The following is a 107959-nucleotide window of genomic DNA, read 5'->3' on the forward strand; positions in this document are numbered from 1 at the left end:
ATATTTAAGCAATTTAGATTTTTCTTATAAGCCCCAATCCTAATTAATGAGCTTTAACAAGCTATAACTTCTAATTTGATCATCCACTTAATGTAAAATTTTACATACAATTATCAATGTAAGTCTTTGATATGCTCAAGTATTTTTAATCTAATCTAACTTACAAATTGTGAAAAAATCTCCAAAAATTGTACTAATGTCACTCGGCCGCCAACTTGAAAAGTGAAGCAAAAATCCCAATAGTGATTTCTCTTTCTCCAACTGTTAACTTTGAGTCAAAATTGGTGTGCACCTTGATCTTCAAGTTTTTCAACATCATGTCAAATTTCACCTTCATCCAATTGGTAGATCTCTAAATATCACAAAAATCCTATCCAACTCCAAACTACCAACTTCCAAAACCCTCATATGCTTAAAACCAGATATCTCTAAATTACACTATTAGATTATCACAAAATTTTGTATATACTTAGTACACCCAATAATCCAAATATATTCAAATTTTGAACTATAGATGTTATATCAATTACACAAACTTACCAAAATTGCTAGTTCTAGTTATATTATATAAAACCCAAATCACCAATACAAATCTTGATTTTAAACAGTAATTGTCAAGTCCTCAAAATTCCAACAAAAACCATCTTTATGCTTTTAAAAAGGACTTAAAGCTAGCTCTCAAATCTTAATCTGTGATCTTCAAATGCCTCCCTAATTTGCCCTAGGTAGTCATTTTAGTGACCAAAGGTTTGATTTCGACCATGTCTCACAAACGGTCAACCCCCTAATATCAATCTAATGTATCTTAAGGAGTTTTTAGTCCAATTCTACCCTCAACTTGATCCTAGTATCAATCATATCAACCATTTATCTCTTCTATCATGATTTCAATAATTTATGGCCTTTCTAAGGCAATAAATAAGTTTCTATATCCTAGAAGGTAAAAATATTATCTAATTTTTATCTACTTACTATTAAGATAAGAAAATAGGCCAAGAGGCTTTCATAAAAGCCTCATTAAAATATTTTGAATTGTTGTTGAATTAATATGATAGAATATTAATTAAAAAATTATTTTTTAGTCATATTTTTACCATATAATCGAATCACAATACGACAATAGTCCCTATTGTAGCTAGACAAACTCATTTTTGATATATTGTCTTCTTTGACATTTGTACTCTTTATTTTACAATTGCATCACTTTTTTGGATAATATTAAGTAGTGTGCTTAGGTTCTCCACAATATAAGTAAAATCCTTCTTCACGGTGACAAGTTTTTTTTTACTCAATAAGAAGTTTGAAACGTACTGCATCAATTTGCATATCTTTCATTTTTAAATCTATGTGTTGAGGAGGCATTAATTTTGCCATTGAATTATAGTAACATTAAGGCCTACTTGTCCAACTCTCGAATCAAAATTTAAAAATTTGATTATTACACTTCACATTAAAGTTAATTGCTTAACTCAATGTTTGAGGATCAAATAAGTTAAGCATCAATTTCTTTACTTCAAATTGTAATCCATAGAAAAATTGGGTAATAAATATAGCAGCATTCCACTTGATATCAGTTACAAGTTGTCATAATTGTGAAGCATTTAATATTACAAATCAATTGCTTTGTCATAAAATATGGAACTTGTTGATTGCAACATGATTTGCATCATATTCTCTATACATGAATCAAAACTCCACTAAAAAAGCCTCCAAATTATCCAATATTAAATCTTGTCGTACAAGAAAAGATGAAAACTATGATAATACTAAATATGAAAGAAGTGTATCAATGAATTTAACTTGTGATCTTAAAGTTGGATAGCTTTGGAGTTGAAGTTCAATCATAAGTTGTACTTGATTGATAAATCCTCAAAACTTAGATCTTCTGCCATTAAACTTTTCAGGCAAGGCAACTCTTGATTCTTTAGTATGAGAAGGATGTTCTACCATAAGAGAAGGGATATGATTGGATGCAGATGTTGAAGCAGCTCCAATCATATTTATATCTTTACTTCCTCCCATTCATGTTACTCCTTGTAGTGATAAATTGAGTTGATGCATCACAAGCATTAATTCTCTAAATTGTTCTTACATTTGTGCCATTGCACTCTTCTTTTTAAGAAGCTTTGCCATAATAATATTTAAAAAATAAATGTCTAATATTATTCAAGATAAGTATAAGAGGGGATTTGAAAAAAAAGAAGATACTAAGAACAATATTAGTTTAGAAGAGAGTAATCTGCAACTTCTAATACGCTTATGTCTTATCAAGAAAAAGACATAATCCACTCTTAATAAAAAAAAAAAAAAACAAAGCTCAAATAATATAAGTTTATTCTTGTCAATCTATCAAGGACATGAACTGAAAGTAGATGAACAAATTTAAAAAATTTGTGTCAAAAGAAAAGTCACACAATGAAAATAAAGTAGTATATATATTAGAAAGAACCTAGAATGGCTATTGCCAAATAACAAAGAAACTAGAGACTCTTAAATCTAGACTAGAAGCAAGAAAGGAATTGACAAGAGTGAAGAAGGATTCACTCTTGCTTCTATATATATCATCTAACTATGAGCTATGTGGCAATGTTCTATAAGACCTCTAATATGTGTTGACTTTACAAAATACATGCCTTAACTTACAAGGCACGTTTGCTATATGTCGGCCACATAGTTAGCTTGTTCTTCAAGCTACCAATATGTGTGGCACATGGCCAACTTATTAACCACATTTCTAATCTTAAAAATTAATTAAAGATACCTATAAAGTCAAAGTAGCATCTATGAAGCTTCTATAGAATATATTATAGAATTGACCTAATTTTGTCAATTATTATCCATATCATATAAGTAATTATTAGTTTACATGTGTATGTCCATGACATTAGATTGATTTTCTTATCAATTTCTTTTCACACCTAACAAATATTCTACAATTTTTTATGAAAGAAAGTTATTACAAAAATTTATTGTTGATGGATGGACAACAATTGAACAATTGTATTTGTAATATCTATTTTATAATCAAAAAAATCTATTTGTTGATTTATACCAAGGATAGATGAATGCAATTCTAACTCATTGAAATATTGGACTTGAAGAAAGATAATATGAATTAAATAATTTAGGATGCAAGATCTTATTTCTATCATCACATATTTGAAATAAAAGACATATGATAGAAATATTTCAAGATTCTATAAAAATTATAAGGTTTTATCGGCATCTTGATATTTTTATAACAATGACAGTAAATCTAAGATAGTCTAAAATCTAAAATTAATTACTTTAAGGACAAGTAAGTGACAAGCCAAATTTGATTGTCCATATATTTGAACTCAAGAAATGTATAATTATGGAAGATATAAAGAAGAGAGTTGTCTTTGATTATGTTATTGCATGTGTTTATGTTATTGAGTTTCGAATAGAGAGGTCTGCCTCATATGCACATCTTGATTTTTTAGATATATATATATAAAAAAAAAACAAAAAAAAATAAAAAATAAAACAAAAATAAAACAAAAATAAAAACAAACAAACAAATAAACAAGATTAGATGCACTAGAGATGTGGATTGTATAGTTTTTGTAAAATTTCTAGATAAAGATAATAATTGAGAGTTATTTGAAGTTATTCTATAATGCGTAGTACATGATTCATGTAGAACAAAAAATCCTCAAGTATCTTATATAAAACACGATTGTTATACAAAGAGGTATCTAAAGATATTTGCAAAAGAAACATCAATGGATATCAATGGATATCCTCAATATTGAAAAAGAAATAATAAAAGAAGGTTTAAAGTTTGAAAAATGATTGTTGACAATAGAGATGTTGTTTCATTTTATCCAAAATTATTTCAAAAGTATAATTATTATATTAATGTTGAATTATGTGCATTTATTTGTACCATCAAGTATATCCATAAGTACATCAATAAGGGCCCCAATTGCATTACAATATAATTTAAAAACCAAAAAGATGAGATCAAACAATATTTGGATGTAAGATACATTGGAGCTTCGGAAGCTATTTAGAGAATTTTTGGCATGCAAATCCATGAAAAAATGCCAAGTATTATTCATTTAGCTATTCATCTTTTAAGAATGAATCAAATAATATATGATCCAAATGATGAGGTAGCTACAATTTTAGAATGTGTTGAAAGTCAAAAGACAATATTAACTTCATTTTTTGAGATGTGTGTAGTAATGGTAGTGATAAGATAATATACATATTAATAGCTTCTATAATATTTTATTTGGCATAAGATAAAAAAAATATGGATATTAAAAAAAAATGGATTTTTTATTGCAAGATTATATTTTGTAAATCTGAAAATGAAAGAAAGATATTATTTGAGGATTTTATTAATCTACATTAAACATTCACAATAACTTAAATACTTAAAGACTATTTATAGAATTTTCTATCTAATATTTAAAAGTACATATCTAGCTTTAAGATTACTTAAAGATGATGGAGAGTAGCAATAATGTTTGAAAGAAGCATCAAGAATATAAATTGGATCTCAATTGAAGGTACTGTTTGTTGTTTTTTTACTACACAAAAATTTGCTAAATCTATTAAATCTATGGAAAAGATTTTAAAAAAAATATCTTAGATGATTTTAATGCATGTTTGCAAAAAAAATATGGAATTAGCAATCTAATAGAGGAACAAATTAAGAATTTTGGACCTTTTTTGTTGGATAAGATTTTGCTAGATTCCAACAAAACACTTGCATATTTCTTCCAATGCTATTATCAAAAAAACAATTGGAATGAAATAATTAATAAAAATTAATTTATTGCCAAAGAAAGAATATGAAACATTTGATAATTAGAAGCAAATTTGGAGCAATATATTCTACAATTGAATCTTCAACAAAAAAAGGCATATGATGATATTGTGGCTTCCATAATAGAAGAATATGGATACATGTTTTTTTTCTAAATAGACATGTAGGAACTAGTAAGACATTTGTCTACAATACTTTGGCATTTAAAATTTGGTTAATGTAAAAAATTATTATATATGTTGCATCATTAGAAATTTCCACATAGCTACTTGAAGGAGGAAGAACTATCCATTCTTCATTTAAGATTCTACTAGATTGTAACAAAGACTCTTTTTATTTAATTACTAAGAATTTCAACCATATTAAGTTTATTAGCCAAACTTTGCTTATTATTTAAGGTGAACTTACAATGCAACATCATTATTGTCTTGAGGTAGTTAATTGTTCCTTTAGAGATATTTGGGATATTAATCCCCTATTTGAAGGAGCTACAATAATTTTTGGTAGAGATTTTTGCCAAATATTGCCAATGATTGTGAAAGAAACTTGAAAAGAAATTGCAGCAATGTCTTTTTGACATTCAACACTTTGGCCTCAAATAAAAATCCATACATTAAAAGAAAACATGAGGTTGAATTCAAGAGTACTTCAAGCAAATATCAAGTTTTTTAATTAGCTTCTTCAAGTATAGAATGCATATACATTGTATATATTAATGGTGGTGCATTTGGATTTTGTATGGTTGCATTATTATTGACTAATATTTTTATTTGTCACTTGCTAGATTGAAAATGGTACAAATTTATTGCTTGATAATGTAGTTATGCTTCATGATTACATGATTTTTGATCAACAATTAATGTTATTAGTTGATGTTATTTATCTAAGACTGGCAAAAGATGGTGTAGCAAATGATACCTTCTTAAGAGATAAAATACTTTTATTTGCATGGAATGATGATATAGAATGTATTTATGAAAAGATTATGGCCATATTTTCTAGAAAAGAACAAGAATATCTAAGTGGTAATGAAGTTGTTGTCAAAGATGGTGTCTACAATAATAATGTTTATTCAATCAAATTCATCAAGTCACTTAATCCATCTGGAATGGCCAAATCAAGGCTTTGTCTTAAGATTAAAACTCTAGTGATGCTACTAAAAAATATTGCTCCTTGCTAAGAACTTTGCAATGGAATCTAGTTGATAATTATATGATTAATAGATCAAGTTTTTTAAAAAAGAGTTTTTAGAAGAAAATTTGTTGAGAACTTGGTGTTCATTTTGTTGATTATATTAACTTCTATAACAAAAGAACTTTTGTTCATTCTAAAGTAAAAACAATTTCCAATCCATCTTATATTTGCTATAACAATAAACAAATTCCAAAGACAATTGATGAAGCTTGTTGGTTTGGATCTACAACAACCTATTTTTCTCCATGGTTAACTTTATGTAGCACTCTCTTGATATACTTCCTTCCGTTCTATCAAGATTCTTCTTTCTAGAAACAAAAATTTTAATTCTATGTTGAATATTATTTTCTTGAAAGTTTTAATTAGATTAATATTAGTAATTTATTTTTTATATTTTTTATTTTAATTTATTTATTTTTTAAATTTAATACATCTTTGAATGTCTTAACTTCTTTTATAATTTTTCAATGTAATTTAATTTTTATATTTTTAGAAGTAATTATTTCAATAAAATGAACTACTTTTTTTACATATTATCTAAGACAATGGCATGGATTTACAAATTCTACTTTGTAGCTGAGAGCTTCATTATGTATTTTATTCTTTTCTAATTTTATTATATTATATTATATTTGTATTTGAATTTTCTTTTTTTACTTAAAAATTGCTTCATTTGAGTCATAGTTTCTTTGATATGACATGAGTTCAGCTAATATAAATAAATATATATATATATATGTAGATGGAAGAATAATAAAGCAACCCTGACTTTTGCTAAAGCGATTCAGCCCCATTGTAACCATCGTTTCAACACCCTCTTTGTTTATAGCCCGTGCTCCCTTTATTCTCAACTTACATTCCAACTTCTCTAGTTCTCAACCCTCGCTTCCTCTTTTCCCATCCATTCCTAGCCTCCTCGCCTAGCTTAGTTACCAGCTCTTATCTTAACCTTATTTCAGCTCTCATCTCATCTTTATTCTAGCTATCATCTCATGTACATGTATTCATATGTTTTACATGGTGATTTGTTTAAGAGATGATGATTTTATAATTAGGACAAAAAAAATTTACTCTTTTAATAGAGACTTTATAAGAATGGGTATCATAAACGATATGTGTATTACTTTCTCTACTTGTTGAATATCAACAAAGGATATTAATTAATTACTTAATAATATAGTTATGCTTCATAATTACATGATTGTTGATCAACAATTAATTTTCTTAGTTGATTTTGTTTATCCTAGACTAACAAAAGATAGTAAAGTGGATGTTGCTTTCTTAAGAGATAAAATAATTTTATCTACATAATGTTATACTACGTGAAGTCTTGCTCGAGAGTGCACTAGGCTTTTGGCTACGAAAGATAGAATCGAAATTGTAACAAAAAAAACTTAATTCTAATAGAATATTAAATAAACTCTAATTAAATCTTAATAATGCTAAACAAGCTTTAATCAAATTCAAAAAAAACCTTAAAGATATTAGAAAAGAAGCAATAAAAATCTTAATGGAGTTGAAGAAAAATCCATTATAAATCTTGAAGTAATCCTTGAGTAGTTCTAAAGAATATTACAATAATCACAAATATATCTTAAATAAATTTCAATCAACTTCTAATTTAATCTTAATTGAAACCCTAATAGACTTCAATCAAATCTTAGACAAACTCTAGACCCTAATTTATATCATAAATAAAATCTTACACCAATCCTAAATCCTAAAATAAATCCTAGATCAAATCTTAGGCCATAAATCAAATCCTAATCCTATTTAATCTAACTCTACTTAATCTAATCCTACCAAAGTTTGGAACCTCAATATCTATCAATTCCACTGTTGATCTTACTTAAAAATTTATACACCTTTTAACAACAAAGTTGGCAATAAGCATATAAAATTTGAAGATATTTGCACTTACCAAATAGAAGAAAAATCCTAAAATTTGCTCAAGTATTGGTTGGCCACCTACTCCAATCTAAATGTTGAACTTTCTGTGCCAATATCTCCTTATTGAACCATTTAATTATTCTCAAATTTCACATGTGTATAGAAAATCAAGTCTATTATCTTTAAACACAAACTTTATTTCAATTCAACTTATAAATTGCTAAAGATCTTAGAAATCTTAACTACCTCTCAAAGTCCAATTTCTGAGACCTCAACCTACTTGAAATTCAATAGCCTTTAATTTTAATTATTTGATCCAGCTCAAACTTATATCATATACTTCACTCAACTATTCTCATAAGTCCTCAAAATTTGAATTGAAGATCTACATCAAATTCACAAAATTTTCAAAAATGTAATACCTTTTTTATTTCACAAATTTTATAGTCACCCAAAATAATTGTGACTTTGTAAAGCTCTTGTAAAGCCATTACACACTCAATTTCCTCAAAATCAATGCTTAAAAAATCTCTATCAAGTCTGCTCTCAAATTCCACTCTTTAATTTGCCAAAGAACCTCCAAGTTACTATTTGTGCTTGGTTTTGTGCCTCAAGATCTGATTTCAACCTAGGTTGATAACTAGTCCTTTTTAGATATCAAATTTTATCCTTTCGAATTGATTTTTATTTAAATCAACTTCTAACTTCTTCTTACATATGCTCATATTCTTTATTTTTCTAATCTACATTATTTTGCCTTATTTTGCCTTATTTATGGCCTTTCAAAGTAAGTAGAAGCTTACTTTGGAAAAGATAACATTTAAAACTTTAGTTCTACTCTCTTTTGGAACATTATCTATTTTTTAAGATAATTTGTTACAATCTTTGAATTAAGATCTTCTATAATGTAATAGATTCTTCATTTCTTTTACCTATTAGTCATATTACATCATAATATCCATCCTCTCTTAATCTATATATTCTTTGGCATGTGCTAATGATTCTTCAATATGTTGATATAGAGTATTCTTTGTCTTGGTTAGATTCTTCATCTTCACTTTGCTCTTCTTTTTCTATCTCAATGGCTTGTAATGGATTTTATTTCTTATTAAAACTTATATTTTCACCTCTTTGCTTAAATAACTTGATTTTCTTCCCTGCTACAGGTATCTTTAATTTTGTACCATCAAGTTCTCATAACAAGTATGTCCCATTGTTGTATACTTGTTAGACAACATAAAGCCTAAACCATCTTCTTACAAATTTCTTTACCATGCTATATTGGTTGTCTAGACTTCTATCATAAATCAACATGTAATCATCATTTTGAATTAGTTTTGGCCGCAATCCATGCTTTTTGAAAAACCTTTCTTTGTTTTTTTTTTCTTGCTTCTTTTAACTTCTTTACAGCTACCTCAATGTCCTCGGGTCTTCTTTCAAGTTGTCGAATTTTTCATGCTAATAATTCTTCTCTTATTAAAATATCTTCTCAAAGTAATACATTCTATGTTGGTACAACCTCTTCTATTGGCATCACTGGTTTTTTTCCATACATTAATTTTGTTGGTATGTATTTTATAATTATACTATGAGTTGTACAATCTGTCTATAATAAAAATGGTAATAACTTAGGCTAATCACCTACCTTGCCTTTGCATGCTTTAACTAATGTTTTAACAATTACAGAGTATCTACATTCTCTCTTATCATTTCTTTTTGGATTATATGTACTTATTAATACAAGTTTAATATCCATCCTCTCAAAAAACTCTCATGCTTCATTTGCATCTAATTCCCTTCTATTTTCATTTATTTTATAAATACAACCATATCGGCAAATAATTTCTTCTAATATAAACCAACATATCCCTTCAGTAGTCTTTGTTTGAAATATTTTTCTTTCTACTTGATTTATCAAATTCTCTCAAGCAAGTATCAAATATTTCTTTTGTCCAAAATCCATTGGCATTGTAACTAAATCAACCACCCATTTATAGTGAATTACTAATACATGACAAATATTTGAGTATATTTGATAAGTTTTACATGATCCTATAAAATCCGCTATATCCTTATGTATGCCCTTCTACTAATATTTTTCTTTCAATTTAGTAAATGTTGTCTAAATACCTTGATGTCTTATCCATAAACTTTCATAAAAGTCATTAATAATCTTTTGTTGAGTTTTCAAATTGCATATTACTCATTGCAGTGCTTCTCCCTTTTTCTTTGGATGCTTCTACAAAAATCCATTTTGAAGAAAATATCCGTATGCTTTCTTTTGAATCTTTTTAAATTCTTCGTCCATCCAATCTTCTTATCACATTAATGTATTTAAGTATTTTTTTACGTACAACAATTCACCATCATATAATTCTTCTTAGAATAATTCAAGTGGTGTAGCCAAATACAATCCATCTCTTCTTCTATACAAAGTGAAATAAAAGTCGATGCCGATATTTTCTTCATCATCAACCATATCATCTTCATCTTCATATTGTGCTCATGATAACATATCTGCAACTATATTATCTTTTTTCAAAATATGCTTGAATTTTGGATTCATAGATTTTATACATACAATCCATCTTAACATTGCTATATCTGGTATAGAAAAACTAGTAATCATGCCTAATAAGGATAAATAATCTATTTCTATAACTACCAATGCACTAATTAAATACTCTTTTTTATTTTTCATAACTATTACTATACCTCATAATTCTCTTTTAATTTGTACATATGCCGTGTGCCTAGCATTCAAAATCCTTTTTCCAAATCTTACTACAAATCTATTCCCTTGTTCATCATCTTATCTAATTATCGAATCTATTCCAATTAGACTTGCATCAACTGTTAATATCATTGACCTTCTACATTCATAATTTACTTTCGTTAAAGTTAGAGATAAAGTAAGAAATTCTTTCAATTTTTTCATAGATTTTTTTTTTCTTTCAAATAAAATTTTTAATTTTTTTGTAACAATTTATACAATAGATCGACTATATGTGTAAAATAAGATATCCATATATGATAGAAAATACATGCTTTTAAAAACCTCTGAACTTCTATTGTGTTTGCACATTCTTTCATCTTTTTAATAATATCAACATTTTCCATACTTAGCTTATATTCATATGATCCATATATGTGTCCTATCACCAAAACTTCTTTTATCCCAAACATTGATTTTGTCCTTGATAAGATTAAATGAACTTCTTCTAATCTTATCAAAATCTTTTCACAATCATCAATATGATTTGCCACAAACTTCCTACATCTCTTTGAATTTAGTGTCTCATCTTTTCTTTCTTCTTCACATCTTTTAATTGGCACATCATCTAAAAAAGATATTGTTATATTTAAATAAATTCTTTTAACACCTTATGCATTCTATTCATCATATGTGCGACAAAATTTGTAGCTCTTTGTGGTAACGTACACATTTTGACCAATTCTAATGGTGTCTTCATAGTTATCAAATCCCTACTTTGCATTACCAATTGAAATTGATTATAACTTGAATAAAGATCATCTATTAAATAGATAGTCCTTTCAGCAAATACTTTTGTAAATTCATCCACAATGGGACTTAAACCCATATTTCTAATATTCACTTTATTTATAGATTGCATATCTTATATAAATCTCATTGTTCTATTTTTCTTTGGCACTATAAACCATTGATTAGAATAAGGTGCCATAGATGGCTCCAAAATTTTAATTTTGATTTTTTCATTGAATAAACCTATTAACTTAGATAAATATATTCTTGATACTAAAATTTGTTGAAAATTCCATGGTTCATAAGGAATAGTGAAAATAACCATAGGTGCTACAATACTTAGATCAATACATCCAAATTCATATACCTCAAATGCAAAAGCCTTTTCCATGTCATCCAAGCATATCTTTAAAATGTTTTTCTTCACATTTTGTCAAAAATCCATTACATTCAATATTTAGTCCATCTAATGTAGCATCCATAAATTCATGCCCTATCTTCCTAAGTTCCCTTGAATTTGGTTAGGTAGATGCTCCACTCACCCTTTCTTCACAATCTGATGGTAGTGGCAAAGCCATTGGTTTGATCTTTTTTGCCATTGATTTGTATTTAATTGCAACACATACCTCTTGGTAATTTAAATTTTTTATAAATATATAAATTTTATCATAAAATTCTTTAGAATATACATTAATAATTCTATTATCTCCTTGTAATCTATCTTGTAATAAATAATTTAATTCTTCTATAGTATTTATAAATCCTACTTCTTTAAATATTCCTGAAATAAATTCATTCTCAATCAATTTTCCATTTTCCTTCAATTATTGTTCAATATTTTTAATATATAATTTTTCCATCTTCTTCATCTCGCCAATAGTCTTAAAAGATAATAAACAATCTTTTATCAATTCAATAAGTCTAGTAGATAATATCTTCTCTTTTATACTTAGCAGAAGTATCTCTTTTTCTAATCTATTGCAATCCTGCCTTACAATGGTGTGTAGTGAAAATCCCACATATGCTCATCTCTAAATACTCTAATAACCTTTGGCAAAGATTGCTCTCTCAAACTCCCACAATTTTTTTCATGATTAGTACATGCCATCAAAAATTGAACCATTCTTATTCCATCTTGAATCCTAATCGAAGCATACACCAATCTATTATCCATAACCTTTGTTTCTATACACGTAAATATAATATAAGATTTATTGAAGAAAAGAAGTCTAAAAGCTACAAACACTTAGCATTAGCAAGGATTGTAGTCTAAGAGAAGTATGGAGAAAGATGTCTCTTACTTCCAACACCCTTTACTTATAGGTAGAGTTTACATCCCAAACACATTGACTTCATCTAGAGTCATGTTCATCCTTTCAATCTAGATCTAGATCTAGATTCATCTTAACTTAGCTGCCTCCTTAAAATCCTAACCGCCACTATAGTAACTTTTTTTAATCTTTTGGTGCCTTTTGACTATTAGCAACTTACTATGCTTAATCTTTATATTGTGGTAACTAAGAAAGAACTTGCTAATTTTCAAAAGGCTCTTAATTCTAATCTTTGAATCAAGTCATGATGTCTATCCTTCAATAATGCCTTTGTAAGCACATCAGCAAGTATGTCATTTGTAGCACAATACTTCATACCTATTATTCCATCTTCAATCTTCTCTCATATGAAATAATGTTAAATATCAATGTGTTTGGTCTTTGAATGGTGTTTTGGATTCTTAGCAAATGCAAGACATCTTTGATTGTCACACATAATTAGAGTTGTTTCTAATTGCACTAGACTAATATCTTCTAAAAGTTGCCTTATCCAATACGTCTCTATTATACAATGACTTGCTGCCATATATTCTGCCTCCATCGTTGATCTTGCAATGGTAGGTTGTCTCTTGCAATTTCATGAAATGGCTCCCATTCCAATGAAGAAGACATATTCCATTGTGGATCTTCTATCATTTGCATCTCTAGTCCAATCCGCATCACAATAATCTTACAAATCAATGTTCTTACCACCAAGGCACAATTTGAAGTCCTTTGTACCTTTTAAGTATATCAATATCCTCTTTATCATTTTCTAATGTATTGGTCCAGTGTTAAACATGTGTTGGCTTATAATACTTATCGCATACATAAGATCCACTCTTGTAGCCACCATTGCATACATGAGTGAGCCTACTGCTGTCTTATATAGAACACTTTATATCTCACCTTCAACTTATGCAAACTCCTCATCTGTAAGCTTCATCAACTTCAAATTTGCCTCCAAAGGTGTTCCAATGGGCTTGTACTCCTCCATGTTGAATTGTTTCAATACTTCTTCAATGTACTTAGTTTAATTCATTGTAATGGTCTCGTTACTATGATCTCTTACAAATTCGACTCCCAAGTAATAGTGCAACTCTCCCAAATCACTCATCTCATACACCTTCTCTAATTTGGCCTTCATCCAATCCATCTTTTCCATATTGTTAGCCAAGATGATCAAATCATCAACATAAAGGACTACAATCAGTAAGAACTCTCTAGATTGCATCACATACAATGAATGATCAGCCTCACTCTTCACAAATCCTTCATTGAAAAATCAGGTGTCAATTCATTGGTACCATGCCTTTGGTGATTGTTTCAATCCATACAAGGATTTCTTCAATTTGCACACAAGTTGTTCTTTGCCTTATTGTATAAATCCTTGAGGCTAGTCCATGTAGATGTCTTCTTGCAATTCTCCATTCAAAAAGGCCGTCTTCACATCTATTTGGTGTATTTCCAAATCCATTGCTGCCCCAATTGCTACAATGGTCCTAATAGTGGTGAATTTGGCAACGGGTACATAAGTCTCATTGAAATCAATTCTAGTAACTTGTGAGTATCTTTTGGCAACTAATATTGCCTTGTGCCTCACCACCACACCCATTTCATCTCTTTTAGTCCTAAACACCCACTTACAACCAACATTAGATCTATTTGCTGGAAGAAAGGTCAATTTTCATGTATCATTGTCTATAAGAGATTGGTACTCTTCTTCTATAGCCTTCTCCCACTTCATTGCATCTTCATACTTCATAGCATCACACAAAGATAATAGATCAGCAAAAAAAGCAACATTTGCATGTTCTTCACTTACTTGAAGGAAGATGTGATCCTTCCACCATTTGCCCGCGTTGCCTTCTTTCTCTCAAAGGATATCTCTTTTCACTTGTAGAAGAACATTCACCTTGTTGTACTCTATGTTCTTTTTCAACCTTCTTTAGACCTTATCGTTTCTCACTCAATGGTTGGTACTCTTCATCATTATCATCATCCCAATCTTCAACATCTTCATTTCTTTCATTGTTGTTCCTAGCAATTGTAGGAACCTTCATCTATTCAACTTTCTTTGGCTTTTCATCTTCATCATCTTCATTGCCTTCATCTTCTTGTATCTTTGCTGAATTCAAAGATGTGTCCACAAACACACCATTACTTCCACTTGGACACATCTCCAAGTCCTCACAAGCACTTTTATACTCCAAAAACTCAACATGACGACTTTTGATGATCTTCTTTATTTCCAAGCACATTAGCCTATATGCCTTAGTACCTTCACAATAACCAAGAAACACACACTTTGTACCTTTTGCATTTAGTTTGGACCTCATACAATCTAAAGTTTTTGCATATGCAATGCAACCAAAGGTCCTCATATAGAAAATATAAGGTTGTTTCCCACTCCAAGCTTCTTGTAGTGTCATTGATGCAAGAGCAAATATTGGACACCTATTTCTTGTATACATTGCATTCACCACAGCTTCTGTCCAAACTCATAGCCAAGGTTTTGAGCATGAAGCATGCTCCTTGCCATCTCTACAATAGTTTGATTTGCCCTTTCAGCAATACCATTTTGTTGTGGAGTGTATGGAGTTGTGGTTTGTCTAGCAATTCCTTCATTCTTCAAATAAACATCAAATTGCTTAGACATGTATTCACCTCCATTGTCCGTACGTAGCACCTTGATTTTGCATTCACTTTATTTTTCAACAAGTACTTTAAACTCCTTAAACCTCCAAAAGCATTCACTCTTGGCTTTAAGAATATAGATTCAAATCTTTCTTGAATAATCATCAATGAAAGTGTGAAAATACCTTGATCCTCCAATAGTTATATTCTTCATAGGTCTATATACATTCGAATAGACAATCTCCAACAACTTGATAGTAGGTGTTACTACACTCCTTGCAAATGAGGCCCTTTGTTGTTTGCCTTGTATGCATCCTTCATATACAAGTTGTTTTGTATTTTGGCTTGTATTACCAATATCTTAACCACTTATCATAGTCTTGAGCTCTCTCATGCTCTTCACATTTAAATGGATAAGGCGACAATGCCATATATTCAACTTGTCTTGGTTTGATGTAAACTCAATAAATATGGCTACTTCCACTCCATTTACCTTCTTACAAATGAGGTAGTACAAATTTCCCTCTTTCAAGCCTTTGAAGACCTTGTTCCTACTAAATGTTCTTAGAAAACATCCATTCATGTCAAATTGAACTTTAAAACCTTCCATTATAAGTTTACTCACCGAAAGTAGGTTTTGTTTCATCTTAGGCACATAAAGGACGTTTTTGAGTCTGATCCTATTGGTTTGTCCATTCACAACCACCTCCACCATAATAGAGCCAATTCCAATGGCTTCACATGTAGTACTATCTGCCAATATCATGTTTGATGCTGGAATAGCCTCATAAGTATCAAATGAACACTTACAATTCTTGGAACAAAGTGAATCTACAATCCATCTTGACATGGCAATCATAGAGGTCCCATTTGTTGCTGTGAATCCATAATCTTGTCCTCTAAACTCATCTTGTACACTATTTACATTCTCCTTCTCCATCTTTTTGTCTTTATAGTAATTTTGAGCAAAATGGCCTACTTTGCCACAAATGAAGCAAGATTTGACATAATCTCATTGATTTGAATAGATGCCTTTGCCTTGACATGAGTAGAGTGCTGAATCTTCACTTTAGGGCTCCTTTTCTTTCTTCTTGGTTACTTCATGGACAAGTCTTGTCGTCACATAGTCCATTGTAAGTTCTTTTAGCTTAATGGACTCCAATGCCACAATAAAGTAGTTGTAGGATTCAAGAAGGCTCATTAACAAGGTCATGACAATATCACTTTCTTCTAAAGGCTTGTCAATAATTGCTAGTTGGTTTGCAACAACCTTTACTTTATTGACATGAGCCATAAAGTCTTCTCCTTCTTCCATCTTGCAAGTAAAGAACTTCCTCCTTCTATAGATGATGTTGGATAAGTTCTTGCTCTCATAGATGCTACAAAGAGTCTTTCATGCTTCCGCTGGTCCTTTATAAGAGATAATGTGGGAGAAGTTGGCTTCATCTACATTCGTTGCAATCAATCCAAAAGCCTTCTTTTCACGACATTTTAACTCCTTCTTCTTCTTCATATCAACATCTTTGGTTGGAGCCTCTTCACTTTCAACTACAATATCCCAAAGATCCAAAGATGCCAATAAAAGCTCCATTTTTATCTTCCAATGGTAGAAATTTTCACCTCTTAACTTCTCAATAACTCTCAATCCTTCACCCTCACTTGAAGCCATGTCTAAGGAAGAGTTGTATCAAAAAATATTATAAGAAGAAGTCTTAATGCTCTCAAAATCAGCAAGAAGGTTTTGCTGCCTTAGAATCACAGAATCCTTCTTTGTGAATAAACTAGTATTTTTACTCTCAAAAACACTCTTAACTTCACTTCTAAGACTTCTCACAAGTTTGATGACTTATCTAAGTATCTCAAATCTGATTTGCCACTCTAATATCTCTCTTATGTTTACAAAACACCTCTATACACCATAAGAGGCCTTTTAAGCACAATCAGCAACTTTAAGACATGAAATTATAAAGTTAAATCACCAAGGATCTATCTCAATAATAGCACAATACCAAATTTGCTCTTAGGTGAAAAAAAAAAAAAAAAAACACCAACATCAAAATGCTCTAACCACAAGTAAAAGCAAACCAAGATCTAGATCTAGATTTGAATTAGAAAGTTAGATTCTTCTAAAGTCTGACATCAACAACAACAACTTGATCTACTCCACACTTACAAAACCACTTCAAAGAACTTCAAAAAAAATTCAAGCAAATGTGAATGGACTCATAATCTATTGAAGAAAAGAAGTCTAAAAGCTACAAATACTTAGCATTTGCAAAGATTGTAGTCTAAGAGAAGTGTGGAAAAAGATGTCTCTTACTTCCAACACCATTTACTTATAGGTAGAGTTTACATCCCAAACACATTGATTTCATTCAGAGTCATGTTCATCCTTTCAATCTAAATTTAGATCTAAATTTATCTTAACATAGCCACCACCTTAAAATCCTAGCTGCTGCTATAGTAACTTCTTTTAATCCTTTGATGTCTTTTGACTATTAGCAACTTAATATGCTTAATCTTTATATAGTCATAACTAAAAAAGAACTTACTGATCTTCAATAAGGTTGTCTTAGAATGATAGGATAAGTAGACGTATCTTGCATAAAGAAGTTTTGCTCATCACTAACATCTTCTATTGTAACTTTCATATTTAAATATACCATATATAATTCTCTTCATGAATTATTTGCTGTTCAAATCATCTATCCATGTTTGGTGTCAATATGTCATTTTCTCCTTTCATATAATTCTTTTGATACCAAATTGATCTCCAAACCATGATCAATTAATGCCACAATAGATTCATTTAAATTTTCTAACTTCACCAATGTTTCTATTATTGCTCTTGCCCAATAACTACTAGAAGAAGGACTTGAAGTTTGGATTTCTTCTTTTTCTTTCATAATCCTTATATATAAAATATCTCCATATGCATAATCATTATTCTCTTTATCTATCATCACTCTTATCCCATGTACATTTGAAGTCATATTCTCACTCAAAATTTATAGTTTTTTCTTAATAATATTCATAATGACCTCATAAAATTCTTTCTTTGTTATTCCAAGAACTTCTTCCAATATAAATTCTTCCTTATCATTTAAAATGTATTCTTCTAAAATCTTCTTCAAATCCATTATTTCTTCAATATCCAATTGTAATTTATAAGCAGTAGCCTTTGCTTTTTCTTTCACAATTTTTCTTTCTTTTGTAGAAATATTCTCTATTATTTCTTCATAAATAGGATTCTTTTGTTGTCATGTTTATTCTTCTTTGGTAGTTCTTTTTGATGGCTCTATATTATTTTCATCTCTCCTTTGTTTTTCTTCTATTAATACTTTATGTTGACTTCTTACAACATAAGCATATAAAGATAAACTATCAATCAGATCATTCCAATCTATGGTTTTTTAAATAGACTTACTTGCATTAACTAATATATTTCTAATAACCTTTCCATTTGTCGTACACTTCATTGCACTTGGCCACAATGAACTTATATAATTTCGTGCTTCAATATTTATATCTATACAATCTTAAGTAAGTCCAATCTTATATATCTTTACTTCAATTTGTATAAACCATCAATGCTTTTATACCCCCATTGCCAAAGTTTGTTTCTAATTTTTCTCCACTTTCTTTTAGGTGTATCATGCCATCTTTAAAAAAAATAATTTTTTTACGCAGTGCCTTTGTAAAATCCTCACATTCATTTCTTCAATGATCCACACTATCACACCACATGCACCTATGTCCTATACCTTCTATTGATCCTAACCTTTGTTCTGTTAATACTCTTGATGATTGGCTCTTTTCTTCAAATTTTACAAATTTTATTTATAAATCTCTCATCTCTCATATAATTTCATTGATGCCCATTTCTTCTTTCTTTGATATAGCCATTGAAGGTTGAATCATAGAAGTAGGATTGTTAGTAGATATTTTTACATGAGATACTTGCAATGGTCTTTGAATACCCACCTTTTCCTTTCTCTTTTCTCTTTTTGCAAGTAATCCTACTACTTCTTCCACTTCTTTTTAATTTTTTGTTAATCCTTCATTTTTTTCCTTTATCTTCAAATAAGATTTCTAATTTTTCTTACAACTTTCTATCAACTACTTGAAGAAAAAACTCCACTTTACTTGGATCCAATAATTGCTTCTCTTTCTTTGATAAATAAGAATATTGCTTTTTAAACTCCTTTCATAATTATATTGCTAGAAGATCCTTCTTTGGCCTTTCAATCCATTCAAAAAATGACTTCTTTGTAACTTTTTCACTATCTTTCAAGAAAAATTCATCCTTCAATGCTTAAGAAAATTTCTCCTATGAACCTCCAAAATGTCCTATAAGAGACTTTATTTGATTTCTTATGTCTGGTACAGAGGCTAATTCAAATAATTGAATCACCTCTTTTTTTGAAATACACTTCAATTCTATTTTTTATATACAACACCTTAAATATTTTATAATATTCTTTTCTTTAAATTCATCCATCTTGTCTACAACTGCTTGTAATGCTTTAATTGCTATATCCTCTTTGTAATCATTAACCTATTACTATTACTTGATTAAGACAAAAGCTTCAAATATGCTTGCACAGTTGAAATCAAAATACATATCTTGTCTTCTACTAGTTCGACTACTTGTAGCTCCAATTGAAGCACCACCTATAGCTCTTCCTTTAACTCTATTGCTGTCAAAGACAAGAACTCGATGAAAAATCAATTCAGATAAGTGAGCCTTTACTCAAAGAAAGTTAACAAAATATAAATAAATAAGTATGTATATTGAAAGAGAAACTAGAATGGCTATTGCCAAAAGACAAGAAAACTAGAGACCCTTGAAACTAGACTGGAAGCAAGAAAAGAGTTGACAAGAGTGAAGAAGGCTTCACTCTTGTCTCTACATATACTATGTAACTAAGGGCTACGTGGCGACATTCTATTGGACCTCCAATGTGTGTTGACTTTGTAGGACACATGCCTTGACTTACAAGGCAAGTTTTTCAACATGTGGGCCACATAATTAGCTTGATCTTCAAGCTAACAACATGTGTGGCACATGGCCAACTTGTTGACCACGTTTCTAATCCAAAAAGTCAATTAAAGACACCTAAGAAGCCAAAGCAGCATCTATGAAGCTTCTAGGAAGCTTTCATATTAAATACTATAGAATTAACTTACTTTTACCTATTTTTACTTACTTCTACCTATTTATATATGTAATTACTAGCTTATATGAGTATATCCGTGACATTACCCCTCTTTCTAGCGACGAGTTCCACAAGGAGCGGTCATCATATGTTGAGGAAGTCTATGATGCGACGAATTGTATTCGCCACATAATCTCATCTTTGTTCTCTTTGAAGATGATTGATAGGGCCTCTCAACCATCGATAGTGTCCCATACCAGGGCGGGAAGACCACCCAGTTATTTGATCATTGTTGAGGCCTTTATAACTTCCTTCGAATAGAACATTTGGAATACCATGAGGAGTTGTTCCTACCTCTAGCAAAATCACCAAACATGAAGAGTCCCTATCCAAATCGTGATACCAAATGCGTTGTATCTCGCCATCTATTTGAGGAAGAACATGTCATTCTTGAAGATCTTCATCTCGATTGCGTCGTCTTGAAGGTTGTAACAATCGTAATGTCTCGTCCAACAGGTCAACAAATGAAAGTTCTTGAGTCGAATCCATTGGTTGTTGATTCTCCATCTCCTGAACGTCACAACTACAAAGAAGATACGAACAAGGATTGAAAGTAGAATGTTGTCTTACCTAGATGTTGTTTCTTTTATAAAGAAGGTTTTCATCTTGATTTTGATGGATGTCGTCGATGAAAAGCCTCCACCGCCTTTGCTGCATTTGTAAGATTCTTTATTGGCTCCCATGTGCATTCACTAATACCATATCCGCGCCAATAAACAAGATATTCCAATTTATTTTGGCATCGCCTTGAATCTAAGACTTCTTCTACTTCAAATTCTTCATTATTGTCTACTTCTATAGGAGGAGGTAGAGCTTGTCATCTTTTTGGTATGTCCACTGTCTTGTATGGTTCAAGAAGAGACATATAAAATACTGGATGGATTTTCATTGACTCCGGTAGATGTTAACAATACGCAACTGGATTGATTTGTACAGAAATAGAAAAAGATCTCAGCCTTCGATAGTCTAACTTGTCACAAGGGTGAGTGGTCTTGATATTGCGATGAAGTAGCGATACCTTATCACCCAAGAGGAATGGTGGTTGTTCCTTTCGAAAGACATCCACATTGACCTTTTGTTGTTCTTAAGCCTCTTTTAACTACGCCTTCATCGTTGTATGTTGCTCTAATAAATGAATTGCTAAATCTTTCGCAACAAGATTATCAACTTTTGAAAAGTCAAAACTATTAAGTCATGGATGATAACCATGATTAGCAAAGAAAGGTCTTTGTTTTGTAGAAGAATGTACCATGTTATTGTAAGCAAACTTTGCCAATGGCAAAAGAGTTGTCCAATCATCTTGTTGGTAGTTAATGGTACATCTTAAATATTACTCCAAAACTTGATTAATACGCTCCGTTTGTCCATCAATTTGAGAATGGAATGCCGAAGATAGTTTTATATCCACTTTTAGAATCTTGAAAAGAGTCCGCCAAAATCTTGATACAAATTGAGTTCCCCTATCTGATATAATATCCTTAGGTAATCCATGATAGCGATAGATATTGTCAAGAAAGAGCTTAGTTGTTTCTTCACCTATGATAGATTTTGTACATGGTACAAAATGTACCATCTTAGTAAAATGATCTACTATCATGAATATAGAGTCATAAGAACCTGAGATTGGAAGATCCATGATGAAGTCCATAGAAACAAAAGACCATGGTTGTTTTGGAATGGGTAATGGCTAAAGAAGTCCAAAAGATCGATGACAAGGAGTTTTTGATCTTGAGCAAACATCACATGATTGTAGAAAATCTTTGACTGCCTTCCACATTTGAGGCCACCAAAAATCCCTAGATATCAGCTCCAAAGTCTTATTATATCAAAAATATCCTACTCATGGGAAGTCATGACGAGCTTGAAGAATGCGTAAACGTGCTTCTCCTTCTGGAACATATAGGTGTCCTTCGAAATAGAGTATGTTGTTCTTGAATTCAAATTTAGAGGGATTATGAGATTTAGAAGAATTATTCTTGATATCATGAACAAGAGAGTCTGAAGACATACTTAACTGGACTTGCTTAAGAAAAGTTAAATCAACACTCAATGTTGATTTTATTGCTCGAAGATGAAATTACTCCGGCTTCAAGAGAACCGTTCTTTGTTGCTCAATAGCTGCATCTCTTTCTTTTAGTGCAAGATAAGAACATCTAGACAAGGCATCAGACAGACCTTCTTGTTTTCCTGGCCGATAAGTGATGGTAAACTCGAATCTTGATAAAAAACATGAATTTCATGTTTGTCATGTGTTACAAAAATTAAGAGATGCAGGACTCTATGCCAAGATAGAAAAGTGTGTATTCCACACTACTCAAGTCGATTTCTTAGGTTACATCATTTCAAATGATGGACTTATGATGGATCTTAAGAAAGTTCAAACTATTATAGATTGGAAGATCCCAAAAACGGTAAGAGATGTTCAATGTTTTTTGAGATTTGCCAACTACTATCGAATCTTCATCAAAGACTTCTCTCGAGTTGCAGCTCTACTTACACGTTTGACTTGTAAAGACAAACTCCAATGGAATCAAAAAGCAGAAGTTGCTTTTGAATCTTTGAAGACAGCGTTTGTTTCTGCATCAATCTTATATCGTGTTGATTTTTCCAAAACATTCTTTATGGAAACAGATGCATCGGACTTTGCTCTGAGTGTGGTTTTATCACAAATGGGAATAGATGACAAACTTCATCCAGTAGCCTTTCAGTCAAGAAAATTCTCAGCAGCAGAAATCAATTATGAGATCCACGACAAAGGACTTCTTGCAATTGTGGATTCTTTTCAAGAATGGCGTCATTATCTAGAAGGTGCTTCTAGTCCAGTCATCGTGTATACAGATCACAAGAACCTCGAATATTTTATGTCAGCATGTATATTAAATTGTTGCCAAGCTCGTTGGAGCATGTCTTTATCAAGATTCGAGTTCATCATCACTTATCGACCAAGAAAACAAGAAGGTTTGTCTGATGCCTTGTCTAGACGTTCTTATCTTGCACCAAAAGAAGGAAATGCAGCTTTTGAGCAACAAAGAACGGTTCTCTTGAAGCCGTAGTAATTTCATCTTCGAGCAATAAAATCAACATTGACTGTTGATTTAACTTTTCTTAGGCAAATCCTCAAATTGATGGACAAACGGAGCGTATTAATCAAGTTTTGGAGTAATATTTAAGATGTACCATTAACTACCAACAAGATGATTGGACAACTCTTTTGCCATTAGCAAAGTTTGCTTACAATAACACGGTACATTCTTCTACAAAACAAACACCTTTCTTTGCTAATTATGTTTATCATCCATGACTTGATACTTTTGACTTTTCAAAAGTTGATAATCTTGCTACGAAAGATTTAGCGATTCATTTATCAGAGCTACATGCAACGATGAAGGTACAGTTAAAAGAGGCTCAAGAACAACAAAAGGTCAATGCGGATGTCTATCGAAAGGAACAACCACCATTCGTCTTCGATGAAAAGGTATGGTTACTTCATCACAATATCAAGACCACTCGTCCTTGTGACAAGTTGGACTATCGAAGGCTGGGACCATTTTCTATTTCTTCACAAATCAATCCAGTTGCATATCGTTAACATCTACCGGAGTCAATGAAAATCCATCCAGTATTCCACGTGTCTCTTCTTGAATCATACAAGACAAAGGACATACCAAAAAGATGACAAGCTCCACCTCCTCCTATAGAAGTGGACAATAATGAAGAATTTGAAGTAGAAGAAGTCTTAGATTCAAAGCGGCGCCGAAATAAATTGGAATATCTTGTCCATTGGCGCGGATATGGTATTAGTGAACGCACAAGGGAGCTAATAAATAATCTTGCAAATGCAGCAAAGGTGGTGGAGGCTTTTCATCGATGACATCCATCAAAATCAGATGAAAACCTTCTTCATAAAAGAAACAACATCTAGGCAAGATAACATTCTACTTTCAATTCTTGTTCGTAGCTTCTTTGTAGTAGTGATGCTCAGAAGATGGAGAACCAACAACCAGCAGATTCGATTCAAGAGCCTTCATTTGCTGACCTGTCAGACGAGACATTATGATTGTCACAACCTTCAAGACGACGCAATCGAGATGAAGATCTTCAAGAACGACATGTTCTTCCTCGATTAGATGGCAAGATACAACGCGTTTGGTATCACGATTTGGGAAGGGACTCCCGATGTTTGGTGATTCTGCTAGAGGTAAGAACAACTCCTGATGGTGTTCCAAATATTCTATTTGAAAGAAGTTATGAAGGCCTCAACAATGATCAAATAGGTGAGTGGTCTTCCCACCCTAGTATGGAAGACTACCGATGGTTGATAGGCCCTATCAATCATCTTCGAAGAGAACAAAGATCAGAGTATGTGGCAAATACAATTCGTCGCATCATAGATTTTCTCAACGTATGACGACCGCTTCTCGTGGAACTCGTCCCTAGAAAGGAGGGTAATATCACAGATATAATCATGTAAGCTAGTAATTACATATACAAATAGGTAGAAGTAAGTAAAAGTATATAAAAGTAAGTTAATTCTATGGTATTTAATATAGAAGCTTCGTAGAGGCTTCATAGACGCTGCTTTGACTTCATAGGTGTCTTTAATTGACTTTTTGGATTAGAAACGTGGTCAACAAGTTGGCCATGTGCCACACATGTTGTTAGCTTGAAGATCAAGCTAACTATGTGGCCCACACGTAAAAAGACTTGCCTTGTAAGTCAAGGCATGTGTCCTACAAAGTCAACACACATTGGAGGTCCTATAGAATGTCACCACGTAGCCCCTAGTTACATAGTATATGTAGAGACAAGAGTGAAGCCTTCTTCACTCTTATCAACTCTTTTCTTGCTTCCAGTCTAGTTTCAAGGGTCTCTAGTTTTCTTGTCTTTTGGCAATAGCCATTCCAGTTTCTCTTTCAATATATATACTTGTTGATATATATTTTGTTACCTTTCTTTGAGTGAAGGCTCACTTGTTTGAATTGTTTTTTCATTGAGCTCTTGTCCTTGACAAAAATCAACACAATACAAGATTGGTGCAGAAACAAACGCTATCTTCAAAGATTCAAAAGCAACTTCTGCTTCTTGATTCCATTGGAGATTGTTTTTACAAGTGAAACATGTAAGTGGAGCTGCAACTCGAGAGAAGTCTTTGATGAAGATCCGATAGTAGTTGACAAATCCCAAAAAATATTGGATATCTCTTACTGTTTTTGAGATCTTCCAATCTATAATAGTTTGAATTTTCTTAGGATCCATCATAAGTCCATCATTTGAAATGATGTAACTTAAGAAATCGACTTGAGTAGTGTGGGATACATACTTTTCTATCTTGGCATAGAGTCCTGCATCTCTTAATTTTTGTAACATACGACAAACATGAAATTCATGTTCTTCTGGATTCCTAGAATAGATCAAGATGTCGTCTAGATAACAAACCACAAAATTGTCAAAAAACTCTCAAAAAACATCATTCATTAGATGTTGAAAAGCTATTGGTACATTTGTAAGTCCAAAAGGCATGATGTTGTATTCAAAATGTCCATACCTATTTCGAAATGCAATCCTTCATTCATCTCTTGCTTTAATGCGTACTAGATTGTATGTTCCACGAAGATCTATTTTTGTATAGATCTTAGCTTGATTCAGTTGATCAAGAAGTCTAGATATTAAAGGTAGTGGATACCTATTTTTGATGGTAATCTTGTTGAGTCCTCGATAATCAACACACATCCACAATGATCCATCTTTTTTCTTCACAAATAGAATTGGGGCTCCTGTCGGAGTTTTTGAATGGCATATGAAATTCTTGGCTAGATTTTCTTCAATATACTTCTTGAGTTTAGTCAACTCATTTTGTGATAAATTGTAGATTGGTCCAAATGGCAGTTGTGCTCCTTCTTGAAGGTCAATTGAGCAATCATAGGGACGATATTCTGGAAGTGTATCCACATTTTTTTTTTTGAATACATCTTGAAATTCTTGATATTGACTTAGAATGCCACTTGAAGTCTTTTCACCAATAGAAATGGGTGTGGCATAAATAATATATGGTGATTCTTTCATAGCAGCATGCAAGAAAGCTTTTGCATCTATAAATACGGGTTTAATTGAACTAGACTTATGATTCTCTACTTGATTAACTACACTGTTAGTTATACTTTTAGAGAAAGTAAGAGTTCGGAAAATCCAATCTATTTGAGGGTTGTATTTTTCTAACCACGATAAATCTAAAATGACTGGATTAGAGGGAGATCTAATGAAATACTACAAAACTACAAAACTATTATGACCATTGATTATTACTTCTATAGGAAGGGTTTCGTGAGTAATATCTCCAGAAGACAATGGACGACCATCTATGACTTCTACATGAACATGTTTAGTTTTCTTTACTAAAGATATGCTATGTCTTTTAGTAAATTCTTCATCTAAAAAATATGCTGAGGCTCCTGAATCTAACAAGGCAGAGACTTTGTAATGTTTAGGTCCTAACATAACATTTAATGTAAAACAAGGAGAGGGCTCTGAGGAGAGAATAGGACCTTTACTAGATGTTGTACAAGGTTCCAGCCGCACGGTCCCTATTGTAGCTGGACAAACTCATTTTCTGACATATTGTCTTCTTTCACAGCCATACTCCTCATTTTGTGATTACGTCGTTTCTTTGGACAATGTTGAGTAGTGTGCTTTGATTCTCCACAATATAAACATAATCCTTCTTGATGATGACGAATCTTTTCTTGCTCAGTAAGAGGTTTGAAACATACTGCATCAATTTACATATCCTCTACTTCCGAATGTATGTGTTGAAGAGGTGTTGGTGTTGCCATTGAATTATAGTAACGTTGAGGTCGGTTCTCAGATCGAAATTCAAAAAGGCAATTGTCGCACTTCATATTAAAGTCAATTGCTTGACTCAAGGTTTGAGGATCAGGTAAGTTGAACATTAATTTTTTTACCTCATATTGTTATTCTGTAGAGAAATTGGCTAATAAGTGCAGCATCATCCCACTTGATATCAGTTACAAGTTGTCGAAATTGTGAAGCATACAACGTTACTGATCGATTACCTTGTCGTAAAATACGGATCTTATTGGTTGCAACACAAATTGTATCATGTTCTCCATACATAGATCAAAACTCCGCCAGAAAAGCCTCTAGATTATCTAATATTGGATCTCGTCATTCAAGAAAAGATGAAAACTATGATAGTGTTGAACCTAAAAGAAGTGTACTAATGAATCTAACTTGCGATCCTGGAGTTGGATAGCTTTGGAGTTGAAGTTCAATCACAAGTTGCAATTGATTGATAAATCCTCGAAACTTGAATCTGGTACTATCAAACTTCTTAGGTAGGGCAATTCTTAGTTCTCTAATATTTGAAGGACGTTCCATCATAGGAGAAAGGACATGATTTGGTGCAGATGTTGAAGCAGCTCCAACCATTTCTATATCTTCACTTCTTATCAATCTTGTTGTTCCTTGTGGTGGTAAATTGAGTTGATGCATCGCAAGCATTAACTCCCTCAATTGCTCTTACATTTGTGCCATTGTACTCTTCATTTCAACAAGTTCTGCCATGATAACACTTAGAAGAGAGAAGATGTCTAATATCGCTCAACACAAATAGAAGAGAGGACTTGAGAACAAAGAAAATACTAAGGACAATATCAGTTTAGAAGAGGGTAATCCGCAACTTCTAATATGCTTATATCTTATCAAGAAAAAGAGGTAATCCACTCTTAATCAAGATTAGACAAAGCTCTGATATTATAGGTGTACTCTTGTCAATCTGTCAAGGACAAGAACTCGATGAAAAATCAATTCAGATAAGTGAGCCTTTACTCAAAGAAAGTTAACAAAATATAAATAAATAAGTATGTATATTGAAAGAGAAACTAGAATGGCTATTGCCAAAAGACAAGAAAACTAGAGACCCTTGAAACTAGACTGGAAGCAAGAAAAGAGTTGATAAGAGTGAAGAAGGCTTCACTCTTGTTTTTATATACACTATCTAACTAGGGGGTACGTGGCGACATTCTATAGGACCTTTAATATGTGTTGACTTTGTAGGACACATGCCTTGACTTATAAGGCAAGTTTTTCTACATGTGGGCCACATAGTTAGCTTGATCTTCAAGCTAACAACATGTGTGGCACATGGCCAACTTGTTGACCACGTTTCTAATCCAAAAAGTCAATTAAAGACACCTATGAAGCCAAAGCAGCATCTATGAAGCTTCTAGGAAGCTTCCATATTAAATATTATAGAATTAATTTATTTTTACCTACTTTTATTTATTTCTACCTATTTGTATATGTAATTACTAACTTACATGAGTATGTCCATGACACTTGTCTTCCTATTCCATAATTCAAATAATCCAAGAAAACCAAATACCTTCTACTTTAAGCCTTTCACATAGGATTCATCAAATTTGTCATATTACGTGAAGTCTTGCTTGAGAGTGCACCAAGCATGTGGCTGTAGAAGGTAGAATAGAAATTATAGCAAAAAAATCTTAATTCTAATAGAATACTAAATAAACTCTAATTAAACCTTAACAATGCTAAACAAGCTTTAATCAAATTCAAAAGAAATATTTAAAATATTATAAAAGAAAAAATATGAAATCTTCAAGGAGTTGAAAGAAAATCTATAATAAAACTTAAAAGAAACCTTAAGAAGTTCTAAAAAATATTACAATAATCACAAATATATCTTAAATAAATCTCAATCAAGTTCTAATTTAATCCTGATTGAAATCCTAATAGACTTCAATCAAATCCTAAACAAACTCTAAACTATAAACCAAATCTTAAATCAAACCTTAGACAAATCCTAAATCAAACCTTAAATAAAATCCTAAACAAATCCTTAATCCTAAATCAAATCCTAAAGCAAACCCTATACAAACACTAAATCCTAAACTAAATCCTAATCCTATTCAATCTGATCCTAGTACAGTTTGGAACCTCAATATCTATTAATTCCATTATTGATCTTGCTTAAAAATTTATACACCTTTTAACAACAAAGTTGGAAATAAGCATATAAAATTTGAAGATAATTGCACTTACCAAATAGAAGAAAAATCTTAAAATTTACTCAAGTGTTGGTTGGCCTCCTACTCCAATCTAATGTTGAACTTTCAGTGCCAATATCTCCTTATTGAACTATTTAATTGTTCTCAAATTTCACATGTATATAGAAAATCAAGTCTATTATCTTTAAACACAAACTTTATTTCAATTCAACTAATAAATTGCTAAAGATCTTAGAAATCTTAACTACCTCTCAAAGTCCAATTTCTGAGACCTCAACCTACTTGAAATTCAATAGCCTTTAATTTTAATTATTTGATCCAGCTCAAACTTATATCATATACTTCACTCAACTATTCTCATAAGTCCTCAAAATTTGAATTGAAGATCTACTATCAAACTCACAAAATTCTCAAAAATATAATACCTTTTTTATTTCACAAATTTTATAGTCACCCAAAACAATTGTGACTTTGCAAAGCTCTTGCAAAGTCATTACACACTCAATTTCCTCAAAATCAATGCTTAAAAAATCTCTATCAAGTCTGCTCTCAAATTCCACTCTTTAATTTGCCAAAGAATCTCCAAGTTACTATTTGTGCTTGGTTTTGTGCCTCAAGATCTGATTTCAACCTAAGTTGATAACTAGTCCTTTTTAGATATCAAATTTTATCCTTTCGAATTGATTTTTATTTAAATCAACTTCTAACTTCTTCTTACATATGCTCATATTCTTTATTTTTCTAATCTGCCTTATTTTGCCTTATTTTGCCTTATTTATGGCCTTTCAAAGTAAGTAGAAGCTTACTTTGGAAAAGGTAGCATTTAAATCTTTAGTTCTACTTTCTTTTGGACTATTATCTATTTTCTAAGATAATTTGGTATAATATTTGAATTAAGATCTTCTATAATATAATAAATTCTTCATCTCTTTCACCTATTAGTTGTATTACATCACAACAATAGAATAATGATGTAGAGGATATTAATGAAAAGATTATGGCCATATTTCTTAGAAAAGAACAAGAATATCTAAGCGGCAATGAAGTTGTTGTCAAAGATGGTGTCCACAATAATAATGTTTATTCAATCAAATTCATCAAGTCACTTAATCCATTTGGAATGGCCAAATCAAGGCTTTGTCTTAAGATTGAGGCTCTAGTGATGCTACTAAAAAATATTGCTCCTTGCTAAGAACTTTGTAATGGAATCTAGTTGATAATTATATGATTAATGGATTAAGTTTTTTAAAAAAGAGTTTTTAGAGGAAAATTTGTTGAGAACTTGGTGTTCATTTTGTTGATTACATTAACTTCTATAACAAAAGAACTTTTGTTCATTCTAAAGAGAAAGCAATTTCTAATCCATCTTACATTTGCTATAACAATAAACAAATTCCAAAGACAATTAATGAAGCACGTTGGTTTGGATCTACAACAACCTATTTTTCTCCATGGTTAACTTTATGTAGCACTCTCTTGATGTACTTCTTTTCGTTCTATCAAGATTCTTCTTCCTAGAAACAACAATTTTAATTCTATGTTGAATATTGTTTTTTTGGAAGTTTTAAGTAGATTAAATTAGTAATTTATTTTTTATATTTTATATTTTAATTTATTTATTTATTAAATTTAATACATTTTTGAATGTCTTAACTTCTTTTATGATTTTTTAATGTAATTTAATTTTTATATTTTTAGAAGTAATTCCTTCAATAAAATAATAATTTTTTTGCATATTATCTAGGACAATGGCATGGATTTACAAATTCTACTTTGTAGCTAAGAGCTTAATTGTGTATTTTATTTCTTTCTATTTGTATTGTATTGCATTTGTATTTGAAAAATAATCTTCGATTCAAAAATTCATTTGAATCACACTTTCCGTGATAACTACATTGGATATGTTAATCAATGTATGGCTTCATATACTGTTCTCAAGCTTAACTTCATTGGCTTAATCCCCATCTCCTCAGCGGCATTTCAATATACGAAGGGAGCTTTGACGAGCCACAGATGAGAGAGTTTTAGTTTGCTGCATGAACGACAGAGCTTAGCGAGCAGGAGCACGGAGGAAACACGTGAAAGTGCTTTTTGTGCTTGCAAAAGCTTACAGTGTCACAAAGAACAAACCAACGTGCTTCATTAATGGTGTGAGAGAGAAGAGGATCCAAACCAACGTGTGAGAGAGAAGAGGAATGTATATAAAGGACCTCCTCTCGACGTGGGTGACAAGCATAGCGTATGACATAGCATGCTACCTGGAAGAGAGATTCGTCTTGGAAATTTCAGCTAATTCCTCAAAACAGTGCTCGACTGTGAAGATATGGAACTCAATCGCTCACCAGCCATCCTGCAACAGCCGCCATGTCGTGTTCCGAGTTGCTTCAAGAGAGGCAGCACTGCAATTTACACAGTCGCCTCGGAGGTTGACTTTCGGCGCAGAGTTATCAGCAATATTCGAGAGGGAACCTTTCGCTAACAAGAGACTATTCCGTTGCTCATGCTTCAATCTATGAATTCTGTGTGGCATTCAGTCGCCTTCTAAATTGAACGTATAGTCCATGATTCTCCCCACTGGCCCATAGCCCCTCAGCCGCCTGAAGTCCCCTCATGAGGTAAAGTGAAGGTGTACGCTGACATTTGATATTCAGCCTGCCCCTAGTTTTATCGAGAAAACTATGACCAAGTGCGGCACATATCTGAATCCTAAGGTTTTGCCGCTTATTGACAAATCCGGGAACCATTTCACAGCTACCCAATGTGGATTATGAAGAAAGCATCTCTTGGGTCATGCCTATGTGCAAATTGTCAGTCCCCATGAATTCCTAGTTTCCTTTGTTGATTGAGAATTCTCGCAGGTTTGACTCGAATTCCGCCATGGAAAAGCTGCATTTATGTGGTGAAAGGGATTCGGGGAGGTGGAGGCGTGGCATTAGGACTATTTGGTGATAGACGGCGTTCAACCCCATCCTTGGGTGTCCATGGCCACGGACTGCACACGTTATCTCTACTCTGCCGCGCGCGCTTTCGGAATAATCGGCTTCCTTTCAATGCACTTTCTAACGTGCTCGTATGAACCTGCTGGGATTTTTCAGAACGGAAGCCTCCAAACCTCAATGTCGAGGTCGCAGGCTGTGATAGCGATATCGTAGCAGCTGAATTCCGTTGTTGCGACTCGAATGTTGGGTGCATAGAGCACGAAGTCTGGCTGTGTTGTCTGGTATTTGCAGATTGGGGAAATTAGTGCTGGAACTGCACTTGGGTCGCGCCGATTAATTAGGCTTCACAGTTCAGGAATGGCGCCTTGCGGAGTGGTTATGCTTTCACCGCCGCTCGTGCCTGCGACAACCAGCTCGGTTGTCCAGAGAGATGGATTTGCTGCGGGCAATGTGGGTAGGAGAACATCCCCGCTTCACAGTGTGGTTCTCTCGGGGAATGCGAACAGACTTGTGGGTTTGGACAACCGGCGGTACCGACTAATTCGAGCTAGCTCTGAGGAAAATTCAGATACTGTGAGTATTAAGATTCGCAATAACTTGAATTTCGTTTTCCTCGTGAAAACTTTGTGTTCCATTTTGGATCAATTTTGTGTTTCGCAAGTTTTGTCTGTCTTGTGCTTTTTTCTTCATTATCCGCCGCTTGCATTCCTCTCTTTCAGAATTCTCATTCACTAGTGTCCACGTTATTCAAAGTATATTGCTGATTGATAGATCTTTTTAGAAACTCTATCCTTATCGCTGTAATCTTCAGAATTTGCTTAGTTCTGGCAATTCGATAATGTTCTATGTAGTTGCAGAGATGTGAGGAACAGAGGTCTTGATTTGATTGATACTCGAATACAGAATTGTTTCCTCCAACAGTTGTGCAGGAGATTTGTATCAGTGTTTTTATTTCGTGTACTTTACAAATAGGAACATTTCCGGAGACAGAAGAGGCATAAAACATGGAAAGTCTTACGTTTTGCATTGTGGTCTATGTGATCACTAGATTTAACTGGATAAGGACTACATCTTGTGTGCAGGCGTCTTCAAGTACATCTACAAGTGAGAAGGAGGACTTAAATGCCAAGGTACCTTTCAAGCGCTGCAACTCATGCAGATTGCAGTAAAACTGGTGTCAGAAACTCAGTGTATGAATATCTAGAATACCAATCATCTGTTCACGGAGAGGACACCCAGTTGTGGATAAGCTCACACCTTCAAAATTTAAAATAAGACGATGTCCAATGCAACAGCCGATATGAGATGAGCTGAGGACCAAGAGGTTTGACACCCAAATATCTGCTGCACGTTACATATTCGACCTCGAGGGGTCATTGCGAAACACTGATGAGCTCGATTCAGTTATGTGATAAATGGTTTTTAGATGTCAAATGTAGCAAAGTTTATTTGTAAGGGGAAGAAAATTTGTTTTTCCTCATAATATAGGTTGGGCAAGGATTCAACTGTGATGTTCCAGTTGGCAGCTGCAGAGGCAGAGGCAGAGGCGCTACGCAGAGAACTGGCAGCGCGCAAAGGCAATCGAGACACAACTGATCTTTCAAAACTGAAACCAGCCACTCCAGAAAAGCGTATTGACGGCACAGGCTATAGAGAAACTCTGTTCTCCGGCCCGAAAGCTACTGGTGTGCATCTGTTACACTCCCCTCCATACCCCCCACATTTGTCCAATCCTCTTTATGGTTCACTTGGACGAGCCACGATCCTCGCCTGTAATTTGACATTCAATGCAGTGATTGTCTAATGGAGGCCAATAGGTGAATTACAGTAGTAATCGTTGAGATGACAAATCTTTAGGACTCCTTTGTAAATGATTTTGCATCATACATGTTGTACTTGCAGGCAAAGTAGGGCCTTCAATCTGGATATGTCTGTAGCTTTGCATTTCCTTTTTAATATTTTGGTCATGTAGGGTACACCGAAATCTTTGACGAGAAAAAACTTCTTTGATTGTACTGCAACCTGATCTTCTTCACGCACTTATTCATGTGAGGTTTTCACTTCTAATAGGAAAACCGGAGCAGCAACCCAGTAAGTGGGGTTTGTCAGAAGCAGAGCTATTTCTATCTAAAGGTGCACCTACTGAAGGAATGGGTCTTGGAGGGGAGGCTATGGAAGCTGGTTCTGACAAAGTTATTCAAAGGCGTCTGATTATTGGACTTGGAATCTCCGCGCTAGCTGTTGGATTGGCTAATGTACCCTCTTGACCACATTCTTTGTGTCCATTACAGTGTGCTTCACATCCTATTTTTTAATCATAATTGATAATTGTCTCCTCTGTATGATTCTTAAAACCTTATTTTTTTGTAGTCTTAGCATACAGTGCAAACTCAGCGTTGTTGATTTTTAGTTGGGTTGAAGCAAATGCCTCTGTAATGGGTGGCTGCAGCTGAAATTTCCGACCAGCAGACCCTCCAAACCATTATTTTTATATGTGGTTTCTATTCTTCAGCTCCAACGCATACTAAAATCGTTAGAAGATACTGCTTCAGGTTGCTCTTTCTTTCTCTCACTTGCTCTCGCTTGCTGGGTTGATATTAATCGGCAATGCCCCAACAAAATTGCAGAAACTAACTCTGAACTGTGCATGTTTGTTCGGTTGCAGATGTTGAAGTAGTGAAAAGTGAACTGAGAAGAGCAGGCACATCCGAAGAAATCAAGAAAACCTTGCTCAAGTGTGTTCGGGCTTTTACTTCTGACGTTTTTCATGACAGTGTTGGTGTTTTATGATCATCTGCAGATTGATTGATCATATCATTGCATAGAAGCCACTGAAATGTAAGTTGTCTGATTCTGCAGTGCGGCAGCATGGTTAGACGGAGAGAATGCAGAGAAGGCAACCAACCTTTCGTTTGAAATATTCGAATACGTGGATCAGGTACACCTCAGAATACCACATTTGTCTAATTCAAATACGGAAAATAATCTGAAAAAGCTTGGCATGATGAATTATATCCATAAGCCACTGCTAGGTCTCCTAGTTTCTACCTTGCAGCCGCCATGTTCTGTAGCACAATCTTCTGGGTGGGCAGATGGTTGTCAGTTACAAAGTTCAGGTAGTAGTGACCAATGGGAATGAATCTGAATTAGTTGTGATTTTCACCGACAAACCTCCTCCAGATAAACTCTTTCACAAAACAACATCACTTCCCATCGCCTAGTTTATGTTTTTGTTGTTTCTCACAGAAGCAATTTTATTATTGTTTTTGCAACAGGCTGATTATAGTAGATATTTTGAGAACATTGGAGAACCCAGCCCAGTACAACAGTATGTCTCTTGATTTTTTCCCTTTGAGCAGCGCATTTACAATGCTTGTTTGGAAGCAGATGTGTTGAGTTTTGAATGACATGTGTGCACCATATTATTCAAAGATAGAGAGATGATGATCGTCATCTATATCTTGTCAGTATTATATCTGATTGAACAATCAAATGCGGGACATTTCTGATGTGTTCATTTCTTTCGCAGAATGGAGTTTCTCAAATTCAGTTTGCAATCAATCAAGGTAAAATCAATTCAAGTCCCTCCTAGGAATTCTGAGTTTTCATCCATAAGAGGGAATTGTATAGAACCAATATTTTTTTATATGAACGGATTCGTGCCACGAATGTGAACTGATGTATTTTCATTTGAATCCTGTTCAGGCTGCTCGAAAAAAAATCGATGAATTTTTGACGCTTATTCCCTCAGAAGATTTGGATGCTGCTGCATCCCAATTTGCCCGTTGACTGCACTGCAACGATTGCTGAATGCAAGACAAGTTAAGATGTATCACATGTCCCTTCACACGGAGCCTTTTAATTCTTTTGTTCATAAGTTGTATACATAGAAGCTTCTTGCTCAAGTGAAATATTTTGTTCCTATTTGCAAGAATTCCACAGCTTGATTGCAACTGCAAATCCTCTTGAATCTGCGTGTGTGCATCTGAGTCACCTTATTAGTGTAGCTGAAGAGCTTCTCTACTTTGCTGCCTCGTAATAATGCAGTGGGTACTTAGAAAAAAAATAGTTTCAGTTGGAAAAAACGTTTGAGTTTTCATGATTCTTATGTTACTTGTGGATATTTGTTCTCCTTAATTGTAGTTGCTGGAGGAGTAGAAGTAGACAATGGGATGAGAAAATGAAGGAACGAAATGGTATGGAATACTGTTCCTAGAAAATTGTTAAGTAAATCAAAAAGACATATATAGAAATAAAAGTGTATAGAAATAAATTGTAAAATAAATGGTATAATAAAATAGAATTTAAAAATATATATATATATATATATATATATATGTTTCCTTTTTGGAATGTGACAAAGTTTAAAAGTGGAAGAAAAAAAATCGAATAGAATTACAAACTAATAAATTACATTCTTTCAATTTCTTGTGACAATATTTTTGAAGGTGGAACAACTTTTTGATGGAACAATCATAGTATGAAAATATTTATAAATGTGACTTATTACACTCTAAGTTGAAAGAGGGATTAGTAATCAAAACTTCATTGTGTCCTTTTGTTTTGTACAAATAATAACTATGAATTTGTCTGCTGTGATTTGAAACAAATATAGATTTCATATGAGTCTGAATGTAATCAACATAAAAGCACTAAATTTAACTAGTCATTTTAAGACCATGTATATACATATAAGATAAGTTGCAAAAGAACTTTTTTAATCCCCATTTATTGGTGATCTAAAAATATTCATCACCTTCAAATTAAAAATATCAAGCATGATTTATTAATTTTTAAATTACCATGACTCAAATATTTTGGTTCCTTATAACTATATTGCTTCTTTTGCTAGGTATTATTTAGCATCTATCATACATTTTTTCTTTCTTCTATTTTTTTTGACATATTGTTCTTATTTTATTTCGCAATATATATTTTTTCTTTTTCTACCTTGATGTATGATCTATTAGAAACATCAAAGTTGCATCGCAGTTTTAAACATTTAATAAATAAATCAATAATAAATAATAAATATACATTCAAAAAAAAAATTAATTCTTTTTATATTTTTTATTTTTATGAATCTTTTAAAGATTAATGTATTATTTTAACGAAAAAATAAAATTAATTGTAGAGTATAAGCATTATATTTATTGAATCATAATTTCTAAAGAATTTAGACTAATTAATATATATATATATATATATATATATATTTTTTTTTGTTTTAAAAAATGTTAAAATGATCCATCCATTTGTTAAATTGACCTATCCTATTGTAGGAAACAAGGGGGAATAAGAGGGGTTGGGATGAGAGCTAGAAATGACAAGAGTAGAATAATGGAGGTTGGAATGAAGAAGACTAGAAAGAGAGAGAGGGAACTAGAAACAAGGGGGGTCAAGATTGTAATGATGGTTTTTGGAGATGATCCAATTTTGAATGATGGATATGATATGGTGGCTTGATTTAGTACATAGGTGGGTCATTTGAACATTTTCATATATTTATTTATCATATTTATTTGACATTGAATTACTATATTATTTTATATTTGTTAGTTTTTTTTTTTTTTTTTTTTTTTTTATGTTTGTTTACATCAAACATATGTATTAGAAGAATACATATTTTAATTTAACTTTTGTGTATATGTATGATGTTAGTAAAATCTTTGTAACAAAATAATAAGAATCTTGATTTAATATAATTTCTAAAATAATATTGGATATTAAATCTCTACAATAACTTTTCTGAGAATTTAATATTAATACTTGATAAAATTGATGCTTTATTAAATACTTAATGCCTATTTTGTGATAACTTTATTCAATCACCTTATATTATTAATATTATGACTTATTTCAACTTCAAATATTTTTTAAGTTTAAAACCTTGGTTTCTTAAAATTCTATTTTTGTAATCATTTTTTGTTAGTATTATTAATTTTTTAGCATTAAGAACTTAACATATGTCAAATCTTGTTTATGTATTTTTTCTTATCCTCCAATAACTTAAGCACAAAATAAGGAATTCCTAATGTTTTTTTTGTACAAGCAACTATTTTTAAGTATTTACTAAGTTCCAATTATCTTTCAACCACCCAAAAACTAAGTCAAAGAATATAATTCTTGGAAATTCTAAACACACACACACACACACACACACATATATATATATATATATATATATATATATGCTACAATATATAATATATGTATCAAGATGAAAAAAATTAATATATATATATATATAGCCCAAAAAAAGGGGGGTGCAAAAAGAACACACATTGATTATTTTCAATTAATTTTAGGACATTGAATACTACTTGAGGTGCTAGTGCCAACCGACTTCTTATTTACTCTTTTAAGTTTATTCTTTTAAATCATATTCACGAACAAAACGAACAAGAAAAAAAATGAGAAGTAAAACCGAAAGAAAAAGGAGAAGAAAGAAAAGCAAGATGACACAACGAAGACGAAGAAAGTGGAAAGAAGAGAATTAAGCGGAAAAGGTAAAGGAAAGAATGAAGGAACGAAGAAGCGAACGAACGAAGGAACGAAAAGTGGACGAAGAAGAAGCAAAAGCAGAATCAGACTGGGACGGAGAGAGAGAGAGAGAAGACCCTAAAACCGAACCGAACAGAACCGAAGAGAACGTGTAAGAAAGCAAAAGCAAACGCAGCATCAGCCGCATTCGCAGCGCTACTACACTTGCATGCATCCCCACCCTCTCCTCCCCACCGGGACAGTCGACGACGAAGAAGAAGCATCCGAATAACGCACCAGCACGAGGAGGAGGAGGAGGACGAAGGTTTACGACCAGCAGTTGAAGAAGAAGAAGAAGAAGAAGAAGAAGCTGTAGTCGAAGCAGAAGTCGACGAAGAAGAAGAAGAAGAAGCTGTAGTCGAAGCAGAAGTCGACGAAGAAGAAGAAGAAGCAGCAGGAGGAGGAGGACGCATAAGAAGAAGAAGAAGAAGGAGAAGAAGAAGAAGTCGAGGCAGAGGGAGGAGGAGGAGTTGGAGGAGTTCGCCGCTCTTGTGCTCTTCTCTCTTCGTCTTCGTCTTCGTTGTTGCCGCCCTCCATCTCTCCATCTCCATGGCCACACTTGCGCACTTCGCTGCTGCCGCATCCCCTCCGCTGCTGCTTCCCAGGTCTCACTCTCTCTCTCTCTCTCTCTCTCTCTCTCGCTTCCTTATCCCTTCCTTCCCTTCCTTCACTCTTAGCTCTCACTAGAATGCCCTTCCGATTGGAATGGAATGGAATGGAATGATCGGTTCCCTGGTTTCTAGTTCCGCCTGTAGACTAGGAGTTTTTTACATTCACTGCTGCCCGCATTAGCTGTGGCTTTTCGGCTAAATTGGGTGTGGTAGAAGTGGCTTCTAGATTCTCAGCTGTTCTTTTTCGAATTTCGATCCAAGTTGGGGGGATCCGGATTGTTGATTAAGTAACGATTTCCACAAGTTTGCTTTGCTTTACTTTCTTCTTCTTCAGTTTATTAGGTGTCGAGGGTGTATTATTTGTATTTACAATTCACACTTTTGTTCTCAATGAACTGTTACTGTTTTCTTCATGTCTTCTGGGTGAATGGGTTTTAGATACTTGGTTTACGCTCTTGAACCGAACATTGATTGGCTCGGATCTGGCCATTCCAATGTATTCTGTGAACACATCCGTTTGTGTGTATTGTACACACTTTCCACATTTCGATCGTACTTCGAGTCATTCGTAAATTTCATGTCTGAATGCATCTGTTTGCAGTTGGGATATCCTAAACTTTATTAAATTGATCTAATTTGTTCTGGGGATGAGCAGGACAAAGCAACCATGGAAAAATTCTTCAGGAATGGAGCCTCTGCCTGTCCTTTTGGCACCAGGTCAGGTTGCGGTAGCTTCAATCGGTAATACTCTTCATCGATTTCGACCTTGGTGTATTTCTTCAAAAAGATGAATCGCACCACGCTGTAGTCAGGTTATGGGTTCAAAAAATTGGTGTTGATCGGTTGAGGGACGCAGGGTATGAGAAGGCAGTAATGAACCCCGTTGCACGGAATCAACTAGTCTCCTCTGATGCAAGGTTGTACATTTCAAAGCGGGGAACAGTTGGAAAGTTTGGTCGGCAGCGTGCAAATCAGCGGGTACGAATCACGTATCAAGTTTGTTCAACATTTGTCGAGCCAGGACAGTGTCAGTCTTGGAATGAGCACTACAATTTAAGCGCAATAGTATTTTACTGGAATCATGCACGTAAATCGCTGATGACTTCGACACAAATTAAACCTTGTTTTCAGTGTGAGGGTAGTGCCTTTAGAAATGGTATCTCTGTTCTTAGACATAGTGGACTGGTTGGTATATTCTCGTTTACTTATGACCGCACAACAATCCAAGGTTCTAAATTTACTTTTTGGGGCAATGTATGATGTAGTGGTTATGCAGCATTCAAGAAACTCCGCGGAGGCTCCAGTGCAGGTAACAATCTTAAAATAAGTGATTAATCTAGGTTCCGACTGAATTATATGTTTGGATGGTTGAATGGAAGCTAAAATTATACGCTTGAGGTAAAATATGACATAATTAATGGTTGTAGTTGTGTAACCGTCTTGCATTGATAGTGAAAAAAAGAGGGTCCTCGCATCGTGGTTTGTGAAGACCAATCTAATTGCTATTTAGCAACGGTACGACAATTGATTACTTGTTTTCTTTGCAGTACCATGGAAGAAACTTACGATGTCCTTGCAAAACAACTTTTGTCAAAAGCTTTGATCCATGATCCCGATCAAAAGTAACTACTTTTCCCCTTGAATACTGTGTAACAACACCATAGTTCTGAAATTTGAGCATTTGTTTCGTCTCTTATTCTACTGCATGCCCAGATGCCACAATAAAGTGAACGTGGCCGTCAATTGATTGTTGGTGCATACGTACTCGTGACTTTGATGATGTATAAAATTCTATACGACAGTTCTACTGTTCTATTCTCCATACTTGGTGCTTGCGTCAATGTCCTGAAAGGACAGTTATTCACATAGAATACAGGTATATGGTGGGGATTGCAGGGTCTCCTGGGGCGGGAAAGTCAACTGTTGCCAACGAGATTGCGCTTCGATTAAATGAGCTTTGGCTTGAGAGTCATGGGGAGAAAAGTGGAGGAGCTCCGATAGCCGTCGCCGTACCTATGGATGGGTATCACTTGTATCGTTGGCAGCTTGATGCCATGGAGGTAAATCTACCTCATCTTATGTTAAAGTAGATATTTAGCTTTAACGGCAGCGCTATTGAGAACAATCTCTTTCTAGATCTTCTTTTAGAAATCATTCAAATAGTCGTTATGCACTATCTAGTGTTTTTTTTTTTTTTTTTTTTTTATAGATAAGCTTGCTAGCTGTACGTTGTCTGCTTCTCCTGACTGAGTTATTGAAGATGTAAACGTGACTCGTTTCATTTTGGTGTGTATCAGGACCCAGTAGAAGCTCATGCTCGACGAGGAGGTTTCTGCTGATTCTTCTCTGTTCATTACATTTGCCGTTGTATTTGGTGACTTTTGCTTTAACTATGTAAAGTGAGCTCTATTGGTTTCATAGCTGCTTTTCTCTATCCATGTCGAGTTTCTCTTGACTAGCGGAGAGTGCTCTTTAAACAGCTCATTGGACTTTCGATCCTGCGTCTCTTTTAAAAAATCTGCAGCAGTTGCGGACTCAGGTGCGAAGGTGATCTACTCAAATCAATACTTTTGAATGACGGTTTATTTTGGAAGAAATTTTTTTCTTTTGTTTATATTGTTGAGACCTATCGTTGGGCACACCACGCCCTATGAAACACAAAACTTACCTGTATGCTTTTACGTGCAGGGTGAGGCGCACTTACCTTCATTCGACCATGGAGTAGGAGACCCTGTTGAGAAAGACATATACGTATCACCTAAGTACGATACGTATCCTACATACACTCTCAACTAAGTAAGCTGATCTGGAAGATTGTAAATGCAATTGTTCTACAATCTCCTATTATTGATTAGATTTCTACGTGGGAATTTTCGCGGTATTGTCAGGCACAAAGTCGTTCTTGTCGAGGGCAACTACCTCTTGATGGAAGAGGGCGAATGGATAGGTTTACAAAATCTGTTCGATGAACGCTGGTACGGGTCTACATACGCCTGGTTATCGATGATTAAGCATACTGAAGCTGTTCCTTTCGTGAAAATGAAGAGTTAGAAATGACTGGCGCTCATGTTTTTCTATGTGCTATTGTAGCATTTCTTTGCTCTAGGGACATTTGTCCCGAGTATCTGGCATAGGCTGCCTTGATGACGTGTTTGTGAACATAGGTTTGTAGACATCGACATTGACAAGGCTATGAAGAGGGTTGAGCTGAGACACATCGCAACTGGCAAGTGCAGCCTTTCCGAACCACTTTGTTGTATTTTGTTTCTATTCCCTCCAATGCATCTCTCTACATAATGCTTTTTATCAAGATGCGCAGCTTCAACTGTTTATTTAATATCTGAAGCCGAAGCTGATCTAAAATGCGACTTTCCTAAGATTTTTGCAGGAAAGACGCCTGACTACGCAAAACATCGGGTTAGTCATGCTCTGCATATCCACTGACCGGAAATTTCTTAGCATAGCTCTGTAGTCAAGAACTTGATCGAAAGACTGTTGTTGAGATAGCACATACTATGCTTTCAACTGATGTCAGTTATTTGGGTCTGTTAACAGGTAGTGTACAATGATCGGCCCAACGCTGAACTGATTGCTCTTACGAAAAAGAACGCGGATCTCATTATTCCGTCAATATCCATTTGCTGAGCTCATATTTGTTTTAGTTGTTTTTGGACTGCTGCACCAAGTTTGGAAAATCGAAGACCAGGTCACAACATCCAGCACCGTGTCGTGCTTCTTCTACTCATGTTTACCATTGAAATGTTTATCACAAGTGAAATCTTGAATGTGTGCTGTGCTGTGGCAAGCTAGCGTTATATAACACAAAGTACTAATTATCTTCTTCTTTTTCTCCTGCCGTTGTGGCGACTTATGAATACGCAGTCAATTTTGTGAGAGCTCTACTGTATAGTTGCTTAAGGTATTCACTAACTGGAGTGACTTAAGTTATTGAGATTGGCAAACTAGGGAGGGCCAGAACAAGCTTTATAAAAGAAGTCGTTCCTTTTTAAGATTCATATCACCCAGTAATAGTTGAATAAAGCTTACATATATGTCACATTTGTTGGTTGTGTTAAAAATGGTGTTCATAAATTAAAAATTGTGATGGTATATACTAGTATATGAAATTAAAACATCAATAGTAAGAATATTGCATGTTATACCAAAATTAATCAATTAAACAGAGAATCCTAAATTGGTGTATACAAAACCAAAATAATACTGTTATTTTCACACATTTGGTTGAGTTTTTATTTAATTTACAGACTGAAATAGTCACAAAAGTGTCTACACCAAAACACAAAGAGGTTATTAGGCTAATTAGGGTGAATCTGATTAAAATAAGTTTTTTCACTTTCATTAACTTGCAAAGAGGGATGAAAAGATTAATATACAGTAAATATTGCCAATTATGTTTTAAAAATCCAACGACTCTGATTGGTTAATTGGTTTTGTATCACAGAATTAGCATTTTCTAATTTATCTGATGGCTTTGAATTTTATTTTCTATCAACTTTAATGTCGTTTTGCAGAATATAATATTTAAGTAACAAGAGGCATGTCTTTTCAAATCCAATGATTATTGTCTTGATCACAAAAAAAAAACATCTTGTAAAATTGTATGACAATCATTCTGTGTAAATATATAAATACATGTTCTGTTTGAACAACATGAGTCAAATTAATTATGAAATGAGAAAAGTTGATTGCTATACTGATAAAAACCTTGGATTTTGGCAAATGAAATTAACATCACAACATATAGATATAAAAAAAATCTCAGTTATCCAATAAGAGACACATTCAACCAAACACAATCTCTTGCACATGCAATGTTGCACTTTATCCATAAACTACCAGTTCCTATGAGATCTTCTTTAAAAACGTCCAACTGATAACAAATTTCCTATGCTCATATACTTTTGGTCACGCATGCAAACGATAAACCTATGTGACAAACACAATCCCAAAACTATGTACAATTGACATAAGTCAAAAAAGCACAGGGGAGCTGTGAATGGGAATAAGTCAACCCACAACAATATCCACCTACAACAACATCCAACAGACATAATAATAAGAAGATTGAAAGCATGGACACACATGGAAGTGGGCTTCAGAAGAGAGGGCTCGGAGAGACTAAGGCAAAGAAGTGAAGAAGGGGTGGTAAGTCACCCGGGACTAAATCCAGCCTCCTCGAGGAGTCAGTTTTATATTGCACTGCCCTGCACAGCACTGTCCCCTGGACCGACTAGAGCGATGTTGCAACATCCACAATCCCTCCGAGTCCTCTTGTTGCGTCTGTAGAGGTTAGGGCTTCTTATCCTAAACTGGGTTGTGTTAGTTTTGCGTTTTTGTGAGTGGTTTTGGAAGTGGAAGCGATGGGAGCATCTGCTGTGTTGTGTGTGGGTTCGAAGCTGCCAGCAGCGTTTCAGTGGGCGCCGAATGGGAGAGTGACAAGGACTCAGAAGAGGGAGCAAGGGCAGCAACAGTCGGTGCAGCTATGGGCGAGAGGAGATGGAAAGGAGAGGCAAAGGAGGGTGGTGATGGCTAGGGCAGAAGGAGCCATGGATAGTTTCCCTGGGGTATCGATGCGGGGGCCGGGCGGACCTGGCGGAATCGAGCAATTTGCTCGGTTGCAGGATTTGGATCCCGGGACGATGCTCCTGCAGCAGAGAATTTTGTTTCTGGGGTCGCAGGTGGATGATTTCTCCGCGGATTTGATCATCAGCCAGATGTTGCTGTTGGACGCACAGGATCCTACGAGGGACATTAAGCTGTTCATCAATTCGCCCGGGGGGTCGGTGACTGCGGGCATGGGGATTTACGACGCCATGAAGCTGTGCAAGGCAGATGTGTCGACTGTGTGCTTTGGTCTCGCGGCGTCCATGGGGGCGTTCTTGCTGACAGCCGGGACGAAGGGCAAGCGGTACTGCATGCCGAACGCCAGGGTGATGATTCACCAGCCGTTGGGTGGCGCCGGTGGCACAGCCATAGACGGCGCGTTGCAAGTGAGGGAGATGATGTTCCACAAGTACAAGCTTCAGAAGATAATGTCGCGTCTTACGGGCCAGCCTGAGGCGAGGGTCGAAGCTGACACGGATAGAGACAATTTTATGAATGCGTGGGAGGCGATGGAGTATGGGCTTGTGGATGGCGTGATTGGAGACGGCAATCCTGATCTCGTTGCACCAATCGGCTCTCCAATCGAGCCTCCTAAGCCCAAGATTAACTCCAATTGGACTATTAAGGAATTCAGGGAGAGAAGATACATGCCTTCTGAGGACGCCGCTGCAAGACAGATTGAAGCGCCCAAGAGCTAACCCTCTGCAGTTTGATTTTTCCAGCCAACAATTAGAATTACTGGTCAAGATGAGGTACTGAGTGTCGGGAGGTACTTGACTTTGCCCCTTATCATCCACAAGTTCTAGAATAGTGATAGGCCCCTCACTACTGTATACTTACCACTTGATTCTATCCATTCTGAAATTAATCATCAAATTATATGTTTGCTATTTTATCGGCAACTCAGGAATTCCTCTCTGGTGTAGGTTGAGTGTCCAGATAAGAGATTTTAAAGTGCAAGCGTTGAAGAGGGTTCATCAGATGTTTCACGAATATAGTTGAACAGTTTTTGCCGATTTCGCATTACTTGCTTCGAAGGCACTTATTTGCTAGTGACAGGATACTCGCTTGAATTCATGTTGCGAATACGTGTACCAATTCGTTTCGAAATGTTCTCCAAGCATTTTCTCCTCAGTGGTGTTTATATGTCTCATCGCAAGGATCATAAACTTGCGTCGCTAATCAAATCGTTTGTTTTGCAGTGGATGTCTTTAGTTCCCATGCAAGTAACTGTTTATCCGCTTTTTTTAATCGTATCGCTCGATACCCCAATGGATGCAGTACATATATAGCATCAGCTCCGCTAGGAGTTGAAAGGGGACAACAAATGCATTCAGAAACATCTACATGGGCATATTAAAAATAAGTGCTACAGAGTGAGTTGAAATTGCGGGCAAAAATGCAGCCCTTTGCGCTCTTTGGAGTAACTAGTCAACTACTGGTTAGTATAATAGAGACATTCAGTCGTGCACTTTGTACAAGTAACGCAGTAGGTATGGACAAAAAATGATTTAACATTGTGAAGGTATTCAGGAAATAAACATGATCAATGCATATGCCAGAACACGTTCTGTGCAATTGTTTTTACAAGTGGTGAATTTACAGTTACTACACGATCTCAAAACATTGAACGTATTCTCAGGAGATGCCAAACAATGTATGTCGGCTACACATTTGGTTTGGTGGTGAATCGAGAGCTGCATTGTTGATGTCATAAGACTCATAACCCTTCTCTAGCTAAGCAGTAGACGGATAAAATCATTGACGAATCAATACGCGATGCCTCCGCTTGCGCCTTCGCCGTCATGTCGAAGGCTCTGAGTGAGCCAGTAGCCATCCCAGTTTCCTCCGATTCTCTGTAGAACACCAGCTCTTACCCACATCAGACAGGACTATCTTCGAACCATTCATGGCTATTGCCTCCATGAGCCAGGGCATGCACGTAGTTGCAGCTAAGTTGTACAAAAGATCATCCACATATTGACGGTGTACTTACCAAAGCTATTGTAACCAAAACTAAAAACTTGAAAGTACCTGTGCAAGGGTAAACTCATAAATCTCTTCTTCCCCTGGTCGAGCTCCAACGATGCATACCCTTTGCTTGAAGCAATGCTGTGACGAACACTCAAAATTTTTAAAAAAAATCATGACACCACCATAAATTTCTTAGCGTGGACACACCGAGCCCATGCAATTGAGTATCGAGCATCTGAGAATTATGACACCAAGATCTAGAAAGTCCATACCTCATTGACGAACAAGCTGCTTAAGATGCGACGATCGGTATGATTCAATAGAACACGAAATGAGGTGTGGTGGAAAATGCGTCTGAATCTTTCGAACTGGGTCTCGCAAAAACACGGGAACATACATCAAATTTGCAGCTACAAGATCAGTCAAAACGTACAACTTAATAAATTCTAACGTACCCGACTGCTTGAGGAGAAAGTGCACCTAGCTCATTACTAAGAATTCTACAGAAGACGGCGTTGTTTTTAAACATCGAGGACATTATAAATGAAAAGGAGAGGAAAAGAGAAAGCTTGTTACCTGGCCTAAATCAAAAGTCGGACCAAAATACTCGGAACGTTTGAATGGGTCGAAACCTGCAAACTGTAGCCACTGAATGAGTTGTAGCACATGTTAAAGGCTTATCAATGTTCTAACAAAAATAATCCCTATACAAACACGAGATCACCACGCACTACAAGACGATTTTTAAGTTTCAAACAGACCCTTTCCACGTTCATAAAAACAATAAGGACCAAACAATTTATTGCTCAGCACTTCAGGACATGGTGAACTAAAGCTTGTTCAGCTTGACTTGCATGTTAATGCCCAGACGATAGATACTTCAAAGGAAGGAAATTTCATACCCTGTACATTATTTCTATACCGTGATCTGCATAGGGGATGTCATTATCTTGGAGTGCTTCTAGTTGTAAAAGCGTAACCTGCTCAGCTGACAACTACATACATCTCCTAGTTAAAATGCTGCACAAAACAGTCACGTAACACACAAACCTTCATCTTCACCCCCAACTGCGGTAATAGCGGATCTACATAGTGATGACCATGTATTTTTCGTCTCTTTCTTAATTAAGTCAATACATGTGATCACGTTTCAGAATATAGAATTAAGAATACTTTGATGCGGAAAAGACACAAATATCGTGTACAGATACTGCTACCCTATGTGTTCCGGTTAATTTCAAAACAAACATACATAGAAAGTTAGGTCATCAGTGAAGAGGAAAGAAAGCGGAATAATCATTTATACTAAGTCCGCCTCAAATTCCTAGCCTGACACTGAACTTTGGAGACTCACAAAACAAAGTAGAATCTCACATCAAAAGTAGGACCAATCGGTTTGTTGGGCTTCTCCCTGCAGAAACCAGAACCATAATGGTCAATATAACTTTGGGAGAATTAGAGTAACAAGTCAATTCTAAGAGGTTCACGAATTGGAAATTAACCACATTTGATTTCATAACAAGAGGTTCACGAGTTGGAAATTAACCACATTTGATTTCATAACAAGAGGTTCCGTACCAAGTTGTAGGCAGGAAATCAGGTACTTCTGCTGCCGCTGCGATGGACAGCCTCCGATTTGGTCTGGTATACTGAATATTCTTCAGAGAAAGCTTTGTGAGGAACCTCGGGCAGTGAGCGCTCCTCAACGTCGCATAGTATGAAATTTTACAACTCTGCCATCTTGGTGTTGCAGCGGGATCCGGTAGACAAGAGAGCGCTCCCAAAGTTGAAAACGACCAGAAGGCCATCACGGCCATCTCTGTGAACCTCTAAAATTAAGGTTATCACAATCGCCAATAGTTCTACAAGGGCATCTTTCACAAATGACCCACCGCAGATATTTGCATAACGTGTCCCATTGATTTGCACCGTGACAAATTCAATGTAGCTCTTTCAGCTGCCCCTTCGACACACTCGAATCTCTACCAGCCACTTCACTCAAATTTAAAATACCCCTCCAACTCAGTGTAGCATGTCCTCGCAAACTACGCTCCTTTCCGAGTCAACCCAATTCTACAACTACACCACGCGACTACCAATTCCGATAGACAACAAAGCAGCACAAGCTCAGCGACTTCAACCTAAAACTCCAGAAAACACCTTACATGTCACCGTCACGGCTGTGAAATCTGTGAGCGTACGTCGTCCAAAGGATTTCTTCTACCAGCCTACAAAACCATTTGAAGCATAACCCCTACACTGAGATGAAGCAGAACTCATTTGGGATATGAGCAAACGTAACGTTCCACGAACACGTAAAGGAGGTAACATTAGCTCGGTTATCTAAATCCTGGAATCAGGAATTTCTCTGCCAGATCGGCATTCTCCTGCACAGCAGAGACCAACACCTTCTTCCAAGGATTCCACCGCATTGCCTTCCTCCAGCAGATCTTCGGCTTGTATGGCGTCTGCGTCGTCGTTCTCTCCACCAAAGCTTTTTGAGAAATGATAGAATCTCTTTCCGCAGAATTTCTTTCAAGTGGAATCAGTTAAAGAGACGAATAGGAACCCTTCCATGGATGAATGCTTTTATGAGGAAGAACTTGAACTCAATCTGTGGCTTCGGAAACATCCTCTAGGGTTGTCGCTAATTTAGCTTCTCTCGGCGGTGTCGGAGTGTGAAAGTAACTGAATTTGGACATGGTCGGAGTCCTGTCCGCTGCATCTGTGGTTCTCTGGGGGGATGCCCCAATTGGAATTCTGATTGTTTCCTGACGATACGACTCGTAATGAGCGATGCTGTCTCTCCTGACCCCTGCGCATCCGTTAGGTTAGAATCTATCGTGCGGGAGGAGGATATTGTCAAGGTATGTTGAGTATGGAGAGGTGTAAAAATTGTTATATAGTTGTCTGTTATGTTCCTTCGTTCCTTCGCTGTCTGCTTATCAATATGTACTGAGGTCTTGGGCTCGTCATTGGTTACGACGTTCACGGGTTCTGAAAATCTCGGCTATGACTACCTTAGACGGTAAATCTATGTTTAAGACGCAATTGAAGGTTTGTGTAGCTTGCAATGGGAGGACTTCTCGCAGTTTAAATTGTAAATACTGGAACCACTGGCTCGCTACTTGCCTTGAATCGTTAGCGAAGCAATTGTCCGAGAGAAATAGAAATACTGAATCCGAAAGAACTCGAGAGTTCATAGTTGCGCGCATGAAATGATATTCCATCACGACGGTCATCAGGGCTTCCATTGTGCTGTTACTAATCCAGAATCACTTTCCGTCTGATCTTAGATAAGATGTTTTTGGTTTGTGTGGGATAGCCTAATGATATTGCTTGCGACACGTAAGTTCCGATTGCCATAAACCACTGTTAGTTTTTCTCAGGAATAGTGTGTTACAAGCTTGCCATCGAAGTCTGAAATTGGTGATGAAAAACCATTCTAACTGTACCCTGCGCTCAGTGCTTATTCACTTCACTGAATATCTGCTTGACATTTTCAATACACGATGTAGCTCTTGAATCAATTGCAAGCGTGCAGTGATGTTTACCGTACCATCAAAGCCTGACATTGGTGATGATAACGCATTATAACTGTATACTGAGCATTGTACTTTGCAACTTACGTCAATGACCGACGTAGCCTTTGGCATACGTGATTTAATATATTTAGATGCGTCCAGTGAATAAGGTTTCGTCAGAGAAGTAACAGCTGCATTAGGTTCTGGTTTTTTCGCTTGTTGGTTTTAGTGGAAAAGCATCAATCCTGCAGTGATGATATGTTTTTCATGTAGGAAAGTATTTGGGTTCATCATTAGTAATTAGTAATTGGAAGGTTTTGCACAAGATTTCAGGGTCGAAGTGTTGGATTTGATTTCCACCTCGTCCATCACTTGCATATGTTCCTAGAAGAGAAACAACTCGTGATTGAGTACTACTAAGCCTAGTTCTGAGAGAGTAGACAAAGAATCTAATTTCTCTCGCATTTTAATCTACAAGTAGGATGCATGGGACACTCAACCGAGCTCTTGCCGGATAGGCACGGACAGCGGCTGACATTCCCCTTTTCACTTTGCTCTACCACAAGCGACATCGATGGTTACGAAATTCCTGGTCTAGATTGGCTTCATCAAGGTAGGTACTTCGTCTATGTGTATATTAGGAGATATGTTAAGCCAGATCTTATAGGTAAGCTCTAAAAAGAACTTCGAAATGTCGAGGAGTTCTTGAATTGTACTTGGCTACCAACGCACCTGTAACTTCTATGATAAATCTCTTTTTTGTGGTGCATAAACTAATGTATGGCGCGTATTTGTAATCTGAAGGATCCAGGATGACATGCAGTTAACTCGCGACATCCAGTCAACTTGGCCTGTTTTTTGGTGAAAGGGTTTCGTCGCCTCAGTTGTAAAATACTTCCTATATTCACTGCGAGAAGAGTCAAACCGTGGGAATTGGGGAGCAATCTAGAGAAGCGATGGAGGATATGGATCCTATCATCAATAATACCTGTGTCTTGATGAATTCGGATGGTTCCGTCAATGTGGTAACCGAAAAACAGCTGAAGTTATCTTCTATGGAACCAGGTTCCGTGCTACTGCAACTTGTTTTGAGTGAGGTCTGCGGAACTGATGTGCACCTCAAACATGGTCGCCTTGATATTGTGCCATATCCCATTATTCCAGGCCATGTTGCAGTTGGTAGAGTATTTGCCACCGTGGGTTCCATTGTAGATGTAGAGGGGTCGCCGGTTGTGCAAGGAGACATAGTGACCTATCTCGACGTGATCGATACCTGTAACTCTTGTGTGACCTGTTTAGTGGATAAGCAAACCACTAGGTGCCCGCTAAGGCGAGTGCTTGGTATTACATGCAACGCAGATTCCAACAGTATTCGGGGTTTATTAGGTGGCTGGTCCTCCTACGTATATCTTCCTCCAAACACGAAGATCATTCGGCTACCTGAAATGTTGCCAGCAAGCGTCTTCATGGCAGGCGGTTGCGGGCTACCTACAGCATTGCATGCAGTGGATCGGGCGAGTATTCGACTAATGGATCGAGTGATTGTTCAGGGTTCTGGACCTGTGGGGCTTTTGGCAGCCATTTTAGCCCGACTTAGTGGAGCTCTCCAGGTTATTGTGGTGGGTGCTCCAGCGCACAGGCTAAAGGTTGTGAAGGAGTTTGGCATTGACCACACTATCAGCATTGAAGAGTTTCCAGACCCAAGCAAACGTCTTGCTCAGGTGCAAGACCTGACTAGTGGCCATCTCGGAGACGTCGTGATCGAGGCCACTGGGCGACCCGAGGCAGTGACGGAGGGGATGATGCTTTGCCGCGATGGTGGCACTTACGTTGTTGTGGGGCAGTACACTGACAATGGTGAAGTTGCACTCAACCCACATCAAATGATCAACCGCAAACACCTCACCATCAAGGGCTGTTGGGGTTCTGACTTCAGCCACTTCTACCGAGGAGTCCAGTTCTTGACCAAGCATGCAACAAGCCTCCCTTGGCACCTTTTAGTGAGCCAGATCTTCGAGCTCAAGGATGCTGATAAAGCAATTGCAGCTGTGGAGAGGCTTGAGGTTTTTAAGGCCTTGGTGAAACCTTCACAAGCTTAAGGGATGCTGTACTCGATGGTTCGATCCTATTTATGAAGATCCTGTATCAGGTAGTTTCATGTTCACTCTCATCTTTTGTCTTGGTATGGAAATGGTCCATTGCAACTCAGACGAACTCGCTTCTGAAACCTGTCGACATCGTTCATCTGACAAAAACTAATTTGTTCGATAAAGAAACGGAGTTCACTTGAAGCACAGGAAAGTGATAACATTGTTTGAGTTGCCCAATTTGTGCATGGTTTTCCTTCAGCTGGAAGCATATTCCATGCCATGGCAATGCATGTTTTAACAAGAGAGAAATGAATTCTTTCAACTTGTAACACTAATGTCATCCAACTTAACACCTTGCTACAAACCACCCAATAAGTTCGAGCCTCTTCACGTCTACCCTGATGTTTGATAAAGGTGAATTGTTCACATTAAATATGAAAACAAAGGAGGACCTTAATAAACTTGCCACCAATTCTTGAAGATGGGGCCCTGGAATTTCTTTTATGTAGAAACCATTTATATTTGCAAAAAGGTTTCTATCTAGATTTATAACATTTTGAGTCCGATGGACAATTTGAAAGGCATTTGTTTTTGGTCAGTTTGGATACAAAGAAATTAAAGGTGCTTGAAAAAAGATTTTCGGAGGAATTATTGTCCAGCTTGTGTGGTCCAGTTTTGATAAATATTTGAGAAATTTAAATTGAGGAGAAAGTTAAGAAAAATCTAAACTATGAAACTGTTTTCCTTGGGTAGGGTGATTCTAGGATGGCAGAAAATACTATACAAGAACAAAAGAAAAGAAAAAAATTAAGTGGCAATATGGAGTCCTACTTAAGAACCTAATCATTCATGTGTCACATGGAGATGGACTAGGATAGGCAAAATGTATAATAGATATATTAAAAATGTCTATATTTGATCTAAAACAGGGGGTTTAGAGCACAAGGTGGATTGTCGATTCAAAACTTTCAATAAGATGGTTCTTCCTAGTGTTTAAAAAATCAAAAAGAAATCATTGAAGAGTTGAAGTTTACTTAATTTGTAGATTTCAATTGAAGAAGAATTTATTGGAACTTAAAGTAATTTCTACTTATTAAAAGAAAAAAATTTTGAAGCATTTATTAAATGATTTTCTCATAATCAATGAATTCAATTTAGACACAGTTGTTCATGCCAAAAATCATGGTAAAATAATTGTACATAAATAGATATTATATTAAAGGACATTTAGTTAGATTGTCTTAACAATTTACGTTTTTACATTACAAAGACGTTATCGGTTTTTGGACATCAAAAATATTTTATACATTAATCATAAGATTTTAATTTTTTTATTATATTTTTTACATAAATGATGGTTTTATAATGAATTGTTATAATTTGAAGTTGATTACATGTCTAGTTTTAAACTGCCAAAAAATTTAATCACATTTGATATTAAAAAGCCAATGCAGATGTTAACAATTTAAAAATTCTAAATTCATTTTGAGATTCTATTGTTTTCTTTAATACTCACGGTGTATTATAATAAATAATTTAATATTCATTTTAAAAAAAATTATAAACACAAAAGGGTGGTAAAGATAATTATTAGATCACATTAATATTTCTCCAATGTAGTCTTTTTTTAAATGTGATCCAGGTAACAATAATAATAGTAATTTGCAATTTTTGGCTTATACCTCATTGTACAAAGTTATAGAAATATTACTTTTATGAGACCAAATTTTTAACAATTAACTATAGCTTGGTACTTCTTGAATTAAAGATGTTATATCTGAGCATAAAAACCAGTCTTAACTTATAATTCGTATAATTGAGATGTATGCATAGAGATAATTTATATGAATACAAAAAATAACAAAATATATATATATATATATATATATATATTTATATTTATATATATGAATGTGTCAAACAATTAAATATTTATGCATCAATTTTAATTCAAAATTAGTATGATATTGTATTTGTATAAAATGTTTTAAAATATGTATCAAAAATAATAATAAAGTGACTGGATAATTATATTTAAAATAAATTTATGTATATTAAATAATTCAGGATTTTTATCAAATTTAGAAATAAAAAAAAGTAGATAACTATTTTTTTAATTGAAATACAAAATTTAAGGCTAAGATTAGTTAATAAAATATCAAATCCAAAATATTATCATTATTATCAGAGTAATTTGTGTATAATTTTTTTTTTTAATTTTATCAATAATTCATCACTGGAATTTCTAAAAATATTTATAATTTTTAAGAACAAGCAATAAAAGTGTGACATGGGAACGCATTGGAAGCTTCTTCTTCTTCTTTTTCTGCACTTGTTCCCCACTTGGGCACCAGAAGGATTCCTTCAGAACTGGGATTGGGTACCCTCTTTGCATGCATGGGAACATCACGTGCCCAATGCCTGGGAACGAACATCACAGATCCTGCAGCCACTCTTGTTCTCCATTTCATATGGCCTTCTTCTAGAACATGGCACCAGATCCAAAATTATTATATATATATATATAGATATATATATAATGGTCCTTAATTTGGGTGTATTTTTTTGTGGCCCAAAATTGACGTACTAAGCTCACAGCCAAACTAAATTTGTTAGTCAATGAATTAAACATTAACTTTGGCATCTCATTGTTTAACGATGGTTATTAAATTTCTATTCTTTGCTACCTAATCCAACTCATACGTAAAACTATTCAATAAATCAATAAGAACATAAGAAAATGTGCTAAAGTTACAACATTCATTCCAAAAACTGTGCAATATCAAGACTTTAAAAAGTAAAATAATTTTTCCTTTTTCTTTTTCTACTCATGATGTTCATTTACAATAATTGGTGTGCGTTCTTATCTGGTTGTATTCAATAAATTAGAAGTATGACATGTCTTTGGAGAATCATTTATATATTTTACTTAGAGGTGGTTTTTAATCTTTACAATTTTTTTTTTTTTTTATTTGAGGCAAAAATAGTATATATGTATGAAAACACAATAAAAAAAAGATAATAAAATTATAAATAATTTAATTGTCAAATAAAATCAAATAATTTAATATGTATGTTTTTATTTATGTTAGTAATATTTTTGAAGTATATACAATCAAATTATTAAAATTTATTTAATAAATTAAAGCATAATTTTAGTTTATACAAAAAATCATATATATACATATATATATATATAAATATATATAAGACATTGCTGAGGGCACCACAATTTTTCCTATTATCACTACAATCCTATATCAAGTACATGTCATTCTTGTTTGATATCTTTTAAATCATTTGATTAAAAATAATAATAATAAATAAATAAAATGATTGGAATAAAAAATAATAAAGAAATATGTTAAGTAGGTGGCAAGTTGTGGTGGCATTAGCAAAAATCACACTCGCAAGTTGCAATGGCATTAATAATATCTGATATATATATATATATATATATATATATATATATATACAAAAAAATTAAATATATTAAAAGTAGATTTAGAATAATCCATGTCTTTGTTAGTTTTTTAAAAATGTTACTAAATTCTTTAAATACATATTATAAAAAAATAAATTATTAAGATCTTGCAAAATACAAAATGATTTCAATTTAAGGTTTTTAAAGAATTTAAAATAGTTATTATATCATATTATTTTTTAAATAGTCCTATTTTATATATATATATATATATATATATATATATTATTTAAGAGAATGTTATATAGTTACTTATAAAAGATTATTAGAATTTTTGTGAAATTTTATATTTTTATTTAAATTTGATAGAAAATATTTTTTTCAGTTTTAGTTTTTAATGTAATAATAATTTTTTATTTAGTTAATTTTTAAAAAGTAAATGAAGATTTTATTATGAATTTGGTATATTATAAATGAGTTTTAAATTCTATTTAAGATAACTATCAAATGTAACATAAGCCAAAGAAATCATTCATATCATTTCTTTTATATGTGTATATTTATTTGAAATACTTTAAATACAAAATTATTGGAGATCGTGATAAAATAAAAAATCAAGCTAAAAGAGATAAGTATTATAATTTAAATTTGAAAAACATAAAATAAATAAGTAGTAGAGTTTTTAAAGACAATTAAATTAAATGACGTCTGAGACTTTGAAAGTATACATTTACATAAAACAAAGGCTAATGGTTAAAAATTAAAATTATTATTTTATGTCAATGTGGTATATTTTATTTATCATGTGTTTATTTTCTTTTTTACTTCATGTATGTCTATCTGAATATTTTTGATATGTCAATCTTTACAAATGATTGTTTTTTATTAGTTTAGAAACCGAATTTATAATGTAGTAGAATAGAATTTTATTTTATTTTAAATAATTGATAATTTTATTAAAATATTTTATATATTTTGATGTGTTTTGTTATCACAATTTTTCTTATTAATTTTTAATCTCAGGAATTAGTTATAAAAGTATAAAACAGGCAAGCAAATAGTAGAGTTCATTGAGTTTTATATAAAGCTTCTATTATAATAGATGACAAATGCTTAAAGTTTGTCAACTTAGAAAAGCTGTGGTCAAATTTAAATCACATATAGTTTTTGTAATAAATAAATTTAAAAACATATTATATTTAAATGTAATTAAATCATATGAAGAAGATTCATTAATTTTTTTGATTAATAATTACGTGAGTTTCCAAAATAAATTAAATATTTCATATTAAACTATAAAACAATTCTAAATACTTTAAAAACAACATAAAAATAATACATTTTTAAAAAAAAACTCAAATAAAAGATTTAAGTTTAAAAGTTATTTATATGTTTAAATATATGATTATTACATACATTTTAAATAGTTCCTATAGATAATTATGTATGTATATATGAAGTTAAAGTGGTAAGCATTTATTTTGCTGAAAACTGTAAAATAAAATTAATTTAAAAAAAATCATATAAAAATGCATAATTATTATTATGTTGTGTAATATAAAAAACTATTTTTTTAATAGTTTTTCATCTAAGTATATTTTTAATATTTCACTATTATGTATATATTGTGACACACAAAAAAGATAAAGTAGATAAGATTCATATTGTTGAAGAACATGGCATGTTGAGTAATATTGTAACAAAAAATATACATTTGGCATAACTTATCATTATTAAATCTTTAATACTGAAATTTTCCCTTGTAATAATATTAGATGTAAAAACCTCTTTTAAAATGTCGTTTAATAGATTTTTTATGTATTTAGTTTTAGAAAATTTAAATACCATATCCATATATAAAATATTTTTACATATAATATATATATATATATATATATATATATATTATAATAGAAAAAATTTATAAAATATATAAATTATAAAATTTTGAGACTTGTGAAATTGTAATGAGTACAAATATGTTCTTTTAATAAAATGCATATAAAAAATGTAAGTTGGTAAAATGAAAAAAAGTAAATGTTTTTTACTTTAAACAACATTTTTAGTCTAAAAGCAGTCAATATCTAATAAAGAGTTATATATCTAAGATACAAATCTTAAGCAACTTCTTAAGCAATCTCTTCTAAATATATTTTTTCATGATGCTTTGATGGGCTTATGTCTATAGTAAAAAATAAATAAACTCAATGAACAAAATACAATAGACACGCATACCTTCTTAGAAGATAGAATATTTTTAAAAAGACATTTGCAATTTTTCTTGCATACATTGTAAACATCAAGTGTCTTAAGATTCAATTAGTTTTTTTAATGATATCTTTCTAATTTAGGAAATTATATTGCAAAGCACCAAAAAAAAAAAAAAAAAAAAAAAAAAAAAACTCTTTCGCCACTGCAACTTTTTATCATCCTTTAACATCCTACTTCTAATCCTCTATAAAATTCAGAACATTTGGAATAAAATCAATAATATGATAATATGATCTTTACATTTTTTAGATAATATGAGAACTTTGCAATATATACTCTTCAAAATGGAATATGGCTTAACAGCAAAATAGGAACATCAATATGATGAAAAAAACTATTTAAAAATGAAAATACTAATTGGTTAAAAAAAAATGAATGTATAAAATGTTTTGCAAAAGGTCAAAAAAAATTGAAAAATTTCTTAAGATCCACAAATCAAACAATAGAAAAGAATAAAATACAAACAAACAAATAGGTGAGTCAATTTGAGCACCCTCCATTAGGAAGAATAATCATATTTCCATCCCTCCTCCTCCTCTTCCTCAAGTCTTGAAACAAATTCCAAGTACATGTAATTCTTTCTAGTATTATCAACAGCAAGAATATAAACCAAATTATGTTTTCAAAAAACAAGTTAAAAAAAAAAAAAAAACAAAAACAAATCGTCTGTATAGATTGAATTTGCACCAATATTGTCAGAATCCTTCATTAGCTCTTAATCACAAAGGGTTTAGTGACTGGAAGTGAGGCTATAAAGAGAGGCTGGCATGTGGATGTTTCCAAAAGATTCTACTCTTGATATGTTTTTATTGACAATTACTGGCAAAAGTTTCCACAGTCCTGGTTTTGCATTAGTTTCCATGAATAGCCCTGAAAAAGTCTTTAATAATTTGTGCTAAACTGCAGAGTCACACTCCAGGAGCTTCACATGCTAAGGTAGCTACAGAAAGAGAGACCTGTGTGCATCCAATACTGCTCACTGCTGCTTCTGGGTTTTGAATTGCAAAACTGATTGGCATCGTAGTCAGCTAACATGCAAAGTCAGCTAGAAATTAATCGGGAGCATACGAAGCAATTAAGTCGTCCTTGGAGCTGACAACTTACAGCCATGGGTTCATTATGAGATAAGTGATCCGTGTGTTAATGCGATCGTATGTCGACCCTCCTTGTATTAACACCTAGTGATCGATTAATTCAATGTATTAAAGTTGGTCATGAGTGACGTACTCAGCGGAGTGAAAAGAGAGGATTAATCACAAGTATGGTTACTCATTTAAATTGCTTCTCTGAACCGGCACCACTTGGACTATGTGATGCCGTTGTTGGGTCCAGATAAGCTTCCTTTGGAGAATTGTTCAAGTTTGAGCGGTTTCCGTTTCGAATTGACTTCATGTTGTTTTAACGGTTATAAACTCATCGCAGCAGTTCTGTATATTGCACTTGTCTTACGCTGGGAAGTGACGTAGTGAAAATCTGTCCTCATTTTTGTCCAACTGGGTAATATATTTAGACATGGGTGACACCAGCTATCCAGCCTTTCGGTCGTGCTACAGACGACAACCTTGCGTATTTGCTTCGGAAAGTTGAGCAACACAATATGTGCATCAAGTATGTTCCTTGACGAACTCTGTTTGATGACAGTCTTGATGTATTACAGCTGGGTTTGGATCACAATCTTGAAAAACTGTGGTATGAACAGCGATACTCTTGGTTCTGACGGTTATACTCTTTGTAGCCAGGCGCTGCTACTTCTATGCAAGGTGAGGCAATACAGGTTGCTTGCATGCGGATCAGAAACTGCGAATTCCAATGGTTAGAGTCAACCTTGTGACTTCATTGCCACTTGACAGTCACAATGGAAGGTACATTTAGTCTGGAATTTCAGGAAATCTAGGGTCAGCGATCCTTAACCTTAATTATACCCCAACTACTGTGGGAGAGATGGGACGGATTTTCGCCAGATCCCATCACTGGACCCCACGGTCTCAAAGCTTTTGGAAATGCAAACAAGGCAGGAATACCCCTTAAGAACCAATTCACTATGGGGAGACACGAGAGCGCCTACATGTGGAGTTTGAGGATTGTATTTGAGCTGCGTAACTATTTAGAATAGATACCTTGATACCGACTTGGTTGTGCTACGGCAAATGAGGTCATGCTTTTGAAGGGAAGAAGGAGGTGCAATCCCAGAATTTCAGTGCATACAACGCTGCATGCAGCGGCCGACGTTAATTGAGTCTCTAGACGAGAGAAGTGAAGGCCAACCTCAGATGCGACTGTGTGTCTCCAAGGATCCCATCCTTTCATTGCTAAGTGTACCAAAGAAAGGGTCCTCGTGCTTCTGGCAACCTCGCCACATGACTGAAGGCTGCCTGGTTTACCATTCGTTGCACACCAAACATGGTTGCCCAGAGGAGGCCAAAAGCCGTGCACTGTGAAGACATGAAAAGGCCAACCTCAGATGCGACTGTGTGTCTCCAAGGATCCCATCCTTTCATTGCTAAGTGTACCAAAGAAAGGGTCCTCGTGCTTCTGGCAACCTCGCCACATGACTGAAGGCTGCCTTGTTTACCATTCGTTGCACACCAAACATGGTTGCCCAGAGGAGGCCAAAAGCCGTGCACTGTGAAGACATGAAGAGACCCAGATCCAACATGATATCGTGCAGTCAGAATGGTGTGCCTGATATCAAATTCAGTATCTAATTCGGAAATCTGGTTAAGAGCTCCCTCGTCAGTTAAACATGCCCTCGTGAAGGCTTCATCACGTCGGCCATCTTGCTTTGCCGCAATCAGCAACTACCACATGGGTTGTCATTTCATTGTTAAGATGTAGAAATGAATGCAAATTTTACTAAGTCGAGTCATCAAACAAGTGCGGACCCAAACGTGCGGATGCGGACGGCATGAACTAAATTTCTGTGCCCTACAGTGAGTCGAAGTGCACCACCATTGCAATTTTAAGCTATACAATTGTGCTTCGAATGGGAACAAATTGCATCATGTTGAGACAATGAGGACACCGATGACGAGCTCCAGAAGAGAGCAGTTATGAGAGTATTCAATAATACAAAGAAGTAAAAATATATATATATATATATATATATATATAACTGAAGAGAATACGGCGACATCACGGCACTCCAAAACCAATATCATTATTCTTTTCGCCGTAACCAAAGTAAATCGATCCCCAGTCATGATTTGTTGTCGAGTAATACGAGAAATATCCTGGCCAGACGAGGCTCTTCACAATCACGTCATTCTGCAGCGGAATGACATGACATCCCCATGATCCTGGGCACAAAATCAGAGACAAATGGTTCGAAAGCCAATATAAGCGAGTTATTCTAAGAGTTCCATTTTTTCAATCAACAACAGAGGTAGAATCACATCCTTGATCCACAACCACAGCTAACCTGGAAGGTCTTTAGAGAGCGGCGCAGTCATATATCCTCCGAAAAGATGACAGTATGAATCTAGCTCATCGAAAAAAATCGGACCTACATTTCGCGTAGCAACAACATGCAATAAAATCTTCTCTGTAAAAAATGACAGACACTTCAGAGAAATAAAATTAAATTGCTCAAGAACCGAGGCGTCTCTTTCAGGTATAGAAATGTACTTACCTGTGAAGGCATGGTTTTTGATAAGGTCGTCGTGAGGTGTAAGAACCAGAGAGTTAATCGGAACCACCCCACACTCCTCATCAATCCATTTCATCAACCCACATAATCTCTCGAGCTGTGGTCGCATGGCACAAAAATTAGAACACAGAATCCGAAGTTGAGAAATCCGTCGGTCACATAGACCTACGGTAGAAAGATCAGAGAGATGAAAGTTATGGAAACCACCTCGGGGACCTCAACACCAGCAGGAATCTCTTCCAATTCACCCTCTGCGCCGCCTTCTCCTCCTCCCTCCCCCTCAACGACTTCCTCATCTGGTATGACCTGCAAACAGACGTCGAGAAAAATTCATCCCAGGAGTTCGCAAATGCTTGCACCAGGATTATCACAGCGGCTGTCAGTATGGAACCGACCTGCGCCTCTCCGGGTTCCCCTGGCGGATCTTCGTCGTTATCATCATTTTCAGGTTCAGATTCAGATGGGGCTTCTGTATCCGCCTCCGATCCCGTCTTTTCGTCGGTTACGGACGAGCTTGACTTGTCTCCCGCTACTGCGGGCTCAACAACTGATGGCAAGACAGAATGAAACCTCAGGAGGAATGAAAGCAGCAACTCGGTTGCCATTTCCATTGAGTTGATGCTTCCTGGCATTTGCTACGACAACGTACACCGGTTAATATTACGGTGAAGATGAAAAGGAGGAAGAAGCATCACGTTTTTCGAACTCAGACGGCTCAACTGGGTCGGAAACGACCAGGAACACATTAGCGGGGTCGCCTGTGAATGGCCCTTTGGCACTTTTGCACAATGCGTATCGATAATCGTTCTCAGGGGGCTGCAGATCCAGCCACAGCACGCCGTCTTGACTGCAATTCACACCACAGGAAGTCAAAACCATCAGCCTCGTTTCATGGAGAAATAATTTACGATGAAGCGAGCAAAATGATTGCAGCGTCGCGATGCCCTAATTGGTCGATTGATTGTTTGATCTATTGATTGATCTCCGGTGAAACTCACGTGAAGTAATACTTGGTGTCGAAGACCAGTTTCCTATCCACGCGCTTGGCGCTCACGGTCCCCTCCGCAAGAATGTAATCGTTGCCAGTGCGGGTGAACACTCTACCCCACAGAGCCAACGTGCTCAAACCCGCGTCCTGCTTTTTGATTTTGAGGGAAATATCTAAAGCCGCTCGCTGTTCAGAAGGCAAGATGCAACCCTGACCAGCGAGAGCCTCCAGCATCAACGTCAGATTACTCTCCATGGCGTAGCAGTCTCACCCCTCTCGTTGGGTCTCAATCCTTGCATCACCCTCACTCACGCTCTCTCTCTCTCTCTCTCTCTCTCTCTCTCACACACACACACACACACAGGGGATTTATTTGTCACCAGTTTGAAAGGTCATTCATTTCATATAGCTACAGTGTTGACCTTGGTCCACATAGAGGACCCACGATGGTGAGATGACGACGGTTACGACGTCGCAAAATCCAAACAGACAGACAGACAGATAGATAGCTTCTTCACCCGAAAACCGTTGAAGCTCCTCCATTTCCATGAGATTGATTGATAGATTGATTGTCGACCCTGTGTGTGACTGAAATTTTCCTCCTTTATCAGAACAACAACTCGGTCTCGTTGCGGAATCCCATCGAAACTCTTCGCTCCCTCGTCTTCACGCACAAGCGCCGCGAGAGGTACCTGCTGGATGGATGGATGGATGAATCGATATTTGAATGCTTGTGGATGAATTATTGGATGGATGGTGGATGGGTGGTGGATAACTTATGGATAAGCAGTTGGATGGATGTGTGGGTGTCTTGGAGGGTTTTGATGTGGATGAAGTGGTCGTTGATGAATGTATAGGTGAACTTGCTTGCGACCAAAAGGAGCTGAGAATCTTCTTTTGTTTTTCCTTTTTCTTTTTGTTTTTCTAGATGAGGATGAGTGATTTGTCTTAGTTTGCATGTTGTCAAATGTCATTAAATGATTTGATGTGTTTGTGGAAGCGTGTGTCAGTATTTATTTGTTTCTAGGTTTAGGATTGATGCATTTTTCTATTATATTTAAGAAGGATGTGTCTCTCATGGTGATAACGAATTTGTCATTATAACAAACAATAGAAGGATGCACAAATTATATCATTGTTTTGGAACCAAAGTAACCAAATTTAGGGTTCCATGATGATGGGTTTTCCTTCTTCTTCTTCTTCTTCTTCTTCTTTTCTCTCTTGTAAATGAAAATTGTTGTTGAAGATTTGTTTCCAAACATGAGTTCACCAAAAGGTCATTTTGGTTTCCACTTGAGCAGTATACATAATGCACCAATCAAATGTCCCTCTTACAATTAAAAAACTAAAATTAGAATAAAAATAGTTGTTTTTCCTTGAAAAAGAATAAAGCAACAGTTCCCACCAGATTTGTCCATGATTCTTCCATGCTAGAATGCCATTCTGTTATGCTTGAATAATAAAGTCAAACTTGATTTCAATATGAAGGAAGATTTTTAATCTATTAAACTAACACAAATTTGAAAATAATACTAAGATGTATTATACCATTTTTTAGCTGGTAAAGGAATTTATAGATTTCAAGGAAGAAAAGTGATAAATATATCTTGACAAAGTATTACATAAAAGAAGTGTAGTTTACCTAAATAGATTATTGTAAATCGGATGCAACAGGATTACAGTAACCATACTACAATTTGTTGGGCTTTATGGCCTTGGACTTGAGTGTATTTTAATAAAGGTTATAAAATACCTTTAATTTTTATATTTATGAGAATAAAAGTTCAAAAACATGGAAAGTGATTTGTAAATTTGGATTAGAAAAAAATAACGATTGAAAAAGAAGAATATTTGTCTTTATTTTTAACATACTATTTTTTATTTAGATGTTTAAATTTATGTCTCAAATACAAAAAAATCCATTTAAAAAAAATACCTTATATATATATATATATATATATATATGTATACATATATATAATATTTTTGCATGTATAAAGATTTGCATTGTTGTGTTTTTACTTGTCTTTTTTGCTATTAGTATACCCTAAGAATATAGAGTCTTTCTTTCTTGATTAAAAGTAACTAAAAAATTGGTTCAATTGATTGATTTAAGAAATTAAACAAAACATGACAAATCAATTGTCTCATAATGTTGGACAAGCAAAACTACCTTCTCAAAATTACTTGGCTTTTAATGTTTTAGACAAGATTCTCTTCTTCTTAAATATCAACTGAACCATAATGTTAAAAAAAATATATTATTCTTATTCTTATCATTTACTTTAACAAATATTAGTGCTTCAGTTAAGTCCAAATATCATGTTGTTAAGATCACTTTTTTTCAGCTAAACTAATGTCTTAAACTATATTATTAATTGTGATTGTTAAAAAAATAGAGTTTTTAGATGCTTAAACAAGCTATATATATATATATAAATAGAATTTAAAGACGGTTTTGATGATTTCTTAATTATTAAACTATTTCTTGCATTCAATTTTAGTTTATTTGGAATGCCTATTTTGGTTATAAAGTCCATCAATATTTTAAAAAGTAGATACACTAGTTAAATAGCTATTATTACCAGAAAAGAAATAATTTAAATTAAAATATTTTGGATTTTGTATTTTATTTCAATAATACAATATATAGAGTCAAAAATTAAAGACAATTCAATCTTGCATATTAGTATGTTTGATAATAGACTACTTAACATGTGATTGATTATCCATACCATTATACAAACTTACTTCATCATAGATAAAAAATAAAAATAAAATTTATAACATTCAAGGAACAATAAATAAAGCAACAACATTCTAATTTACAAAAGATTCTAAAATAAAATATAAAGATTGTAAATTTTAAAGAATAATTAGTTAAATATAAGAATGTCTTTAATACATTTAACTTCTTCTTTTTGTTTTTGTTTCTGTTTTTTTGTTTTTGTTTTTTGTTTTTTGTTTTTCTACTGGGCTATTTCTTGGATCAAAATGATTTTCTTTATAATGTACTTGTGTATTAAAAATTGACCAGTTTATTCATTTAACCAATAGTTTTATAGTAACTTTTGTAATATTCACTAGAATCATATATTTATAATTTCTAAAAGTATAATAATCTCTACTTTAAAAAAATTAATGACATGCCTTTCAATTTCAATTTTACGTGATGTCTAAATACTACATCTGAGAGAATTAAATTTAGATAGTTTAGACTATTCTTTGATCAAATGATTACTAAGCATTACAACCAAAAGGTTGTAAACTAAAATTTATTGTAAAATTAGATGAATATGTCATATCTTATATATATATATATATATATATATATATATATATGTGATAGAATTCAAATACAAGACTTTGTTTTTGAAATTCAATGTACTATGATTTACAAAACTTATATTGTGAATTAATCGAAAATAAAACTTAAGAAGTATAAATTGTTTCTACGGATAATATTATGTATTTCCATGGAAATATTTCATCTAATATTATGTATTTTTAAAATATAAATTAAATTTCTAAATATTATTGAGTTTAAATGATTTGTTATATTATACTCCTTTAATTATTCAATGATAATAAACAAATACGATTTCTGTAGAATCTTATTGCATTGCAATATTTAGTAATCAATATTTAGCCTGGAAAAATCTACAAGACGAACTAAAAAAAATTAGAAAATTAGAAAATAAAAAAATAAAATCTTTGTAAATGTCTAGTAAGTTTTTTTTTTTTTTTTTAATGTACGTATTAAGATGTTTGTAATGTATTTCGAATTTATTAAATTTTAAAAATACGAAATTATTCTATATACATGTATGCTAAATCATGAAGAAAATCTTATTAATACAATCTTTTGTTGTTTTTAAAACAATTGTTAGCTTTTCTTTTTCTTTTTCTTTTTCTCTTTTATAGAAAGTTTAACTATGAATCATTGAGAAGATTTTAATTACATCTTCTGAATGAAATTATTTGCTTTTATTATTTAATAGCAGTTAAGGTATTCTTGTTTTTTCTTGTTTTGTTTTGTTTTTATTTTTATTTTTTTTATTGCAATGCTCCAATATACAAATCAAAAAAATTGTTGCCTAATAGAAAAATTTGAGTTAACACTCATGTAACTGATAGTAAAAAATAAATAAAGATGCAGTTTCTTCTTCTGCTAGAGACCTTATATATATATATATATATATATATATACATGTTTTTTATTTTGTTTAATTTTAGTAATACCGCAATTATTCCAGTAAGTTTATATTCTTACACATCACAAACAACATAAGAAAATCCTCTAATCAATATAATTCTTAAAATATTTCTATTTTTAACATTGTTAGTTGAAAAAAGAAAAAAAATAATAAATAAATCAAGCATAATACAATAAATACAATTAGAGATCATATTTTTATTGCATTAGTGCCAATGAAAGTGTATAAATTTAATAGAATAAACTTTGGAGTTAAATGAATAGAGCTGTGAAATATTTGTTTCTACTTCTAATTATTTTATTGTTACAGCGGCAAATATAGACTTTATGCATGGTAGTCCATCTAATATAGGCAAGCACACTAAATGGTAGAGAAAACAATACATTGATGACAAAGAATTTTTCATCTTCTACATGTGGATTGTTTCACTAGATATACAATTAGAAAAAATCCTATTTGTATTCTCTCTAGCATTCTTTGAAATCCAAACAATAGTTTGATTGTTCAACTTGACTTCACATTTTCCCTCCATACATGAACTATACCTTAATATATACTCATTAGTTAACCCAATTAATAGATTAAAAAATAAATAAGATCAGGGATTGCATTATGTTGAAAGAGTACTTCGTTAACGGGGCAATGACATCGAGTAGCATCCTCGTCCCACTCAGAATTCATCCATCCATTTACATGATGATCATCCAGATTTGTTCCTCATTCATCCACCACCCGTGGCTGAGACCCTGAGCACCCTGGCCCGGTCTCGACACCCGATTCATGATACCCGGGTTTTCTCTAGTTTATATCCGGATTTGTGCACTTAAATGTGTGGCTTATATCCGTCATTAGCAGAGGGTAAATGAGGTTTGGAAAGAGTCAAATGTGTCTCTAGGTCTCAGTTCTATTGGAATTTTGAAAAGTCACGTTGGGTCTTAAATTGAAATGAGGCAATGGAGAACAACTATCTAATATCATTTTATTTTATGGGGGGGGGGGGGTGTTAATCAATTATTGTATTGCTAACAATTGCTTAATTCAAGTTGGACCTTGTGCACACAATTCTCAGTGATTTTCTTTATATATATATATATATATATACACATACATATGTGTGTGTGTGTGTGTGTGGATATATAAACCTATGATTTTTTAGGGTTGATACTCACTGTGAAAATCTCTCATATGTAAGCACACTATATCAAATGTAAATATTGATATTTTATTTTTTGAAGTTTCCTGAAATATTTGAGTGGAATACTGTAGTGAAAGATTTGTGCTAGACTTCAACTAATCAATTTTATCACTTCGAGATGTCAATGAATAACCGTGTCAGCAAATCTTTACACAAGAGAAATTTCAACTAAAAACATATTTCCTTATCTAAATACAATTGGCCTCTCTTTCTCTCTCTCTCTATATATATATATGTATATATATACATATATGTGTGTGTATGTATGTATGTATGTAACACAGTCTCCTTTCCCTGACTGAACACAATTCTTTTCAACAAAACTTAAAATTCCTGAGGATCATTATTCATATTTCTGTTAAAAGGATTTTAAGTTATTTGAATTAATAAAACTGTGTTGATATTTCGTCTTTTATAAATGCAGAACTACAAAATAAACGCTAGTAAATATATAATTAAAAAAGTCAACAGAAAATCATATACTATTTTCCAATAGCTAAAACTCAGTGTAAGATTGATGTGATTGTCATGGAAAATAAAATAAAAATCAATAATCCAAATGTATTAACTTTGTTGTAACATCAAAATTCTGTAATATTGTAACAAATAAAAACCCACTGTTAGAATAAATGTTGGAAAATATACCAATCTATTAACATGTTGGTTGCCATCATCAACACCCAGTTCTATAAATATTTAATAAAGTAATTAAAATTAAAAACTAAAAATCTGAAATACATTTTGAATTTATTGAAGAAAAATTGGAGCAATCCATCCAATCAAAAACACAACCAATACATACTGAGTCTGGTGAGGAAACCATTGCGTTTCAATCCAAACAAATTTGGGTTTTGAAATTAAGTAAGTACAAATTATTTTCTTTTTAATTAACTTTGCCTTCTATTTAATTTGGTCCAGAAATATGTAGAGTGAATTGAATTGTTTTTTTTGGTTTTACAAGATGTGGTTTATAATGATAGTATTTTTTGAAGTGTGTTTGATGAAACTTTATATAATTCTTAGAGGCAATTATATAGATGTTTAGATGTTCATGTAACTGAAGTATGTTCAGTCTAATCAATTATGTAAGTTTAAATATTGTTTTTAATTCAGAAACTGATTGTTAAGAATACACTTTTTAAAATATGACTTAATCAAAAGGATACAAAATTTACGTTGAATTTTGTTAATGTCAAGCAAAACTGCAGTAAAATTATCAACTGGTTACTATTTTAATTTATTAAGCACTAACATTGAACTGGATTTTAGGATCTAGAGAAATTTAACTATACTTTTGATTTAAAAATTATTTAAAGAAGACTTGAAAAATACAAAAAGTGACAAAACTGCATATTTTTTTACTTGTCTATCTAAATCAATATGCCAAAGCATTTTTTTAATTTTTTATTTTTTATTTTTTTTAAATCAGAACACTTGTCTCCTTTGGGTTCTCTGAGATTGTGTATGTGTTTTTAGAACACTAAATTTTAACTTAAGATACAGGAAAAAGAAAAAAACATATACATAAGCATGCAAGAGTAATACCACAGGTATAAATTTAATTTATAAACTATGAATTCTTACCACAAGATATTTGTCTCTTAATTGGCATAAAAAAAATTATTCCTCTCTTTCTTCATTGATCTCCACCGAGTTGTAGGCTCTTAATTTTAGTTTAATATGGTGAATGTTTTTCTACTTGTCATATTAAAACAATAGCTAGATAATATATATATATATATATATATATATAGTGTTGTTATTGCAACTACAAAATTTGTTAATGCCACTAGAATTCCCTATGCACCCCATCCCACCTTTGTTCAAAACCTTTCAAATCAATCAAATTTTCTTTGTTCATCACTTTTCGAATCATTCAATTTAACAAAAGAAAAATTATTAAGTGGGTGGCAGGTTGTGGGTTTTGTGGCATTAGCAACATCATATATATATATATATATATATATATAAAAATTGTCATAAACTTTAAACCTTATTAATGATTCTTTTTTCAAGTTCAGAAATAATAATAATAATAATAGTATGTATTGATCAAAAAAATACATGGTTGATGCAACCATAAATTAAAAGTGGATGACTAACATAGTAAAAATGCTTATTGAGTTCATATTCTATGTTTATACATGCATACATGCAAACTTATCAAGGCCAAAGGAAGCCCTATTTGCAAAATTCAAAATAGAATAGTCACATTCATTCGTTATGAGTGTATTGTACAGTAGAAATTTTGAAGTTGATTTGGAAAGATACAAACCAACTAGGCCACTGGTTCAAATACTTTGCCCATGTCACCAAAGCCTGGATCCAATGCTCCATGAGAAGTTGCTAAAGCAAGAATATTTGGCAGTAAATGTTCAATTTGATCAGTAGAAGCTTCTTTCAGTTGCAAAATATTGACTGGTTTCAAAGGTTTCTAAATGTGATGTAATCATCACAATATTTTATTCAAAAAATATGTATATATATATATATATATATATATAGAGATATAGCAGGCAAACGAAAGAGATTTTTATTTATTTATTTCAACAAATGTGTTCTGAATTTTTTTATTTTCTTTATCACCATGTTGTGTTTATCACCACAATTTTCATACTATGAACTTCCTTTCCCACACACACATAAGTTGAGTTACAAATATATATATATATATATATATATGTACACTCATGTAACAAAATACCAAAGAATATTAAAGTTTGATATATATACATATATATATATATATATAATCACAATATATTCACGATACACACCAACAGTAAAATAAAAAATAAAAAATAGTATTGTTCAAAAAATTCCTTAAAAATATTTTGTGCATTTAGTAAAAGTGTCATATCTCATGCTCAATTACTTTAAAAGGAAATAAGTTATATATATTAGTGTTAAACTAAATGCACAGAATATTTTTAAGTAAGTTTTTGAACTGCACAACAGGTTTTGCAAGTACATTTTCATCAGAACTTATTCTATTACAGTACGAAATTGACATTAACCATTTTACAAACTTTCCATAAATGTTCCATGTTTTTTCAAAACTAATCAAAAGATGTCAAATCACAATGCACTTGAAACACATTCTATTGACCTTTTTGTCTTTTTGTTGAAATTGATTCACACTATCCTTCCTGGTCATTTCATTTTCCAAGTTTTTTTTAATAAATTCCCTTGAATTTCCCCACTTGATGTATTGGCACTGTCAGTGGGTTACTTCATGGCAAGAGTCAAAGCTCCTTTCAAAGCAGTAAAGTCCAAAATTGACCTCCTCCACAGGAAAAAGTTACTCTCCAAACTGTAGATAAAAAACACATAAAAACATACTTAAACAATTACTGTTATACTTGCTTTGATACACTATTTTTATGGTTCTTTTATGGGTTTTATGGTTTGGGTTTGGGTTTTTTTTTTTTTTTTTTTTTTTTCATGTGTCAAAGACCGTGTCAAGTGCCACGGCCCCTAGGGTTTGAGAAAAAGGATGGCATTGATTGGAAAGTTGTATGCCAAGTGTCAATGTTGAGGCCATCCATATGGGTTTTCTCAAAGTACACTTTTTCTTTTTCTTTTTCTCTCTTCTCTCTTTTCTCTCTCTCTTTTTTTATACTTTTTTTTTTCTTTTTTTTTCCCTGACAACCCAAAGACATGTGGTTGATTGGTTGGTTGATCAATCTTGACTCCTCTTTTTTTTTTTGTAGTATGCTTTAGACAACAACATCAACAACCAATTCAGCCACTTTTTCTTCTTTTATGTTAAAAATGCCAAAGGTTTCAAATACATTTAGTTTTACAAATGTGTGTACATGTCTATCTTTTTATCAACAAAGGCACCATAATAACACCAAATTCAATAGAATACAATACAATACATGTACATGTATATACATATATACACACACACACACACATATATATATATATATATATATATATATGTGTGTGTGTGTGTGTGTATGAAAATGAGTTATTGCTTGTTACAATGCAACCATTCATGTCCAGCTTCTCTAAATTTATTCATCTTTGGCAAGGTTTGTGACCTTGTTTGTGGGTTGTGAATTCTGTAGAAATCAAAGTTAATGATAGAAAGTAAATCCCAAACATTGAAAATGTCTTTTAAGAAAATGTCATTCTCATCACAAAAATAGCTTTAAATTCACATATTTTTTTATTACTAAACTTTAATTTGAATTGCAGTTGTCACATTGAATTTGAAAGAAGAAGAAGAAAAACTCAGAACCAAACGGATTATATCATGTGAAAGAATCCCTTCAATTAATGTTTGGGTTGATTTAGCAATCATTATTTGAAAATCACAACACAACACACTATTTAAAGAGTAAATTTATTCATACTAGACTTCAAAAAAAAAAAAAAAAAAAAATGCAGCCATAGATGTTGACCATTTAATTCCTCAAGGCATTTTTGAGTTTCCATGTATTGATTAATGAAATCATAATGAACCAAAATTGTCCAAATACAATTGTGGTTTTGTTTTCATCATATCCAACAAATCAATATCTGGGTTCATAAAATCACTAAGGGTAGCTTGGTTTTCCATGTAACCAATGTTTCAACAATTGTATATTATAATACCTTATACCAAGAATGAACACAACATTCTTTACTTTTTGGAGTCAAAAATATAATGAAGTGCATCAAATAAACCAACTTCATTCTATCTATCACTAGTAGTATTAATACATGGTCAAATTACCAAAATAAAACATTCCTCATAAAACAGATGCACACGTCCATTAGTTGCTAAACAAAACATATACATCAAACATTTTTCCATGACAGAGAAAAGAAAGAAAGAAATTTTTTTAAAAAGTAAAAATAAAAATACATCAATGAAACAAAAGTTAGAATAAAAATAACAGTACAAGCGTGTTAACAAAGATAGTAGTGACGAAGCAAAGGCAAAATTGGGTAGAGGCAGGCCGCAGGGATGGATGGATGGATAGATGGGAATGCACGTGGGAAAAGGAAGACCAACCGTGTGTTATTTCACCCAATGGGACACACAAAATAAAGTGAAATAAAATAAAAATAAAACAATGCTTGAAGGGGGGCAAGGCTGGCGAAGTAGGAATGTGGGAGCAGGAGGAGGAGGAGGAGTAGGAGGGAGGAGCAAGACCTCGCAACAACAATCTAAACAGCGGTGGCGAATTGAACGAACGCTTACAAAACCCAAAGAGAGGCACCCATCCGGATCGCTCGCTCGCTCACTCAGTTAGTCTGTCAGTAAGTTCAAAAAAAACGGGGCACCAGCACCAGCACCCGCACCTGCGACGATGGCGACGAGTAAACGAAGAAGACAAAGACGAGAGCCCTGCCTTGGTCTTCAAAGGAACAAAAACTCATTCACACAGGTGAATGAGCCCGGGCTAAAAGGAGCTAAAAGGGCAAAGCCAAAAGTAAAATGTTGCGGACACAGCAGCAATGGGAGTTCTCGAGGGGGGGAGTCAGCAGCGGAAGAAGACGGGATTTGAAAGCTACTGTGTGTGAGCCAATTTTTTGACTCACAATGTAGTCAGAAAAAATATTAGAATAAATCAATGGAGTTAGGAAGAGAAAAGCTTGGGTGTAGTTAAGTAGGATAAATTGTCAATGAAAAGGCTCATTTAGGTGTTAAGAGTCGAGTACAATTATAATGGTGGGTGAAACGATCAAGGTTTAAAATTAGATTAAGTAGGAATAGTGAAGTCATGTTGATAAGCAGTGAAGAAAGGAGTAAATGGGAGAAAATATGTTATCTGGACCTTTAGGACAAGAACAATATACTAAAAATAGTGAAAACTAGACATACTATTTCTAAGCGAGAATAGAATAGGGGAGACTTCTAAAAGGGCCCCTAACAATCTCTCACAAGTGTCAAGGACTTAAAAAAAGAAAAAGAAAAAACATACACATACATAGACCAATGACCTACTCTAGCATACTAATCTAGGGTACATAGATTTTGGACTTAGCGAGTTATATCAATAATGTTGGAAAGACAAGGTTTGGAGTGCCAAAATTAATGAGGGTAGTGAGGTGAGGCGAGGCAAGGCAGTGCATGGGGTGGTACGTAGTAGACGAGGAAGTTGAATGCAGATTTGAGTAAATTGGGGTGATCTTATTTGAGACATGTGTGTTGCTTAGAGTGGAGTTTGCACTCACTAGGAAGTTGGAATTACTAGATTGGATAGCAATTTGGGCTAGAGTTGCGTGGAAGATCAAATTGTGATCTAGTTTTATAGGGTGAGTGAGAAATTCCAAGCAAAAAACAGACAAGGGTTGTGGCATGGAGTAGATCCAAATGAATAGAGAAGATTATCGAAAGAAGAAGGAGGGGGTGCAAATTCTAGAGGAGCTCGAGCTAACTGAAAGAGAGGTGACGACAATGTTGCGCTGTGTGGTGTTGACAGATCTAAGTTGCATAGCCATTTTAGAGGAAGTGGCAAAGTGAAGGCATTCTTAGTAGAAGAGATCAAAGCGATAGTATTCCAAGAACGTGGAGACGGTTTGGTAGGGACGATGACAAGACTTGGCTTGGGAATTGATAACTATTATAAATCAGTTGTCATTTGCCATGTTGTTTGTGAGGTGGTAGTTGATTTCTAATGGTTGTTAGACAACAAGTTTAGAAGAATTTTTGTGCATATTTTTTAGTGTGATTGTGGTGTTGTGAACATTGTTTTAGTATAGTTGTTTCTTTGTTGTAGAATGAGATGCATATGAAAACTTTCACAAGTTGATTGCTAGACAATTTAAATAATTAAATAAATAATTAAAATAATAAATATAAAATAAGGAAAGAAAGAAAGAAATAAAAAATCAAATTTAATTAAAATTCAAATAAATAATTTAAAAATTAAAAATCATATTAAATAAATAAAATAACTCATATAAAATAAATAAATAAAATTTTGATAAAACAATATCATAGGTAAACAATGGTTAAGAAAGAGAATACATCTAATCTAATCTCATGTGAGTGAAGTTACTCCACCGGACTGCCAAACGCAATTAACGTTTGTTCGAAGGAAAGGGGGAGGGGTTGAGCACATGTCCGGAGCGTCTTTAACCGCACCACCACCAGATAGGTTCAATTGCAGCAGTGCTAGGTGCTGCCATCCTGCGATTTTGAAATTTCGTATCCTCCTCCTCCTCCCCCCCCCCCCCCCCCCCACATACACACAAGTCCGTTACAGCAGCACTCAACGTCGCGGCACGACGCGGCGCGACTAAGCGAAGCGAAGCCCACGACAATGCTGAGCCACGCAATCGGGGACCCCCCCATGCATAAGGGGGAGGGGGGCGGGGAGGAAACAAGGCGACCCGCGTTGGCAGGAAAGGAAGCCTGCACGAAAGCAGTGTGGCTGGGCTGGGGGGCTCTGCTCATCGCACGGTCGCGCGGCGGCGTTGCGGCCCAGGCAGGCAGCGCCATGAAGGGGAGGAGAGGAGAGGAGAGGAGAGGGAGGGTATATAGGATGGATGCATTCCTCCCTTTATTTCATCCATCCATTATCCATCCACCATCCATCCATCCTAAGCGGGGAGAGGAGGGGGCTCAAGGGAGGGATGGATGCCTAGAGTGAGTGCCAGGCATTAGGGGCAGCCTAGTCTCTGTGTGTGTGTGTCTCTCACTCTCTGTCTGTCTCTCTGCCTCTCCTCTCCCTGTCCTGCTGCGTTCTGTGTCTGCGCCATTGCATCCCTGCCTGTCTTTCGAGATCCGTCTGCTCCCTTTGCTCTCTCTTGCACATGCTCTCTCTGTCTCTCTCTCTCTCTCTCTCTCTCTCCACCCTTGCTCTCTCCCCTGCCATGTGAGGCGCATCTCGCGGAGGGTTAGTTCCATACCGTTTCTCGATGCCTGTGTGAGAGTAGTTGGGTGGTTAAGTGCACACTTCTGCCACTGTGGGCACATTGAGTTCTCGTTTCTGCGTAGCTTTTCATTTTATTCATTTTTTATATTTTTTAGTGGGTAGTTGTCTCTCAGGAACGTAGCGTTATTTTGTAGTGGTGCACTTACAGGCTCTCTCCGCTACATACCGGACGACTAGCAGACCCCACGACTCTTAGCGCGTAAGGTTCTTTCTCAGAGGCGTTAAGATATAAGTGCTTTTGCGCTGGCACGGTTGTGCGGTGCATGGTGGTAGAGACGGGGTAGACGTATCTGCTTATGTGGTGAAGGCCGCACCGCACTCAGGTGCCGTCTCTTTCCCTCAGAGGTAAGTTTAAGATACCCGAGATGTTGGGCTTTGATTTGCTTGGGTGAACCCCTCCGGAGGGGTTCCGAATGGTATCAGCGCATTTCAGTGCTGTGGTTGCCGGTTTAAGCTATGAAGCGCCTTGTCGGCGGAGCCTGCGCGTTTTGGGTTGTTGGTAATTTGTGAAAGAGTTTTAGAGTGGCAACTCCTTGAGCGCATCCAGCTTGGGGCCTCTTAAGAGATGGACAGTGGGAGTTGTTCGCGAGTGGGCTTTCGATTGTAAGGTGGCATGGGGCGAGTATTTGTTTTTGAAGGATATGGAGCTCGTGTTCTCTGAGCCCTCCTGTGATGCCCACTTGTATGCCCGGAAATGCAATACTCTATGGATGCCGAGTTGATTGAGGGCTCGAGCGACTTAACGATGATTAAATTTGAGAACAGATTAGGAGGTAGCCGCAGCAGGCAGCAGGAGATAGGTTTTGAAGACTACAAGTTTGCGTCCTAGTGTTTTGATTTAGTATGAACCTCTTGCATGTGATGGTGGCAGGTATGTACAAGAATCAGCTTCAAGAGCTTGCTCAGAGGAGCTGCTTCAATCTGCCTGCGTATGCATGCATCAGAGAGGGTCCCGACCATGCACCGCGGTTCAAGGCGACGGTGAACTTCAATGGGGAGGTTTTCGAGAGCCCTAATTATTGCAATACGTTACGCCAGGCAGAGCATGCCGCGGCCGAAGTGGCTCTTAACACGCTGTCACGGCGAGGCCCATCTCAGTCTCTAGCAGCACGCATCCTTGTGAGTTGGTCAGTTATCCGAGTCGGTCTGCTGTGATGTCATTGCCGTGCTACTACAATGGTGGGTCTTCGAGTAGCTGGATCCTGATTGATTGCATAGCTGATGTGTGCTCTGGTTTGTACTCAGGATGAGACGGGCGTGTGCAAAAACTTGCTACAGGAAACTGCCCAAAGAGCTGGCGTCTCCCTTCCCGTGTACGCCACTACTCGATCCGGTCCAGGACACCTACCTGTGTTCACTTGTACGGTGGAGGTGGCGAATATGTCCTTCAGCGGGGAAGCTGCGAAGACAAAGAAGCAAGCGGAGAAGAATGCAGCTATGGCTGCTTGGTCTGCCATCCAGCAACGTAAGTTGCCTTCCAGTGCTCACTTAGCTTTAGCTTCTTCAGTAAGGAAGAATAGGTCGAGAACCATGCAGCTTCGGGATGTAGACAGTTTCATGGACCATGTATCCCGAATATGTCACGCTGTTGCGTTAGGTGTTGACGCTTTGACTTTATCCAAGTCACAAGATGCTTTTTCCTCTGTGTGAGTAGCTTACGCTATGTCGGTATCGGCCCGGGGAGCAATTGATTGAATTTGAAGCATCGCCTCCGTAGACTGTATGTAGGATGTGCGCACCGTTTGGAGGCTGAAATTGCGTTTGTGCATGTGTGTGATCTCAGTTGCGAACCAAGGCAGAGGTGTACCACTGGCAACAGAAGGGGAGGTCAGTGAGGAGCAAGAACAGAATACGATCGCTAGAGCTTTAGCTCAGCATTACGGCAAAGAGTCGCAGCAGTTGCCTCACAGTACTCAGAATCCGTCTAGCAGCGTGATGCCCATCAGGTTGAGAACTTTGACTTCGAGGGACGGATTGCAGCCTGGTTCACCTCGCTTGAACCAGAGTCATTCGGGACCTTGGGCTACCGATTTGTCAATGGAGCAACAGCGGCATACGCGCAATCAGGGACATTCTAGTGTAGGTCCTGTAGCGTCTCCTGCGTACCGTCCCGTAGGAACTTCACGGATAGGTTCGTCGGTTACGATTCGGGACGTCACAGGGCACCGGGATTCTGCAGCTCTCCGGGACGCATCTGCGATGCGAGATGCTGCGTTGGCGAAGAGAGCGGTGGAGAGAGCAATGTGTGGCAATTTTGTGGGTCGACACAGTCCTGTGAACCTCCGACCGGTGCCACAGATGCGCAGGGACAGGCATGAGGTGGCAGTACATTACGACAATCATCAACGGGACGAGGATGAATGGCTGCGAGGGGAAAGCACGAAAGCTAGTCGGGATGTCGATTGCCTGAACGATTCCCTGGAGGAGCTTGGAGCCTCCGCGGTGCATGGGTCGTACAATCCTATGTCTTGGTCAGGGGCTGGTGTAAGCAACTGGTGGAACATGCATCCAGCCGCGATGCCAAGGGCGTCTAGTAGGGCAGCTATGCCAGTAGTGTTGCGCCCAGCAGTGATGGTATGTGCGGCACCGCCGCTTCGTCCGGAACCAGATGATGCGGAGAATGAGGGTGAAGCGGCCACACACCAAGTGCTAAGTCAGCTGAGTCTGTGAAGGAACCTGTTTGGTTGCTGGATCATGGTTGTGAAGTAGATGCGAGGGTCTAGTCCACGTGACGTGCCATCTCCCTGGATGGATGGTCCAACTGCTTCCGGATTGCAGTGGATATTGCATCCTTTGAGATGGATCGCCTGTAGGCATACATATTTTTATATAGCTAAATATTACATACGAACTCATGAGATGTATGATGTCTTTGTCTAGGGTATGTTAACGCGTAGCAGCGGAGATGTGTCGGTCAGGGTCCATCGGATGGATTCCTGTCTTCAGGTTTCTCTGTCTGTGATTCTCACTGTTTACGGCTCTTGTAAACGGGATGGAGAGTGTGGAGGCATCTTTGTTAGTGGAGCAAGGTTCTGCAGTTATTTGGTTCAGCGTCTTGGAATGATGAACTGACCCAATTTTGATGGGATGGAAGTTGTGGGGCGATTTCACACGTTTATTCCAATGGAATAGTATTGATTGGCGATTTTGTATTGACGGAGGGGAGACAACCACGGAAAGGCAATTCAAACATCCAGCTCCTTCAGGCCCTCGCCGGTAGAATAGGCAATGCTAGTCAAGTGCAGTTAGGCTGCGATGATGATGATTGTGTTCGAGTTAAACGAGAACTGTACTTTCGGACCAAACTTTGGCACACTATTGTTGATCAGCTTGTCACTGCAGGCATAGGCATTTCCTCTCGAGTAGGCGTGGCGGGTCACAGAGACGTTAGAGCAATTTTCATCTACTTTAGTAGTGACATTTTCCATTCTTTAGTTTCCTATTGATGATATGGAATTTCACGGAATGTGTAAAAATGTGCATGAATGTGTCCACAGCATGGATTTGGAAGTTTAAGAATGTTTGAGTTGACATTTCAGTGAAGCTGATGGAGTGGAGTATTCGTAAGATAGTGGAGCCTAAAAGGATGTGTACCCAAATGGTGACCGAGTAGTGGAGCCCAGAAGGATAGTCTTTTGGGGAGGAGTGCCGGTAGGCGTGATCTGGAAAGAGATGGAGGTCGTCTGACCGCCATCCAGTTACCCAATTCTGTGATTATACCATCCTCTGTTCCCGTCTCACAGTTTTCACGTTCAAGTGTCGGATGCTTTGTGTTGCGTATGAGGGATTAATGTTACTCGTACGAGAACGTTACTGAGGATAATTGTTCGCTCGCTTCACTGGTCCATGACTCTGCTGTTCAAATTTATTATTGCAAGTTTGTTTATGACAGGCTGAGCTGTGTGCAGCATGGCAGAACCCACGTGAGGTCCACATTTGCGTCATTGCGTGGAAACAATTAAGTTTTGTTTTCGCTGTTTAGGTACGTAATTGAAAATTCGCTAACATCTCTCCTTTCAATAAGTGCGACTCAGGTAGGCTTTAATGCTTACATGAGTTTGCATCTGAAGATGTATGTGTCTATTCAAAGCACATTTAAAAAATAATGAAAATGTGCTGCTATTCTAGTGCAAGGCTAATAAGTCACGGTATAGGAAGACCTACATGTGTGTCCTTACAACATGGATCGTAAATGTTATATTTTTGTGATGTTACTGAAGGTTGAAACAGTAAATGATTCTCAAGGAGAAGTGTATTAAATTTTTTTAAGCTGTAATTTATTCTGATTAATAGTTCTATGACGTGAACCTTCTGAATTTCAAAGAAAGTTAGAATCTTTGATGGTGCATATATAAATATCATTTTCATTTCCTTTCAATCACTATTAGTTGTAATTTACACATTTCATGATGATTTTTCTATACATCTTATTGAGTGTATGTGTTATTTAAATTTTATTTTAAAAAAATAATCGCAGTTGTACTTAATAAAAGTCATGGTTTCAAGTGATGATATTGCTTGAAATTGCAATTTTCATAAAATTGAGAATTTATCCCTTTTAAAATACATCTTAATATTTTAGAACCTTTTCTTTTGAAAAGAAATAATATGAAAATATTTTCTCATGTTTTTGAAATTGCAAAATTAATTTAAAGAACAACATGAATAACATTCCCAAGAACTAAATGTTTTGATGAATTACAAAATTATTTAGAAGTTTTTGAATTTTTGAACTTTACAATGTCCATTCTTATTTTCATGTTTGGCTACAGTTAGTAGTTATAGCAATTTTACTTTAAAACTTCAAAACTCAATGTTATCACTGACATTTTGTCAATAGTAAGATTCTCATTTTACTGTAATTATTATTATTCTCTTTTACTATGCTTCCAATATATATGATAATCCAGGTCTGTTTTTCTTTTGGTATGCAAAATCAGTAAAGTTCTGATTGCATGATTGTTTTCAATTGATTATAAAACATAAATATAGTTTAATATATTAATGAAACATAAATTCATAATTTTTTGTTCATAATATAATCATATTAGGTAGTGATGCAGATAATTTTATTTTGTTGTGAAACCATTGTCATATTTGATCATTATTAAATTTAAACTCTATATAAAATAAAACCATTATGAATATTGTGTAGTGCTTATTTTATTTTCATGGAGGTAAGTTGTAAGTTCATGTTGAATATCAAGTAGCTTTTTGCAAAATAGTTTTCAAATCTTCATTGAAATGGACGAAAGTAAGAAATATAGTCATGTATTTCATAGATTAGATATTTTATTACACAGTTTTATTATCATGGACAGATTTTTAAGAATTTGTGAAAAGGATATCTGTCTGTACTGTGGTTAATGCAATTTACTAAAAACGAATATCACTTTCATAGTTTATTGATTTATCACACATATGTTTGATTGTAGGATCATGCACGGTAAGTTGCAAAAATATTCATCATAACTATTGTATTTCATATTCACAGACATTGTGATCAATTCATTATATTTTATATGAATTACAAGAGTGATGTGTTTCATTAATCTTGAAATTAATTCTTAGTAAAGCTACAAATAAATGATCGGTTACAGATATTTAACTTATAAAAAAATTATAAAAGAATATATCACACGTTTTTTTAAATTATTCTTTTGTTTTGTTTCCTAACCATTTAGTTAATAGATGTTAAAGTAGGTTACTTCTGATTTTATTTATTTTTATATTAGTCAAAATATTGTACCAATCATAATAATACGTATTTATGTTTTTATATATATATATATATATATATATATACATTATTTTTACTAAAGAAATATACAAATATAAATAATTGGATGTACTTTTTTCTTTTCTTTTCATTTATAATTTTTAGTATGTATATCATGTTGTAGTAAAATAGTATTATTTGTTTTGGATATGTTACAGTTTCAAGTTGCATTTTCAACTAAAAAATATAAGCACTCTATTCTTCTATAGGATGGTGAATATATTAAGAATTTTTCAATGACTTAATTATAATTTTAAATTAAAAATTAATGAATAATTAGTTTTATGATTTTAGAAATACTATATGAATAGAAATTCTAATAGGTATATTCTTCTTTCTAGTTGTCTTTTTAAATAATATGATCATCTATTTTTATTTCAATTAGAATAAAAATAGAATTGGAATTGGAATTTTTTAGCATTTCTGAAATCCGTAGAAAATCTTTTATAACACACTACCTCAAAAGATGTATTTATTATCAAAAAATAAAATAAAATAAAATCCATTTACTTGGTAACTAAAGAGCACTTTATACCTAGAAGCCTGCTTTAAGAGGTTATGGTCCAAAGTCTTTACTAAAATTGTCTACCTGTTGAGAATACCCCCCTTTAGAAGTCTTGGAATTTAAATATGATACAAAGTGAGAAGAGGCTATGGAATAAATCAAATCATTCTTTTATTACAAGTCTAATTATGTTAGCTCATATTTTTATTTAAATAATTACAATAAAAATTTTAAAACTTGATTTTTTTAATGATTATTCTAAGAATTGCTTGATATGGCTTCTTAAATGTTCTCTAATAACCACCTTGAGATAGCATCTAACAAATTCTAAAAGACAACACTATTTATGCCATGTAGGAAAAAAAAGTACATTCCACTTTGACTTCTTCTTGTAAGGCATTTGGACTTATTTTTCTAAGTATAAAGCCAACTTTAGGATGCTTCTAAATTTCAACCACTCAAAAACATTTAGAATTGCAACCTCCTATTGTGTCTCCTAAATATAATGTGCTCCTAAATATAATGTGCTCCTAAATAAAATTTGGGATTATTTAGTAGCCCTTTAAATCATAAATTATAGTAAATTTATTATTATTATTTCATATACAACTTTTTGATCCTTTATACCTTCTTCTTACTATGTGATTTATATATTCTTATATTAATCTTTATACTAGCATTATTTTGTCTTTTATATCTTTATTTAAGTATTTACTTTTTATTTCTTTTTATTGATATTTAATTATTTGAATCATGTTTATTAATTTACAATACATCAATAAATATTTTTTTAAATCTATCTTTATCTATTTTTTCTTTCTTGATAATAATACTCCTTATTATGGCAATATAATAAGGAGTATTAATAATAATAATCCTTATTAATATTTCTTAATAATAATACTCCTTATTATAGTGCCATACTTCAGTACTTTAATATCCAACAATTGTATTGTAACATGAATTTAGAATCTAATGCTAAAGAACATAAAGTTCAACTCCTAATTGCTTTAGTAGCCACATTTTTAAAGGAAAAAACAATTCTATTCCCTAATACACCCTTTCGTGAAATCTATATTTTTCTTCTACTTTAGCTTCTTAGTAATCCTATTTGTTAGCTTACAATTCTACTGATAGGGATATTTCTTTTTTTCCCCCTTTACTTCTTAATTAATCTAAGAATGTTTGTCCTCAAACACCACCTTAAATTTATATCTTTATGCACCAAAAAATGAATAAATACTCTTCTTCATCTTCAAAATTTGTTCAAAGAAAACAACAAATTATTAATAAAAATAATTGAGATTAACATTTGGAAACAAATGTATGTATGTATGTACACATAATCTTCATCATTTAGATTTCTTACTTTTATGTTTACAGAAAATAGAATCAATCTTCTAGTGTTTTGGCTTTGTCTACTTCTATAAATAGCATAAAATTGTTGTACTTTTCTTCTCTACCAACAGTATACAAAATGTTGCATACGAACAAACAAACAATATTTTACTAAACTCATCTCTAACTTGTGCATATGCTTTCTGGATTCAATGCAACAAGGTGTTCAATAATAGCACCTAGTCCACACTTCTCTTTGGGCATCCCTCATGATTTAGTTCATTACTAAGAGTAATTAAGAATATGATTTAGAACCCAAAACCAAAAATATATATTTAACTTATAAGTGTGACTCTATTTTGACCAAGAAACACACAATTTGTGACAGACTAGGTGGTATTATTAAGTGGCAAACAAAGCCCCATGCTTCCTAAAAGAAGATCATCTACTCAATTCCAAATTATACGTGTATCCAAGGCTGTAAAAGAGACTTTCCCTTCTTACCTAAGTGGAATTTACATTTCTAGTGGGGTATTCATCTTGATTTGCCCATTTTTTTTCTTTCTCTCAAAGAAAGTGTTTGACTGGAACCACATTGACTTCTTCTAGGAAGTTTTTTCTGAGATAATAATAATTGAAGTATTAAAAAAAATATATATCCACTACCCAATTTGTAATTCATCACTCAGTTATGTTTGATTGCACATGTATGGCACTGTGAATCACAAGATTATAAGATGAAAACGCAACGCGTACGATTTTTTGTATTTGTGCTTTCGAAAGGAAAAAGAAAAAAACACAGTGTCAATAAATGATGGGTGCAAAGCGGATACAAATTTATCGTTGTTGAAAAGCAGCCACAAACATCGACATCCGATAACACATGGATAAATTATGAGCGACAGATTCACAAATCCATACACAGTTTTACACTAGGACCCTGAATGAAGCAAGCCATAGCTGCAAAATACACCTAATGAACTATATATATAGATATATATGTATATATGTAGAATATTGTTATTAAAAAATGAAGATAAAATAAACAGTGTAAGAAGTGGGTATAGCATAGCACAGAACAGTCACCACTCCAGCTAAATTGACACATCCAGATGACCCAATCCCGCAGATTCTGCTCTGCAATAGCAGAGTAGGCGAAGGCCTTCGTGGATGCAGACTTTCACTCTACCATCAACTGGTGACTCTCATCTGAGAAAGAAGAATCATAAAATATGAGCCGCACCTGCTGCAAAGTGCGTCAGACATCGGATACCACCCATCGAGTACAGCATTGCCCTAAAACATCATCCATCGAATACCACTGTTTTTGTGGCAGGATGATGAGGATGTCGCCACTGCAGGCACACCAGACAGCACTTGTATGGGCCCTTGTGAAAGAAACAGATGCCACCCACTACTCACCGAGAGGGAACCTTTTCCACAAACAAATTGCAGGAATCAGCTCATAAACCTTCTGCATGCTAAGGTGCGCCAGTTCCAGCTACAGCCGTTGCATACTAAGGTGACAGAGGTATGCGACGTGAGGAAAAAATTATAATGCCCACATCGCATATGACACAGATTGGAAAGGATACATACACACCCAGCGTACGAGAGCATGGGGAGTTAAATGCATAGCATTGACAAGCTGATTGCAAGGGTCCAAAATCCACAGAGCTGTCAAAGACAGGATCGGATGAGCAATGTTGAATGCTGTAAGAAATGAAAGAGGAGAAGGGAGGGAGGGGAGGTCGAAGGTAAGTCAACACCCGAACCACTACCCTTGGCTATACGTGGTGCACCACATGTACTGAGGCTAGTGTGCAGGTTCATGAAAGGTCTGACCACGACCGCGCATTCAAGCTCTTAATCCTGAACAACTTTAAAAGAATCATGGCTTCAAAGAAAAGATCGCCAGTTCAGGCTTTCTTTATAGCTACAAAGTTCAAGGACTACACCATGAACCACGCAGAGAGGGCCATCGGTGGTGGTTCGCTCTTGACTCATTTCCTACCTCTAATCCGTGTCTGTATATCCGTATGTGCCAATGAATCGCTAAAATGGCGTCCGGTCTTTCTTCGATTCGCCCATTTCGGTGTTGTTGTAGTTGTTGTTGACCTGCTCCTCACCTCCTTCTCCCTCCTGAGGAGCGCTCAAGACCACGCTCAATGTGAGTGTACACACAATCTTGAAGGCTCCTCAATCAACCCATTCCACCTGCCGTTTGTACTCAGATCTACCTCGCCCATAGCAACAAGTGAAAGACCGCTCTGATTTACCATAATTCTCTCATTCTAGCGGGACTCGCTGCAATTCGTATCTCACTGCGCGTGGCGGACGAGCAGAACCTCCACCCCTCCATGACCTCCAAAAGGGAAAAGACCGCGCTGCTGCTGACCATGCATAACCCTCCCTATGCATCCTCCACCAACAATGCCGACCTGATCCGCTGCACCGTGCATGATATCAAATTATTCACCGTAGCCACCGACTCCAGAGACAGCCGCGCCGATGGAATGCTGCTCACGAGAATCTGGAATGCCACTGTCAACAACGACCCAGTTCCACGACCGATCTCGGTCAGTTGCCCGCCTTGCTCATTTCCCAGGGCCCCTCTGTCGCCTCCTGGACCGTCGGGAAGAATAGCGAACCCGGATGGCAGCAGCGCTACGTACGCCGGATCGCCCCCTTGCAACACCAAATTCATCGCCGGAATGTCTACCGGCGCGTATATCACCAGTGAACCTGACACATCCGTGCAGCTCTCTTGCAGTATCAACATATTGCTCTGGCTTGAATTCATCGCATTCACCCGAAGCAACGACACGCTGTTTCCAGGGTCCTGACCCTTGGCAATGTGCGCCATCTCCGTCACCATTCCACCGTTCGACAAGATGTCCCACTCACTCCTCAGCCGCTCGTCTCGCAGAAATTGGAACACTCGCGCCGGCGAAACCGGCAGCCACATCGATGTGGCCGCGCTCAGCACAATGCCGTGAGGCTCTCCCGGATTGTCCACGCTCTTCCGGGTCATTACCCGCACATCGTCATCCCCGCTCCCAGACAATGTCGTCCATGTGTGCACCGTCGATGCACTCACTCCCGCACAGAAATTGTTCGTCATCCTCTGCGCCAGCTTCAACATGCTCCGTCGCCCACTCGCACTTGGCACCCCGCCCAAATCTCGGGATGCAATGTTGCTAGCCAGCAGGCTGGCCAACCTCTCACATTGCCGCTGCAGTGTGGCCAACCATCTTTGAGCACCGAATGCCATACCGGTGTTCACTAGATCCCGGTACATGCGATGCACGGCACGGTCGTCGTACTCCATGTGTTCCACGCACGTCACCTTCGCATAACCGTTCGGAGTGTCCTGGATTAGTACCCCCGATGGCCTCCGCCGACACCTCATCAGCGACGGGGGTGGATTGTCTCGCAGAGAGTCCACCGAGACGTCCACCACTGCCCACACGCCTTCCGCGTGCTGCTTGCAGTACCGCAAGAAGTAAATCTCTCGAGTCGGCACCAGCGGCGACAGCACCTGCAGCTCCGCATACATCAGCTGCAATGCACCGTTGCGATTCCCCGTCACACCCGTCGCCAGCACATCGACAGTCAGCGCCCGCGACACTATACAGGGGAACATATCCATCCACTGCGTCGCGTCCATGAGCGTCTCTACCAAATTCACGCCGTTCATCATCACCAGTGCCGTCTCGCGAGTCGCTTCCGTTTTCAGACCCGGGGGACACATCCCGATACCCCGTGGGAACTGCCGCATGTACTCTTCGTAGTTCAGCTGCTCCTTCCCGACTTCACCCATATTTACCCACAGCGGCTCCTCCGTTTGTGCCATGCGCACTAGCTCTTCCATTGCCGTCACCGCCAGTTCCACCACCATCGGCTTCTCGGCCTCGGTCAATCCTCCGGGCCTCGTCGCCACATCCGCAACGCTTGGACCCGCCACAACGTCAAGGTTTCCAGGTGCCGGGTGCATACCGCCAAAGCTACTACCACCTCCTACCTGAAGATCCAGGGAGGAGCTCGGCAGTGCCAAAGGAGCCATGGGAGTGATTGGCCGGCCCAAGTACTTAGCGGCAAGAGCCGAAACCCGATCTAGTTCTTCCTTAAGCCTCACGTTCTCAATGCGAAGCTGCTGCTCGTCAAAAGTCATTTCGCCCACTGTGGCCGGGCCACCACAATGTGGGCACTGGGGATTCTTCAGCGCCTCCCGCATGATCAAGTTCTCGGACCGCAGCTTCTCATTCTCGGATCGCAGCATGGAATTCTCTGCGCGCTCAGTCTGCGCCTTCATCTGAGTGCGTCTGTTCTGGAACCAAAACTTGACCTGCCTGGGCTCCAGACCCAGGTCCCTGCTAAGCTGCTGGCGCTGCTTGTCGTCAGGATGCGGACACTCTTTAAAAAGCATCTCCATTTCCTGGATCTGTCGCGGGGTGTGTCGATGATACCTCTTCTTGCGAGGGTGATTATTGTCCGGGTCCTCGTCCCCTGAACCTCCCTCCATGTTGTCACTGCCCGAGCGTGACTCGTACTCCTCCTTATTCTTCTGCTGCTGCTCGTTATCTGCAGTCTGACTAACCTCTCTTTGCCCATCTAGACCCGTAGGGGGTCCTAATGACAAGGACGGGGACGAGTAGTGTTTCGGAGGTGGACGAGGCATGGCTAAAGGAGGTATCTGGCGAGGGGGGGCCATCGCTCCAGCGGGCATGCCACCCAGCTCCCCAAAACTCCTCCCCAGATTGCCCAGATTGCCGTTCGGAGGTACTTGCACGGTGACGCCTCCAAGCCTCATCCGGCTGCCACACCGTCTACGTCCTCAAGCTTTCCTACCCTACTATTAGCTGCTGCATTCCTCCATTACTCTCATCATAATCCTTTCCTACGTTATTTCTGAGGTGCAGGGGGGTTACCTCGACACCGACCTATTACGATAGTTACAGGAGCTGTGAGAGTGTTCGTCTAACTATGATAGGTCTTGTTTGGCAGATGATCTGAGGGAGCGTTGAATTTTACTCATGTACTTGCATGAACTTGTGCAGTGAAGGTTCTTCCTTTGGTTCCGTGTCACCTAGCAGCTGCCAAGGTAGAACCGTGCACTCCAGTCCCACAGATTCTGGGATTTGACTTCGGACGCTGTGCTTGACTTGGCGCACTGTGAGCACAGCACTTTCTCAGGAGTGGCGCAAGCTTCGATGTCGACCTCACAAGACCTACTTCGTGACAACGTGTGCTGTGTATGGACAGAAGTGTCCACTAGTGGCAGTACTGCTTAGCGGTGGCCGACAGACAGCGTACGACCTTACCAGATGCAACATATATAGCAACAACTCGTCTACGAGATGTAACTCCTGCAAAGCTTAGCTTCTTGAAACTCGTTTTCTGCTTCCACCTCAGAATGGCACGTGGGCATGCAGAAGACAGTTCAGGTGTTTCCGGATACGACCGAAACTAACCAGTCAAAGTGTAAGATGCTGGAGTTATTGTAAGCATGTTGAGGAGGTATAATAAGAAGGACTGCAAGTAGAGGTAGTAGACGAAGAAAGCAAAAACAAAGTGAAACCGAGAGCTAAGGGACTAGAGAGAAGAGGGAGGCAATGTCAAATGACGAAGTTGTCACTGTAGAGCGCTGCCTCCCGCCCTCTCTCCTACCGTCCGAAGAAAAGGAGGGAGAGAGAAGCAGCAACGGCGTGCTGAATCTCCTCTCTCACTCGTTCTCTCCCTCCCGGAAAGTAGAAGACCTACTTAACCACCTCTGTCCTTAGCACAACCTTCCTCCGCAACCGGAATGCAAGGCCCAACTGATCAAAGGTTGTGAGCCTTACTACCTTTCCATATGCATGCTAATCCCACACCACTGGAGCCGCTTGCGCCCTTCTCCGAACCCCTAGCACGAAAATAGAGCAGGTGCGCGAAGGCGAGGAGCCTCCCAACCACGCAACGCAATCGAGTGAACTAAGCGCCTGTGCGGAGCACACACACAAAAACTCGGGTGAGATTTCAGGAAACCTGACACGGTCAACACGCATCCCATGAATTATCTCGACACACAATGCCTACCTGCGCGAGGACACAATGTGCGGCCAACCAACTCCAACACTGCCCTTGAAACTCGACCACAAGCAGTCACCATCCAAAAAACATCTAAGTCCAAGGTATCCCACACACATACTCCCAGCTGCGACCCAAGCCCACGGACCTCACCACTCATCCACACGACCCAAAGCTCCTAAAAGCACGAGCTTCAATCACCAAAGGTAGAAGAGAACCACCAAAGTAGTGAAACTAGCCCCACACTCACTAGCAAGATATTCTTCTCACGACCTCCCTTACGCACACCTTACCCCACTGAACCACTACTTCACCATCCCCGCGACAGTAGTCGCAGTACTCTCACTAAAGCCTCAACTTGGGCAAAAACTCACCAGCCACGGCGTCTGGAAGACCGATTGCTTTGAAGGTGGGTGAAGGTGTTGGGGAGGAGATCAAAGGTTGGGTTTCATCAGTCTGCACTGGTGGGCTGGTTCCAGTAGTGCCGCTGCTCCAATGCTCCTCGACTGGGCAATGCGTGGAGAGAGCAAGCCAAGGTGGGGGGGGGGGGGAGGGGATTGGAGCTGGCAATGTGCTATCTATGGGAGATGCAAACCAGGAGAAGAAGCCCTGAGAAAGTGGGGGAAGTAGCTGGTCAGCCTGGGGGATGTGGAGCATTCAATGCGGTTGCGGAGGCCTGGAAAGGTGCAAAGGCGCTAAGGCAAAGGACCGAAGAAGAGATGGGAAGTGGAGGCAGCAGTATAAGTTTAGCGCCCACCCCCTTCGCCCCGAGCCCCACCCCACCTACCTACCCACCTATCTACCTATCTCCCTACCTCCTACTTCTTCTTCTTCTTCTTCGTCTTCCCTCCCGCCTCGTCTCGCCACTGCAGCCCAGCTCCGGCAGGGGCGGTGAGCCTCCAGGGTACGCGCCTGTCGATGCGGTGTGTCGATACATCCGGTCATCGATCCATCGATGAGATCTCCTCTCCCCGCTTCTCTCGACTCCGTTGCGTGCCTTCATTGCTGGATGGGCCCCATAATGATGAATCTCATAAATAGCTTACAATTTGATCAGGGGGTTGCCGCAACACAATTATTAACCCGACCTCATTCAATGACTAGCAATCCTGCTATTGTAGGTCACTCACCTTAATTTGGGTCTCTCCTCGCTGGGAGCCCCCCTCCCCTCCCCTCTGGTGATTAATTCCAGGGCCCGTCACTGGAATCGGAGCCCACGGCTCCCGCTTGACTTCATTCTGCATCGCGGAACCTCGCGCCTGACTCCCATAGATAGCCTCATCAACAGATCGATGGATTGATAGATAGATAGATAGAGCAACTAACCAACCCTGGTCCTAGTGGCATCTCCCCGACCTCTGCTCTCGCATCCATTCCCCTTCCCTCCTGTTTTTTCTTCCTTTCCTTCCATTTCCCTTCCTTTGGTGGCGTCCCCATGAAGAATTCTCCCTTGCCTTGCCCTCCTTCCCATGCATGCGGAATTATGAGGTATCCCACATTCACCCAGTTCTCATGCCACTGTACTCCCTTCCTTTTCTCCCTTTCATATTTTCACAGTGAATCTGTTCACCACCGACATCCTTCCCCATGCAACACCACAACTTAAAACTTTAACATTTAGTAAATAAAAATATTAAGTATGTCAACTACGCAGAGTGTTCTCATTCGGGTATTCTCAATCAAGCAGGAAAGCCATTTCGTTTGTGCAGGTTTTTGTGTTTAAATTCACATGTGTATTTGTGTGTCTACAAATATATATATATATATATATAGGTGTGTGTGTGTAATGTACAAATAGTTGCATCATTCAGATAAATATGATGAATATCAGATTCAACTTTATTAGATTTACGTCTTGTTCAACTTAGTCATGATGATGATGTATTTAAAACAATTCAGAGTCACTAAAGGATTCAGGAGTTTGTAGTGCAAGTTGTATAAGTTTGATTTGCAAACTTGTAGTAAGTTCTTTCTCAGAAGACTTGAATGGTTGGTAGCTTTTATCACAGAAGTATAATACAATAAATGGATATGAATAAGACAAAGCATCTGGAAGTGTGTGTGTGTGTATATATATATATATATATACAAAAGAAATCAACATTTCATGATATTCAACTATGGTTCCATGGCTTATAAATCCAAACATCAATTGCATGATGACAAATACTGAAAATAATTTAGAATAGAATACAAGGATATGTCTATTTGTCTTAAATCAATTCAAGCAAAAGTCTTGAACACTTTGATAAGTCTAATATGAACACAAGTATTTGTAAATCTTTTTTCAAATAGAAAATTATTCTAAGATTCCCTCACTTTCTAAAATTGTAATAATCCATTACCAAAACCTCAAATTAATTAATTATTATTGTGTCACCTTGTTCACAAAAAAATTATACTCAAGTAAAATTGTTCAATAACTAAACTTTCTTTCTTCTCTTTTTCTCTTGACCCCATGTGAATGTAAAAACAAATAACATGAGTACAATTGTGTATTAAGCTCCCAAGAATACATAGAACCACTTACACACACATATATATATATATTAACCTATTTAGCTTTGCTGAGCTTGATCAGAGAGAGCATTGTGGGGGCAGTAACCTTGAGGCTAACCGTCAAAGCAGCCAAACTGTGGGCTTCATGAAGCATTGAAGGGAAAGCTGTCAGGAACTCTGCCATGGCCAACAAGGCCCCTTTGGAGTCCATGGCTGTTTTCAGAGCTTCATCAGTGGCATACCTAGGATGAGCTTGCTTGCACAACTTGGGCTTATGAAGGGAAAGGCATATTTATCATGTTTGTCCTCCTATCAATATATATTTCCCCATTAACTGCATCACTGCTGTGTGCATTCCCATATAAATAGCAGGAGCTAACTGTATTACATAACCATGTCATAATCTATCCCATTGGGAATGTGAGATTTGGATTTATTGCTGCTTTTGGGTTTTCATCAACATCTGTTAGTGATGCTCCCTAATCATCTCCCATGAGTTGTGTCTAAATAGAAAGCAGTGGCATTGAACAAGACTGTTACAAAGTAATAAACACTCACATTGTATGAGTCTAACTAGGCACCCAATTATATTATAATATATATGTATGTTCTTTTTACACTCCTGTTGGATTCAAATTTAGTGCACCAACACATCAACTATTTACAACAAGAATAAACACACTTTGTTGTCGAAGAATCATTCAGAATTGTTAAGAAAATCTGTTCTAAAGATCCCCACAACAAAAGAAAGAATGATGATTCACAAATGGTGTGCAACATAGGATGAAAAGTTAGAGGGAGGAACCCAATTGCAATCAATAAGTCCTTGAAGGAACTTGGAATATTTTTATATATATATATATATATATATATAAAAGGAAGGAAGGAAATATAGGTATCTGGAAAGGAGGGGGTGGAAGGCATAAATTTTGGGGGTACATGTAGGCCATGTCGTTGTACCACAGAATGAGGCATTATGGCTTTCATGTTCTGGGGTGACCTTGCTGAAATATTATTAAGGAACAATGCCAACTGCCATAGCCCCCTTTCATACTCAAAAAGAAATGCACCATAAAAACAGGCAATAAATACAATAAAAAAAAATAATCATAACAATAATAACAATGACTAACATGAAACAATACAATGGGTTTTATTTTTTTATTTTTTTTCATAGTTAGGCAATTTATAATTTTAATTTGTAAAGAAAATGAAGTATGTAAACAACAGATGTTATTTTTTTTTCCAAAACTTTGAAAGTGCCCATGCTGTAGCAGTGTATGAAAAAAATTAAGAATTTTCACATGTCAATAGATAATGAATCTCACAGATCCCTGCAATTGTATGGTTGTTTGTAATTAAAAGGAAAATAAATAAATAATTAATTTGGAAGACAATAATATACCTTGTATGGTATCATGTGGTAACCATGGGGTAGTGATAGGCTTGCAATCTACACTGCAGACCCTCTCATAACACCACTCCAACATGAGGCAATGTGTCCAACTCAGATGCTCACCTTTCCCGCATATTTCAAAAGCATCCTCTACTCCAGATCCATATATCTTGGAACAATGGGCATCACTCACATTCAATTTTTAATTTCTATATAAAAAAGAGGGAAAGATAGATTGTAAGTGACATATTAATGACTATCATTGCATTTGCAACCTTATAGACTTGTACACAAATATGGAAAAATGTAGGTTCCTAATTTAAAATTTTGAATTGGGATCCAGGGGAACTTTGTTGTCCAACTCAGCAACCTGAGGAAACCAGAAGTAGTGTTGGTTGGCTCATCACACCTGTAGATAAGCAGGTCAATGGGAAGAAAGCAACGAAAGAGGGGGGATGGGAGGGGATTAATGAGGGTAGTTGAGCCTTGCTGTTAACCCCAGCTGACCTCCCTGGCTTTATGTGTGTGTGTGTGTGATTGTGGGAAACTAAATGTGGGACACAAATGTCAATACAAAAGTGTGCAACTCCAGCAGATTTGAGACAAACAAGATTTTGTCTCCATAGATGAATGGATGGATGGAGTGACGGATGGATTGATGGATGGATGGATGGCTGGTTGACGTGTGGATGGATGAAGTGACGGATGGATTGATGGATGACAGATATGGTAATTTATACGTATATGTATATGTATATACATACGTTTTCATGGATTGAACATTTAGACACCAACAGCCATTGAGATGGTCCTGTTCAAAGTCTTTTTCCTATTGACTCCTGTGTTTCAAGAGCTTGGGCAGAGAGGCTAGGAACAAGTCAGAATAAGGATGACTGGAAGAAGTGGGCAACTATTAACATACTTTGTTAAACTCTAGCATTGAAATTTTGGTTTGGGAATATGAATGTGTTTTATTTTTATTTTTACGAATACTGAGTAATACAGTGTTGGAACCATGCCTCTTGGTGCATAGAACAATCAATCATTAAATAGTGCATGAAAGTACTCTTTTTGCAAAAATAGAAGTTGTGTTTAAGAGTGAGAAGATTTAGAAACCACCCCTAAATTATCTACTTATGGACAGAATAATCTTGAAACTTTATTGGTTCAAAAAAACTTCTCCTTCAAGCATACACATTATTCTAGTCATTTTTTTTATTATTATTAATTAGAAACAAAACAAAACAAAACAAAAACTAGGATGTGTTTCTCTTATTATGATTGATAGTATTTATATTTATTCACTCATTCATTAAATCAGCCATTGTTGCATGTAGCTTTGACAAACATTTTCTATAAAAGAATTTATAATATTAATTTATATTAGTTCACTCATTCAAATCCGTCGTAGGATTATTAACTTTTGAAAAGTTAAAAGTATCAAGTCATGGATGATAACCATAGTTGGTAAAAAAAAGGTATTTGTTTAGCGGAAGAATGTACCAAATTATTGTACGCAAACTCTGCCAATGGTAAAAGTGTTTTTCAATCATCTTGATAATAATTGATGGCACATTTCAAGTACTATTTCAAAACTTGATTCACCCATTCTATTTGCCTATCAATTTGAAGATGAAAAGCCAAAGAGAGCTTTATATCTACTTTTAAAATCTTGAAAAGGGTTCTCAAAAATCTTGATATAAATTAAATCCTCACATCCAATATAATATCTTTAAGCAATCCGTGATAGCAATAGATGTTAAGAAAAAACTTAGCCATTTCTTTACTTATGATAGTTTTTATACATGGTACAAAATATGCTATCTTGATAAAACAATCTACTACCACGATTATTAAATCATACGAACTTGAGATTAAAAGACTTGTGATGAAATCCATAGAAATGGACGACCATGGTTCTCGAATAAGTAATGGCTAAAGAAGTCCATCAAGTTGATGGCAATGAGTTTTGAATCTTGAACAAATATCATATGATTTTATACAAAGTCTTTGACTACCTTCTATATTTGAGGCCACCAAAAATCTCTTAATATTAGCTCTAAAATGATTTTTTTGCTCGAAGGTGAAAATATTTTGGTTTCAAGAGAATTGTTCTTTATTGATTAAAAGATGTATTTCTTTCTTTTGGTGTAAGATAAGAATGTCTAGAAAGGGAATCTAACAAACCTTATTATTTTTTCAAGTCCATAAGTGAGCTTGAAATCAAATCTTGATAAGGACATGCTTCAATGAGATTGGCAAGGATTTAATCAGTGAACAAATATAATTAATATTAATATAATCAATTCAATAATCACGAGAATATGTTGACATGTAGAGAGAGAGAGGGAGAGAAAGTGCAAGGCACTAAATGTTCCACATATGGACCCATTCCTCAAGTAGCAAGACACACCTTTATCTATCCCTGGGAACTTCCCCCTTCAAGACCCTTAAATAATCTCAGCATAACATTCTCCACTCCTCCCCTTCCTTGAATGGGATTTAGAATGCCGTTTTGTTGTTGTTCTTCTTCTGATAATAATAAGAAACAATAATACTGTATTAAATAGTTTCATGAACAAGTTGATTGTGGAGTGGTTTTCTTTTGGGCAGTAAGTAAAGAGGACATTCCTGCCTTTGTATTTAAGTTTTGGACTATCTCCGTAGCATTAGAACTTCCAAATAACTCTTAAATAATAATATCATAAAAAAGCTATTTGGAAGGTAGTGTTTTGTACCCCTTGAAATTATGATCATTCTTGATACCCATCAATTGCTTTTCTAGACTGCAAAAAAAAGCCCTCAGTGTGTCTTATTGAATGATAGACATTACCCATTCCTCTCAGAATCTTTGAACCTTACATGACATCCCGCCCTGAATCTCCTCCCCTCCTTGGGTCTTTGATGAAGCAATGCATGAGCCCCCTAGAGTTTAGATCAAACCCTAACCCTAGCCCTCATGGGAACTACATGCCTCAGAGGAGTGGAATTCCATAAGAGAGAAAAAAATATACCCAAAAAGAGTAAGAATAGAAAAGAAAACCCACATTGTAGCAGTAGGGTGTTTGAATGTGTTTAATGGTGGGAATTGCAAAGGATGAAAGTAGAACAATCAATGTGCTTCAACAGTACCATGTTGATTAATACAGTCTATAGAGACTGTTTAGTGGCATAGATCATGTCAATAAACTTCATTCATCATGGTAGTCAGTTACCTTGTTCCTTACTTTTCTCCGGGAGAGGCACAGAGACAGTGTTTACCCTGCAAAAGAAGAAGCAGGATATATTCACTGCCACTAAACAAGTGGATACATAGATATGCACAGAACAACATTGTTGAACAACAACTAGGGCATTTGATGAAGTCTACATACATAGTCTAACAGTCAACTGTGGCATTGGTCTTCTTCTTCTATACCTTTTCTCTCATTGCCTTTTACTATTCCTCCCAAAGCTCATTCATTTACACACTTGCATATATATATATATATATATTTGTTATCATTTCTTTTACTTCTTCTTGTGTGGATGAGAGTTTTGGTAGACAGTGTGTCCAGATAGGCCCAATTGATGATGACTGTGTGTTTTCATCATCATCATAAACATGATTGGAGAGTGCCACAGCCCAAGACCATGTATCATGTGGGTGCCCTTATGAACCCTGCCCACCCAATTCTTTTTTTTCTGCCCGAAGTGGTCAACAACAGCAACTAAAACCTGTAGCCTCATCCCACCTGCTGCTGTCCAAATTGGGAATTGGGCACCAAAGAATTGACTCAGGATGGGAGGGGGAGGGGGGGGGCTAACTATGATGGGATTATATTGTTGTCAATGTGGTGGTACTATTGCAATAGTAATTGCAGCACCCATCAAAACAGCAAGCGGGCAGGCAAAGGAGGGGGGATTGGATTGATGGATGATGTGTTTATGGATGTAATATATGGATGGATGGATGGTAAATGGCTTTGTAAGATCAGGGAGGAAGTGAGACAGGGGAAGTTGTTGCCTTTGTGCACCAGGTTGTTATTCTTGTTACCTTTTTTGCAGCTTTTTATCTAAAACTTTAGCTTGTCCCCTTTTTTTTTTTTTTAGGCTTGCTTTCTGACTTGCACCTGATGGTGAGATCCATTCAATAGCTCATAAGAATATTGTAATGTGGTTTGGCAGAATTTATAGCCCTCTTGGTACAACATTGTCCCAGCAGGGTGCAATGGGAGGGACAACTTACTGCCCCTTCACTGCTCATGTTCACATCACCCTCAATTCAATTCATTTCCCAATTGACCTCTACCACCACCACACCTCCATGATATTGATATCCAATTAAATATCAAATACTTACATATATAAATGAAGAACAAAGACCATGAATGAGGAGGAAAAAAAAACATAGGGGAAAAAAAAGAATGAGAATAGACAAGGGGTTTCTCTCACTTGCAATGCACATGATGTTCCATTACCAGAAAGTCATTAGATTTCTACACCATGGTCATGAGTAAGTGTAAGTGCAAAAGTCTTGCTTGAGTAAATATTTGATAATCGATAAAATAAATATATAAAAAAACCAAACTGGGCTTCTACTATTGATAATGTTCAAGTGAGTTGAGTTGGTTTTTAAAAATGCACAATGATTAAATTGGAACCATCTCTTTCTTTTTTTACTTTCTTTTTCCTCCTTTATCATGCTATATATATATATATGTGTGTGTGTGTGTGCCTTTTTTATTACTTTTACTTTCTTCTAATTAATAAAGTCTGGTAAGGGGAAGCTTCTGCATGGCGCACCACTTAAATACTATTCTCCCTGATGACCTGATTAGTGCCCCCCCCAAGAAGCATTTAATATTTCCTCTGGTCAATGTGCTGGAAAGGATCCTTTCCAATGGTAAATAACAAAACTTACCCTTGCTTGCTGTCACTCAGCCTCTGATTTTGTATTTATTCTTGATTTGTTTTGTTTTCTTTTTCTTTTTCTTTTTCTTCTTCCCACAACCAATTTATTTCTGATTTGGGCAGACCTTCCTCTTCCAGTTGACCTGCATCATCCACACTAGTGTCATAGATTACAAATCTAAAGCTGTCAGAATGGATGGATGGACGTCATCCCTTTCTTCTCTTGCCTCGACTGCATTTATTCATCCGTTCATCGAGCTGAAGTAAAAACAAAAGCAAAAGGAGAAATGGTAAAAGAAATAAGTAATACAAGGTGGTCAACACGTAATAGTTCAAATGTGAGACACCCACCTCATTTTTTTTTTAGCAAAGGTCTTAAAGTGTACAAACAGAAATACTGAAGTCCAAAGCATTTGTTAATTCTATTTCTTCATGGAATAATAAAACTCATTTCTGTAAAAGTTGTTAACACTATCATCAACTTAATCATACTCAATTTAAGTTACTCAATAAAAAAATTAGTTTTTTGCATTGATTATAAATGTGTAATTGCATATATATATATATGTGTATATGTGCATTAAAAATTACAATTGGGAGCTTTTGAGTTCAATGTCTAGTGATCTTGCAAAGTTACTCTCAGCAATTTGCAACAACAACATGCAGATTTTGATCTTTGATTAAGCAAAAGTTGAATTATTGATTAACTTTTGATGAAAACAATGAAATATGCATCCAATCTGAGATGGTTTTTGTCTCCTCTAAGTTTTTCTATATAAGAGATACCACAAGGTATTTTGAACAATGGATACATTGTGACACAAGAAATGTCTTCTAAAAGTAATTGTAATGCAATTGTAAATGTAGAAATAATTCTTTTAAAATGATACACTGCTATCAATAGCTTACCCAGGATAGAACAATCCTAATTTTCCTTGAAATTGTCAAAATTAGAAGATTGATTCAACATATGGTTTTATTCTTCACAATTTTAAAGGACAAGAATCAAAATCGTTTTTATTGATAGTAGTACCTTGTCATTTCATTACAGATAATCGTATTTTAAAACTGCAACTAAATCAGCCAATTATTTAACACAAATGCTTTAAGTTTCTCTGATTTCTACAAATACTAAAGATGATCCCAATATGTATACAAACACTTGTTCAGACTCACACACTTTGATTAAGTTGAAAATTATGTGGATGAATTGAATGGGGCTTCATGTACTGGAAAGTATAAGTATATGAATCTTATGGTATTAGTTTATATTTCAGAACATTGTTGTCCTTAATTTTACCTTTTTTGGAGTGTTTCAATATTTTTGTTACTCTTTAGATATTATTTGATGTATGTATATGTATATATATATATATATATATATATATTGAGCATATTCAAGAACACAATTGTGCAATACTTATGTTAATACATATATTTTTGTGAGTTGTACCCAGCAACATTAACAGAAAATATTCTCAGTTTATGGCATGGTTGAGTTCTGGAGTTAGATAGAAAAAAAGCATGAAAAGTATGTGAGCAACAAATCATTTTAACATCTATTTTGTTGAAGTGACCTAAATTACATATAACTCTCTGTTTTATCACATAGACAAGTGTTATTGATATGAACATGTATGTTATTTTGTATTTTAAAGGATGGAAACTTATAACATAACAGTTTTATATATATATATATATATATATATATATACAGTAAGTGCTGTTTATTTTGTATTTTTTTATGGATTGTATAGTTTCAGCTCAATAATTGTATTACACTCATTTTATTTACACAAATCATGATTGTTGATGGAATGTTGTTGTAGATGTTGTACATTCGTGTGAGTGTTAAATACAGCATTGCTTGCAAGTTATTCATGGATTATACGGACACATGCATGCAATTATTTAGATGTTTTTAATTTTTAATTTATTTTGATTGAGTAGATACTGCTCTATTAATATCTTCAATAAAGCACTTGAATTAATATTAGCTTTTGATCAACACATATTCACACATGCATATACATGGTGTTTGCAGGGGAATTCTGATTATTCCTTAAATCCAATGAATTGTATTTAAATTGATTTCTACTTTTTACTGCAGATTTTTATGGAATCATATAAGTGTTGTCTTCAGGGCAAAATGTGGAACATGGAATAACCACTTTAAGATATTTACACCTGCTACAACATGATGCAGGATTTATATTTGGATACATGAAAAGACAAGTTGGATATGTGAACCACAGTCCATTATTATTATAAGGTTACATTTAACTTTCTCAAAAGAGGCTTGTCAAAACTGGCATATTGCCTGCAGAAATGTACTATTTGTGGTATGTACACATCTACCTAAAATATGGTGATTAACTTCTAGTTGTAGGAATGAATTCATGATGATTGAATCATCAAAAATGCTCATTGCTTAAACAAAAACAAAACAAAATAAACGGATCATGTGGTACTTGTTATTACAAATGAGTTGTTATTGCTATTATGTTTTTGTTATTACTATAAAATTTGTATTGTCTCAGGGGTTATAAAACATGTTTTGTATTGTCTTAGGGGTTTTCCACTTCTTCTAAAAGCTCATTTCACATCATTAGCATGTGAGAAAGATCCTAGTTTCTTCCTCTTTTCTTTCTTCTCTCTAAGGATTGAATGTGGGGTTTCATGTCACTCTCCAAAATACGGGATCATTAAATGCCCATTGTAAAAAGAAAGAGATAGAGAGAGAGAGATGTTGGTGGACAACACATGAAAGCCCAATTCTGAAATTGGCCACCTTGTACCACAGTTTGTGTGCAGATGGCATAGGAATCAGTTCAAGCCTCATAGAATGTATTAATAATAATAATAAAATTAAAGTTGCATGTTAACCAGAATTCAAGCAATGTGACAGGACCAGGTGTGTGCTTTAACATTCAACATGAGTTAATAGCTGCTTTTTCAAGGCAGAGTTTAGGAGTGCGGGTCCTTTCAAAAGAATGGCATGCATGGGCAATCACAACTAAGTTTGGATAGAATGTGGTTTTCCTCAAAGGTTAATAAACCTTTTAAATGATACATTTTCAACACCACCAAGTCAAAAGACATTTGTGGAAATAGTTTCATGAATAGTGACCAAATCTCAAATCCTTGTGTAATTTTTGTTTTGGATGAGTTCAGTTGTTACTGAGATCTCAGTCAGTAAATATTTTGGGAAAAGAAAAAGAATGTCCATAGAAGTTATAACATCCACTGACTGATATCCACGTGTCTTCCCACCAGAAATTAAAAGGGGGAGATTACAAGGGAAGTCAAGTAGAAGAGAAATCGAAGGCGGAAGCGAAAAAGAAAAAGTAATCTAAAAAGGAGGGAGGTAAAGGGAACAGTCATAGAGGGATGAAAGCGGGATGCCAAGCCACCTAGCAGGAGCATCCGAGGAGAATATTCATCCAGTATGACTCATCCAATGATCCATATATTCATCGATTCATCCATCCATGGCAGTGGCAGTGGTGGGCAAGCACGCTGCTCTGGCCTGCACCCTCGAACTGGAGGTGTGTGTCTCCGGGATCGGGGAACGGGGGGAGGGGAACGCCGTGTATATTATTCAAACAGAGCCAGCCCTCCCTCCATGCCTGGATTTGTCTGCATGTGAGAGTCATTTATGAGAGGCGGGGCAGGGCGGGAGGGAAGTGAACGGAAGGAGGGGAACGTCTCGGTTGGGGCGGGGTTCCCACTGCCCTCCTGCTGACGTGCTCTCCCGCCATCATCACCATCACCACGGACGGGCGGACCAAGAGAGATAGAATTCAAAAAGCCTAGAGAGAGAGTTAGAGAGACCCTCAGCACGTCGGCCAATCACAGCGTCCCGCGACAGCTCAGCACACTTTCTTGCTGAAGCCCCCTTGCCTGCCTCCACGTCATCAATATTAGGGTTAGGGCTACGGGTTCGCGAACCCGATGGCTGACGTGGGAAGCTTGGCTTGGATGGATGTGGTTTGGATGTGGCGTCGAGGTCGTTAACTGGAGCATCCATCCATTTTGGGGATAAGGTACAATTATCCCATAATACTTTCCCATGAAAGTGAATTGTACCACTCAAGATAATATGCGAAATGAGATGATACAATTCACTTTCATGGGAAAGTATTATGACTTTCAAAAGAACTCAAATACAAAGAATTTGGTCGATGAATGATGAAATGGCATGGCCACATTCTTAAAACAAGTGTAGAGACAAATGAAGGAAGTCTTTACATAATAACTATACTACCCAAGCTTATGCAACATTAACATGCAAATTTGTTCACTCATCATTTAAATTTATAGGAAATTTTTAAATTGACCCAAATATTTACTAAATATTTGGGTCAATTTAAAAATTTCCTATTTTAATGTTATTTTATTAAAACTTGATTTTGTGATATGAAGCACAAACCCATGTTTAGAAGTTCATATTAGTAACCACTTACATTATATGAATCATCTACTAAGAATCTAATTTTGTAGATGTATAGAGACTATTTCTTCTTATAGTTTTTAAATTTTCAAATTTAAAATTGGATCGGAAGTCTAGAACAATAAAAAATTACCAATACAATTAACAAAATTTGAAGTAAATACATCATTTTATTATCCTGACAATTAATTTTTTTAAGCATTTGTAACAATTGTAACATCATATTACTTGGACTGTTGGATTCTTATTATTTTATTATAAAATAATATCCAAGTTCATAAATAACTCATCTACATTTTTTTTAAAAAAAAGTCATTGATCACAAAAAAATAGCACACACATACACACATATATATATATATATATATATATATATAATTTTATTATTATTTTTACAATTTAGTTGTCATGAATAATTAGTATTGTATAATTCTTAGTTACATTGCTTACTTTGGGATTTATTAGTGTATTGTATATCAACATATGTTGATAACTCCTTTGAGTGATTCACTTCCAAAATTAAAGCTATAATAGCCAATGCTAGTAGATTCAATAAGATGTAATGATTTTTCCTAAAAGTATATATCAATTTATATACATTTTTTAAAAACTATTTCAACAAACCAATCTTAGATACTTGACAATTTGTTCATATTTTTTTTGTACAATCAAACTCTTTCTAAACAACATATTAATTCTAAAAGAACAACAAAATACCAAACCTTTTCGTCAAAATATTTTTCATATTCTTCTAAATATATATATAAGTAAATATACACACCTGCACATGTATTTCATAAAAAAACTTAGGTGTAAACATAAAGAAGCCTTCTTATTGGCCAAACATGTATGAACAAGAGAATAGATGAATGGAAGTGCCATAAAATTGTGGTGTCTAATGACAGAGGTTTGTTGTCATTGGGCACCCAATGCCCAATTCAATTTCATGTTTCAATAAGAATTATTTTATGCCAAGATACTCCAACTCCACTTCCTCCAAACCCAAAACACACAACATCCTCAAACCACACCTCTCACTCTCTCACTCACTATTTTCATTACTATCAAAACTATTTGAAGCTGGATGTACATACACCCCCCATCGAGTTCCACACCATTCATCGACGCCCATCCAAAACTCCAATCTCTTCCACATTCATCCCCCCGACGGAACCTCAAAGAGCCCCTAGATAGTAATTCGTTGGTTCGTGCGTGCGTTCGTTCGTCAGCTTCCGTCCAGCAGCACCCGAAGTCTAGGACGATGGAAGGAAGGCAGCGATGGAGTGCATATGCAGCCGGCGAGTCGCACACAATCCAACGCGGTGCGACGCAATGAATCCATCGCCATCATCGTCGTCGCAGATGAGGAGGAGGAGATGGCGCACTGGATTGTTTGATTGATTGATTCATTCCCCGATGGATTTCATGCATCATCTTCTTCTTCGTCTTGCTGCTGTTGCAAGTGCTGTTGCTGGTAGGGCCCAATTTTATGCCCCGCGCTGCGGGATCGGGCACCTGACGTCAGTCGCGCCCTCTGCACGCATTCCCCTCTTTAATGCCGCGCGGACTCTTCCTTCAAAGTGACCACCCCAGCTCATCGATACAACGGAATCCTGCTTGTCGAGACAAACCTGCCGATTCTCTTGCTTGCCACATGGACGGTCTAGACCTCGCACACCCCCCCGGTGATTCCACTTGGAGTGTGTGTTCTCCTCAACAGCCGCCTGGATCACCCATCGTTGTTGCTGCTGTTGTTGTTGTTAAAATTCCATCATCATCCCCCACGCCTAGCTCATCGATGCGTAGGATGCGGTATAGGAGGATGAGGCGGACCGGGAGAGAGAGAGCCTCCGGCGTCGCATTTTTTGAAGTCAGACGGAATCACGCTTTCAACGACATCCGGAGTTACTGGTAAGAGCCTGAACGAACTCGGGCGGCTGCAGTCGTGAACGCTATTTATGTTCGATGATTGAATCACCATCCATCGACTGAGACTCGTTTGTTCGGAATTGGAGATACGAAGCTGGAAAATGCACCACAACTGGCCCGAGTCGTGGGTTTAATACTGTGAGCTCCGTTCTTGTGTGCTCCATGTGAGGATGGCAATCGCGTCGACCGCAGCTCGTTGTCAGGATTTCGGGGATTGGACAAGGATTGTAGGATGATGACATCATTGGGTGATCGGGCTGTGATGTCAGTGAATGGCTCCCATGTCTCTGTTAATGATAATCGGAAGATAGTGGAGTTGCAACGGGATTTGCTGTCGGTTCGGACCCTGCACACAGCGATTAGGTGAGAGAGTCACTTCCAGTCTCCGTGATGAAGCTCAGTTACGGCTTCAATCAGATCGTGAAGGACCAAATCGCCCTAGTGGTACATGAAAGTTTTGATACAAAAGCAATTAATAGTGGAATTTTGTGTGTACTTTGTGAACCGCAGCTTTATGAAATCAGATACAACTCACCGTCTATCAAGGTTTAATAATTCAGCGATCTAGCTTATTCACTACCATTTGCGCCAATCTGATTGAGGCAATCAGATCCGTCTCTCCAAGCTGTGGTGAGCTCAGTCGACCATGAATAGAACTAGCAACATGGGTTACAATCCTTGTGGATAAGAGAACGAATAGTGATGCGAATGGAGTCCTCCGGCACCCTCTTCGGCGACGGTATCTCCGTTGTACCTACACATATATCTTTTGGGCAACTCAAACTCATACACATCAGTTCGTATCTTATACCAACGAGCTTGTACATGCAGTTTTGAATGCAGACCTCTGAGTCATGGCGCCGAAGATGTCTGCTGCAGACCATTAGCGGCTGTATAGGCTGTACACTCTCTTTGAATGATTTTGGCAGCGCATGAGTGTTGCAGAAACGATACCCCCATCGCATCAGCCACTGCAACTCGACAGGCAGCACCAAGCGGAGATTGCATGAGATGCTTGTCACACTGTTGTTGCTAGTGCCAGACGTTAATTAGTTCCCCGCGCTTGTGCAAGTAAACACCCCCCCCCCCCCCCCCCAAGAGTGTATTACCCCTCCGCGGTAAAGTCCTTGGCCATGATCAGAGATTCTACGGCGGCAGTAGAGTCGTGCGCAGACTACGAATCTCTCAACTGCCGCGTTTGTCGTGTCTAAAAATCTCACTAACTACACCATTTGCAAGCACGAACAATCACCCCATCCTTCTCATACTGGTGTTCTGCCTGGGCGTGCACTGTCCTCGATGCTAACTTTGTGGAAAGTTTTATAATTTATTTTGAGGGAGCCTTGCGATCATCGATGATGATCGAACGTTACGTCTGCATTGATCATCTGCTGCGGCACGGTGATTGGTTACGGATTAGTCATTTCCGTGCCAACCAAAATGTAATGCTTTTGTGAATAGGACGTCACTATATTATTGGGAGTTATACTCGATGTCATTCAAAATAAAGTTCATTTCAGGACCTACATTATCAATCGATACAATGAAGAGGGAACTACACCACCATCTCTCTGAAAACTGTGTGTGCAGCGGGTACATCAGTTGCAAATGATCTTCACTTCTCATTTTGAAGAAAGAAATGCAAATTCCTGCTCAGAATAGGCCGTTCTAGGTTTTGTTTCCAACGCAGTTTACATATACTTCTCCCAAGTCAGGATTCGACCATGCGCCATGAAACAATTGCTTCGAATATGCTTGTAATCTGTTTCATGGTCTCGCGGACGCCGTTGTGTACACATTGGATGCTTCAAATTGGTCAACAAGGTTGAGGACCTCCTATAGTATCCCTCTTCACCACACAAGTTGAACCTGGAAGTCTGGTAGAAGAGCATGATACAGGTTTAGTTTTGACCTCTCATGGTCAGATTTAGCGAATTCATAGTAAAAATAGACAAGCCATTCCTCACTGCCGAATCACCTCTTGACTAAACTCAAGTTACACGTACAAAAAAAGATAGAAGCGGGTACTGATTATACCTCATAATCTCCACCTCGGGGTCTATCCTCAAATTCCTTTTTATCTCCCGAAACTGAGAAGCCGGAGTTAACTTTTTCAATAATAGATTATTCTACGGTATTGCCATTTCGGGGATTGCTTGTCCAACGATGCAATAGACCACACTTGTTCCAAGATTATTTGCACCACAAAAAACTCGAACAATTTGCGCTGCTTCGGGAGGCACTCTGCAGCTGCAAATTTAGAACCGTCGGTGACGATTAGCTTACTCTGGACTGCACTTATGCAGAAAGAAATGTTAATTCCCTGAAGCCCTCGTGTCAAGAATGGTGTGCTAGTCGAATGCCGCCCATGGTTCGCAGGGCATGGTGAACAGTGTCGACAACAATAACACAACACTTCGCCCGCACAGGTCTATTTACCGGACAGGAACCTATTAAAAGATCATTCTGGAGAAAGCAAGATTTCTGGATAATATACACACAAGCAACCACTGTTCTGAATCTGCTTCCGGGACCTCGGAGGCAAACATAGTAGGTCGAGGAGCT

The 107959-nt window shown here is 35.8% G+C and overlaps 9 protein-coding genes and 1 long non-coding RNA gene across 18 annotated transcripts; 7 read left to right on the forward strand and 3 right to left on the reverse strand.

The window, feature by feature from the left end:
* The first annotated feature begins 31846 nt into the window (after window positions 1–31846).
* LOC112294119 (uncharacterized) lies at window positions 31847–36476 on the forward strand. Its single transcript, XM_024544309.3, has 10 exons — window positions 31847–33115; window positions 33625–33672; window positions 34062–34227; window positions 34613–34797; window positions 34992–35094; window positions 35208–35277; window positions 35402–35480; window positions 35818–35870; window positions 36072–36108; window positions 36248–36476. The coding sequence occupies exons 1-10, from the start codon at window positions 32900–32902 to the stop codon at window positions 36329–36331; spliced, it is 1041 nt and encodes a 346-aa protein (XP_024400077.1). The 5' UTR covers window positions 31847–32899; the 3' UTR covers window positions 36332–36476.
* Window positions 36477–37985: 1509 nt separating this feature from the next.
* LOC112294284 (uncharacterized) lies at window positions 37986–43753 on the forward strand. The gene is made up of 14 exons (XM_024544577.2): window positions 37986–38020; window positions 39070–39690; window positions 40352–40437; window positions 40553–40674; window positions 40962–41005; window positions 41244–41318; window positions 41573–41756; window positions 41994–42024; window positions 42177–42235; window positions 42385–42458; window positions 42585–42671; window positions 42861–42922; window positions 43085–43113; window positions 43252–43753. Exons 1-14 carry the CDS (start codon window positions 37986–37988, stop codon window positions 43339–43341), a joined length of 1599 nt encoding a protein of 532 aa, XP_024400345.1. The 3' UTR covers window positions 43342–43753.
* A 1014-nt stretch (window positions 43754–44767) lies between these two features.
* On the forward strand, window positions 44768–46911 carry LOC112294755 (uncharacterized). Its single transcript, XM_024545553.3, has 2 exons — window positions 44768–46090; window positions 46524–46911. Exon 1 carries the CDS (start codon window positions 45078–45080, stop codon window positions 46017–46019), a length of 942 nt encoding a protein of 313 aa, XP_024401321.1. The 5' UTR covers window positions 44768–45077; the 3' UTR covers window positions 46020–46090; window positions 46524–46911.
* Window positions 46818–49753, reverse strand: LOC112294756 (uncharacterized). The gene is made up of 7 exons (XM_024545554.3): window positions 48874–49753; window positions 48670–48706; window positions 48198–48290; window positions 47872–47934; window positions 47568–47663; window positions 47356–47433; window positions 46818–47177 (listed from the first exon to the last, which is right to left on the reverse strand). Exons 1-7 carry the CDS (start codon window positions 49110–49112, stop codon window positions 47091–47093), a joined length of 693 nt encoding a protein of 230 aa, XP_024401322.1. The 5' UTR covers window positions 49113–49753; the 3' UTR covers window positions 46818–47090.
* Window positions 49754–49940: 187 nt separating this feature from the next.
* On the forward strand, window positions 49941–53110 carry LOC112294754 (uncharacterized). 5 transcript variants are annotated; one of them, XM_090243776.1, is made up of 3 exons: window positions 49941–50162; window positions 51301–51432; window positions 51631–53110. In XM_090243776.1, the coding sequence occupies exon 3, from the start codon at window positions 51776–51778 to the stop codon at window positions 52916–52918; it is 1143 nt and encodes a 380-aa protein (XP_090099902.1). In that variant the 5' UTR covers window positions 49941–50162; window positions 51301–51432; window positions 51631–51775; the 3' UTR covers window positions 52919–53110. The 5 variants fall into 5 exon arrangements, with proteins under 5 accessions (XP_090099902.1, XP_024401316.1, XP_090099901.1 ...); XM_090243775.1 differs by having other exon boundaries at window positions 49955–50162; window positions 51298–51432; window positions 51624–53110; XM_024545549.3 differs by having other exon boundaries at window positions 49990–50162; window positions 51624–53110.
* An 8326-nt stretch (window positions 53111–61436) lies between these two features.
* Window positions 61437–63886, reverse strand: LOC112294264 (uncharacterized). 3 transcript variants are annotated; one of them, XM_024544557.3, is made up of 7 exons: window positions 63249–63886; window positions 62946–63097; window positions 62646–62797; window positions 62458–62556; window positions 62233–62347; window positions 62023–62106; window positions 61437–61900 (listed from the first exon to the last, which is right to left on the reverse strand). In XM_024544557.3, the coding sequence occupies exons 1-7, from the start codon at window positions 63491–63493 to the stop codon at window positions 61737–61739; spliced, it is 1011 nt and encodes a 336-aa protein (XP_024400325.1). In that variant the 5' UTR covers window positions 63494–63886; the 3' UTR covers window positions 61437–61736. The 3 variants fall into 3 exon arrangements, with proteins under 3 accessions (XP_024400325.1, XP_024400326.1, XP_073396220.1); XM_073540119.2 differs by having other exon boundaries at window positions 61730–61868; XM_024544558.3 differs by lacking the exon at window positions 62023–62106.
* A 4565-nt stretch (window positions 63887–68451) lies between these two features.
* Window positions 68452–69780, forward strand: LOC141046463 (uncharacterized). Its single transcript, XR_012219465.2, has 3 exons — window positions 68452–68642; window positions 69075–69158; window positions 69407–69780. It is a non-coding gene; the product is annotated as an uncharacterized LOC141046463 (long non-coding RNA).
* Window positions 69781–76297: 6517 nt separating this feature from the next.
* Window positions 76298–80013, forward strand: LOC112294738 (uncharacterized). The gene is made up of 4 exons (XM_024545514.2): window positions 76298–76878; window positions 77405–77652; window positions 77779–77998; window positions 78317–80013. The coding sequence occupies exons 2-4, from the start codon at window positions 77407–77409 to the stop codon at window positions 79201–79203; spliced, it is 1353 nt and encodes a 450-aa protein (XP_024401282.1). The 5' UTR covers window positions 76298–76878; window positions 77405–77406; the 3' UTR covers window positions 79204–80013.
* A 6040-nt stretch (window positions 80014–86053) lies between these two features.
* LOC112294737 (homeobox-leucine zipper protein PROTODERMAL FACTOR 2) lies at window positions 86054–90957 on the reverse strand. Of its 2 annotated transcripts, XR_012219367.2 has the most exons (3): window positions 90599–90824; window positions 86435–90136; window positions 86054–86297 (listed from the first exon to the last, which is right to left on the reverse strand). XR_012219367.2 is itself a non-coding variant. In XM_024545512.3 (2 exons), exon 2 carries the CDS (start codon window positions 88966–88968, stop codon window positions 86569–86571), a length of 2400 nt encoding a protein of 799 aa, XP_024401280.1. In that variant the 5' UTR covers window positions 88969–90136; window positions 90599–90957; the 3' UTR covers window positions 86054–86568. The 2 variants fall into 2 exon arrangements, 1 of the variants encoding a protein (XP_024401280.1); XM_024545512.3 differs by having other exon boundaries at window positions 86054–90136; window positions 90599–90957.
* Window positions 90958–104982: 14025 nt separating this feature from the next.
* Window positions 104983–106922, forward strand: LOC112294374 (uncharacterized). 2 transcript variants are annotated; one of them, XM_024544707.3, is made up of 3 exons: window positions 104983–105376; window positions 105587–105757; window positions 105905–106922. In XM_024544707.3, exons 1-3 carry the CDS (start codon window positions 105021–105023, stop codon window positions 105960–105962), a joined length of 585 nt encoding a protein of 194 aa, XP_024400475.3. In that variant the 5' UTR covers window positions 104983–105020; the 3' UTR covers window positions 105963–106922. The 2 variants fall into 2 exon arrangements, 1 of the variants encoding a protein (XP_024400475.3); XR_002973331.3 differs by lacking the exon at window positions 105905–106922 and having other exon boundaries at window positions 105242–105376; window positions 105481–105898.
* The last annotated feature ends 1037 nt before the right edge of the window (window positions 106923–107959 follow it).

Source organism: Physcomitrium patens, chromosome 17 (assembly GCF_059467195.1).
Source record: "Physcomitrium patens ecotype Gransden chromosome 17, ASM5946719v1, whole genome shotgun sequence".
In the NCBI taxonomy this organism is placed as follows: Eukaryota; Viridiplantae; Streptophyta; class Bryopsida; order Funariales; family Funariaceae; genus Physcomitrium; species Physcomitrium patens.

What these genes read in the sequence shown, in the direction of transcription:
- LOC112294374 (XM_024544707.3), top strand. Translation starts at nt 105,021, where the DNA reads ATGCCGCGCGGACTCTTCCTTCAAAGTGACCACCCCAGCTCATCGATA. An exon ending in AACGACATCCGGAGTTACTG is followed by an intron (nt 105,377 to 105,586) that starts GTAAGAGCCTGA and finishes CGTCGACCGCAG; the next exon opens with CTCGTTGTCAGGATTTCGGG. An exon ending in ACCCTGCACACAGCGATTAG is followed by an intron (nt 105,758 to 105,904) that starts GTGAGAGAGTCA and finishes TGTGAACCGCAG; the next exon opens with CTTTATGAAATCAGATACAA.
- LOC112294756 (XM_024545554.3), bottom strand. Translation starts at nt 49,112, where the DNA reads ATGGCCGTGATGGCCTTCTGGTCGTTTTCAACTTTGGGAGCGCTCTCT. An exon ending in CGATTGGTCCTACTTTTGAT is followed by an intron (nt 48,291 to 48,669) that starts GTGAGATTCTAC and finishes AGATGTATGTAG; the next exon opens with TTGTCAGCTGAGCAGGTTAC. An exon ending in CGACTTTTGATTTAGGCCAG is followed by an intron (nt 47,664 to 47,871) that starts GTAACAAGCTTT and finishes TGCGAGACCCAG; the next exon opens with TTCGAAAGATTCAGACGCAT.
- LOC112294737 (XM_024545512.3), bottom strand. Translation starts at nt 88,968, where the DNA reads ATGAGGCTTGGAGGCGTCACCGTGCAAGTACCTCCGAACGGCAATCTG.
- LOC112294264 (XM_024544557.3), bottom strand. Translation starts at nt 63,493, where the DNA reads ATGGAGAGTAATCTGACGTTGATGCTGGAGGCTCTCGCTGGTCAGGGT. An exon ending in GCCGTCTGAGTTCGAAAAAC is followed by an intron (nt 62,798 to 62,945) that starts GTGATGCTTCTT and finishes TCTTGCCATCAG; the next exon opens with TTGTTGAGCCCGCAGTAGCG. An exon ending in CAAAAACCATGCCTTCACAG is followed by an intron (nt 62,107 to 62,232) that starts GTAAGTACATTT and finishes CGCGAAATGTAG; the next exon opens with GTCCGATTTTTTTCGATGAG.
- LOC112294754 (XM_090243776.1), top strand. Translation starts at nt 51,776, where the DNA reads ATGGAGGATATGGATCCTATCATCAATAATACCTGTGTCTTGATGAAT.
- LOC112294284 (XM_024544577.2), top strand. Translation starts at nt 37,986, where the DNA reads ATGGATATGATATGGTGGCTTGATTTAGTACATAG. An exon ending in CCTCCGCTGCTGCTTCCCAG is followed by an intron (nt 39,691 to 40,351) that starts GTCTCACTCTCT and finishes GGGGATGAGCAG; the next exon opens with GACAAAGCAACCATGGAAAA. An exon ending in GCTGAGACACATCGCAACTG is followed by an intron (nt 42,923 to 43,084) that starts GCAAGTGCAGCC and finishes AGATTTTTGCAG; the next exon opens with GAAAGACGCCTGACTACGCA.
- LOC112294738 (XM_024545514.2), top strand. Translation starts at nt 77,407, where the DNA reads ATGTACAAGAATCAGCTTCAAGAGCTTGCTCAGAGGAGCTGCTTCAAT. An exon ending in CTCTAGCAGCACGCATCCTT is followed by an intron (nt 77,653 to 77,778) that starts GTGAGTTGGTCA and finishes GTTTGTACTCAG; the next exon opens with GATGAGACGGGCGTGTGCAA. An exon ending in TTGGTCTGCCATCCAGCAAC is followed by an intron (nt 77,999 to 78,316) that starts GTAAGTTGCCTT and finishes GTGTGATCTCAG; the next exon opens with TTGCGAACCAAGGCAGAGGT.
- LOC112294755 (XM_024545553.3), top strand. Translation starts at nt 45,078, where the DNA reads ATGGGAGCATCTGCTGTGTTGTGTGTGGGTTCGAAGCTGCCAGCAGCG.
- LOC112294119 (XM_024544309.3), top strand. Translation starts at nt 32,900, where the DNA reads ATGGCGCCTTGCGGAGTGGTTATGCTTTCACCGCCGCTCGTGCCTGCG. An exon ending in CTCCGGCCCGAAAGCTACTG is followed by an intron (nt 34,228 to 34,612) that starts GTGTGCATCTGT and finishes CACTTCTAATAG; the next exon opens with GAAAACCGGAGCAGCAACCC. An exon ending in TCAGTTTGCAATCAATCAAG is followed by an intron (nt 36,109 to 36,247) that starts GTAAAATCAATT and finishes AATCCTGTTCAG; the next exon opens with GCTGCTCGAAAAAAAATCGA.